At 45.5% G+C, this 143,689-nt stretch overlaps 2 protein-coding genes and 2 long non-coding RNA genes across 7 annotated transcripts in view; 1 reads left to right on the forward strand and 3 right to left on the reverse strand.

Annotated features, from left to right (window-relative positions):
- Asprv1 (aspartic peptidase retroviral like 1) overlaps nt 1-784 on the reverse strand; it is a 6,197-nt gene extending 5,413 nt beyond the window's left edge. Inside the window, 1 exon segment of the mRNA XM_048352208.1 lies at nt 628-784. Within this exon segment, the coding sequence (XP_048208165.1) occupies nt 628-784 (157 nt within the window).
- A 19,843-nt stretch (nt 785-20,627) lies between these two features.
- On the reverse strand, nt 20,628-23,814 carry LOC125356300. The gene is made up of 3 exons (XR_007211858.1): nt 23,500-23,814; nt 21,640-21,797; nt 20,628-21,061 (listed from the first exon to the last, which is right to left on the reverse strand). It is a non-coding gene; the product is annotated as an uncharacterized LOC125356300 (long non-coding RNA).
- A 29,342-nt stretch (nt 23,815-53,156) lies between these two features.
- On the reverse strand, nt 53,157-103,138 carry LOC125356299. 4 transcript variants are annotated; one of them, XR_007211856.1, is made up of 5 exons: nt 102,672-103,138; nt 101,588-101,677; nt 96,983-97,106; nt 75,801-75,860; nt 53,157-53,589 (listed from the first exon to the last, which is right to left on the reverse strand). It is a non-coding gene; the product is annotated as an uncharacterized LOC125356299 (long non-coding RNA). The 4 variants fall into 4 exon arrangements; XR_007211854.1 differs by lacking the exon at nt 102,672-103,138 and having other exon boundaries at nt 101,588-101,877; XR_007211855.1 differs by lacking the exons at nt 75,801-75,860; nt 102,672-103,138 and having other exon boundaries at nt 101,588-101,873.
- A 375-nt stretch (nt 103,139-103,513) lies between these two features.
- Pcbp1 (poly(rC) binding protein 1) lies at nt 103,514-105,211 on the forward strand. Its single transcript, XM_048352675.1, has one exon. It carries the CDS (start codon nt 103,793-103,795, stop codon nt 104,861-104,863), a length of 1,071 nt encoding a protein of 356 aa, XP_048208632.1. The 5' UTR covers nt 103,514-103,792; the 3' UTR covers nt 104,864-105,211.
- Nucleotides 105,212-143,689: the final 38,478 nt, after the last annotated feature.

Genomic DNA, 143,689 nt, shown 5'->3' on the forward strand with positions numbered 1-143,689 from the left:
TGCATTGCCAGTGAGTATTAAAATCCTACTTATTGGAGGCACCTGCTGTTTATTAGCCTCTAGGCACACTTGCTGCTTTAGAAAACTAGGCAGGTCCCATCCCCAAGGCTTACAAGCTAATGAAAACAGTATGCAGATGTTTAACAGCCAGGTTTTGAAGAGTTTAAGACCAACGTGTGTCTGCAGGCTGACCCACTTCAAGCAGCCCCCGGTCACAGCCACGCTGCTTTGAAGGAGCCAGTTTGTAAGTGGGTCAGCCTTTCTTCTGCTCCTTCCCACGGGAGGCAAGGACCTGGGGCACTTGATCTTTCTGCCCAGGGCCACTTGCCACAGCTCACCACCTAGGCCACCCCAAAGCCCTGCCCCAGGCTTGCATGGACGGGGGTGGGCAGCTGCTAGGAGCACTGTCCTCAAATACATTCTTCCCCAGCCATTGCTGCAGGAAGCTATGGCCCTAGGTCTTCAAGCTAAAGAGAAAACCTCAGAGGTGAGTCTACTAGGGCACTCAACCCAGAGACTCAGATGGGAGCCCAAGGGGGCCTCCAGGAAGCTCTAACCAAAGCAAAGAGGGCTGGGAAATCCAAGCTGGGTTCCCTAATCCCAAACCATTGACCAACCTACCAGTACCTGCCCCGAAGCCCTGGGAACCGCCATGCTCTTCAACAGTCTTGGGCATCGGCATTCGAACAGGGCCATTCTCTGTGCCCTCCTTGTCTCCTTTCTTGGGCCTTGTCACGCTCCTCCAGAGAAACGTCCTGCTCCAGCCCTCACCAAACAGGCCCATGTCCCCTCAGAGGGTGCCTACAAGGCCCTTTGCAAGTTCCTTGCTGCCCCAGCACCCCTCTTCTGGTTTGGGCCACCTTCCCTTCATTGCCACCTGGCTTAGAGGCTTTTCTGCGAGAAATGGCCCAGCTCAGGCCACCAGGGAATTGGGCGCATCAGGAGGCCGCAAGATGCCCGGTACGGGGCATGGCCCTGCAGAGTCCCGGAGTATACTGGGTACCACGATCTGGGCCTGGTGCCATGGTCAGCCCTCAGGACTGGGGTCAGGACCTGGGCTAACCCAGAGAGTCAGTAGGAACGAGTTGCTGACTAACTCCTAGAAGTGTAATCTGCCGAACTGGTTCTCTCTTGTTTTGCTCTTTCAATCAAACGGGAAGATTACTAAGGTGTCCTCCAGCCCCCCATGGGCCCAGCCCTCCCAAGTGAGTTTCCACCCAGTTCTCAGGTCCTAGACTAAACCCTCATCCCCTGCTGCTCCCAGTGCTGCTGCCCTCCTTGGGGCCACAGAGTCTGTCTGAAGAGCTGGACAGGCCAGCTTGAAGAAAGACTCCACGCAGCCCCCTCCCCATCCCTATCTTCAGCGTCCCCTCCACTCGACTGAGATTGGAGAAGGGACTTGTAAAACAGGCCCAGACAGCTCGGGGGATGTGAAACCACTTTTCACAAACACCTCAGCCATTTATGAAATATTCAGGCAATCAAAATACATAGCTTGAGTAATCGCCAGATACAAATGGGCCTCTAATGACACCAGAAACTCAGCTTCGAGTCAGCCACATGGAGGACTTGGTCCAATTTGAAACACCTCAAAGGAAGCTTTGAACTGATCGTGAAATCGTTTTAATTGCTCTAATGATAACTGGTATTGTGAGCAATGAAGACCCATGATGTAGCTGCCACACAGGGACCTGTGACTCTGGAGTGCATTGCTGATTTAGCTTTGTTCCTATCATCAAGATGTTGGGGCAGCTAGAGGGGCAGCCTCCCCTGGCACATCAAAGTGATCGCTCTTCTTTATCAACCAGAAGAACTAGAAGAGACAGGAAGAAGAAGCAGGAGAGAACAGTGGAGCCTTGCCATGTAATGGAAATCTCCAGGTTACTAGTAGCCACAGTGATGAACATTTATTTATTGCACACAATGTCCAGCCATCAGGCTGATGGCTGTAGGTTAGTTAAGCTACTCGACAGTCTGTAGTGTAGACAGGAATAAACAATACAAAATAAGTCGGTTGATTCAATTCCACACATATTTATGGAGGTCAAGCCTGCTTCCCTCTGGGAGATGAACAGACTTGTGCTTGCCCTCACAAGACTCAGGAGAGCACTGGAGCCCAAACACCCAGAACCCACAGAGGAGATAAGGGAGGAGAGCGGCACCCATTTGGAGACTGCTGCATGGCTGGTGGCCCAAGGTCCATCTGGTAACTCAACCAGGTGGAAATCAACCACTGTCACCAAAGAATGACAAAAACGCAAGGCATTCTTAAAGTAGAAAGCCAGACTAGAGGCATGGACAAGTGGTTGATGCCAGTTGTGAACAGAAAAAAGCTTAGTGAAGGCACAAAGCCCTGAGTTCAAGCCCTGATATCACTATCACACACACACACACACACTCTCTCTCTCTCTCTCTCTTTAAAAAAACACACACATTAGCAGTGTAACAGAGGAATGAAGAATTTACCAACCAACTTGGGTTAATTTTTATTGTTTCAAACAAAAAGACATGTTTTGTGATTATCTAGTACACAGATGGATTGTAAGATATGAAATAATCTAAGCGCTGGTGGCTGAGGCCTATAATCCTAACTACTCAGGAGGTTGAGACCTGGAGGATCACAGTGCAAAGCCTGCCTGAACAAGAAAGTCCTCAAGACTCGGCTTCTAATGCAAATGCCAGGAGTGTCTCAAGTGTCTAGCTGAAAGCAAGAAAGCCAAGCAAGCTTTGAGTTCTAGTCTTAGCTAAAATATACAAATATGGAAAATATATATTTATCCCAAACAAAATTAATTTGCCACATGTAGTGTACGCTGGTAATTTCTATTTGACTTCATTTCTCTCTCTCTCTCTCTCTTTTTTTTTTTTATAGGTGGAGACCAGTACTGGAGCTTGAACTCAAGGCCTCAACCCCCTCCCTCAAATTTTTCTTGAGAGCTTGTTTGGCGGCTCTAGCAGGGGAGCGCTTCATCAAAGACCGGTCCTCCTCTATCGGGGATGGTTGTCCTCTTCGACCAAGCGCGTAGCTTCGGGAGGGACGCACATGGAGCGGTGAGGGAGGAAGGGGACACCCGCCTAGCCAGCCAGATCAGCTGAATCAACCCTGGCGATCAATGGGGTGACAGATGTCGCAGCCAGATCGCCCTCACATCCTCCCCCAAATTTTTCTAATCAAGGCTGGCACTCTGCCATTTGGGCCATACCTCCACTTCTGGCTTTTTGCTGAATAATTGGAGGTAAGAATCTCAAGAATTTGTCTTGTCTGTCTTCCATCTATAAGCCTCAGATCTCAGCCTCCTGATTAGCTAGAATGATAGGTTTGAGTCCTGGCATCTGGCCTTTTTCCTTCTTTTTAAAACTAAGGTAATAATTTTATTGAATTAAAAATCCCCTTGTAACACTAATAGCTAATAAATAAATAATTTTAAACACAGAGTAATGTCACATGAAATTAACCTGCCAACCCTCCATTGGTCCTGATCTACCATTTGAAAAATGACCCCAACCAGTGGGGAGCAACCTAGGTTCTATCCAGAAATAATGCCTTAGAAGCAAGGAGCAGGGACAGAGATCTTGATATTGGATAGAACAGGGCCAGATTTATGCATTTCCAGTCTTCCTCAGATTTCACTTCTTAAAAATGCAATAAGAATGCATTATTAATCACAATCCCAGACCTAAAGCCGTATTATAGCACTATAATAACAAAAACAGCTTGGTATTGACACAAAAATAAACCTAAAGATCAACTTAGACTTATCTGACATTTGATAAAGGGGGGAATATATAGAGTAGAAAGAAGATAGCCTCTTCAATAATGGGCGTTGGGAAAAGTGGGCAGCCATATGCAGAAAGTTAAAAGTGGATCCCTGCTGGTCACCATGCCAATTCAAAGAGGATCAAAAACCCCACGTCAAACCTGGAACTTGGGAATTACTGCAAGAGGGAGTATGAGGAACACTATAACTTAGAAGCATAGGAAGGAACTTTTTGAAATGAGTCCCTGAGGCACAGCACATAGGAGAGAGGCTTGACAAAACAAAAAGCTTCTGCACAGCATAGGACATAGCTACTAAGTTAGAAAGACAGCTAACGGACGAAGATCTTTACCAGCAATATATCTGACAAAGGCCCAATATCCAGAATATACAAGGAGCTCAAAAAACTAACTCTTCCCAAAGCTAATAAACCAATCACTAAATGGGTAAGGGAGCTAAGGAGAGACTTCTCAGAAGAGGTAAGAATGGCAAAGAAACACATGAAGAAATGCTCATTATCCCTGGCCATAAAGGAAATGCAAATCAAAACAAATCTTAGATTCCATCTCACCAGAGTAAGATTGGCCAACATTGTGAATTTGAACAACAAATGTTGGCAGGGGTGTGGGGGAAAAGGAATCCTACTGCACTGTTGAGGGGAATGTAAACTAGTACAACCACTCTAGACAGCAGCGACTGGAAGCATGGCTCAAGAGACTCAAATCATAGGAACCAACCAAATGCTGGAAGCAGCACTGTGGCTCAAGTGGTAGGGTGCTAGCCTTGAGCAGAAGTGCTCAGGGACAGTGCCCAGGCCTTGAGTTCAAACCCCATGAATGCCAATTGGAACAAGCTATCCAAGCAATAGCACCTAGACTTTTGGGACAAGGTCAGTCCTGACAACAAGGAACCATGGAGAGGAGTAAGAGGAGATGAAGTCAATCCTAAATGGAGTCACTTTAAACTTGCCCTTCCAAAATTAATCAGAAATGTCCATACCTGTCCATTTTCCATCTGGACAGGAATTTGCATTCTTGCCTTTGTTATTTGCTATTTGTATATATTAGCCTCTGACTGGTTACTCCCAACCAGTCTGCTACCCAATTGCCCCAAAATACCCCTAAACACTCCCTTCCTGCCTCCAGTCCAGTTATTCCTCCTTCCTTGTAATGGGCCACAATTGGGTTTATGTCCCAAATGGAACTTTTCTGGCTTGTGGCCAGAGTGTGTTCTCCCATGTCATTCATGTTAACTGGTCCTGTGAACTTGTCAGCCTTTTGCCTGACCTTTTCAAAAGTCTCTTTTAACAGGATAACATCTCTCACCCAGGACACCACCTGGGAATTTGCAGTTCAAGACCATCCTCTTACTAGAGGCAACTGGAGGCTTCACTTACACTGCTCTGCCCAGTGCAGATCTGGATCCTGGAGACCTCAGCCCCAGTGACTCCTTGATGTGCCCAAGCTGCAGGAGGTAGCCAGAGGAGACCATGACACCCATTGGCTCTGATAACCATTCTCATGGAAATGATGAGGACTTTTACCAACCAAACTGTCAAGCAAATACTTCTTGGACAGTACCCGGGCAAACGATGAATCGGGGATCCCTGACTACTTCGCTCCTCTACAGCAGCAGGGAGTAGCTCCAGAAGAAACAACCTCTGCCCATACTCCCGGCCTGGTACCCCTCCCCAGTTATTAATAAACAACAAATGGGGGAATGTTAGCATTTCCCCTGCCTCAGGTCCTCAGCTCCTCCAATTAGCCCCCAGATCCACCCATACCTAATGAGCCACTCCTACTCACTATTAAGACCTACCTACTTCCCCTTTAGCCCCAGAGAGAAGCTGCCACCTGGATAAGGTGCAGCCGCCATGTAGCTCCCTCTCCCATGGGAACTATGGCCCCACTAATAAACCTCCTTATAAACCTTTTTCTCCTGTCTGTGACTATCTCCGCATGGTCCCTTGGGATGGCTGCGACATATCCTTTCAATCTGTCTTTGGGAGAGAAGAGGAGCACAGAAATGGAGAAATAAAGGATGAGTAAATGCAACAATGGTACTCACTAGACACTATGTTGAAAATGAACTGTACAACTTGTGTGTAGGGATGGGAGGGAAAAAGTGGGAGAAAGCAAAGGAAGGAGTGACATGGTCCAAAAAGAAATGTACTTCTTATCTGACTTACGTAACTGTAACCCCTCTATATATTACCTTTATATCAATAAAAATAAAAATTAAAAAGGGGCTGGGAATGTGGCTTAGCGGTAGAGTGCTTGCTTAACATGCATGAAGCCCTGGGTTCGATTCCTCAGCACCACATAAACAGAAAAGGCCGGAAGTGGCGCTGTGACTCAAGAGGAAAAGTGCTAGCCTTGAACAAAAAGAAGTCAGGGACAGTGCTCAGGCCCTGAGTCCAAGCCCTGGGGCTGGCAAAAAAAAAAAAAAAAAAAAAAAAAAAAGAGTTGTTACACAATTTTTAAACCTGTGTAAATAAATGCACATTTGTTTATATGTGTTTCTATAGCCTGCTTGGCTACAATTCAAGTCACTCAGCCTGGTGGCTGGCATGAGCCTCAGGTGGCAGCATGGTGGGTGTCTGCTGGGACTGGGGTGGCTTTGTCAGATACTTTGAGGCCCTCAAGTCCTTGGGTGGCAGCCACACCTGCCCTGTCAATCTTATTCCAGGGGCAATTTGAACTCTCATCGTTGGGGGCTTCGCTGTAGAGCTAGGTCCCCTACACTTGGCATGAAGCAGAGGAGCCTCCGCTTCCTGTCAGTGTCCCCATGCTGGCTGGGGGTCTCCCCACAGCTACCTCAGTTCTTGGAGTGTCTATGCCCATGCAGGCTAATCCTTCCACCAAGCCTCACCTACCTACCGCCACACTCCCCCCTCCTGCCCCACCCCGCTCCTTCCCATGGAGGGGCCAGCCCTCCCTCTTCCAAGATTCCTTCCAGGTCATCTCCCATCACTCCTCAGCCTTAAGGCAGTCTGCAGGAGGGCAAGGGGGGCTGGTAGATGTTCAACAAAGGGCTACCTGGGGGAATGCATGCATCCACACACACACGGTTATTAGATGTATTCTTTTATTGATATAAAGATGGCTAACAGCTTACAAATAATAACATTATGTATAGTACTGTTGATTTTCAGTTGCATACAGCAAATTGTTTTTTAAATTTTTATTGTCAAGGTGATGTACAGAGGGGGTACAGTTACATAATAAGGTAGTGAGTATATTTCTTGTCATATTTGTTACACCCTCATTTTTCTTTCCCTTCTCTAGCTCAGATAAACATATATACAATATCCAGTATACTAAAATCATATACAGTGACCACAGGGGTATGCCATAGGAAATTCACCTAGTAAATTAAACCTAATGACAATAAAATCCTCCTGTTTCCTTCTATTGGAGTTCATTTTGCTTAGCCTCATCTTATATAATCATATGTACATAGCTGTTGAGCTATTGTGATCCTCTGATAGGTCTACTCTAGACATTTTTATGTTTATTTAGTAATTGTCTGGTTTTAGAGACATGAGGTAAAGTCACTGACCAAATCATGTGGGAAAATCATTTGAAAAGAAGTTTGTTACTTTACAGACATGATCTCTACTGTTCTCCCTCCCCCCAACATCCATATATCAGGGAGACCAGGTGCCTTTGTTCTCTGTGTTCTAGAGTTGTCTTGCTCAACATTATTCGTTCAAGATCTGACCATTTCCCTGTGAATGCCATTATTTTATCATTTCTAAAAGCTATGTAGTATTCCATTGTGTATAGGAACCACATTTTTTGGATCCATTCATCTGTTTTGGGGCATCTGGGTTGTTTTCATATCTTGGCTATTGTGAATTGTGCAGCGACAAACATGGATGTGCAGATGTCTTTATGGTATCCTGAGACCTGTTGTTCAGGATAGATGCCTAGGAGTGGTATGGCTGAGTCATAGGGTATGTCTATGCTGAGTTTTTTGAGGAACCTCCATACTGTTCTCCAAAGTGGTTGTACTAATTTGCACTCCCACCAACAGTGGAGAAGGGTTCCTCTTTCCCGCATCCCCTCCAGCATTTGTTGTTGCCTGAGTTCAGAGTATAGGCCATTCTAACTGGAGTGAGGTGGTATCTCAGGGTTGTTTGTATTTGCATTTCCTTTACTGCCAGGGATGTTGAACAATTCCTCATATGTTTCTTTGCCATTTTTATTTCTTCTCCTGTGAAGTCTCTCTTTAGCTCCTTTGCCCATTTAATAATTGGTTTACTGGGTTTGGAGGGGTTTGGAGGGGTTTCTTGAGTTCTCTGTAGATGATGTAGATGATGAGGCCTTTGTCTGTTGCTTTGCTGGTGAAAATCTTTTCCTATATGGTTGGCTGCATACAGCCAACTGTATCTTACAGAATGTTTCCATTGATTTTCCCCAACCTCCCCAATTCGTAGCACTAAGCATTGAAATTTATCTCTGAGGGTCATGCATGTTGGTTGAGGTTTCTTGCTTATACCAACTCCTAAGAAGAAATAAAACAATAAAGACATAAGTTAGATGGACCTGCACTTGTTTGTCCATGGTGTGAGCAACTTCTTTTACTGACATTAGATAACAGATTTTCAATAAGAAGAGAATCTTTGTTTCACTTATTATGTCATTCATCGTTGCCAATATCCATGGTGGAAGTTTTTTCACAGGAACTGACTTCAATCCACCAGTGTGATGTCACTGAATGTAGATCTGGGAAGAAAAGCATTTCCGCAGATGAAATAGAAAACCATAAGTAATAATAAAATATTGTAAATTTATGAGGAACCGGTGAGCCTTGAATATTTTTTATCTTTGTTGTAACATTATCTAGTTATCAATTTATATAATTTTATTTTATTGGTTATACATTAAATTGTACATAGAAAGGGGTTTCCTCATGAAGTTCATATAATTTAACATTTTTTGGCAGTACTGAGGATTGAACTCAGGACCTAGCACTTGTTAGGCAATCTCTCTTATCACTTGAGCCATTCCCTTGATCCTTTTGCTTTAGTGGGTGTTTTGTTTTGTGCTGGTCCTAGGACTTGAACTCAGGGCCAGAATACTGACCTGAGCTCTTTTTGATTACCTCTTGAGCCATAGCTCCACTTCTGGCCTTTGGGTGGTTAACTGGAGAAAAGGGTCTCATGGACCTTCCTGTCCAGGCTAGCTTTGAACCATCATTCTCAGATCTCAGCCTTCTGGGTAACTAGGACTACAGGTATGAACCAGTGGTACCCAACTTTGCTTTAGTGTTTTAGAGAATGTTCTGCCCTTTCTGTCTGGGCTGTCTATGGATTGAAATGCTCTTACCTTGGCCTCCCAAGTAGACTGAGATTAGAGGTTTGCATCATTGTGCCTAGCTCAAATTGTAAAAAAAAAAAAAAAAAAGGATAACTGGCTCAAAATTCCTGGCTCATAAAATCACTGACTATGTAACAGTCAGCTCTTGGGACCCAGCAGGATCTGAGTACATCCTCTTCATTATATGGAGCCCCTTGAAGAGCTGTAAATACTTGCCAGCCCCTTCCATCCAGTGTCTATGCTCCAGGCTTCTCATATAAACCAAACGGAACTCCTTTGCTTTCTCTCACCTCTCTCTGCGATCTTGGTGAGGGTTTTTACCACCTACCAGCACCCGAGGCAGAGACCACCATCAATGCTGCCGTCCTCAGGCCGGCTCCAGGTGACGGCACCTGCGGGCCCCACCCCATGGCCTCCCACAGGGACCGCCCCTGACCTCCTCCCCGCTCCTCGCTGCTTGGCTCTGCCTGGCTCTGGCCACCTTCCTCACTGCCCTCATCTGTCCCCCCTCCTCCTGCAAAGCCACGTCCCCAGTCTCAGAGCAGTCACGGCCCTGGTCTCTCATCTGGTCTCTCCAGACCAGTCTCCAGCATGGCCTCACACTCAGCCTCTCCCTCCACCACACAGCCAGCTGTAGGCCCCTCTGCACACCTTCCTTGCACAGATGTCACACTTGCTCAGGCCATGCCCCATCCCAGGATACTCTTCTCCCTTGACATTCCTGCTTCCACGTTTAGTGGGGACCCTTCGACCTCACACTTCTCTAGGTCTAAAGCACTTGCTTAGCCTTCATGAGGCAGGCCTCGGGTTCCATCTGCAGTGCAGAAGAAAGGAAGGGATGGAGGGAGAGATGGGGAGGGGCAAAGGGAGGGTAAAGGGTAAGAAGCCCCTGGTAGAGCTCTGTGGAGGGCACTGGTAGAAACACAATAACCTGGGTTTCTAGGCGTGACAGGCTTTATCTGATGTGTGACGGAGGGTAGGGGTGGGGAATGAGGGAGGTTGCTCCAGGCCATGAGAGGGGCAGGTGCAAAGGCCCTGAGGCCTGTTGGAAGTTAAGGGTGATTCCAGCTGTCTAGCCCTCAGGCTTCAGAGAAACCTGCAGAAGGGGGCAGACCAGGTCCAGGAGGGTTTTATTTGGCCTGTGGAGAAAGCTGAATAAATGGTGATGTCAACAGTTGTGAAAATTATGGGGAGCAGTAGAAGGCTCAGCAGTTATAGGCCTAAAGGAAGGTCAATTCAAGGAATAGAAGAAAGAAACTTCAAGAGATGCCAAGGCCCATCCTGACAGCAGCAGTGTGAGGGGAGAGACAGACAGACAGGCAGACAGACAGACAGACAGACAGGCTGAAGCTAGAGGAGGGGATGACCCGCCTGAGGGGCAGCCCCAGCTTCTGGTCCCGGCACTCAGGGGAGGAAATGACACTGCGCTGACGTGGGGACTCTAGATGAGTGACTTTCGTGTTGACATGCCTCTCTGGTTTGCGGTTCCCACTTGGCACAGCCCTGTGGAAAAGCCCCCTTGCGCACTGGATACTGAACTCGGGAGTGGAGGGGGAAGTCCTGATTGCAAGCTGGCACTGGGGAGCTGCCAGCCACTCATCATCTTAGAGGGGAAAGCAGGATCTGGAGCAGGAGCCAAAGCAGCAGCTGCGAGAGGAAGGAGAAAGCTGGCGGGCTGGGGCCACTGGGGACGGGAGGAGAGGGCCTGGCAGGAGTCACGGGCGGAGAAATCTGCAAACCACCATGGGGACTTAGGACCTTGGGGCTCCCGAGTGGCCCTGGTGACACAGGGTGGAGGGAGAGGAGCTGGGAGGAGAGGCTCTGGCAGGAAACAGTGGAAGATGAAAGTGGCTACCAGGATGTGGGGGCTGGGAAGTCTGGGGGAGACAACAGGTTGACAACACTTTTACCAAGGCCAGGCTCTGAGGTCACCAGGTCCCCGAGGCCTGAGTGGCAAGCGTTGGAATCAGAGCCCTGAGCAGGGAGAGGGCTGGGGCCCGCAGGCAGGGGTTGTTGGGAGAACAGGTACTGCAGGACCTGCTCAGGCTATCCAGCCTGGATGAGGCCTGGACTGAGCCCTGAGGAAGGAAAAGGGGGTTCTAGGCTAAATGGAGAGGCCCCTTTGGCCTCACAAGAGACCAGCCTGAAAGGTCACATTGTCTCCTGTGTGACTCCTCGTCCCTCCCTCTCCTCAGCACCTCTGCCCTGTGCCGTCTCATCCCAAGACAGGCAGCTGGAAAGTCGGGAAAGCACCCGGAATTTCTAGAGAAAAAGACCATAGCCACGCCGTGGGGATTTGCAAGGAGACTTTGCCACCAGCACAGGTGTCTGGAGGCCTTGGGGGACCTCCAGGGGGGCCCGTGGCTTCATTGGCCGACGGTGACCTTCCTGATCTACAAGAGAGGAGATATTTTATAAAGGAGGCCCAGGCAGGATGGTCCCTAGCTGTGCCAGACCTCAAATAGGCACTGAAAGATTATGTGTCTAATGAAAGGGCCCGGCCTGAGGCTGCTCACCTAATACCCAACCTTCTACCTCATGGTCAACAGATTCGCTTGGGCTTCTAATTAGCTTTGGCTGAGCCCAGTCCACAGCCTTGGGGTCACAGGCTGGTGTTGAAGGCCGCACACCTCAGGGCATTACACCTGACCTTGCTTAAGAGTCCTAGGAAGTTGCTTCATGGACCAAAAGAAGAACCTGCCGGTCACCACCCTCCCTGCCACCCTTCCCCCAGCGGTTGCTTCATGAAGGGTCAAGAAAGGCAAGATACAATCTCTCCCACTCATAGTTCCAAAGAAACAAGAGTCAGAAACATGATCCAGAGTGGCCCTGCCCACTCGGGCCTGTCTGTCAGCAGCTCTGGCTCCCGGAAGCTCAGACCCTCCGACCCTCTATTGATTGTGCTCTCTTCTCAGAAAGAGGGGCTAAGATGGGGACTGAGGGGGGACAGTGGGCATCTGACCGCCCTGACCTCTGGCTTCTTAGAGATACTGCATGAGGTTTTCCTTGGAAACCAAGCCCAGGTCCATTGTGGCTCCTCTCAGCCCTTGGCTCCCTTGGGTCCGATCTTGGTGAGGCAGCAATGTGGATGGGTGACCTTCGCCTTGACTCCCACAGACCGGGAACCAGCCCCAGGGCTGCCTGCATGGACCGTGGAGGCTGAGCAGGAGGAGGCCTCAGACCCTGGCTCAAAGAATTCTCTCCGCAGAACAAGAGAGCAGCATCAAGACCGGGCCTTTGTGGAATGGATATGGGACTTTGGCCCAGAAGCAACTTTTTTTTAAAAAATAATTGTTTTATTCATTTTTTATGTGGTATCAAGGACTCGAACCCAGGGCCTCAGAGTGCTTGGCAAGCACTCTACCCACTAAGCCACATTCCCAGCCTCAGAGGCAACACTCAAATAATGATCTCCTGTTTTCCAGCGCTGTCTGAGGGAGGGGATGGCTGGCTGACACCTCAAGTCAGAGCCTGCCTCTGTGGCTTCAGACAGCCTCCGTCCTGTCCCTCGGAGCCCCCCCCCCCATAGGCATGGAGTGGACCTGTCAGTGTGATGGCGCCCTGAGGCCTTCCCATGGAGCATAGCACCACAGGCCTCGGCCATTGTATCCCTCTCCACACACAGGGAGATTCCCCACACAGATCAACTGGTGTGAAATGCTCTGAGGAAAGTTCTAGAATACGCAACCACCACCATCCTGCTGCCCCAAAAAAGCACAAAACAAGACAAAAAAAATAGGGATTTTGTTTTACTGAGCTTTTTTAACTATGGAAGTTCCCAGTGTCTCCGAAGCAAATTGCATCCCCAGACAACAGCACTAAGTAAACTTGGTGAAGACCTTGGCAGCGAGCCAAGCAACCAGCAAGAGGAACTCAGCCCCTCCCCTCCCCCAGGAGTTCTGCAATTGTTTTGCAGGTGCGATTCCTGCTCGTCCACCACGTCCACCATGGGGTAAATTGTGTAAGATGCTGTTGAAAGAGTGCAGGCTGAAATGCAGGAACCTCTTGTTCTAAGCCCAAGACTGCCCCCTCAGGAGCTATGTGACCTTGGACGAGGTCTTCTGTGACCCTGGGCTGCCGTGCTTCCATCTCTAAAGTGAACATTGGGCTTTTGACTTCTGCGTACTGTCTTTCTGTTCTTTCACAATGTCTGGCCCAGTAGCGGGGCTTCACAAGTACAACTGGAAGTGACGGTCAGCTCTGATCTGACTCAGCTAACGTACCCTATCTCTACTTGCTCCTGGGGTGGCATGCATCTTTAGAGGGTCATAAGATCTTCGGGGTTCCCTGGCTCCGTGGTTGGTTCTTGGTCCATGTGTGGAGAGGCCCTGTGGGGGGATCAGGGGAAAGGAGGTGACAGGATCTCTAGGGCAGGCTGTGGATGTCAGCAGAAAGGGCCCCGCTGCTGCTTCTGCTGGCCATCCTCTCTATCCTACACCCCGAATCCCAGGATGCAGGACACCAGCATTCTCCCAGACATGGAGCCAAACCCAGTATCCCCAGCCCAGAGAGGCAGCAGGCTGGGCGCTCTGCTGCCTCTGTCGTGAGCTCAGCTGGCCAGGCGCCGGTCCCTGCGCCAGGCAGGCATGCTGGGCAGGACTGGGCTATCGCAAGGCAGCTCCCCAGCAGGTCCCGCGTACTGTGCCTCTCACAAAAGCCTCTTTCCCCAGAGGGCTCTGTGCTGCCCCCCCACCCCACAACCTTCCAGGGTACAGGGGGACCAGAGGGAATCATCACACCTTATTTCAGGATGGCTGCCTTCCCAGAAGGCTGGACGGCTCTGTTTGAGAGTCTGACCACCCACCAGGCCTTGTGAAAGAACCACTAGGCCACTCTGGCCCGGTGTTCCTCCTCCCTGAAAGGAAAACTTAACACTTGTTAAGCCATTTAAATGAGATAATGCTTAGGGAACCCTTAGGCCAAGCCTAGAGCCAGCTCATATTTTCCATGATGATTATTACACTGTAGCCTAGGAGACCAGAGCAGGAAAGAATATTGTCAATGACGATGGTGTCCTGGTCAGGCAATGACACCAACATGAGCCCTTACATGGTCCCAGGAAGTGGCAGCAGGCTCTAGGTCTGCAGTTGAGGTTGTGGGTTCGTTCCCTCAAGTAAATAGGGGGAAGGGGATCCCATAATGACCACATGGCCTCTCCTGTTGGGAGTGTCTGGGGCTGCGTGGGGGGTGCTCTGAGATTGAGCTGCCCACACAGCTGGGCTCAGACCCCTTCACAACATCATGCCGGTACCAGCTGCTGGGCCAGGACTGCGCGAAGTGCCTCCCAGTCCACCTTCCAGCCTCTGCGATTCAGATGAAGAAACAGAGCTCAGAAAGTGAGGCACAGACATGGGCAGGCCTGTCCCATAGCCTCTGCCTTGGTGACTTAGCACAGTGCAGTCACAACTTCTGGGTGCGCACCCCACACTAGTTGGGTGTCAATTTAAATAGAACCTAAACGTTGACAAAAATCCCTACAGGCATGCGCCACCCCAAAACCCAGGAATTTCAACTGTTCACACCAAACAATGAAAAAAAAGTCTATAAATTCACTAGTGCCTAAAAAATGCCTGACATACTTAGGAGGGAGATAAAGGAAGATCATAGTTCAAGACCAGCAAAATAACAACATGGTGCTTGGTATTGGCTTCTGGAATAAGAAAAGAGCATTTGTGGGAATACAAGTAAAACCCAAATTAAGTCTGGTATTTCATTTCACAGCATTAAATCAATGTTAGTATGTCAGATGTATTCATTCATTCATTCAAATTCAGGGTTTCACTGTGTATCCTAGGTTAGCCTCAAACTTGCGATCCTCCTGCCTCCACCTCCAGAGTGCTGGGATTACAGGTGTGTACAAGAACACCCAGCCTGGTGATTGGTTTTGACAGATGTATCCTGGGCAGATAAGACTATTATTGTCTTACAGGGAGCGGGGTGGAGGAGAGGTAGCAAATCTCTGTATTACATTTGCAACTTTTCTGTAAATCTAAAATTATTTCAAAACAAAGTTGTTGTTTTTTTAAAAATGCCCACCCTCTACCCAGAATTCTATTTCTAAGATTTTATCTCAAAGCTTATCAGAAATGCAGGTGGACACTTGCGTACAAGGATGTTGCACCATCTGTGATAATCAGAGACCCACAACGTATCTACATGTCCAAGAGTAGCAGATTGATCAAACAAGTCATGACACACCTCATGTTAATACTATGTGACCAGAAAGACCCACCCCACAAACTACTCCTGTGGAAACATCTGCAAGAAAAGCAAAGGGAGGTGATCAGGATAGAGCACTGTGTTATTTAAGCTCAAGTGATTTGTCAAAACTGTGCCCACAAAGAAGAACAAGAAAGAGAGCATTAGTGTGGTTCAAGTGGTTGAACGCCTGCCTAGTAAGTGCAGGGTCCCAAGTTCAAACCCAATACCACAGAGAGGAGAGGAAGGGAGGAGAAAGGAAGAGGAGAGGAGGGAAGAGAAGGGGAGGGAGGGGAGGAGAGGGGGGAAGAGAGGAGAGGTACACCAATATACTAACAGTAGTTATTAGTAAGTCATTACATTAGAATGAATCCTTTTTCTGAATGTATTTACATATATATACAATATAAATTTTCTATCGTAAATGTATGTTATTATGGTCATAATCAGGAAAAAAGGTATCAAATATCCCCTGCCCATGGCAGTTCCCCAGAGAGTTAAACATGAAATGGCTTATATGACATAGCAGTTCTACTATGAGTTATGGACCCAAAAGAACTGAAAATGTAGTTGGGCACCAGTGGCTTACACCTGTAATTACACCTGTAATCCTAGGCTGAGATCTGAGGATTGTGATTTGAAGCCAGCCCAGGCAGGAAAGTCTATGAGACTCTTATCTCCAATTAGCTCAAGTGGTAGAGGGCTAGCCTTGAGCTGAAGAGCTCAGAGACAGTGCCCAGGCCCGGAGTTCAATCCCCATGACCAATTAAAAAAAAAACCTGTGTGCAGGAGCTGGGCATTGGGGGCTCATGCCTGTAATCCTAGCAACTCAGGAGGCTGAGATCTGAGGATTACAGTTCAAAAATAGCCCAGGCAGGAAAGTCTATGAGACTCATTTCCAATTAACCACCAGAAAACCGGAAGGCACTAGAGCTCCAAGTAGTAGAGCATTAGCCTTGAGCAGAAAAGCTCAGGGACAGCACCCAGGTCCTGAGTTCAAGGGCCATGACCAAAAAGAAAAAAAAAAGTGTGCAGGATATCCATGGTAACCAAAAGTGGAAACAAACAATCAGAAAAGAAAATGTGGCACATCAGAACAGCATGGCCCATCCCTACAATGTAGTCCATTTCACATTGGAATACTATACAACCATAAGAATAAATGGATAAACCTTGAAAATGTTATATTAAGTGAAAAAGGCAAGACACAGATGACACATGCTGTACAATACTTTTCATATAAAATATCCAGAATAGGCACATCCATGGAGGCAGGGTGTAGATTTCTGGTTGCCAGGATATGGGTGGGTAGGAAATTACTGCTAATGAGTTTAGGAATTCTCTTCTAGGGTAACAAAAACGTTCTGGAATAAGATAGTGCTAATAGTTGCATGACTTTGTGAATAAACTACAAACTACAGAACTGCTAAAGGATAGATTTGTAGTTTGTGGATAATGACTCAAAAGAAGGAAGGAATGAAAGAGAAAGTAGAAGGAAGAGGGAAGGAAGGGGGACTCATTGCTTCAAAGGCACCTTTTGCTGCTTATAGTGCCGTTTTTATTTTTAAATAAATAGTTGCTTATGGCATCTGTCGGTGGCTCATGCCTAAAGTCCTAGTTGCTTAGGAGGCTGATATCTGAGGGTTACTGTTCAAAGCCAGCCCAGGAAGAAAAGTCCATGAGACTCTTATCTCCAATTAGCCAACCAAAAGCCTAAGTGAAGCTGTGGTTCAAGTAGAAGAGTACGAGCCTTGAGCACAAAAGCTCAGTGACAGTGCTCAAGCCCTGAATTCAAGGCCATGGATTGGCACAAAAAAGAAAAGGGAAAGGAAAAGTTGTTTACAATTTGTAGGCCAGCTTGGAATGTATAGCTGAGGTCCTATCACATAAAACAATCAAGGAAATGCAAAGCTTGTTTGCCTCTACATTTGCATGATGTTCTAATGCTCAAGACGGTGGAATCCAGCTGCCTCCAAACCCCAGTGTCCACAGGCCGAGCAGATGTCCATCTGTATCTTGGAAGGCTCCCTGGGAAGGTGACTGTGATTAGAAAATCTCCCCATCCATTGTTCCCTCCTTCCCTCCCAGCCCTTCCACCTGCCACCTGTTCATTCAAGTGCGCATGCACCTGTTTCTCAAGCACTAGAGCTGCAGGCCCAAGGCTTCATGAATTGAAACTAATCCTTAAAAGTTATTATTATGGGGGCTGGGGATATAGCCTAGTGGCAAGAGTGCCTGCCTCGGATACACGAGGCCCTAGGTTCGATTCCCCAGCACCACATATACAGAAAACGGCCAGAAGCGGCGCTGTGACTCAAGTGGCAGAGTGCTAGCCTTGAGCGGGAAGAAGCCAGGGACAGTGCTCAGGCCCTGAGTTCAAGGCCCAGGACTGGCCAAAAAAAAAAAAAAGTTATTATTATTTTTTGTCAGTCATGGGGCTTGAACTCTGGGCCTGGCTGCTGTCCCTGAGCTTTTCAGCTCAAGGCTAGTGCTCTACCACTTGAGCCACAAGTGCCAGTTCTGGTTTTTTTGGTGGTTAATTGGAGATGAGAGTCTCATGGGCTTTTTCTGCTTGGGTTGGCTTTGAACCATGATCCTCAGATCTCAGCCTCCTTAGTAGCTAGGGTTACAGGCATGAGCCGCCCGCACCCAGCTTAAAAGTTATGCTCAGACCCTGAGTTCAAGCCCCAGGACTGGCAAAAGAAAAAAATTGACATTCTATAAGAAAAACAAGTCTTAGGGCTCTGAAATATAACCCCACCTGCTTTGTGTTTGCAGTACTGGGTTTTGTTTGTTTGTTTGTTTTGGCCAGTCCTGGGCCTTGGACTCAGGGACTGAACACTATCCCTGGCTTCTTCCCGCTCAAGGCTAGCACTCTGCCACCTGAGCCACAACGCTCCTTCTGGCCGTTTTCCGTATACGTGGTGCTGGGGAATCGAACCTAGGGCTTCATGTATGGGAGGCAAGCTCTCTTGCCACTAGGCCATATCCCCAGCCCCGCAGTACTGGGTTTTGAACTCAGGGCCTCATGCTTGCCAAGCAAGACACTCTACCACTTGAGCAAAACTCCAGCCTTTGCAGAACCAGGAGTTCTTCCTGGTCAGATGCTATTGTGACAGAAACTCGGAGCAGAAAGAACTGACAAAGCCAGCATTAGGCCTGTCCACAAGCTCTTCTTTCCAGTGGCCCTATGGGAACCGGGGCCCATCGCCCATGTCCTCAAGTGTTCTATGTGGCCCTTAAGGTCTCTGATTAGCTTCCTGAGAATATGTTTTCTGCAGGATTTGGCCAAGAGTAAAGTGAAAAAAAAAAAAAAAAAGATGAGTCAGTTTTGGAAAACTAAAAGTAGGAAGAAGCAAATGGGACTTTAAAAACTGCCCTGAAGGACTGGGAATGTGGCTTGGTGGTAGAGTGCTGGCCTAGCATGCATGAAGCCCTCTTGGGTTCCATTCCTCAGCACCACATAAACAGAAAAGGTTGGAAGTGGTGCTGTAGCTCAAGTAGTAGAGTGTTAGTCTTGAGCAAAAGAAGCTCAGGAACAGTGCCCTGAGTTCAAGCCCCAGGACTGGCAAAACAAACAAACAACAACAAAAAGTTGGTCTGAGAGCCAGAAGCCAGTGGCTTATGGCTGAAATCCCAGATACTGAGGAGGCTGAGATTTGAGGATCACAGTTCGAAGCCAGCCCAGGCAGGAAAGTCTATGAGACTCTTATCTCCAATAAACTAGTCAAAAAAAAACCCAAAAAACAAAAAACACCAGAAGTGGTACTGTGGCTCCAGCGGTAGAGCACTTGCTTTGAGCAAAAGAAGCTCAGAGACAAAGCCCAAACCCATAGTTCAAGCCCCAGGACACATAAAAGAAAAAATAAAAAGCAAAAACTGGCCTGGGGTTCTCTGAGTGACTATGAATGCAGAAGATGTGCCCAGGACCCGCTGGGTGAGCTGCGGGAGGAAGCCGGAGGCCCTGGGGTAGGGCAGGTCTTTGAGCAAAGATACTACCTCCTGCTCAGGGCTACCTGGGCCGGGCCAGGCAGGCCATTGAAACCTAACCTGATGTAGGAATGGAAGGAATGGGATAGATGTGGGAGGAGGCAGTGCCCAGCTCTGCACCTGCGTCTGACCAGGAAGGGCTGCCTGACACGAGCGTGGCTCTTCCTGCATGGCAGTCAGAGGCTCTGCCTGCACAGTAGCTTGCATCCCTGTGGACTCGACCTCCCTTTCTGAGGGGGACTCAGCTCCATGTGGTTCTGGCAGTGATGTTCACAGAGCGTCCCAATCTGTAGGTCATTCAAGGAGAGTGGTGCTACCTGTGTTGAGTCGCAGCCTTCCTGTTCCTGTTCCTGTCCCAGGCCCTTCTTTCTTGACCTTTCTAAACTGTTGGGATGCAACCCTCTTTCCAGTCTCTGAATTAGCAGTCTTTTTTGTCTTAAGTTAGCTAAACCCAACCTGCCCACAGCATGCCAAACATGAGGCCACACACTCATAGTTTCCATTGCTTCCAGAGTGTCTTCACATGTGGCACACCACGTACAGTTATCTAATTCTCATTCCACACATGTGGACACGGAGGCGCCGAGATTAGTACCATGCCTGTAGAGCCACAGTAAAAACACCTGGATTCAGCCAGAGTGGTGGCTCACACCTACAAACCTAGCTACTCAGAAGGCTGAGATCCGAGGATCACAGTTCCAGGCCAGCCTGGGCAGGAAAGTCTGTGAGACTCTCCAGCTAGCCACCAAAAAGCTAGATGTGAAGATGGGGCTCAAGTGGTAGAGTGTTCTTTGAGCAAAGCTTAGGGACAGCACCCAGGCACTGAATTCAAGCCTCAGGACTGGCACAAAAGAGGAAGAAAAAGAAAGAAAAAAAGAATTGGATTCAGGTCCAGTTTGATCTGATTTCTAAGCTTAGTCACTCTCCTTTTCTCTCTTTCCTTTTTTCTTCTTTCTTTTTTCCTTCCTTCCTTTCTCTCTTTCCCTCCCTTTCTTCCTTTCTTTCTCTTCTTCCCTTCTTCTCTCCTTCCCTCTCTCCCTTCTTTCCTTCCTCTCCTCTCCTTTCTCGCCCTTGTGGACTTAGATGTCAAGGACAGAGAAGTGAACAACCACACTCCTCACTGATCCTGCCTCTCCCTCTCTGCTGGTCCAGGCCCAGCTCCCGCTCAGTTCTCCACACGGGCACCGGGGAAGCACCGTCCCTCGCCACCATTAATGTCCACACGGGGCCTGCCTTTGCCTGACATGCTCTCCAGATACTTGGCAGGGTCGAGCTTTTGTGTTCCTTCATTCCCTCAGGACGGAAACCTAATGGGAAACCATTTTTCAAGGTGGCTGCAGCGGTACCCTTGATGGTGATACAATAAGGCCCATAGGTGGTCAGCTCTCGGCAGGACTAGGATGAGGAATTGGCAAGGAAGAGAAAAATCCAGTCCCTACTTCCAGGAAGTTAAGATTTTATCCATTCCACAAACACATCAGAGCACTGATTTCCTGGCCAGGTCACAGGGACAGAAAGAGAACAATGGTCACACCCTTTCTTGGTGAGGGGCATGGCGAAGGCTGTGACCTGGTGTCACAGCCCGGGTAGGGGAGGCCGGGAGCTCGGGCAGTCTGAAGCACAGGCTGGAGGGTGGTACCGACGGCACCCGACAACATCTCGGAGCAGGAATCACTGAAGAACCCACACGTGCGCAGGCGCCATTGCTCACTCAACTTGGCCCTGCCATTGTGCAGCAAGGGTGGCTAGATTTTTCATCACCATTCAAGGAGAAGTTTGAGGTGAGCAGACCTGAAATGGAGGTGTTATAGCATTCAGAAAATTAACAACTCAGGACGGGAAGGAGGATGTGTAGGAGTAGTCATCCTGGGTCTGTGGTGACTGGAGCAGAAGACATGGCAGCTAGTCAAGTGGCACACGGCCATCCCTCCCTTTCCCAGATGTCTGCCCCGGAGAAAGGAATGGGAATGCTAATCCAAACAGACAAGTGCAGAAGGCGCCGTCCGGCAGGTAGATTCACAGGTGAGTGGCTTCCTGCCCTGGTGGATGGGGTCATTTAGTAAAAGGTCCTCCCAGGGCGGCCCTGTCACCCAGACAGACGCAGGGTTCCAGACTAGTCTGCTCTCGAGGGGCGGCCATTGAGATAGGTCAAGGCCTCCTGGGCCAGCCAGTTCCTCAGGGAGACCCCTAGAAAGATTTTGGAACTCCACTTAGTATATCGTCACTCCAGCTGTGCTAGCAAGTAGGAATCCACATTGGAAGTAGGATGATGGTTTTCCGGCCCTCCCCTCACCCCCCGCCCCCCACCCCCCGCCAATGGAGTGGGGTACCATCTGATCTAAAGGGGAGGGAGATAAGGGCCAGCTTACTGTCTTCTGAGGGCTCCTGCTGGGCCGCTGCTGGCCCCGGCTCACCCTGTCATGTCTGCCTTGATCTGCACAGATCCTGCAGCCAGGGCTCCAGTGTGTCCATCTCCCTGGGGTCCAGGATAGTCGTGGAAAGGTGGGAAAGTCACTGCTGCTCTGACCTGGAATTAAGTGTAGCACACAACACGCGCTGTTAACTCTGCCATCACCCCACCTTGTGGCCCCCACAGACGCCAGACCACCCACAGCTGGCTTTGGCAGCACTAGGGACACTAGGGTGGTGGGCATGGTCCTGCAGAAGATGTGTACCTGCGTCCCAGAGTGAAGAAGAAAAGGGAAGGTGAGGGAAGGGTGTGCTAGAGAGAGGGAACAGTCTGCACAAAGATGCAGTGAGAGAATGGAGTGTGGTGGGAAGCTGGGTTTTGTGAAGACAATAGAATGGAGAACCCTAGCCACTCCGTCCCCCATCCCCAGACCAAACTGGGGGTCCCTCTCATCTCTCCACTGCAGCCCCTGCACAGAAGACAGGGAAGTTCCCCAAATGTGGCACTTCCCTCTGGGGAATCTGCTGTCTCCCTTCTCCTATCCTAGACCCCCAGGTACAAAGAGCCCCAGCCCCCCATAGCGCCTCCCTTCCTGTTCCTCCGGGCCTCTCAGCTCTCATCTTTGCTCTGGATAAGCTTGCCTGCCTGCCTGCCTGCCTGCCTTCCTTCCTTCCTTCCTTCCTTCCTTCCTTTCTTCCCTCCCTCCCTCCCTCCTTCTTTCCTTCCTTCCTTCCCTCCTTCCCTTCCTTCCTTCCTTCCTTCTTTCCTTCTTTCCTTCCCTCCCTCCCTCCCTCCGTTCTTTCTCTTTCTTTCTTCTTTCTCTCCTTTGCCAGTCCTGGAGCTTGAACTGTGGTCCTGTGCACTGTCCCCAAGCTCCTTTTGCACAAGGCTAGCACTCTACCACTTGAGCCACAGAGCCACTTCCAGCTTTTTCTGTGATTAACTGGAGATAAAAGTCTCACACACTTTCCTGCTGGGCTGGCTTCAAACTGTGATCCTCTGATCTCAGCCTTCTGAGTAGCTAGGTTTATGGGCACGAGCCACCAATGTCCAGCTAAGCTTTTCTTCTGATGTAAACACACACACACACACACACACACACACACACACACACACACACTATTTAAAACTTTTCAAAGCTCCCACTATCCTTGGGCTAAGCTCCCTGAGGTGGCCTCTATTGCTTTCCACCTAAAGGGCCCACATCAGGCTTCCGCACACAGTGGGATCCAGAGATAGCTCTTCCATGGGGATGGTTTCTGCTCAATTGAGCTGGAGTGCACCCATGATGCTGTGGGCCCCCAGGAAGTGTGGACTTCCTTGTAAGGTCCTAAACGACGGGCCCTGAGGAATTCTGGAAGCAGAGGCTGCAGATCCTGCTCAGCAGTGATTTTTTTTTTGCTCTTTATGGCCTAAGCCACATAAGCATAAATATTACACTGGAAACACAAGTTTCACAAGACAATTCAACTCTCCTTTTTTTCTGTGCAGTATACTTTTCTAAGTGTGTGTGTGTGTGTGTGTGTGTGTGTGTGTGTGTGTGTACGTGTGCATGCATGCATGGTACTGGGGCTTAAACTTGGAGCCTAGGTGCTGCCCCTGTGTTCTTTTTGCTCAAGGCTAGCACTCTACCACTTGAGCCACAGCGCCACTTCTGGCATTTTGTAGTTAATTGGAGATATAAGTCTCGCGGACTTTTTCTGTTCAGGCTGGCTTTGAACTGTGATCCTCAGATCTCAGCCTCCTGAGTAGCTAGAATTATAGGCACGAGCTACCAGCACCCAGCCTAAGTGTACCTTTTAACCATTAAAAAAATTACCTCAGTAAGAGCGGGCACAGAAATAGAGACCAAGAGTGAACAAATGCAGTAGTGGTGCTCACTGGATGCCATGTGGAAGATGAACTACACGACCTAAGGGTGGGAATGGAAGGGAAGAACTGGGAGACAGAAGAAAGAATAACATTGTCCAAAAGGAAATGTACTCTTTACCTGACATATGTAACTAGAACCCCTCTGTACATCTCCTTTATAATACCAATAAAAATAAATTTACAAAAAAATTATTTCAGGAGTTACAAAGGGATCAAGACTTATAGTTTGAAAAATGCTATGGAAGCCAGCTTGTCAAATCCCAGGCCTTCCACGTCCCCAGCTTGATGACCTGGTTGGGCACCACGTTCCCTTTTTTTTTTTTTTTTTTTTTGCCAGTCCTGGGCCTTGGACTCAGGGCCTAAGCACTGTCCCTGGCTTCTTTTGCTCAAGGCTAGCACTCTACCACTTGAACCACAGCGCCACTTCTGGCTTTTTCTATATATGTGGTGCTGAGGAATTGAACCCAGGGCCTCAAATATGTTAGGCAAGCACTCTACCACTAGGCCACATTCCCAGCCCCTCTGTGGTATTTAGAGCAGTCAAAAATCATAGAGACAAGAAAGGAGATCTGTGCTTGTAGGAGCTTGGAGAAGGAGAATAGGAAGTTAGTGGGAATAGTCTCTGTGGAAAGATGAAAGTTCTAGAAATGGATGATGGTGATGGTTCCATGATACTGTGAATGTACTTAATGCCACTCAAACATGGATAAAATGATGACTTTTATGTGTATTTTACCAGAGTTAGAAAACATCAAAAGCAAATAAAACAAATCAAGGGCTGGAGTTGAGTACTTTCCTGGCATACGTGGAGTCCCGAGCTCCATCCTAAGCACTGCAAAACCCAAGCTGAAGCTGAAACACCCGCCACAGAGAAGAGGCTGGCTGCCATGCCATATGGCCTCTCCCACCTCAGGGCCACACCACATGGGGAGCCTGGGGAACTGTTGGGGTGACTGAAGGGCCTGTAGGCCGATCACACGTGTCCCAGAACTCTCTTTGCTCAGGACAGCTCTATTTCTGTCTGTTTTCAATGTGGGGGGGTGTTCAGAAGAATATTGGAGGGGGGGGGGCGGGTAAGAAGGAAGCTGTAGAGACTCAGAGCTATGTTTGTCTGACCCAAGGTCTTCCTGGTCTGCAATGAATCCCAGGGACAGATCTAGCCACAAAGGGGGAGCAGGCAGGTCCTTTTTGCTCAGCAGAATGGCAGCCTGGGCTCCACAGAACGTGGCTCCTCTCTCACTCAGCCCTTCTGCCTCCCCAGGCTGGGGTAGTCAGTTATCAGATTGCTGGCTCCATTCATGCTCCTGGAAGGCAGGGTGCTCAGCTGAGTCACCTCTGGGCTTGCCCAGGGTGGGGTAGGGAGCAGCACCTGTTTTGAACATTGAAAATCTTGGTTGTCAGTCCTGGTTCACCATTTACAACATCCCAGCATGTTTTCCCTTCTGTAAAATGGGATGACCCCAACGCCACCCATTTCCCAGGAGAAATGAGTCACCGACCCACGGAGAATACCAGCATAGTGGTGGGCACAGAGAGCATGGGGAACTTCAGTGCTTAGGCCTGGGGCTCAGGAATGGGGGGCTGCACGCCTCCACTGTGCCCAAGAGAATCCCAGGCTGAGCTCATGCCCTCAGACCTGCCCGACTGGCTCAGCCTGTCCTTGTGCTCTATTGGGGCTCATTGGGGTACCAGGTTACAGCTACCCTCAGAGCAAACAGCCTGAGAGCAATGAAAATGCTTCAGAGCCACATCACAGTTTCAGAAGCTGGCGCTGCTGCCCCCGGGGGCCTCCGCCGGGCCCTGCTCGGGTGGCATCACCACTCTGGCATTGCCACACCTCCATCTCCACCTGTGACAGGCCCAGGCCTCCACGCTAGCTGTGACTTCTTGACAGCAAAGCCCCAACCTACTCATCTCACCTCCCCCGGACCAGAGTTCAGTAAGTTCATGGTGAATCAGTGACAACGACGTGTGACCATGACAAACCAGAAGCTGGGCAGCTCAGAGCCCATCTCCAGGTGTGGCACAGTTCTAAGTGCCTTGATTTACTTCTGAAACCTCACAAAAAAAATCCCATCAGGTGTGCACTATCACCACAAACCTCGTCTTTAATAAAGGGTCGGAGGCATAGACAGCTTCAGTACTAAAGTAGGTAAACCTAAGGTCAGCCAAGAGACAGAAGCAGGACTTGAACTTCTGCACCTAGGTTTACTCTTTTAACCACTCTAAGGGGCATCCATGGCATCCACCGGCATCTTGGAAGGGGGTTTTAGAAGTTCTTCATGGAGGAGGTGAGGGACCTGGCTATGGCGTCTGTCACCCCACTGATCACCAGGATAGAAGCAGCCAGTCCAGCTGCTTAGGTGGGTAGCCTTCCTCCATCACCGTGACATGTGTGTTCCTCCCAAAGACAGTGCTCAGTTAAAGAGGAAACCCATCCCGGAGACAGAATCATTCACTGGCCAAGAGCATATACATAGCTGTGCTCCCATTCTAGAATGCCCAAACGCGCTCTCCAGCCTTGGCCCTCTGGCCACATTCCCAAGCAGGCTCTCCGGGCCCCTTCGAAGCCTGCCTTGCCTCTGAGGCAATCCCGGGTCTGTGCAGATGCCTGGCATTTCACAGGGCATTGTCCTCAGCCACAGCCTGACCTGGCCTGCCGGCCACACAGAACTGAGCCCTCCCTCTTATTTCATGGTTCTTCACTGTCTGATCACCTCTCTTCTCCAGGATGCTGGTCCCCTAGCTTACCACCGCCCCTCTGTCCTTGGTCATCAGTGTCCTGGAGCCTCCGTCCTCCCCTCGTGGTCCCCTGGGCTCAAGGAGCAAGAAGTGAGGCGGGCTGGGGCCCCTCCTCTCCTGGTGGTCAGTCCTCGCTGGTGTGCAGTGACTAGCTGAGCAGCCTGAGCCCTCCCTCCAGCCCCACGCAGAGCCTGGAGAGAACCTGCCACTTCTGCTGCTTGGATTCCCATTCTAGCTACTTGGATGACTAAATTTTAGTGAGCCCAAATATAAGCTGCTACATTTTCCCTTATAAAAATTCTTCCACCTCCCTCTAACAAGACTGTCCTGAATCCTGCATTTGTCACCTCAGAGCCATTTACTGTCTCTCCCAGAGATGACTCTAAAACCCCAGAGGCCTCCCAACAACAGGATATTTACTTTGTTTTGTTTTTTGGCCAGTCCTGGGGCTTGAACTCAGAGCCTGAGCACTATCCCTGAGCTTCTTTTTGCTCAAAGCTAGCACTCTGCCACCTGAGCCACAGCACCACTTCTGGCTTTTTCCATATATGTAGTGCTGAAGAATCAAACCCAGGGCTTCATGTATACGAGGCGAGCACTTTACCACTAGGCCATATTCCCAGCTCCAGGATATTTACTTTAATGCTAAATAAATGGAAAGTTTTGGTTTCTTGTCTGTGTTTTAATCTGGTAATAAATGGATTGCTTTCTGGTTAGCCGGCTTCTCCTCAGAAGTGCTGGTCTGGGGGCTGGTACGTGGATGGCAGCCGTTGGGGAATGGGCCGGGAGGTCTTTACACTGAGAGGTTGTTGAAGGGGAGCCATCAACATCTCTTCTGCTAAGGGCTTCATTTCATGCAATGATCTTGGTTCCACTTTCCCCACAGTTTAAGGACTATCCTCAAAGGAGGTAGAATTGGCAGCTAAATGGGAATTGAGCACTTTTTTTTGGTAAGATCCAGGACTGGGACTTGAACTTGGTTCCTGCCACTTTCAGGAACTGGCTAGCGCCCTACCAGCGGAGCCATACTTCCAGCCCCAAGCGAACTGGGCACCTTGACTCCCTTTCTGACATGGGCTCTCTTGTCTGCCCCTCCAAGTGCAGAGCTGTTGCCTTCTTTGTTTGCTTGGTTCAAACAGACCAAAAAGGAAGCAACCAGTGTCCGCGCTGCTCAGGATTTCTTTATGGCCACAGATAAAGCTGGCCTTGGATCCTTCTTTGCCTCTTCACTTTACCCATGTGGTTCCACCACGAAAGCCTCATGAGCGATGTGGAGATTCAGGAGATCATTGGAAATCCAAGCTCCTCATCTATCCATGGCGTTACTGCCCTGCCCTCCCCATTTCCTCCTGTTAAAATCATTAGTGATTTCATCAGCAGAATCTAATTCCCACCCTTAGAATACTTCAGCTTGGGAAGTTTCTATCTATGTCTCATGTGACTGTTTTCCTGAGATTCCCCATGTGGATCAAGTCCTGCTTCATTTCTGGTCCCGGGGACAGGCACTCTGAATGTAACAGTAGCTTTGTAAATACTCTGCATTTTTCAAAGACTTTCTTTTGTAGTACTGCGGATTGACTTCAGAGCCTCACATTTGCTAGGCTTTACTACATAAACCACGTCCCTAGTCTTTTGTCTTTCGGATAAGGTTGATATTCCCCTATCTCCTTGCTGAGATGATAATGATGCACTACCATGCCCAGCTCAAAGGCTTTTGATATTATTTCAGATTATTGTTGTTATTCTCTCTCCCTCAGGAGAAACTGTTTCATTGTTTTGTAATCGAATGGCATTTCCAAATATCAGCACAGGTGGTGTAACGTGTCGTGCACGCGTGACACACTGTGAGACAGGAGCTCCTGGTGAGGTGGCAGATCTATGGCCTTGCACTTCATGCCGTCTCAGATGGTGTGGAGCAAGCCACCCGTGTCTCAGAAGTACTTGGCTTCTCCTTGAAGTCTCCTTCCTAACTGGAGTGCCCCTTGCTGTCACCCAGGGTGACTCATAGAAGCAAGTGGCTAGGGAGCCAGCATAGGCTATGGCATATGCCTGACTCTGCCTGGAGGGCTGGGCTGCCCTCAGTTGGGCAAAACCATGAGGGCTCCCTGAACTGTGCCTATGACTAAATGCTGAGTGCCCTACCCTCTTCCACCTGGACCGCTCCACCTCAGGGTCCTCTCTCCACTCCTGTCTCCAGGGACTGGTAGACAAAGGAGGCCAGCAGTCATGCCTTGGGCTGAGACAGACAGGCTGGGGGCCACACCCAGAGACCACAGCGTGCCTTGTCGCGGGCCCCCTGGAGTTAGGTGAGCTTGGAGAGCGGCCAGGCAGCATTTCAATGATCCTAATCACTTAAACTGCCATGAACTGGGTTTTCCAAAAAGTCTACATAATTTCAGCTGCCAGAATGGGAAATCTTCCTAAGGTATAAGCCTAGAGTTCTATAATGCCTTTAAAAAAAAAATCTCCTTTTCCAATCTAAGTGGTATTCTATACAAACAGCCTATGGACTGGCTGTAATGTGATCGTTTCTATTTTATTGCTTTTTTCTCTATCCTACCCTACAGTGTCACCATAGGTCTGTCTATAAGGACCTGCCACTGCCTCCCAACAGTTTCTTCTCAGAGGGTTGAAAGGTCATATGGAGACCTGCTAGAAGACCAAACTGAGGCCCCAGAGGAAGAAAGCACCCAGTTTAGACACAGAGAGGTTTTGACCTAGTTAAGGGTCCCATTTGCAATGACTTCATGTTCAAGGCTACAGTCTAAATCCAAAGGGAGACAGGACTCCAAGACTCACTTGAACCTCAAGTGCTAATTATCACCCATCCTCTGGCAACTAAGACAGTTCTGTTTTCACAACTCTGCCATTAAGAGGCTATTTTGCTGTTTCTTTCTCCCTTTCTTTCTTTCTTCCTTCCTTTTCTCCTCCTCCTCCTCCTCCTCCTCCTCCTCCTCCTCCTCCTCCTCCTCCTCCTCCTCCTCCTCCTCCTCCTCCCTCCCTCCCTCTCTCTTTCCTCTCTATTTTCCTTCCTTTCTTAAGCAGGGTCTATGTTGCCCAGCCTGGCCTTGAACTCCTGGGCTTAAGCAGCTGTCCTCCCCCGTCCTGATTTGCTGGGACACAGGCATGCGCCACCACACCTGCCTTGGTCAGTTTCTATTTGTCATCCATGGTCCTGCCAGGTAAGCACCCCTGGGAGTCTGTGCTGGATCTGGGAAGTCCCCCATGGGGGCTGGGAGTGCAACTTGTGGCCCTGCAGCATTTTTCACTCCAAAGCTTGACTGTCTTTGGGCTCCTGTACCCATGTCTGTGACCAGCACCCTTCTATGGCACGAGCAGCTAAGGCTCTTGAGGGGAGATAAAAGCCCCACCAGGTGCCACCCGGAGCTCGGCATCTGCTGGCGCTGTGTCCGGGCAGTGTTGTGACAGGTGGAAAAGCGGCTTTGCAGGGCCAGCGCTGCCCCGTGGAGGCATGGAGCCATTCCACACCAGGTCACGAGTGGCTGTCAGAGATGGGGTATGACCTCACGCTGAATTTTTCACCCTGTGGGTTGTGAACCATTAATGGCTGGTTAAATCAGTGTAGTGGGTCACAGCCAACATGTTTTCCTTAAAAAGTAAATAAATAAAAAGTAGGCAGTGGGAACATGGGAGGCAAGAGTGCTTGCCTCATATACATGAAGCCCTGGGTTTGATTCCTCAGCACCACATATATAGAAAGGGCCAGAAGTGGTGCTGTGGCTCAAGTGGCAGGGCACTGGCCTTGAGCAAAAGCAGCTAGCAGCCTTGAGCAAAAAGAAGCCAGGGACAGTGCTAGGCCATGAGTTCAAGCCCCAGGACTGGCAAAAAAAAAAAAAAAAACCCAAACCAAAACAAACAAAAAGTAGCTGGGTACCAGTGGCTCATGCCTGTCATCCTAGCTACTCAGGAGGCTGAGATCTGAGGATCGTGGTTCTAAGCCATCCCAGGCAGAAAAGTCCATGAGACTCATCTCCTATTAATCACCAGAAAACCAGAAATAGTGCTGTGGATCAAGTGGTATAGCACTAGCCTTGAGCTGAAGAGCTCAGCGATAGCGCCCAGGCCCAGAGTTCAAGGCCCACGACCAAAAGAAAAGAAAGTAAAACTGAAAATACTCAAGTGTCTGTCATGCAGGGAAAGCACGTGTTTTTGCAAACCTTCAGCTTCTGTGGAGTATATGTTCATGCAGGTGTGATTGTCATGGTTGGAACGAACCTGGGCTGTGTTTCTCATTGTGAACAGTGATCAGAGAAATCCAAACTACAGTGATCAATCACATCCTCCTGAGACTCACCCTTCCATCTCACCCCCGAGGAAGAAGCCAAATGAATTATCTTCACGGTCCTAAAACTGACCAGGAAAGCCAAAGGAGGTCAGGAAACCTTATGGGGATGGGTTTTGATGAATGAGGAGTAAGGAGGGAACCTGCAGGGCAAAAATGGCACAGGCAATGTTCCAGAGGCACAAAGAATGAGGAGGACATCAGCTGGGAAGGGCTGGGGGGGTGGTAGTATCTTGCCCCTCCCCGAAGGCAGGTAAAAGGAGAGGCAGAGGCTGGGGTGATAGAAAGAAAATTCATCTGATTTCAAAACCCATTTTCAGCCAGGTGCTAGTGGCTCAGGCCTGTAATCCTAGCTACTCAGAAGGCTGAGATTTGGGAGCCAGCCTAAGCAGAAAAGTCTGGGAGACTTTTATCTCCAATTAACCATCAAAAACCTAGAAATGAAGCTGTGGCAGAACACTGGCCTTGAGCAAAAGCAGCTCAGGGACAGTGCCCAGACCTGGAGTTCAAGCTCCAGGACTGGCAAAAAAAAAAATATTGTTTTCTAAGTTCTTCCTTGGAGGGAGCACTAGGTATTGGGGAGATCAAGAGAAGCATCCATGAGTAGCTAGGATTAAAGGTGTGAGCCAGCAGCACCCAAACACTTTCTTAGCATTTTAAAGAAAACAACCAGGAAGTGGTGAGACCACCTGCCAATCCAGGGGTAAAGTGGTTAACAATAGAATTCCAGAGACCAAGACTGAGCTAATGGTCAGCCATGCCACACTGTGACCTAGGTCTGGGGAAGAAGGTGGTCAGATCTGGCCAGCACCACCTTGGCCTTATGAGTTGTAGGGTCTGGCACCTTGTCTTCATGAGTATGCCTGAATTCCTAGAGGAAGGGAAGTCCCACTCCTAGGTGATGGATGTGCCTAAATCCCTGGAGACAGGGGTGAACACTTGGCCTACAGGTTACTGAATCTGTCAGTCCAGTGCTTGGGACTGGGAGCTTCCTGTGTCCCTGCCCCCTGACCTCACCCTATTTAGGGTCAGACTTGACCTGTGTCCTGTCTCCTGGCTCATCTCTCGTCGCACGTCATGGCATCAAACGTCAGCTCTCCATTGGAGCTGAATTGGTTTGTTGGTATTGTTTTTGTTCTATCTTTCCCCTCTGACCTGTTTCCTCACAGTGTTCAGTGTGTTTGCGGGCTGCAGGCCTTTGTAACAACTGGCTGCCTGCAGACTGCTAATGCTCTAATAAAGACTCCAAGATTCAATCCTTAAAAAAAAAAAAAAAAAGAGGGGCTGGGAATATGGCCTAGTGGTAGAGTGCTTGCCTCGTATAGATGAAGCCCTGGGTTCGATTCCTCAGCACCACATATATAGAAAAAGCCGGAAGTGGCGCTGTGGCTCAAGTGGCAGAGTGCTGGCTAGCCTTGAGTGAAAAAGAAGCCAGGGACAGTGCTCAGGCCCTGAGTTCAAGCCCCAGGACTGGCAAAAAAAAAAAAAAAAAAAAAAGCAAAAAAAAAAAGAGAGAAGCATCCAACTTAACATCCCTGTCTCTCATTGAATGCAACCTAGAAATGCCTGGTGTGGGGTTTTTTGTGTTTTTTTCCTGCTAGTTCAATTTTAATCAAAAATTTAAAATCCAGTTCTTCAGTCTCACTAGCAACATTTCAAACACTTGCTAGCCAGATGTGCCTAGTGAGTACTTTACTAGATAGCACTGAGAACATTTCCTTCATGACAGAAAGTTCTACTAGACAGCAGAGATCTGGAATAAGCAAATGAATAACTGATCCCAGATTACCTTGCCTGAGAAATGCAACATCTTTCCGTATTTCTATGACCCCTGTAATTCTAGTGGCTATGCTTCTGAGAGAGGCTCTGGGATGTCTTCAATTCTTCCCAAAGAGTAACTGGCTGATAGTAAGGGCCTGAAGAGAGCCAGGGTCTGCAGAAAGCATCTCCCCGGAGGCAGCTGTGACTGCACAGGGAGAGTCAGAGAGTAACTGAAGCCCATAGCCCAATGTGCTGTCCGAGGCTACAGACAGATAAGGATGAAGCAACTTCATCAAGGACAAAAATGTGCTGCCTGGGAGGCAAACTCGTGATTTATCCTGGGATGAGGACACTGAGTGTACTCCCCTGTGTTCTGTAACCGGACAGGGGAAAGGTTACATGAGAAATACACTCTCTTCCATCTTGAGGGAGGACAGAACACAGAGCTACAGCATTTGTAGAGATGGGCGCTTGTGAACTCAGCCCCCTCTGCCCTTTCTGTTTGCTCTCTGCCCCGGCCCCTGGCTCTAGACGTGGCTCTCCATTGGGAACTCCCAGAACCATAACATCCACCCAAGCCTAGAGGTCCAAACGCTCTCCACCAGAAACCCAAAGGGGTTTACCACGAGCTGTCCTCAGCCACATGGAACCTCTTCCTACATTCCTCATCCTGGCTCATCCTCCACCTGCTCAGCCCTCACCCAGGTCACCCAGGTTGTGAGTCACTTGGGCTTCTCCCCTTTGTCCCCTGGCCAGATCATCATGGCCACCGCCTGGTGGTCCCCTCTCCCACTCTGCCTGGATCTGCCCAGCTGAGCTGCTGAGCTTTCTCTCGGGCCCTGCCCCACGTGGGCCTCATCCTGCTGCCCCTGCTTGCTGACAGCCCCCCCACACCTGCTTGCTTACGGTCACTGCCATCTCTATCAGTGGCTTTTAATCATAGATGAGCAACAGAAAGAGCTGGGGGAGGTGTGCAAACTACATTCTGACTCAGTGGACCTGGTCAGGTTGAGCACGTAGATTTAGCAAAATTGCCCCAGGTGATTCCGATATGTGTGCTTAGTTAAGAACCAAGGCCTCCACCTCCTCCTAGTTACTAATAACAACAAAAACAACAATTAACATTTTTTGTGCACTTACATGGCCTGCCTCATGTAGTCTTCATGAAGGCAGAACCCACCGTCTGCTCCCATTTCACAGGTATGGAAACTGAGGCAAAGGAAGTCTCCAAGCCTTGTCCCTCCACAGCCAAAATGGACAAAGGCTTTTCTCCTAACACCATTAATGACAATCCAAAGGGATGTGAAAAAATACATGTATGCTTTCCTCTCAACCTGATCTCAACCCGTCCACAATAGATTCCTCTTCCTTTTCTTCTTCTTCTCCTTCTCCTTCTTCTTCTTGCCAGTTGTGGAGTCTGAACCCTGGCCCTGGGTGCTGTCCCTGAGCTCTTCAGCTCAAGACTAGAGCTCTACCACTTAAGCCACAGCGTTACTTCTGGTTTTCAGATGGTTAACTGGAGATGAGTCTCACAGGATTTCCTGCCTGGACTGGCTTTCAACCTCGGTCCTCAGATCTCAGGCTCCTGAATAGCTAGGATTACAGGTGTGAGCCTCCAGCACCTGGCTTTTCTTTTCTTTTTATCTTATGTTTTGTTTTCTTGGTAAAGTTTTGCTTAGGTACTTTTCAAATACTCTCATATGTGGTGCTGAGGAATCAAACCTAGGGCTTCATGTATACGAGGCAAGCACTCTACCACTAGGCCATATCCCCAGCCCTTTTTTTTTTTTTGGCAGTTCTGGGGCTTGAACTCAGGGCCTGAGCACTGTCTATCCTTGGCTTCTTTTTGTTCAAGGTAGCACTCTACCACTTGAGCCACAGCACCACTTCTGGCTTTTTCTATATATGTGGTGCTAAGGAATCTAACCCAGGGCTTCATGTATACGAGGCAAGCACTCTACCACTAGGCCATAGTCCTAACCCCTTCTTTTTCTTTTTTGAAAGACAAGGTCTTACTGTGTAGTCCCAGCTATATCAAACTCATGATCCCCCTGCCTCAGCATCTCAAGTCAACTGCCACACCCTGCTCCCCAAAGCTTCTACCTCCAACACAAATACTTCCAAGAGTCACACAGTGACACTGGGTTATAGGTCTAGGATTTGTAACACTGTTATTCCTTTAAAAAAAATGCTGGGAAAGTCACTGTAGGAAAGAGTCCAGCAAATGTAAAACAATAGGAACATACATCTAATCATTAAAGTAGGAGAACCATTCAATGCCAGCACATGGAAAGAATTATTTCTGCCAACAACACAGATAAGAACAGATTAAGGAGCCAGTTGTTGATGGCTCATGTCTGTAATCCTTGCTACTCCAGAAGCTGAGCTCTGATTATTAAGGTTTGAGGCCAGCCCAGGCAGAAAGATTTCGTAGGCTCCATCTCCAAAATAACCAGCAAAAAGAAGAGCTGGAAGTGTCACTCAATTGGTAGAGAACCAGCGTAGAAAGCATGAAGCCCCAAGCCCAAACCCTAGTATAGATACAAAAAGAAAGAAAGAAAGAAAGAAAGAAAGAAAGGAAGGAAGGAAGGAAGGAAGGAAGGAAGGAAGGAAGGAAGGAAGGAATAGAAAGGGAGGGAGGGAGGGAAGGAGGGAGGGAGAGAGAGAAAGAGAAGGAAGGAAGGAAGGAAGGAAGGAAGGAAGGAAGGAAAGAAGGAAGGAAGGAAATATAAGAGTCACTCAGTAGAGTACTACATAGTTTATGTGACCATAGAATTCTGTATCAGAAATAGCCTTTCTGAGCTGGCACAGTCAAAAGCCAGCTCAGTCTCAGAGGTCTAAATGCCAGTGAGTAGCCCTTCCAGGGGCTACCACTCAACAACCCCCCCCCCCCACAAAAATAAGTGCCTCAGTCTTTCCGCCTAGCTCATGCCTCTCCTGTGGTCCCTGTCCTGACTCATCCTTCACCTGTTCAGCCCTCACCCAGGTCAGCACCTTGTGAGTCACCCATGCTCCTCTCTTCCTCCCTTCCCACCCAGCGCCACTACCTCTTGGTCACCTGTCTCCTCTGAGTCCTCCCAGCTGGGAATTCCTGCAGCCCCGTCCAGCGTGGCCTCCTCCTGCTGCAGCTGCCCGCCAGCAGGGCCCACATGCTGGCCTCTCATTCCCAGCCTGGTGGTTGGGAAGGACTGCACAGGTGGCTTTGATTATATGAATATTTTCGATTTATGGGCATTTAAAAAATGAACAAAACAAAATGGTAACCTAGAATATTTGCAATATATTAAAGGTAAGTTAATAGCCAGTGGCGAGTACTTGCCTAGCAGACGTGGGGTGTTGAGTTAAAGCCCAATGCCACCAAAAATAAGGAAAAAGGAATATACTGCATGAACTAATTTTTTTAAGTTTTAAAGTTCCACAAATAAAATGGGAAGCAAGAAGACCATAACACTAGGAAAATAACAATCTAGATAAAGTACATAATCAGACTCATGAACAAAGAATTGTCAGGGCTAGCTGGATGGCAGAGGTTCACACTGTAATAGCTACTCAGGAGGCTAAGAGCTGAGAATGGTGGTTTGAAGCCAGCCCAGGCATGAAAGTGTGTGAGACTATTATCTCTAATTAACCGTCAAAAAGCCAGAAACAGAGGTATGGGCTTAAGTGGTAGGGTATCAGCCTTAAGCAAAGAAAGCTTAAGAACAAGGCCTAGGCCCTGAGTTCAAGGACTTTTTTTTTTGTGCCATTTCAGGATTGGTACAAAATAGAAAAAGAACAGGCAAAAGGAAAGAAGAATCACAAGAACTGGAGGCATAGCTCAAGTGGTAGAGAACCTGTCTAGCACACTCCAAGCCATGACTTCAAGCACCAGTTCTAAAAACAAGCAAAAATACCACCAGTAACTGGCCTGAAAAAGAATAATAGTAAAAATAAATGCTAACAAAAATCAAGAAACACGTATTTGCTTATAAAAGTTGCAAATGTTAAAAAGAAAATGTGGAATGAGGGAGGAGGTAACAAACAATACAAGAAATGTATCCAATGCCTAACGTATGAAACTGTAACCTCTGTACATCACTTTGACAATAAGAAAAAAATAATTCAAAATACAAAAAAATAAATAAACAAAATAAAATAAAATAAAATGTGGCCCAGTGCTGGTAGCTCAGAAGGCTGAGATCTGAGGGTTGAGGTTCAAAGCCAGACCAGGCAGGAAAGTCTGAGACTCTTATCTCCAAACTAGAAGTAGAGCTGTGGCTCAAAGTGATAAAGCACTGGCCTTGAGCAAAAGAGCTCAGGGACAGCACTCAGGAGGCCCTGAGTTCAAGCCCCATGACCAACAAACAAAACAAAAAGAAAGAAGAGAAAAGAAAAAGTTAATACTTGGTGCTGGGTATGATGTAGCAAGACACTCTTGCTTTGGTAATGAGAGCCTAAGCTGCCTTTATGAAAGGCAATTTGGCAACATGTATCAACTTTCTCAGAAGTGAGCCTATTCATTGATCTAGCTATTCTCCTTAAGGGCTGTATCCAAAAGAAAAATAAGAATGTGTCAGTATTGTATACAATGACCACAATTAATAATAACCTAAAGTGGCAAAAACAGGAGATTAATTAAATCATGATCAATACACATTGAGATATGAGGTCCATAAGAAGGCTATTTATTGACAAGGGAGAATTCATAACATGATGGCTGAATCTCACATTCCTTTTGTGCTTTTCTCCACATCTGGTACTGAGCAAGTTCTCAGCAAGTGACCCAAGGGAGAATGAGTCAGTCACTTCTGTGCCCATAGTACTGTGGGATGGCCAAGGCCAGCTGACCAGCCCAAAGGTGTGGCATCCAAGCCCAGTTCTAGGCCAGGCTTAGGGCTGTGTGTTGTGGCCACTTGTCAGTCTAGTTCTGTGAAGATGCCTATTGTCACTGCTAATTATTGTTGAGTGTTGGGGCTGTTTGTTTAAAGCATAGGATACTGCCCACACCCAGAGGCAAAGACAATCATTCCTATGGCATCCTGTAATTAATAAGCCTGGTAAGTGTTTCCTCCTTATTTCTAGTACACAGGTGGCTTTGGTCCAATAGATCAAGCCCCTTCCTTCCCCAGCCCTGACCCCCAGCTATCACTCCACACCTTCCTTGTTGGAGATGTATTCTCTTCATTCAAACTCTGCAGTGGATCTTAACATCCCTACGCCTTATTCCCTGCATCTCCAGTCAGACTCACCTGCCTTAGTCCCTGCATCTTCAGTCAGACTCACCAGCTCCTCCTGGGGGAAGAGTTAGCTTACAAGTAAAGCAAATCCACTCCCCCAGGAGCTCAGCCTCTAAGCCAAGAAAACCTGACAGTCACCAAAGCATTGATTCAACCACTTAACAAGGAAAATCTCATAGTGCGCGCGCACACACACCACATACAGTTTATCAGTGAGCAGAATGTTTCTAGATTCACTTGGGTCTAGTTTTATTCATCTGTTTTATTGGGAAATTTTCCAAATTGTCTATTTTGTCTTAAATGTATTGATTGAAATTATAGTGTTTTTTTAATCTCTCTCCTCTCCCCTCTCTTTTCTCCCCTCTCTCCTCTCTCCTTCCCTCCCTCTCCCCCCTCCCCCATCTCTTTCTCTCTCTTGTGCTGGGCCTTAACTCAAGGCCCAGACACCATCTTGAGTTTCTTTTTTGCTCAAGGCTAGCATTCAAGTGGCTACCACTTGAGCCACAGCAGCACTTCTGGCCTTTTTGTTTATGTGGTATTGAACCCAGGGCTTCATGCATGCTAGGCAAGCACTCTACCACTAAGCCACATTCCCAGTCCCTAGATTTAATTTTCTAATTCATTAACTTCTTATTTTACCTTAAAATGTTCCAGCTCCTTTTTCATAGCTTTGTTTTCTTGTGGTTTGTCTTACTTAGTTTCCAGTTTGGTGAGTTAAATTCCCTTCTTTCTGACTTCATGATAAAAGATTTAATTCTAGGCATTTAGCTTTGACAGTAACTGGGCCATAGCTAGCAGATTTGGGGATGCTTTCCATAATTACTCAATAAACTACAATTGCATGTAAAGAATGCCTACCTAGTAAAGGAAGGTGTGACTGTTCAAAAAGGAATTATGAAATGGTAATGCCTGTGTACAATACATTAATAGTAACAGTACAATTATTATGCCCACCTATCCCTACTTTGTTAGCCATCCTATTTTTTTGTTTTTTGGTTTTTTTTGGCCAGTCCTGGGCCTTGGACTCAGGGCCTGAGCACCATCCCTGGCTTCTTCCCGCTCAAGGCTAGCACTCTGCCACCTGAGCCACAGTGCCCCTTCTAGCCATTTTCCATATATGTGGTGATGGGGAATCGAACCGAGAGCTTCATGTGTAGGAGGCAACCACTCTTGCCACTAGGCCATATTCCCAGCCCCAGCCATCTGTTTTTAAAGAGGATATTTATGCATATTTCTTATTTATAAAAAGATAGCCATTCATCCACAGCTTTGCTGAAATAAATTCAAATGCCATAGGGGATAGCCATGTGCTGAACATTATCTGGCCCCTATAGCCCAAGGCTTCTCAATCTCCACATTACTGACACTTTAAGCAGGCTAATTCTCTGCACTGTCCTGTACATTGTATATCGTTTGGCAATATCTCTGGCCTCTATCCATGAAATAATAGTAGTACATGTATGTAATGTATATATATATATACATACACAGACGTGTGTATGTATATATGTTGTGCGCATGCACACAAATATATGCATATTTATATAATCCATATCAAACTGTCACAACCAAAAATATCTCCAAACATTGTCAAATATTCCCTGCTGGAGGTAGAAGACAAAACTGTCCTCATTTGAAAACCACTGATACAGTATTATGAAAGCCACAGCCATAAAAGAAGCCAGGCCACAGGCTGACTACCCATCTCTGTGCACCCCCAGTGGGGTCCCTAGTGGTTACAGGTAGGAACTGCAGATCAGGAGACGTCTGTTGCTCCAAGTGGCTACACTTTCCTCCTCTTGACAGAAAGAACAGGAAAATGGGGTATAGTGAACTTGTAGCTGGGAGGTCCCTCCCTCTTGGGAGAACAAAAATGCAGAGAAAAGAGGTGACCAGAAGCAGACTCCTCTAGAAGCTATGGCCTTGCCCCTTAGTTAGAGGGCATGAGGGGGGTTACCATGAATCTGAGAGTCTAATCCAGCCCAGAACAAAGAAAAAAGATTGAATTCAGAGCTGCAAGCCTGACCACATAAGAGAGGATGCCTGTACTCAATGGAACCTCAGCACACGGGCAGCAGCAGCCCCTCTTTTCACAACTAGACTCCACAATTAGTTATGAAAAGCAGCACATTGCTCTTTACATAAAATAATCTCCTGTCTCTCACTATTAAAGTATAGAAAGCATATAATAGGTTCTTGTTGTGAGTATATTTTATGCTCAAGCTCTACAGAAGGGCTGTGTTGTCATTTGGAGGACAGGCTTAGAACCTGGATGCTTAGTGCAAGTCCCAGATCACCACTACCATATGAACTTACTGGCCTCTCTTGAACTTAGTTCCTTCATTTGTGAAATAGGAACAATAAGAGAGCTCCCCCAGCCCCATTCTGGGGATGAAACCCACGGCCTTATCGTATGCAGGTACTATACCAATGAGCTACATTCCCAGCTCTCATTCTTATTGGGGTATTACAAGGACTATAACTTACCAACAACACATGTGTGGCCAGCAAATGCTAACTGATTTCTTATGTTCATGTGCCCTGAATTGGTAATGGCTAAAAACCTGGAAATTTAAATGCCATTCATTTTCAATTTAAGACTAGCTATGTAGCATCTCCAATCTGGAATACCAGGCAGACAGTGAACAAAATAAAGTAGAACTATATCTACTTAGATAAGTAGAACCTACTTCAGAATAAGTAATGAAGAACATTTATGTTATAAACAAAAGTTAGCAAAGTTTATGATATGTAAGAGAAAATATATACAAACATAAGAGTTAGAACTTACTGATGTGTTTAAAAGCTATATATAGTTGTATGACTTCACCTGCATAGAAAATTTCTAGAAGAACCTTTAAATGGTTGCTAGTAGGATATTCATGTCTAGGGAGAGAAAATGAAGGGCTATAGAAATTATATTTTCTCCTTTAGTACTGTATAAATCTTCTACCATGAACATTCACTTGTAAAAACCTTTTAGTACAGGGTGCCAGTGTAATGCCAGCCTATAATCCTAGCTGCTCAGGAGGCTGAGATCTGAGGATTGCAGTTTGAAGCCAGCCCAGGCAGGGAAGTCCCTGAGACTCTTATCTCCAACAAAGTACTGCAAAAAAAAAAAAAAAAAAAAAAAGCTGGAAGTGGGGCTGGGAATGTGGCTTAGTGGTAGAGTGCTTGCCTAGTATGCATGAAGCCCTGGGTTCGATTCCTCAGTACCACATAAACAGAAAAGGCCAGAAGTAGTGCTATAGCCCAAGTGGTAGCCTTGAGCAAAAGCAGGAACAGTGTCCAAGCCCTGAGTTCAAGCCCCAGGACTGGCAAGGGAGGAAGAAAGTCAGAAGTAGTGCTGTGGGTCAACTGGTAGAGTGGAAGCATTGAGCAAAAGCTCAGGGACAGTACCCAAGCCCAGAATTCAAGCCCCCCAGTATTGGGGTGGGGGGGAGAAGCTGGGGCGGGGGAAGCTTCTAGAATAGACTGAGATAAATCTACTTTATTCCATTACTGCAGAAATATTTTCTAGGTACAGTGTTAATTTTTGTGACTGAATATGAATAGTGCAATAGTACTATGTATTCCAATAGCCATAGGAATGCATCTCAGTTTACAAAATTTATGTTTAAGAAATTCCATTTTATAGCCCAACAGCTATGTACATATGATTATATGAGGTTAAGCAAAATGAACTTTTTTTTTTTCTTCTTTTTTTTTGGCCAGTCCTGGGCCTTGGACTCAGGGCCTGAGCACTGTCCCTGGCTTCTTCCCGCTCAAGGCTAGCACTCTGCCACTTGAGCCACAGCGCCGCTTCTGGCCGTTTTCTGCATATGTGGTGCTGGGGAATCGAACCTAGGGCCTCGTGTATCCGAGGCAGGCACTCTTGCCACTAGGCTATATCCCCAGCCCCAAAATGAACTCTTAAGAGATGGAAACAGGAGGATTTTATTGTTGTTGTTAGTTTTAATGTACTAGGTGAATTTCCTTTGGTGTACCCTATGTGGTTATTGTATATGATTTTGGTACACTGGATATTGTATATATGTTTATCTGAGCTAGGAAAGGGAAAGAAAAATGAGGGTGTAACAAATATGACAAGAAATGCACTCACTACCTTATTATGTAACTGTAACTCCTCTGTACATGACCTCGACAATAACATTTTTTAAAAGAAATTCCATTTTAGTTTATGCATTTTAATTCATGCTTAGGGTCGCTTTGACCCTGAAACTTATTTTCAGATGTGTCTGAATTGTCCTGAACAGTATTGAGACAGTGTCTGCAAGGCTGGCAGAGGCCGGGTGCAGGAACCTCCGCTGCTCTGGGCCTCTTCCTGAGCAACCAGGAACCCAGGGCCCAGTGACCAGTGTCCTTCTGACCTGGCCTGCCATGTGGCCACCTCTGAGATCTTCCTCTTGCCTTCCCAGGTGAACTGTCAGAAGGCAAGCAGAGATCCAGAAGCCAGATGCTTGCTTCTCTTATGTCTCCTGCCTCCCAGCCAGGCAGGGGAGTACAGGACTGAAAAAAAGCTTTTTCCACTCCACTGTAAATCCTTTCTCTACCTTGTTTATATAAAAGGCTTTCAGTCTCTGCCAGAGAACCCTTGTCCTTGATGGGCTGCTCACAAATCCTGAAGTTGCCCTAAACCTTTAAGCTTTTAGCACACAAAAGCTAGAGAGGCTTGATGGCTGATTCACGCCTCTAATGTGGAGAGCAGCTCGGGACATGAGTTCCCTGACCATGAGAGCAGGAAAGGGGGAAATTAAAAGAGGACAGATCAATTCCTTAAATACTATGCCAGCCATGTGTATGTGTGAATTCAAAGCAAAACGGCTGAACAGATTCATCAAATAATTAACACAGCATTTCCAGAGTAGGTTTCTGGATGGAAGAAGAGATTATAGTGAGTAGACTGTTAACATTTTATTCTTCATTCTTAAATTGTTGATGTTTCTTAATGATAAAGCTATATTCAGTACTGCATATGTAATGTATTCTTTAAAAAAAAAAGTAAACTCTCATGGAAATGAGGCTTGTTGCTTTTTTTTTTTTTTGCCAGTCCTGGGCCTTGGACTCTGGGCCTGAGCACTGTCCTTGGCTTCTTTTTGCTCAAAGCTAGCACTCTGCCACTAGAGCCACAGCACCACTACTTCTGGCCATTTTCTATATATGTGGTGCTGGGGAATTGAACCCAGGGCTTCATGTATACGAGGCAAGCACTTTTGCCACTAGGCCATATTCCCAGCCCCTCTTCGTTGCTACTTTTGTTTACTTTTCTTTTTGTCATATCTGTCTTTGGGAGGGTAAGGGAGACACAGGGACCAAGGGTGAACAAATGCAGCGGTGATACTCACTAGACACTATGTTGAAAATGAACTACACAACTTCTTAGTGGAGAATGGGAGGAAAAAACGAACAGAGTGAGGGAAGGGGTGAATTTGTCCAAATTCACTGTAACCCCTCCGTATACCTTTATAATAATAATATATATATATATATATATATTTTTTTTTTTTTTTGGCCAGTCCTGGGCCTTGGACTCAGGGCCTGAGCACTGTCCCTGGCTTCTTCCCGCTCAAGGCTAGCACTCTGCCACTTGAGCCACAGCGCCGCTTCTGGCCATTTTCTGTATATGTGGTGCTGGGGAATCGAACCTAGGGCCTCGTGTATCCGAGGCAGGCACTCTTGCCACTAGGCTATATCCCCAGCCCCAATAATATATTTTTTAAAGAGGGAAACACAGTGGGCTGACCCAGAGACACCACTTTGTCCAGTGCAAAGGAGCCGGTTCAGAGGCAAAATGAATTAGGTCTACCTGTGGGGCCAAGTCCCATGGCTCTACAGGTGGTTTAGAAGCCTACAGCTCCTGCTGTGAGGCCATCAGCAGTGTCAGTGACTTGCCAAAAGTGTGAGGTACTGATGGGCATGACAATGTCCAGCACAACTGATAGCTCCTAAGGGTATGGCAGGAGCTAAGCGGCAATGGGAGGTTGCAGAACAGGAGGAAAGGAAGACATGGGGAAAGGTGGTGGTAATTATTCAGCCTGCATACTAGACACACCCTGGGGACACCCAAGATGACCACTGGGTGAGGGTATGAGAAGGCAGAAGCTGAGGTCCTACAGCCAGGAGCAAGACGGACACACGTGGTTGAGCTCTAATGATGTGACAAGGGCATGAGTTCAGATATGTGCCTAGGTGGGGAGCACAGAACAGCGAGCCACAGAGTCTGCATGGGAGGAGTCAGGGAAGTTCTGAGCCAGCTGACCGGTGAGTCAGAGCTTGATAGACAGGCAATGGAGCACTGGGTGGGAAGGATGGAGGGCATAAGGAACCACATGTGCAAAGGCCTGGAGCCTGAGAGTGAACAGTGTTTGGGGGAACTGAAAGCATCTCAGGCTGATTACAATGAACACAAGGGAGGGGTGGAAGGTAAGGCCTATGTTAAGGTACCTGGACTTTATCCTGAAGGCAGTGGTGAAGCTCGTGCAGCTCAGAAAAGGTCTATTTACAGGAAAAGATGATCACTTTTACCTGAGAAGTGTTTCACAACCACACCCCTACCACTCAGCTGACTCCCACCCATTGAGTAGCCATAAAAGTTACTTCCTTCAGGAAGCTTTCCCTAACACCTAAGCTAGCTCTCCCCTAGGGTTTCTAAGCACCTCTATCATCTTTCCTCATCACACTAAGTCTAATGACCAGTGCCCTGTACTTTTGTCTTCTCCTCTGTATACTGTCATGGAAGTACTGGAAGGTTAGGAACCTTAATTTTGTTCTAGGTGTCGTCCTCACCCTCTCCCTGTACCTAGATGATACATAATCAATATGTACTTAAGGAAAAAAGGAAGTGTGGGAAAATACCTTGGAAAATGTTTAGGAGGCAGAATAAATAGGCCTGGGTGATTAGATGAGGGTACCAGATACTTGAGGACTCCTAGGCTGTGGCTTTTGCAGCTGAGGCGATGAGTTAACCATGACTGGTTACTCTGGAAGAAGAGGCAATGTGGGGGAAGGTGATGAAATCGTTAGGCTTGTTGACTTTGACATGCCTGTAGGACATACAGGTAGAGCTGCCCCAGGTGGAATCAAGGAAGTGAAGTTCAGAAGAGACATCTAGATTGAATACAAACATTAGAGAACTTCTGGGCACTTGTGGCCCATGCCTGTAATCCTAGCTACTCCGGAGGCTGAGATCTGAAGATCATGGTTGAAAACCAGCCCAGGCAGGAAAAGTCCGTGAGACTTTGGATTCCAGTTAACCACAAGAAAACTGGAAGTGGAGCTGTGGTTCAAAGTAGGAGAGTACTAGCCTTAAGCAAGAAAGCGCAGGGATCATGCCCAGGCTCAGTTCAAGCCCCAGGACCAACCAGAGAAAACGAGAGACAGAGAATGAGAATGAGAGAACAAGAGAGGAGGGGGGGGGAGAGAGAGACAGAGAGAGAGAGAGAGAGAGAGAGAACAAACACATGAGAGAGCTGGTGAGCTAAAGAAAGAATAAGAACCCCAAAATAATTTTCCTTTAGCAGCACAGCTTGGTAAGTAGCTCTGCCAGGCCAATCTGGATTCATCCACAATCCCCCCAGGCTGCACTATGAGAGAAGAGGGAGTGGGGGCCTGAGTAGGTGTCTAGGTGTCTTTATCTCCTTCACATTCAGTATCTGGTATGATACAACAATGAGGTAAGGCAGGTGGGGCCATTTTCTTATTAACCATGCTTTACAGGTGAGAAAATGAAGTATGTGCCTTGTGTAACACCAGTAAAGAAAACAAGGCCAGAGTGAGACTTCTGTCTGCAGTCCAAGACTCTCTCCCCCATTCAAGCTAGAGATCTCCCTTTATTTGCTCATTTCTTAAATGTGTTTCAAGACGACATATATGTAAATAGTATACTTTGGACATTTCCACACCCTCTTAACTATGTCTTGTACTCCCTCCTCATCCCACTGGTCGTTCCTATAACAAACAGTGAAATACATTCATTTCTTTTTCTTAATCTAAGTCCCTTGTATGAGAGAAAACACAAGTGATAATTGTCTGGGTCAGTTTTCTTTTACTTACCACGATCATCCCTAGTCCAATTCAAAATGTCTACCTTTAAAATAGATATTTTAAAAAATTGCTAGTAAATGTCTTATTTATTTTGGCCGTACTGGGGTTTAAACTCAGGGCCTTATACTTGCTAGGAAGGCACTCTACCAATAGTGTGTAAGAGAAAGTAATCCATTCTGATCAAGATGCATTGTAGGCATAAATGAACATACTAAACTGAAACCCCTGCACAACTATGTGAATAGTACAGTTTTTAAAAGAAAGCAATCCTTTGTATTATTTTTCAATTAAAAAATAATTTGTTGGGTTTTCTTTGGTCAGTTGTGAGGCTTGAACTCTGGGCCTGGGCATTGTCCCTGAGCTCTTCAGTTCTGGGCTACTGCTCTACCACTTGTGCCACAGCATCACTTCGGTTTTCTGGTGGTTAATTAGAGATGAGTTTTACTTTTCTGCCCAAGCTGCCTCTGAACCTCGATCCTCAGCTCTCAGCCTCCTGAGTAGCTAGGATTACAGGCATGAGCCACCAGTGCCTGGCACAAAATAAGTTTTTAATGTTGTTTGTTTTGTGCCACCCCTTGGGCTTGAACTCAGGGCCTGGGCACTGTCCCTGAGGTTTTTTGCTCAAAGCTAGTGTTCTGTCACTTAAGTCACAGCTCCACTTCTAGCTGTAAAACAAGTTTTTAAACCTGGGCTTGGTGACACAGCTTGTAAATGCCAAAACTTGGGGAGATAGTTCTTATAAATTCAAAGATGGCCTGGGTTACAGAACAAGTCTAAGGCCAGTCTGTGAGACTTTATCTCAAACAAAACCAAATATGTGCAAACACACACACATACAAACGCGCACACACACATATGCATACATACAAACAAGTTTTCAAATAAATTAAATAAAATAGAAAACAGAGATGATAAAAGAAAAGCTGATTCTGAGGTATTAACATGATACTAGGAATGGAAAAGGTACAGTGGATATTTGAATAAGATTGAAAAAGCCTTTGTCAATAATTTTAAAATATTTTCCTCAACAATGTCAAAATGGTGCTGGTGGCTCACACCTGTAATTCTAGCTACTCAGAGGCTGAGATCTGAGGATCTCAGTTCAAAGCCAGTCCAGGCAGGAAAGTCCATGAAACTCTCATCTCCAATGAATCACCATAAAGCCAGAAGTGGAGCTATGGCTCAAGTGGTAGAGTGCTAGCTTTGAGCACAAAAGCTCAGGAGCAACATCCAGTCCCTAAGTTCAAGCCCCAAGACAGACAGACAGACAGACAGACAGACAGACAGACACACACACACACACACACACACACACACAATGTGAATTTGTCCAGCGTTTGAGAAATTGAAGCAGGAGGATCACCAGTTCAAGTACAGCCTAAGATACATGGGGGTTGGCTGAAAAACCATAAAACAAAAACTAAGACAAAAAGCAAATTCAGGTCTTTGGAGCCTGGGCTTGTTAGTCTGGTTTGGAAGGCTAGAGAATGCAATGTTTTGGTTGTCTTCTTTTTAAATTTTTTATGATTCTGTAGTTTAAACTCAGGGCCTAACAGTCATGTTGGCGTTCTACTGCTTGATCCACGCCTCCAGACCAATTTTGTTGCTGGCTATTTTTTGTAAATGGAGTCTAATAGACTTTTCTGTTCAGGCTGGTTTCACTTCAGGATCCTCTGGATCTCAGCCTCCTGAACAGCTAGGATTTTAGGCATAAGCCAAGAGTGCGGCTGAGGGGCTGGTACTGTCCCTTGAATCAGATTATGCCAAGGCTAGGTTGCCAAGATATCCCAATTTGCCTAAGAGATGGCACTCATGTCCTGGCCCTTGGCTTTGCCCATAGACCCTACTTCCTCCTTTCCTCCTCCTATCCCTTTCCACATTTTCCCTTCCTATTCTCTTATCTCCTATTCCAAAACAAAACAGTAGCTCCAGTTATGTCTGTAATCACCAGGTATCAGGTGACATCTCCCCACATCCTGTTCTCTCCTCAACCCCACTTTGTGGCACTTCCAGAGGACCTGCAGGAAACCAGTGGCCTATCTTGGTCTGTTCTCCCTTTTCTCACCATGACCATAGGGAGAAGGAAGCTCCAGAGGGAAGGGGTATATAGTAAAGGCTGATAGTTGTCTAATGTTGGGCCCTGACACTCTTTAACACAACAGACACATTATTTACACGTTGATTTGTAGCCCAAATAGATGCCTCACGTGTTTCAAATTTGTCCATGTTAAATGTTGAAAACTAAATGTATCTACTTATTTCATATTTTTGCCAGTCCTGGGGCTTGAACTCAGGGTCTGGTCACTGTCCCTGAGCTTCTTTTGCTCAAGGCTAGCACTTTACCATGTGAGCCACATGCCACTTCTGGCTTTTTCTGTTTACTGAGGAATAGAACCCAGGGCCTCATGCATGCTAGGCAAGCACTCTACCACTAAGCCCCTAGTCTTTCCATTCTAGCTTTGCAACCATTTGCATTGTCTCAAACAACAGACACCAGTAGTGCACCACTATACCATGCATTTGCATGTGTGTGTTGGGTGAAGAAGCTCAAATTAATTATTATTGACTGACTGGTGCCTGTCCTGTGGCTTGAATTCAAGGCCTGGCCACTATCCCTGACTGAGCTTTTGTGCTCAAGGCTAGCTCTCTACCAACATGAGCCACAGCTCCACTTCCAGCTTTTTTGGTGCTTAAAGATAACAATCTCATCAACTTTCCTTCCAGGACTGGCTTTAAATCTGGATTCTCAGATCTCAGCCTCCTGAATAGGTAGGATTACAGGTATAAGCCACCAGCTCCCCGCTCCATTTTTTTTTTAATTTTTTTTTTTTTTTTTTTTTGCCAGTCCTGGGCCTTGGACTCAGGGCCTGAGCACTGTCCCTGGCTTCTTCCCGCTCAAGGCTAGCACTCTGCCCTTGAGCCACAGCGCCACTTCTGGCCGTTTTCTGTATATGTGGTGCTGGGGAATCAAACCTAGGGCCTCGTGTATCCGAGGCAGGCACTCTTGCCACTAGGCTATATCCCCAGCCTCTCCCCACTCCATTTTTAGGCCCCATACTATTTTAATGATAGAATCATCTCCTTCTGGAAAAGGATATGGATAACCACAACGCTGTGGTCAAGTTCTGTCAATTCTTTATGGCTGTATTCATTGGGGTGGGAAGGAGACCACAACACAGTTGAGTTCAGGCAGAAAGGGTTCCCTTATGGATCTTGCCAACATCTTTGTCCTGGACTGACTCCTTAACAGTTTGTTAAGTATTTCAGAGGACACTTTACCTTGCTCAAGAATTGGAAGGTGGGGGCTGGGGGCTGGCCCAGGACTGGCCAAAAAAAAAAGAATTGGAAGGTGGGATAGAACATGAGTGTCAGACTATTCTGTGACCTTCAACTTCTGCTGATATGGTCTAGAGCGGTCCAGCCTGTCTGAATACAGAAAAATGGATCTGCAATCACACTGAATACACCAAAGCCAAGACACTTGATGAGGCATGTTTAGGTACATGAATAGATACAGTAGATTGGAAGGATTGTAATCTGGATCATGTTGGGCATGGTGGTACATGTTTGTAGGTGGTTCTATCTACTATTTAGGCAGATGAGACAAAAGAATTAATAGTGGTAATGAAACAACTTTTTTTTTCTGGTCCTGGGGCTTGAACACTGGCTTGGGCACTGTCCCTGAGCTTCTTTTCCTCAAGGCTAGCATGCTACCACTTGAGCCATAGCACCACTTCTAGCTTTTTCTGAGTAGTTTAATGGAGATAAGAGTCTCATGGACTTTCCTGCCTGGGCTGGCTTTTAACCAAAATCCTCAGGTCTCAGCCTCCTGAAGAGCTATATTTACAGGCATTTACAGGAGCCACTGGCACCTAGAGACAACTTTCTAATATTACCTATGACTGAGTCTGCTGGCCACCTAGACTTTCAGGTCTCCTGCTAGCCCCATCAAATCTCTGGAAACTCATGAGCTGCATCTTCAGAGTATCCATCTCTCCCTGCCACCAGAGACCTAGTAGGGTACTTTCTGAATGAGCTCCATACAGGCTCAAGGGCTGAAAGGTATCCAGTGATCAACTCAAAACCTCCCTCTACATGTACCTCTACAAATGGCCTGGGAGAAGACTGGTGTGATCTCTTACATCCTTATAAGTCTTCCTTCCAAAAATATCCTCCCCATTCATCCCATCTGACACCTAAAATGTTTATTACTTACTATTAGAATCCTTATTCAAAAGGGAAGGGTACTGGTTGCTTGTGCCTATAATTCTTTAAATATATATATATATATATATATATATATATATATATATTATATATATATATATTTTTACCAGTCCTGTGGCTTGAACTCAGGGCCTGAGCACTGTCCCTGGCTTCTTTTTGCTCAAGGCTAGCACTCTACCACTTGAACCACTCTGGCTTTTTCTATGTATGTGGTGCTGGGGAATCGAACCCAGGGCTTCATGTATGCGAGGCAAGCACTCTACCTACCACAAGGCCATATTCCCAGCCCCTAAATATAATTTTTTTTTAAGCCAGAAGTGGTGGTGTGGCACAAGTGGTAGAGTGCCAGCCTTGAGCAAAAGAACTAAGGGAGTGTGCCCAGGTCTTAAGTTCAAACCCCAGGACCACTGCAAAACAACAACAAAAGTTACTCAAAAGTTCTCTAGAAAAATGCAAATACTCTGGAATCCCAGCTATTCAGGAGGCTGAGATTTGAGGATTGTGGTTAAAAGCCAGCCTGGACAGGAAAATCTGTGAGACTCTTATCTCCAATAAGCTATTCAGAAAAAGATGCAAGTGGCGCTGTGGCTCAAGTGGTGAAGCACTAGCCTTGAGCACAAGAAGGCTTAGGGACAGCGCCCACAGTGCCCAGGCCCTGAGTTCAAGCCCTAGGACCAGCAAAAACAAAGAAACTGAAAATACACACACACACACACACACACACACACACACACACACACACACGTGCTTACACCCATAAATCTAGCTACTCAGGAGGATGAGATCAGAGGATCAAGGTTCAAAACTAGCCAGAGCAGAAAAGTCCATGAAACTCCATCTCCAATTAACCAGCAAAAAGCAGGGCTGGAGTTGTGATCAAGTGGTGGATTGCCGGCTGTAATCAAATCAAGCAAGAGTAAAAGTGTGAGGTCAAGGCATTTCATTTAAGGCCTGGAAGTGACAATAAAACAAAACCAAAAAAGAAAAAGGAAAGGGGAGGGGAGAGGCAGAAGTAGAAAGCAGAAGGGGAGAAGGGGGAAAGAGAAAGAAAAGAAACAAATATCCATTAACTCATGGCAGGGGACTGGTACAGTCATAAAATAAACTAGTGGTAATCCTGCTTAGGGTAGCAATCTAGGAGGCACGGGAATAGGGGTAAAGAAGAGGAAAGATTAGGGGTATTTCTATAAAAGCTGTGCATTTATATAGCACATTTCAAATGTGGCTTTTAATTACACCAAAAATTTGAGGTAGCTTTAACCACAGCACGGATAGAAATTTGGGATGTCTCACTCACACACCCCCTTATAAGCCACTCCTCAACTCTACCATTCCAACAAGAGAAACCAGCTAACAGCATGGTCCTAGAAAATGAGACATAACTGACTTAAAACTTGAGAGGGGGGCTGGGAATATGGCCTAGTGGCACGAGTGCTTGCCTCCTATACATGAAGCCCTGGGTTCGATTCCCCAGCACCACATATACAGAAAATGGCCAGAAGTGGCGCTGTGGCTCAAGTGGCAGAGCAAAAAGAAGCCAGGGACAGTGCTCAGGCCCTGAGTCCAAGCCCCAGGACTGGTAAAAAAGGGAAAAAGAAAAAAAAAAAAACTTGAGAGGGGGCTTTCACATTCAACTAGCCACTCTGGTAGTTGATATACCACAGCTGAGCTAAGGAATATCCATGGAAGAATCTTCTAGCCTCAGAAGGAATTCCTGACAGGCCCCACTCCCAGGAAGAGGCTGAGAAGTACAGGTCCTTGGATCAAAAGTGCCAAAAAAATACACTGTAAACCGTGACTGTATTATCCAGTCTCATAATACAATGTCATTGTCTCTTGTTGCATGATCTCTTTCCCTTTACCTCTAGTCCCTCCTCCTCCTCTCTTCCCCATCCTTCACTCTGTTTTGATTTGGTTAAAATAGATGCAAACCCTGGTCTTTTTCTATTTTTACTACCTAGCCATTACATAATCCACACTGTAATTGCTGACTTGAAAAACTATTGGCAACAGTAGAAAAATCCCCAGAGTTTTAAACAGGAAAAGGATTTTACAGCACAAAAGCCTCTGGCAGCTTTACTGACTAGTAAACCGTCTGTAATCGTCACTTGCCAGTGGAAGTCACATGGCCCTGGGAATCACTCTCCTACCGCAGAGAAAGTAGGCTGGGGGAAGGGAGGAAAGGCAGCTTTGAATGGGAGAACGTGGCAGCAGTGAGAATGTGCTCAGACTTGAAGGCTGCTCCAGCTGAAAGTGTTGAGTGTGCCCCAGATAACCCAGGTACCTATCCTACTTTACTTTCTTACAGGGGACTGAAGTCTCCCGTGGCTAGGACTTTTCCCTCACCAACTCCTGACCTTCTATCAGACTCCAATACATTCCTGCAAGAACCTGAGGGACAGTAGACCACCCTATTTAAATAGGTGCCACTTTATAAATACACAGTAGCAAGGGTGCTGCTTGCTAGGCAGAGAGAGGTTCTCTCCAAGGCTTTCCAGGTATTAAGCCAGAACTAAATTATTCAGTTCAATAAAATGGTTTGGTACAGGGTTTCACAATTAAATAGAAATTTACTATCTCGCTGAGTCAAATTTCTCTGTATGTATATATTGGGAGCGTGATTAATATAGGATATGTAGACAGGACATGGTTGACTTCCTCTGATTTTGCAAATTATGTCACAGTCCAAATTGAAGGAAAAAAAGTCATCCAGTTTGGGTTAACTATATGGGGCAATTCATTCAGTGAGCATTTGTTGAATGTCACATACTGGAAATGTTGGGGATGGATTAGTGAGCAAAATCTACATGGGTAGGATTGCCAGATCAGTGAGGGGAAGGAGACATTAATTAAAGTAATAGATTAACACATCACTGCAACCATAAAGAAGAATTATGAGGAGAAAGTACAGGGTGCTAAGGGCATTTAGAACAGGGAGGCTTGAGAGGGTCTCAGGATTCTTAAAGATTACCTTAAGGTGGCTGGGAATATGGTCTAGTGGTAGAATGCTTGCCTCATATACATGAAGCCCTCGGTTTGATTCCTCAGCACCACATATATAGAGTGCCAGAAGTGGCACTGTGGCTCAAGTGGTAGAGTGCTAGCCTTGAGCAAAAAGAAGCCAGGGACAGTGCCCAGGCCCTGAGTTCAAGCCCCATGACTGGCCAAAAAAAAAGAGAGATTACCTTAAGGAGTTTCAGGGGTCTTTTAATCCCGCACTCTTGCTTCCTTCCCTTCCTCTCCCTCCCACCTTCCTTGTTTCCTAAGACTTACTGGGTTTCTACTATACAATGGATAATGCTAGATAACTTGTGCTCTAAACAAATTAGGTCTTAATCTGGTTTTTTATAACAAACTTAATTCAAATTTAGCATTTTAACACCAAAGGATCTAGTAAAAAAGAAAATTGAAATATACTCTAATGAGAACTATATACAATTTATGGAATGAATTAGTTAAAACATTTCTGGCTACAAATGACAAAAATCCAAATCTTCATGAAGTGGAATAAACGTGAAGGAGGAGACAAAGATCTAGGCTCATGTAAAGGAGATGTCCAGGGTTACACTAGCTTAAGGCATGGTTAAATACAGGTTACTCAAAAAAACTTCATCTCATCTCCAGCTTTCTCCATCTCACAACTCAGATTTCACCCATGTTGGCTTTGTTCTCAGACAGCATTCTCGGGGCAGCAAGATGGCTCCCAGCAGCATGAGGCTTACATTCTACAGGCTTGGCAATCCAGCTGTAAAGAAATGAGTGCACTTTTTAATAGTTCCAATTAACACAAGGGTTCTGATTGGTCTAGACTTAGGACCATGCCTATATCAACTATTGTCCTCTGACCTTAATAATGTCCCCCCCTCAGTAAAAGTATGGCTAGGAAAACTGAAGCATTCTGCCTCTTTAACCAGCATCCTCAAGGTCTACGTAACTCATAGGAAAGGAAGATTCAGATAAAGTCTTTCTTTTGTTAGGAAGTTTGGCTTCTCTTTTGAAGTTGGAACTGAAAATGGCTTCCATTGTGTAAAGAGAGAAATAACAAGATAGTTACTAGAGTATCCATAGAACAAGATCTTAGGTATCCTATTAAATCATCCCTAGTTTTGTAGCACTACAGCAATCAGACTAACAGCTAAAGCTGCCCTGTCCTTACGCATGCTTTTAAAACTGCCTAGATTCCTCTATCCTAAGTTCCATGAGAAGTTCAATGGCCTTCCCAGAATCTCGGCAAATTCCAAGGAGCTAATACTCTTGGCAGTCTCTGATTCTAATTTCTACTCTTTTGCTGCTAACAAGTTGGCTATGTGATTATTTATAATGATTTTTGCCAGGTAGAAGCTTCTCATTTTTATGTGGCAAAGCCAATTATACACTAAAAGGTACTGAAAGAGGAACAATAATATGCCTCAAGCCCTGACCTGCATGGCCTCTTCTGCTAAGGTTCCTATGCTGAAATGGCTAGCTCGGCAATTGTTTCTGGAGCTGATCAAGTCTGGTTTTACAGCCAGGGTGAGGATCAAACTAGATCTAGCCAAATTAGAAAGGGCAAAAAGAACTGTGAAATATTTATTTGAACTAGTGGAAGTTTCTTTTATAAAAATGTTTGGAATTGGGGCTGGGGATATGGCCTAGTGGCAAGAGAGCTTGCCTTGTATACATGAAGCCCTGGGTTCAATTCCTTGGCACCACATACATAGAAAATGGCCAGAAGTGGCAGAGTGCTAGCCTTGAGCAAAAAGAAGCCAGGGACAGTGCTCAGGCCCTCAGGTCAAGGCCCAGGACAGGCCAAAAAAAAAAAAAAAATGTCTGGAATTATGGACTAATAACATTCAAGGAATCCTAAACCAGAGAAAATTCAAAAAACATCTTTACAAATAATGTACATCTAGACTCTCTCAAATTATGTATGTATGTATTGAGGCATTATTTGCTGTCACTATGAAGGGAATTACTTAAGATAACCGAGGAAAAATAAACTTGAGACCCCAAAGAAATAGAAAGGTTCAAGAATCCATTAATTCTTGGAGTCTTACACAAGGAACATTTGTGTTTTGGGGGGGGGGGGCAGTTATGGGGCTTGAACTCTGGGCCTGGGCACTGTCCCTGAGCTCTTCACCTCAAGGCAAGTGCTCTACCACTTGAGCCACAGTGCCACTTACTGGTGGCTAATTGGCAGTAAGCATCTTGTAGACTTTCCTGACCCTGCTGACTTTGAACCATGATCCTCAGATCTCAGCTTCCTGAGTAGCTAGGATTAAAGGCATGAGCCACTGGCACCTAGCTACCTTTCTTTTTTTTTTTTAATTGCCAGTCCTGGGCCTTGGACTTGGGGCCTGAGCACTGTCCTTGGTTTCCTTATGCTCAAGGCTAGCACTCTGTCACTTGACCCACAGCGCCACTTCTGGCCATTTTCTGTATATGTGGTAGTGGGGAATTGAACCCAGGGCTTCACATATGGGAGGCAAGCACTCTTGCCACTAGGCCATATTCCCAGCCACCCCAGCTACCTTTTTTAAAGTTTCTACACAGGACTGGGAATAATAGCCCCAGCATTCAGTTGGTGGAGGCAAGTTAATTCTTGGGTTCAAAGCCAGCCTAGGAAACAGCAAGACTCTACCTCAAAAACAAATAAAAACAACTTTAACCTCAAAGAAGATTAGCACTAATCCAATCTGATCCTGGGCAACCAACAAAAAACACCTTGTGGCCAAAGGAAACTTTGCCTACAAAAGGGCCACAGCTATTCCCCCAAGAGAACTAGGCTCCTATACCTACAAACAATGGCCCAGGACGCTGTAGAAATCATCCTACTTGGGGCTGGGAATATGGCTTACTGGTAGAGAGCTTGCCTAGCATGTATGAAGCCCTGGGTTTGACTCCTTAGCATCACATAAACAGAAAAGGCCAGAAATGGCACTGTGGGTCAAGAGGTAGAGTGCTAGCCTTGAACAAAAAAAAGCTAGGGAGAGTGCTCAGGCCCTGAGTTCAAACCCTAGGACTGGCAAAAACAGAAATCATCCTACTTGTCCAGAACCCACCCTTACCAACCTCATTAAACTTCATTACTTAGGCAGGCAATGTAGAAAGTGTGCCTGAAAATGGTCTTGGCTACCTTCCCTCTAGCTGAAGCTTGATAGTCCTTTAAGAACTTGAACTTGCTTTCTACACAATGAAGGTTCCATCATAAAGAAACTCTACCCAACAGTACTAGGAGAAACAAATATCTATCTTGATGCCATTTCAACACCATTATTCTTACACCCCTTTTCCAAGTACACCAAACAACTACACTCTGCATTACTACTGTCATCTACTGACCTCTTGGTCATCAAGAACTCAGCTGCAGTCTGTCTTTCCACTACAAGGCAGACCTTGCCTGGTAATGACCATATATATATTTCTCATCTTTTCTTCTACAGCTTCTATTCTTTAATGTCACTGCTATTTCCAGTCCTGAAAAACTCCTTCCCTATCACACTTGCCACCCATCAGTCCTTTCCTTGACTCACTTCTTCAGCCAGCTAGAGTTTAACTATACTACCAATACTCTGAACCCTTTATCCTGTATCTTCATTTGTCCCACAACACATAGCTTCTTTCTAAACATAGATGACCTCTGCATTATTTCTGGCAGTACTGGGCTTTGAACTCAGGGTTTTAAGCTTGCTAGGCAAGCATTCTAATGCTGAAACATGCCTCCAGCCCCTTTTTACACTATTTTGAGAGGATCCTGATTTTTTCCCCAGGTCTGGGCCTGGACTACAATCTGCCTAGTTTGTTTTCTATCATAGATAGGATTGCAGGTACATACCACCACGCACAGCTTCTTCTTTTTTCATGGTGCTGGTGTTTGAACTCAAGCCCTTGTACTTGCTAGGTAAGATCCCTACCAACTAAGCCACACTCCCCATTCATATCAGATTCCATTTAAGATGGAATCTTACAGAATTTTCTGCCTAGGCTGGCCTAAAGCAGTAATCTTTCTGTTCTCAGACTCTCATACAGCTGGAATGACAGGCACATACCACATGTCCAGCTACTGGTTGATACCGGTTGAGAATGGGTCTTGTGGGTGTGCGCCTGAACTGGCCTTTGGCTGAAACTCTCCCAATCTCAGAATCACAAGTAGCTGGGGTTGCAGTGTCCAGCGAGATGTCCTCTGCTTTAATCTCTACATGCTCCACTGAGTCATGAAGATCCTCTTTAACACTAGGTGTGTCTTTGTCAATGTTCAGCTATCCCTTCATCTCCCTTCAGCTATCCCCCATCTCCCTCCTATCACTGCAATTGACAGAGGAACTTTCTGAACCCATACCCATCTCCTCCATTATCGCAATTTGCTCTTAGTGGATGAGTTCATTTCTGCCCAGAGAAAACAAAGCTCCAAGTAAAACAGGCTTTGTTGAGGAGGAGGGTGCCACAAAGACAAAGAGGAGGTGAACAGAGAGTGAAGATAAATAAGAATACAATAGTTTACTTGTATGAAAATAGAACAATGAATTGTTGAAAATGTTTTAAGAATGGGGAAATGAGGAAGGGAGGGTGAGAGGGCCAGTTTGATTGGGATTCACTGTATTCATGGAAATGTCACAATGAACCCCCCCCCAATACAACTAATATATGCTATTTTTTTTAATATGTGTGTCATTCCTGAGGCTTGAACTCAGGACTTGGGTGCTGTCCCTGAGCTTTTTTGCTCATGTTTAGCACTCTACCACTTGAGTCACAGTTCCACTGACAGCTTTTTGCCAGACTAGCTTCAGATCTCTGCCTTCCCAGTAGCTAAGATTACAGGCATGAGCCACCAGCACCCACATTAAAATTTTAGTTATGCAAAAATAAATGGGAGGAAGAAAGGAGGGAGGAAGGGAAGGAGAGGAGAGAAAGGGAGGGAAAGAAGAAAGAAGAGGATTGGGAACAAAAGGGGAGGTGAGTGATCTACTGAGTTTAGCAAACCTTTGCCTCCCATTTACTAGCTGCAAAGTAAAAGAGTGAACTGCAGTTGGGGACCAGTGGCTCACATCTGTAATCCTAGCTCCTAGAGAGGCTAAGATGTGAAGACTATGGTTCAAAGCCATCCCGGGCAGGAAAATCCATGAGACTCTTATCTCTAATACACTACTCAGAAAAATATAGAAGTGGTGCTGTGGCTCAAGTGGTAGACTGCCAGCCTTGAATCCAAAGAACAGGGCCCAGGCCCAGAGTTTAAGCCCCAGGACCATCAAAAAAGAGAAGGAAAATGAAAAAGAAATAAAGACTGTCTGGGCACTGGTGATTCATGTATATATACTAGCTATCCATGAAGCTGAGCTATGAAGATCAGGGCTCAAAGCTAGCCCAGGCAAGAAAGTCCTTAAGACTCTTCAATTAACCACCAAAGAGCCAGAAGTTAAACTTTGGCTCAGCTAGTCGTGAGCAAAAAAGGCCAGGGATAGCATCCAGGCCCTGAGTTCAAGCCCCAGGACTAGCACCCAAAAAACAAAGACAATTTAAAATGTTTTTTGTTTTGTTTTATTTTTATCAGTCCGAGGACTTGAACTCAGGGCCTGAGCACTGTTCCCTGGCTTCTTTTTGCTCAAGGCTAGCACTCTGCCACTTGAGCCACAGCGCCACTTCTGGCTTTTTATGTTTATGTGGTGTTGGGATTGAACCCAGAGCTTCTTCATCCATGCTAGGCAAGCACTCTACCACTAGGCCACATTCCAAGTCCTAAACTGCTCATTAAAACAAACATGTTTTTGCAAAATTTACCTAATTCTTTATATCTAAAATTATATCTAATTCTTTGTATCTAAAATAGTCTCTCCTCCCTCTGAATTCCCACAGTAGGTTTGTATTTGTTATATTGTATCACTTTTTAATTAAAACTTACCTGCCAGGAGGGCATCAACAGATCACACCTATAATCCTAGCTACTCAGGAAGCTGAATATGAGAATCCCAATTCAAAGCTCACCCCAACAGAAAAGTCTGTGAGACTCTTATCTCCAACTAACTACCAAAAATAGTCAGAAATGGAGACGTGGCTCAAGTGGTAGAGTGCTAGACTTGAGGGGGGGAAAAAAAGAAATAAAGGGCCTGGGAATGTGGTTTATCAGTAGAGTGCTTGCCTAACAGGAATGAAGCCCTCGGTTCAATTCCTCAGCACCACGCAAACAGAAAAAGCCACAAGTCATGCTGTGGCTCACATGGTAGAGTGCTAGCCCTGAGCAAAAAGAAGCCAGGGACAGTGCTCAGTCCCTGAGTTCAAGCCCCAGAACTAGAACACCGCGCACGCGTGCGCGTACACACAAAATGTGTGTGTGTGAGAAACATAAAACTCCTCAAAAGTATTCTCAGATCAAATTATCAGAGAACTCTACAGTTAATAAATACCTGATAAATGAACAAAAGTATTTATTATGGAAATTATAAATCAATCCAGTTGGCCTATTAAATCAAAGAACCTCCACTGAGATCTTACTTTTTTTTGTTTTAGTTTGGGTTTTTTTTTGCCTGGGGCTTGAACTAAGAGGCTTGGGCATTGTCCCTGAGCTTCTTTTGCTCAAGGCCAGCACTCATTACTTGAGCAACAGTGTCACCTCCTGCTTTTTCTGTTTATGTGGCACTAAGGAATCAAACCCAGGGCTTCATGCATGCTAAGCAAGCACTTTATCACACTAAGCCACATTCCCAGCCTTACTTTGTTGCTGATGGTGCGGTGGTTTTTTGTTTGTTTTTCTTTGCCAGTCTTGGGGCTTGGACTCAGGGCCTGAGCACTGTCCCTGGCTTCTTTTTACTCAAGGCTAGCACTCTGCCACTTGAGTCACAGCGCCACTTCTGGCCGTTTTCTACATATGTGGTGCTGAGGAATCAAACCCACGGCTTCATGTGTACAAGGCAAGCACTCTTGCCACTAGGCCATACTCCCCGCCCTCGTGGTTTGAATTCTACCACTCGAGCCATACTCATAGCCTTTTTTGCTTTAGCCTTTTTTCTTTTTTCTTTTTTTTTTTTTTTGCCGGTCCTGGGGCTTGAACTCAGGGCCTAGGGGCTGTCCCTGAGCCTCAATGTGTTCAAGGCTAGCACTCTACCACTTGAACCACAGCATCAATTCTGGTGCCACTCTGGAAGGGTATAAGGAATTCATTGAGAATGAATGATTTTCCCTCCTCTCTCACCTTAGAAATATCCTCGAAGGCTTTAATTTTTTTTATAACCTAAGTAGCAACAGAGAACTCTGCCCTTTCTGGATACCTTCCTAGTTTATTTCTAAACTAATAAAGTTTGTCTAGGAAAAAACCTTTAAAGGTCTGAGACCAAACTTGAACTCAGTACCTGCCACTTTAGCTCATTGGCTAGTGCCCTACCAACTGAGCCACCTCCAAATCCCCAAAACTTATTTTTGATGTTAATAATATGAATAGTTGCATATTACTATTTGGAAATCAGATCCTCCTTGCCCGTCCCGTCCCCCCCAACTGAGGCTTGAACTTGGGGCCTTACACACTCATTCGGTTTGCTAAGGGCTGGCACTTACCACTTGAACCATACCTCCACTTCTGGCCTTTTTCTGGTTAACAGGAGGTAAGAGTCTCTTGGATTTGTCTGCATGGGCTGGTTTTGAACTAGGATGGTCAGATCTCAGCCTCCAGAGTAACTAGTAATATAGGTGTGAGTCACCAGCTCCTGGCTCAGATTTTATTTTGAAAAAGTTTGAATACTTGAGTACAGTAGTAAATTATTTCATGCTATGAATACATTCCATTTCCCTAAAAACACAGTTATATCATCTGTATGAAACCAATGTAAGTCTATGGTGAGACATGGAGGCTTGTATCCAGAGCTTCTTCCACAGAACTGATATTCCAGTCCCAAAAGTCTCTCTGAAGGAGCAAGTGGATAATTCTTTCTTAGGCAGAATTATGGACTTGGAAGAAGTGCACCAAGGGTACAAAAAAAGTGGCTAGGAATATATGCCAGAAAAACACAGAGCAGGGCCAGCTCCCAGTCCCTATGAAGCCAGAACCAGTACCTCCTAAGTTGGCTTTACCCTGGTAGAGGGTATAATTTCCAGGAGGATTCAAAATCATCCATGATGCATAGCCATAAAATAAGGCTGGGTTAGGGCTGGGAATATGGCCTAGTGGCAAGAGTGCTTGCCACTTTTTGTTTTTGGTACGTTTTTTCTTTTCTCCATTTTGTTTTTTTTTTGCCAGTCCTGGGGCTTAGACTCAGGGCCTGAGCACTGTCCCTGGCTTCTTTTTTGCTCAAGGCTAGCACTCTGCCACTTGAGCCACAGCGCCACTTCTGGCCGTTTTCTGTATATGTGGTGCTGGGGAATTGAACCCAGGGCCTCATGTACACGAGGCAAGCACTCTTGCCACTAGGCCATATCCCCAGCCCGATCACAATATTTGTGTGAAAAAATATTATATGTACCTATTTTACCTGAACAAAACACAGCCATAACTGTGTATACATTTAAAAAATTGCACAGCAGCTGGCGCCTGTGGCTCACCCTTGTTACCCTATCTACTCAGGAGGCTGACATCTGAGGATTGCAGTTTGAAGCCAGCTAAGGAAAGAAAATGTCATGAGATTGTGATCTTCATTTAACCACAGAAAGCTAGCTCAAGTATGGCTCTGGTGGTAGAACACTGACCTTGAGCAAAGAAGCTCAAGGACAGTGCACCTAGGCCCTGAGTTTTTAGCCCTAGTACCTGCACCAAAAAATAAAAATTAAAAAAAAATTGCACAGCAAAAGTCTGGGATGTAGCTCAGACAGTAGTAGAGCACTTGCCTAGCATGTGCAAAGCCCACAGTTTGCTCCCCAGTACTTCAAAACTACAAAACTAAAAGCCCATAAAAATTGTACAGCACAATTTTAACAGAAATTATCTTTTTTTTTTTTTGCCGGTCCTGGGGCTTGAACTCAGGGCCTGAGCACTGTCCCTGGCTTCTTTGTGCTCAAGGCTAGCAGTCTGCCATGAGCCACAGCGCCACTTCTTGCTTTTTCTATATATGTGGTGCTGAGGAATCGAACCCAGGGCTTTATGTATAAAAGGCAAGCACTCTTGCCACTAGGCCGTATTCGCAGCCCCCAGAAATTATCTTTTCTTTTCTTTTTTTTTTTTTTGGCCAGTCCTGGGCCTTGGACTCCGGGCCTGAGCACTGTCCCTGGCTTCTTCCCGCTCAAGGCTAGCACTCTGCCACTTGAGCCACAGCGCTGCTTCTGGCCGTTTTCTGTATATGTGGTGCTGGGGAATCTAACCTAGGGCCTCGTGTATCCGAGGCAGGCACTCTTGCCACTAGGCTATATCCCCAGCTGGGTGTCGGTGGCTCATGCTGTAATCCTAACTATTCAGAAGGCTGAGATCTTAGGATCATAGTTCAAAGCCAGCACACACTAGAAAGTCTGTAAGATTCTTTTTTTGGCCAGTCTTGGGGCTTGTACTCAGAGCCTGAGCATTGTCCCTGGCGAGCCACACTATCACTTCCAGCTTTTTCTGTTTATGTGGTTCTGAGGAATTGAGCCCAGGGCCTCAAGCATGCTAGGCAAGCACTCTACCGCTAAGCCACATTCCCAGCCCCTGTAAGACTCTTATTGCCACCTAAAAGCCAGAAGTGAAGCTGTGGCTCAAGTAGTAGAGCACCAGCTTTGATAAAAAATATTAAGGACAGAGCCTAAGCCCTGAATTCAAGCCTCGGTAAGTACATGTACACACACACACACACACACACACACACACACACGAACTCAGGTTGTACTAATTTAAATTTCTAGCCACAAACTAAGAGTTCCTATTCCTTCAGCCCCAGATAGCAACAAATACTTTCTTCTTTTTTTGTGTGGGGCTAGAGATCAAACCCATGAGCCTTAGATATGTTCAGTTTGGGCATTTGTTGCACAGAGGGTACCATGAGGGACCAAATGCCTCAAAATTTCTTTTACTAGTTGTCCCCATCGCCTTCACTTGGAATTACTCTACTTTCTGTGTCTTCTTTTGGGATAGGACCTCAAATTTTCCAAAACTGCTTCACCAAACCCTATATTCTTTGAGACTTCAATAAATACTCCACCAGGGGCTGGGGATATGGCCTAGTGGCAAGAGTGCTTGCCTCGTATACATGAGGCCCTAGGTTCGATTCCCCAGCACCACACAGACAGAAAATGGCCAGAAGTGGCGCTGTGGCTCAAGTGGCAGAGTGCTAGCCTTGAGCAAGAAGAAGCCAGGGACAGTGCTCAGGCCCTGAGTCCAAGCCCCAGGACTGGCCAAAAATAAATAAATAAATACTCCACAAAGAGATGGGGGAAAGGGAGTTCTCTAGTTAAATAGGTTTGGAAAATTAACTCTCTATTTCCCTTTTGGAGTTTTACAATGTTTATTAAAAGTTCTTTTTTGAACCTAGGCTCCAGGAAGTCTGCAATACTTCTGCAACAAAAGGCTGAGCTGAAGATGTGGCTCAAGTGGTATGGTGCAACAGAACAATCAAGTCCAATAAGAGCCAGGCCCTGAGTTCAAACCCAATGCCAGCAAAGGGGCAAAAAAAATTTTTTTGAGACACTGGCAGTTAAGAAAGCTAGCATGAAACCCAGAACAAAAGAAATATAAAACAGCTAAGAGTCTTGTTCTAGAAGAATAGCTGGACAGAGAAGCATGAGATCCAGTTAACCCAAAGAATAGAAGGCAGAGTTCAAGATGATTAGCAAAAGGAAAGCTATGCAGGAACAACATTCTACCTATGAAGCTCAATTTATACGAGAAAAAAAAAAAGGCTCTCCTAGCTACTTGGGAGGTGGAGATGAAGGACTGAGGTTCTGAAGCCAGACCAGCCATAAAAGACTCACCACATTCAATGACATGAGCATGTCATCCCAGCTACAAGGGAGGCATAGTGAGTCTATCACACTTAATGACATAGGAAGCACAAAAGTAGAAAGATCACAACCCAGGCTGGCCTGAGCATTTAAAAACAAATACACTATCTTGAAAACAACCAAAAGGCAAAAAGGAGCATGAGGCATGGCTCAAGTGGTATAGTATCTGACTTGCAAGCATGAGGTCCTAAGCTAGTCTCCTGGATATTAAAAAAAAATTACTCTGTACATCAGTTTGATAATAAAAATTTAAAAAAAAAACAAATTAGTATCAGGGAAGCCAAAGGTAGCAACCCTTGGTGAAAGAGCCCTCAGCTCACACCTATGATCTTAAGCTATTTAGGAGACTGAGATCATGGTTCAAAGCTAGTCCAAGCAGGGAAGTCCATTAGACTCATATCTCCAGTTAACTAACAAAAACCCCAAACTACGTAGAGCTGTGGCTCAAGTGGTAGAGTACACTCACCTTGAGCAAAAAAAGCTCAGAAACAACACTCAGAGCCTGAGTTCAAGGACCAGGGGCGCACACACACACACACACAGCTCTAGATTTAAGGTGAGCTGTGGACAGTAGGAGTTGCATCCTTCAGTTGGGAGACACCTACAAACGCATTTGAGAAGCAGGGAAGAACACTGAGATTTGAGTTACCTATGTCAAAGATTCCCTCCCGAAGGAAAAGCCAGGAAAATTCAAATAATAATGGTGGTTTATGAACACTAATAAATTTTGTTAAAAGATGGTGCCTGGGCTGGGGATATAGCCTAGTGGCAAGAGTGCCTGCCTCGGATACACGAGGCCCTAGGTTCGATTCCCCAGCACCACATATACAGAAAACGGCCAGAAGTGGCGCTGTGGCTCAAGTGGCGGCGTGCTAGCCTTGAGCGGGAAGAAGCCAGGGACAGTGCTCAGGCCCTGAGTCCAAGGCCCAGGACTGGCCAAAAAAAAAGATGGTGCCTACTCAACAAGGAAAGCTCTCTGAAGAAACTCAAACAAGTGTTATGTCCAAAACATAGGGACTACCCTGGCAAGATCTGAATCTGCTTCTTTCACTGCCAGTTAGTGGGCAAGAAGGAACTGTATCTTTTTTTTTTTTTTTTTTTGCCAATCCTGGGGCTTGAACTCAGGGCCTGGGCACTATCCCTGAGCCTCTCTATGCTCAAGGCTAGCGCTCTACCACTTGAGCCACAGCTCTACTTCTGGCTTTTTCTGAGTAGTTTATTGGAGATAAGTATCTCATGGACTTCCCTGCCCAGGCTGGTTTTGAACTGTGATCCTCAGACCTCAGCCTCCTGAGTATCTAGAATTAAGGTTTAGGGGCTGGGGATATGGCCTAGTGGCAAGAGAGCTTGCCTCGTATACATGAGGCCCTGGGTTCGATTCCCCAGCACCACATATACAGAAAATGGCCAGAAGTGGCGCTATGGCTCAAGTGGCAGAGTGCTAGCCTTGAGCAAAAGGAAGCCAGGGACAGTGCTCAGGCCCTGAGTCCAAGGCCCAGGACTGGCAAAAAAAAAAAAAAAAAAGATAGAATTAAGGTTTAAGTACCGGCACCCATCTTGTCACCGCTTTTTTTTTTTTTTTTTTTTTTTTTTTTGCTAGTCCTGGGTCTTGGACTCAGGGCCTGAGCACTGTCCCTGGCTTCTTTTTGCTCAAGGCTAGCACTCTACCACAGCACCACTTCTGGCCGTTTTCTATATATGTGGTGCTGAGGAATCGAACCTAGGGCTTCATGTATGTGAGGCAAGCACTCCTGCCACTAGGCCACATTCCCAGCCCCTTGTCATTGCTTTTGACATAGTTTATTTTGCTTTCTGGCAAAGCTCTGTCTCAAAGTAAGTCATGAATGTGGCTTAGTGGTAGAGTGCTTGCCTAGCATGCATGAAGCCCTGAGTTCGATTCCTCAGTACTACATAAACAGAAAAAGGCAGAAGTGGCACTGTGGCTCAAGTGGTAGAGTGCTAGCCTTGAGCACAAGAAGCTCAAGCACAGTGCCCAGGCCCTGAGTTCAAGCCCCAGAACTGGAGGGAAAAAAAAAAAAAAAGCAAAATAAGTCATTGAGAAAATAGAGATCAGAAATTGTCTGTGATCAGCAGCAATGGAGGAAGTACTCTGCCCACCCATGTTGTCACTGGTGTCCTCTTTTGCACCACTATTTTGCATCATTTCTGGGAAGCTAGGCCTAGGAGTCCCGCCCTTCCTAAGATCTGTGACTATTTCATCTGCTGTCTGAGGACATCACAGCAAACCACAGACTCAAAGCTTCTGCACTCCTGGTTACACTCTGTCTGCTACCATCCATACTGCCAACATCTTAGCATGCTAGTTGGTAGGAAATCTCTCAATCCAACACTCTTATTTTGGGGGCCTAAAACCTCCATCCTTAGCAACTTCAGCTGCTTGTCTTTTTTTTTTTTTTTTGGCCAGTCCTGGGCCTTGGACTCAGGGCCTGAGCACTGTCCCTGGCTTCTTTTTTTTGCTCAAGGCTAGTACTCTGCCACTTGAGCCACAGCGCCACTTCTGGCCGTTTTCTGTATATGTGGTGCTGGGGAATTGAACCCAGGGCCTCGTGTATACGAGGCAAGCACTCTTGCCACTAGGCCATATCCCCAGCAGCTACTTGTCTTTTTAGAGACAAAACTCTGAAGGAAATAAAAGTGTTTCTTGAAGACCCTGGCTTCTTTTTTGAGGGCCTTTACCTAACTCATTGGTGTCTTTCCTGCCCCTCCAACTATGGCATGGTGCTTTCTCTTATCCTTTCCATAGTCTGCTTGTCAGAAAGCAACACCATAAACACCAGAATCTCTCTCACACAGTTCCACTTACATAACCAAGATGCTTAAAATCAAGTGTCTTTCTAGAGTATTATTTTTTTCTTTCCAGTGCTAAGGATCAAAACCTAGGCCCTCAAGTACACTAAGTATATACTTTATACCCTCAACTTTCATTTTCAACTAGATCTCAAAGTTTTTAAGTCAAGACAATGAAATTTTTGTTGTAGAATTCCAAGCAATAGCAAATGAAATAAGTTTCTGTGGGACAAGAAACATTCTTGGTTACCATGAAAATATACTACTTGACAGACCAGTCCTCTTTTATACAACACCCTTAAGACACCTTCTCTGCTACCCCAGAGATCAGGATCCCCTGAGTCTATGCCAGCACTCACTGACATCTGGTCTTCTCTCTTAGAAAAGCAAAGAAGCTACATGCTGGTGGCTCACACTTACAATCCTAGCTACTCAGGAGGCTGAGATTCAGAAGACAGCCCAGACAGAAAAGTTCTCTAGACTCCATCTCCAAAATAACCAGCAAAAGCAGGGCTATCGGCATGTTTCAGTAAAATGCCAGCTTAGCAAGCACAAGACTAGCTCACACCCCAGCACTGTCAAAACAAATAAAGGCAAAAGAGACACCTTTTATTAACCTCTTAACAATTGTAAAATAGTCATTAGCTCTAGCACATACAATAAGGGCATACCACACCTTCACCTCTACCAAATCATGACTTTCTCACTGAGACACATCAGATTTTGTGATTAGGAAGAGGACAGAGTCACTTAAGCAGTAAACCAATTACTACTGGTATTTTAATACTTGTGGGTAACCCTGAAGACCTAAACAACAGACATATAGCCATGCTATTACACACTGTTATAGAATCTCTCTATATAGAACTTAGTATTCTAGAAATAGGATGCTCTGGCTAAACAAGTCATTACAAACAAAATTATGAGGTAAAGAAAGATGGTATGGTCTGGGAATGTGGCTTAGTGGTAGAATGCTTGCCCAGCATGCATGGAGTCTTGGGTTCAATTCCTCAATACCACATAAACAGAAGAAAAAAAAAAAAACACGGAAGTGGCACTGAGGCTCAAGTGGTAGAGTGTTAGCCTTGCACAAATAAAGCTCAGGAGCAATGCCTAAACCCTGAGTTCAAGCTCCAGGACTAAAAAGAAAGGAAGGAGGAAGGGAGGGAGGGAGAAAAAGAGAGAGGGGGGGGGAGAGAGGGAGAGGGAGGAAGGGAAAGAGGAAGGGAGGGAGGGAGGAGATAGGGAAGGAGGGAGGGAAGGAAAAGATAGTATCTTCCCATTTGTCCCATTCTTCTTTCCTAAATCTTATCAAAGTCAGTAAAGCTGTGTGTGGAAACAGCATAGCTTTAGAGTTCAATAGAACTGACAAGAAATAAATCCTAGTTTACCCTCTTATTAGCTGTATGACTCTGAATAAGTTACATAGCTTCTTTGGCTTTCAGCTTCCCCAAGTGCAAAACTGGGGAATGATACTTCTTCATTGCATTATAATTAAATAAGAAAATAGGAAAAAAGCATTTAACATATGCTTGATCCCAAAGGGATATGAACTTCTGTTCATCTAACTCATCATGCACCTGGTGTCCTCAAGCTATTTTCTGCTATCCAAAGCAGAACTTTGTGAGTGTCCCACAAACCTTCTATTTCTTTCATATACCCTGCCCAAATTCCCATCCCCTACAAGAGCTGATCTAACTATATTGTTCAAAAGAAAGCATGTCTGGTGAAATGAATTCAAATGTTACTGAATTCCCATATTAACTCTGCAGGGGTATTTCTGTACTTTAATAAGGATTCTGGAAATTCCAAAGAAAGGGAGGATATTTAATGGAGAGGCTTTCCCAGAGGATAAAGAAGCAGAGAATCACCTTCTTCCCTGCAAACACAGCCTGTTTAGAGCTAGAGAACATCAACTCAGATTGCTGAATGCCACTAGAATTTGGGAGCCTTTGTTATACCTCTTGCTCTAGCTAGTACTTACTACTTCCTTAGCCAGGAAGTCACTGTGATATGTTTTTCCTAGGATATTTTCCAACACTATTTTAAATTCTTTGAAATCAAGCAACAGGACTTGAACTGGTCAGAGCCCTTGAACAGTTTGTGGGAGGCCTGGGCACTCCTGGGAAGTGGAAAAGGCTGGCTGGCAACTTCAACAGATGGTATAAAGAGGAACTAAAAATGAAGTGTAGGTGACAGAGGGACTGGTTCAGGCAAGATTGTACAACAGCAGCATGTGCTTAGGGAATTGGCAAAGCAGAGACAATAACAATAAATACTTTTAAGTTATTCTACATTTGTCAAATTAGGCACCACTGTAAAAATCAGAATTTTGCTGCATTTTCCTTATACTTTGCTGTATTTCCTTATATTTATTTTGTATTTATTACTATTTTATAATATATATTAAAGACAAAGTATTAGAGATAAAAACTTATTTCAACTGCTTAAGACAAAGTGTTTTAGGGTAGTGTGTGTGAGAGAGAGAAAGAGAGAGAGAGAGAGTACCAGGGGCTTGAACGGGGCCTCCTGCTCTTACTAAGTGTCCTTGCTCATGGCTAGCACTCAATTCCTTGAGACATACCTCCAGTTCATTTTGCTGGTTAATGGAGGTGGCTCCATTACAACTTTTCTGCCCCAGCTGGCTTCAAATCACAATTCTTTAGGTCTCCGCCACCTAAATAGCTAGGATTATAAACATGAGCCACCAGCACCTAGGACAGGATTTTAAAGATGTCATCTGATACTGGCTTTGGAAGAGCCAAGGAAAACCAGTAGACATTTATTTGTTTATTTCCTCTTTTGGCAGTATTGGGAACCAAATTAAAAACCTTGAGTTTGCAAAGCAGGCCTCTACCACTTAAGACAAACCTCCAGCTTCTTTGTACCTTGGTTTTTGTTTTTTACTTTTTTGTGTGCTTAAACTCAGAGCCTGGACCCTGTCCCTTAGCTGAAGGCTGGTGCTCTACCACTAGACGCACAGCTTTACTTCTGGCTTTTTGTTCTTTCTTTCTTGGCAGCTAATTGGAGATAAAGGTCTGACAAACTTTCTTTCCTAGGCTGCTTTCAAGCCTTAATCCTCAGACCTGTCTCCTGAATAACTAGGGTAACAGGCATACTCAGCTCAAAATCCATTTGTAAACCACCATGTTTTAAGACTATGTTTCAGGCTGGGAATATGGCCTAGTGGCAAGAGTGCTTGCCTCATATACATGAAGCCCTGGGTTCGATTCCACTGCACCACATATATAGAAAAGGCCAGAAGTGGCACTGTGACTCAAGAGGCAGAGTGCTAGCCTTAAGCAAAACACAAGCCAGAGAGAGTGATCATGCCCTGAGTCCAAAGCCCAGGACTGGCAAAAAAAAAAAAAAAAAAGTAAGACTATGTTTCACCTGTTAGATGGAAAAGACAAAAAAATAATAATAAGGGGCTGGGGATATGGCCTAATGGCAAGAGTGCTTGCCTCGTATACATGAGGCCCTGGGTTCAAGTCCCCAGCACCACATATACAGAAAACGGCCAGAAGTGGGGCTGTGGCTCAAGTGGCAGAGTGCTAGCCTTGAGCAAAAAGAAGCCAGGGACAGTGCTCAGGCCCTGAGTCCAAGGCCCAGGACTGGCCAAAAAAAAAAAAATTAATAATAATAATAATAATAGTAAATTAATAAATAAATAAAGGACAGTGTTGTAAATGGGCTGTTAGTTCATGCTTGTAATCCTAACTACTCAGGAGGCTGAGTTCTAAGGATCCAAGTTAGCTTCTAAAGTGCATGAGACTCTTTATCTCCAATTAAGCACACAAAAAAGAAAAACGCCAGAAGTAGAGATGAGTTTTAAGTGATATTTAAGTGATAGAATGCTAGCCTTAAGCACAAAAGCTCAGAAACAGTGCCTAGGGCCTGAGTTCCAGCCCTAGGACCAACACACAAAAAACAAGTTTTCTTAAAGCCATGAGGAAACAGGCAATCCCATATGCTGTGGATAGGCATTTGTCTGTTAGCAGTACTGACTGACCTCCAGAGGTCCTACATGCTAAACAAGCTTACTATCAATAAAGCCACACTTACTGTTTATTTATTCATTTATTTTGTTGGTCCTAAGGCTTGAACTCAGGGCCTGGGCACTGTCCCTCAGCTTTTTTTGCTCAAGACTAGCACTCTACTACTTTGAGCCACAGTGCCACTTCTAGTTTTTTGGTGTCTAATTGAAGATATGAGTTCCATGGACTTTCCTGCCTGGATTGGCTTTGAACCTTGACCCCTGAGCTCAGCCTCTTGTAATCAGCTAGGATTATAGGCATGTTTTTCTCTGCCGGTCCTGGGGCTTGAACCTAGGGCTTGAACTCCAGACCTGGGTGCTGTCCCTAAGTATTTGGCTCAAAGCTAGCATTCATCACCTGAGCTACAGCCCTACTTACATTGTTTTTATCCCACCCCACCCCCCAACAGTCTTACTATGTACTCCAGACTGACCTCAAACTTGAGATATTCTTTTCTTAACCTTCCCAATGCTAAGGTAATAGACTACCACTACACCCAGATGGAAATGTATATTCTTTTTTTTTTTTTTTTTTTTTTTTTTTTTGGCCAGTCCTGGGCCTTGGACTCAGGGCCTGAGCACTGTCCCTGGCTTCTTCCCGCTCAAGGCTAGCACTCTGCCACTTGAGCCACAGCGCCGCTTCTGGCCGTTTTCTGTATATGTGGTGCTGGGGAATCGAACCTAGGGCCTCATGTATCCGAGGCAGGCACTTTTGCCACTAGGCTATATCCCCAGCCCGGAAATGTATATTCTTAAAGGTAGTTTAGTTCCATAAATTAAATGCTGTAAATGCTGTTCCATTTCTTAGGACTTACACTAAGGATAGTGTACAAGTGCAAAGATCCATATACCAGGATGCTTATCATATGCTGTTCATAATAGCCAAAGTATTACAAAAGAAGGAGAAGGAGAAGGAGAAGGAAGAGAAGGAGAAGAAGGAGAAGAAGAGGAGGAGGAAGAGGAGGAGGAAGAGGAGGAGGAGGAGGAGGAGGGAGGGAGGGAGGGAGGGAGGAGGGAAGGAGGGAGGGAGGGAGGGAGGGAGGGAAGGAAGGAAGGAAGGAAGGAAGGAAGGAAGGAAGGAAGGAAGGAAGGAAGGAAGGGGAGAAGGAGAAGGAGAAGGAGAGAAGAGAGGAGAAGGAGAAGAAAGAGGAGGAGGAGGAGGAGGGAAGGAAGGAAGGAAGGAGAAGGAGAAGGAGAAGGAGAAGGAGAAGGAGAAGAAGGAGAAGGAGAAGGAGAAGGAGAAGGAGAAGAAGAAGAAGAAGAAGAAGAAGAAGAAGAAGAAGAAGAAGAAGAAGAAGAAGAAGAAGAAGAAGAAGAAGACGACAAGATGCCAATAGCTAATATCTGTAATCCCAGCTACTCAAAAGGCTGAAATCCAGAATTATAATTTAAAACCAACATTGGCAAAAAAAAGTCTATGAGACTCCACCTCTAAAATAACCAGCAAAAGCTAGTCTAGGGGCTTTGCTCAAGTGGTAGAGGACCAACTGAATAAGCAAGCTAAGTAAGTAGGAAGTACTATAGTTTGAACTCCAGGCTGAGTTCAAACTCCAGTACTTCCAAAAAAGAAAAAGTATGTCAACAGTCTAATTCATTCACTCAACAAATACTTAAGCATCAACTATGTAATAAATATTTTTGATTAGCTTAAAAAAAGAAAAAAGTCCTTGTTTTCACGGAGCTTACATTCTAATTGAGAAACTTAGGCAGTAAACAAGAAAAACATGTACTGTATCAGGTGGCATTAAATAAAAATATAACGAGATAAGGAAAGGAGAACATCAAAATTTTAGGAGAATCAGAAAATGCTCATAAACATGAGATAAGTAGGTTATACATTAGGGAAGAAAATGCATAGTATATGCACTCACTGAAATAATTCAGCTATTTATTCTGTGTTTATTGATATAAGATGTTTCCAACGCTAAGTAAAAAAAAATTAATAAAAAATCAGCTGGTAACATAGGCCTGTAACCTAGGCTGTTAGGAGTTTGGGACCACCCTAGACTATACAGCAAGACCCTGTCTCAAAATAAATAAATAATAAAATCAAGGAAACAACATTAAGAGAAAAGAAATAAAAAAGCTCGAAGTGCCATGGCTCAAGTGGTAGAGTGCTATCCTTGAGCAAAAAGAAGCTCAAGGACAGTGCCCAGGCCCTGAGGTCAAGCCCCAGGACTGGCAAAACAACAAAAAATAAAGAACAAAGCAGAATGTGAGTAGGGATGAGAGAGTTGTAAAATAAGGGATAAAAAAGGAAGGAGTGATAATGACAAAGAAGCACTGTAACCTGACTTATGGAACTATAACCCCTTTGTGCAACTACTTAATAACAATAAATAAGTTGAGTGTGGTGGCACATACCTCTAAATCCAGCACTCAGAAGGCAGAAAAACAAGAGGATTGTGAGTTTGAAACCAGTCTGGGCTACAAATACATAGAGACCTTGTCTCTAAAAGTACAAAAGAACAAAAGAGAGGAGGGAGGGAAAAGAGGGAGGGGAGGGAAAGAAGGAAAAAAAATTTAAAGCAACAAAGCCAGGCACCAGTGGCTCATGCCTGTAATCCTGGCTACTCAGGAGACTGAGATCTGAGGATCGAGGTTCAAAGCCAGCCCGGGCAACAAGGTCCAATTAACTACCAGAAAACTGGAAATGGTGCTGTGGCTCGAGTGGTAGAGCATGAGCCTTGAGCTGAAGAGCTCAGGAACAGTGCCCAGGCCCAGAGTTCAAGCCCCACAACTGACAAACAACAACAATGAAGTGCTATCTCTACTGATGTAGGAATGCTTGGAAAGGTCAAAAATATACTTAGAGAACTACAAAGGACAAGAAGGAATCTGACAGAGCTAGAGGAGTGGCAGAAGTAGTAGAGTAGCTGTCTAACAAATGTGCAGCTGTGAGATGAAATTCCAGTATTAGTACCATCACCAAAAATAAAAACAAAAAGTGAGACAGAAAAAAGAAATAAGAAGGGGCTGGGAATATGGCCTAGAGTGCTTGCCTTGTATACATGAAGCCCTGGGTTCGATTCCTCAGCACCACATATATAGAAAACGGCCAGAAGTGGCGCTGTGGCTCAAGTGGTAAGAGTGCTAGCCTTGAGCAAAAAGAAGCTAGGGGGCTGGGGATATAGCCTAGTGGCAAGAGTGCCTGCCTCGGATACACGAGGCCCTAGGTTCGATTCCCCAGCACCACATATACAGAAAACGGCCAGAAGCGGCGCTGTGGCTCAAGTGGCAGAGTGCTAGCCTTGAGCGGGAAGAAGCCAGGGACAGTGCTCAGGCCCTGAGTCCAAGGCCCAGGACTGGTAAAAAAAAAAAAAAAAAAAAAAAAAGAAGCTAGGGATGGTGCTCAGATCCTGAGGTTCAAGGCCCAGGACTGGCAAAAAAAAAAAAAAAAAAAAAAGAAGAAAGAAGAAGAATCAGTCAAGTTGAGCAAAGAGAAAATTCAGAGGATAAGAGTTGTGCATTGGGGCTGGGAATATGGCCTAGTGGCAAGAGTGCTTGCCTCATATACATGAAGCCCTGGATTCAATTCCCCAGCACCACATATATAGAAAACGGCCAGAAGTGGTGCTGTGGTTCAAGTGGCAGAGTGCTTGCCTTGAGCAAAGAGAAGCCAGGGACAGTGCTCAGGCCCTGAGTCCAAGGCCCAGGACTGGCAAAAAAAAAGTTGTGCATTGCCTCAATGCAGCAAAACAGAAATTAGTAAGATAAAAATGTACAGATTGGTTTAGTACTTATGCAAAAGGTACTAAAAATTTGACTACAAACAAGAGGGTATGGCCTAGTGGCAAGAGTGCTTGTCTTGTATACATGAGGCCCTGGGTTCGATTCCCCAGCACCACATATACAGAAAATGGCCAGAAATGGCTAGCCTTGAGCAAAAAGAAGCCAGGGACAGTGCTCAGGCCCTGAGTTCAAGCCCCAGGATTGGCCAAAAAAAAAACAAAAACGAGAGGGTCCCTACCCTCATGGAATTTATAAGCTACTAAGAGAGAAAAATGAATAGTTAAATGGCATCAAGTGATCTTCAGTAACTGAAGTATTGAACTGAACTGGAGTATTAAGAGGTCAGGAAAGACCTCTAAGGGGGAGGGCTACCTCATTGGTTCTTTTTTTTGGCCAGTCCTGGGGCTTGGACTCAGGGCCTGAGCACTGTACCTTGCTTCTTTTAACTCAAGAGTAGCAATCTACCACTTGAGCCACAGTGCCACTTCTGGCCTTTTCTGCGTATGTGGTGCTGAGGAATCGAACCCAGGTCTTCATGTATACAAGGCAAGCACACTTGCCACTAGGCTATAATCCCAGACCACCTCATTGCTTCTTAAAGGCAAGGGACAAAGATCAGAACAAAGAGTATTCCAGGTAGAACCATATAGTACTGCAAAGGCCCAGAAGCCAGAGATGATTGGAAATGCAAGCAAATGATGGTACCCGCCACAGGAAAGGAGAAAGTATGGGATGAGATTTGAGAACCATGCAGAAACCAGATATTGCAAGGCCTTTATTTAGACCAAATTGTGAAGACTGCTATTACAAACTGTGACATTTGGATTTGACTAAATAAAATGGATGCAACAGAGGATTTTTAAAGAAGAAAGATGAAGGCTGGGAATGTGGCCTAGTGGTAAAGTGCTTGCCTTGTATGCATGAAGCCTTTGGGTTCAATTCCTCAGCACCACATACGCTGTGGCGCTGTGGCTCAAGAGGTAGAGTGCTAGCCTTGAGCAAAAAAAGAAGCCAGGGGCAGTACTCAGGCCCTGAGTGCAAGCCCCAGTACTGGCAAAAAACAAAACAAAACAAAAAGAAGAAAGATGAAATTAGTTCTTAATAAAAGATGAATGAGAACCACAGGTGACTAAAGACAGTGCAGATACCAGATAAGGAAGGCCTAGAAGAGGGACAATGTACACAAAGATAAGAACTCAAGAGGCAACCCCCAGGTTTTCTCTGTAGCTATGAAGCCAAAGTCCCTATAAGGCCCGAAGATACTGATCTGCAATTGGGCAGACAGAACAAACATTAAGCTCTTTACCTCATCTGGCTCTGTCCCTAGAGCAACAACAGGAGATTAGGGTGCCAGAGCATAAAGACAGCTTCATCACCCCCACTGCATGACAGCCACCTCATCCCCACTGCATGACAGCCACCTCATGTTACTTTAGGGGTGAGGAGCTGTGAAAAGCTACACCCCTCCCAGTCAATTTCTTCAAATATGATCTTAAGATGACTGGTATCAGAATTACCTGTGAAAATGATCAAATCTGATTCCAAGCCACCATTCTCCACTCACTAAGCTAGATTATCTAGAAGAAAACATGAATCTATATGTTAAACAAATATCCAGTCCTGGGGCTGGGAATGTGGCTTAGTGGTAGAGTGCTTGCCTAGCCTGCATGAAGCCCTGGTTCAATTCCTCAGCACTACATACACAGAAAAAGGCAGAAGTGGCACTGTGGCTCAAGTGTTAAGAGTGGTAGCCTTGAGCAAAAGAAGCTCAAGCACAGTGCCCAGGCCCTGAGTTCAAGCCCCAGGACTGGCAAAACAAACAAAACAAAAACAACTACAGATATCCAGCCTACAACTCTTACACCTAAAGATAATTCTGATGCATTAAAGCTTCAAAAATCATCGAAAGAGTAATAATGGAGGAAAGTTCTTATCTGAAGTGAGCTGGCGATGGTTTTCCCTGTAGAAGCGGGGGGGGGGTGGTGGCGCGGAGGGAATGCGCAACTGCCTCCCTCAGATAGGCCAGATGACTTGCATAGACTGTCCAGTCTATGTACACAATCACCCCATCCAACCTTCGGAAGACAACACACCTCTCCTCAAAAACATATCTTTTTAGTCTCATGATACCACAACCCATTCACTCAACCTCCATCCTGCAGTATAGCTCTAGACTACATAGGAAGCACTCAAAACATTTCTAAGGGCTAATGGCCAACACTGCTCACAACTACCTAGTTGGCATCTCATAGCCTCCCATCCCTGCCATAAATCTGAGGACCATTCCAGGTCATAAAATTTGAAGTTCACTCCATACCTTCAGATATCAGCATCTACACTCATCAACCCAGGCTCCCACTTATCTTGTTTTTATTTTTGTATTTTGAAACAGTCTCACTATGTGGCCAAGACTGGCCTCAAGCTCATGATTGCCTCCTTCAGCCTCCAGAGTGTTGGGATTATAGATATATGCCACTATAGCCAGCCTTTTCCACTACTTCTTATAGTGTTTTCACTAGTAAGAGTTCCACCCTATAGTCTATGTACTCATATCCTTCCCCGAAATTCTACATTCAGGTTTGACAGAACTCTGTGAAATCTTAAGGCCAATGATGCTAGCTCCTAGGTCTCATTCAGTGAGAAGAGGTAGCCTGAGGAATGTTCACTTCCTCCAACCTGCCTGAAGAGAGACCCAGGACTGCTGTAGGCTTCCATAAAGGAAACCTGTTTCTAAGATAAACTAGAATGATATTAAAAAAGAACAGAAGACAGTCTCCTAGCAGCAGAAACTGAGGGAGGGAAAAAGGAAAGGTAAGGTAGGTTTTCTGGGGATTTGATTTTAATGTAAGCAGCACATAAAATAAAAATAAAGTAATATGTAACCACATTGAAATCCTTACATGTCAACTATCTGATCCTTCCCAAAAGGCAGGTTCTGGACTAAAAAGGTAAGAATGTTAAAAGACAATTTAAGTAATTGCTAAGATTTATGACCTTAATCCTGAACTGCATGACTCTGTCCCTTCTTACACTCCACCCACTCTCCTGTTCTAAGTTTCAGACCTAATGAATCAGCTTCCTGTTTCAATGCTGCCTCACCTTATATCCCTAAGGCCTTTTTTCCTACCTTGATTACAATTTCACCCCACTCTATTATTCTATTTTCAGCAACCCTAAGTAAACGATCTTCCTACCTTGATCCTCTGCCTTGATCCTCAGCATATATGTACCCCCTTCCAGGGCAAGAAAATCCCTGTCAGGCTCACTGCTGGAAAAAGACAAAGTAGTCACAACACACAAATAAAATATCAAAATAATAAGATACTGGAGCCAGGTGCTGGTGGCTCAAGCCTGTGACCCTAGGTACCCCAGAAGGTGAGATTTGTGGATTGAGGTTCAAAGCCACCCTGGGCAGGAAAGTCAATGAGAGAGTCTTATCTCAGAGTACTCAGAAAAAGAGTGAAGTGGTGCTGTGGTGCAAGTGGTAGAGTGCTAGCCTTGAACATAAAGAGGCTCATCAGTACCCAGCACCAGGGGGGAAAAAAGATACTAGAGGCACAGATGAGAGTAGATTAGAGACCCAACACTCACATAGTACTTAGTAGGTGCTATTTTTTTTTTTTTTTGCCAGTCCTGGGCCTTGAACTCAGGGCTTGAGCACTGTCCCTGGCTTCTTTTTGCTCAAGACTAGCACTCTGCCACTTGAGCCACAGTGCCACTTCTGGCCATTTTCTATATATGTGGTGCTGAGGAATCGAACCTAGGGCTTCACGTATGTGAGGCAAGCATTCTTGCCACTATGCCATATTCCCAGCCCCTAATCTATTCTTCTAATCATTTTACAGGTATTAACTCATTTGATTCTCACAAATACTCTTAATTTGTAGAAACAAGGAACAGAGTAATGACAATAAAGAAAGTGATGGATTCCAGAAATACTGAGAAAGAGAAAGTTGATAGGACAAGTCCTAGTGACTGACTAGTTGTCAAATGTGGCCCCAGTCACTATTAGTTGGAGGCTTTAGCCATTACATGCTATTTACAATGTACACAATAGGACATTGGAGAAAGTATAAGTGGAAAAAAGAAGGAAATGTGTTTTACCATGAATACAAGGAATCAGGACAGAGAATATATCTCAGTAGTAGAGTACATGCTTGCCTAACATACAGGTGCCATAGGTACAATTCCTAGCATCATTTTTTTCAATGGTGGTGGTAGTACTAGAGATTAAACCCAAAACCTTGTTCATGTTAGTCAAGTGCTCTACCACTTATGTTAGTCCCTTTTTCTGGATTCACATCCACCTATGTGTGAAAATGTTAACACCAAGACTTCTTATTCCACACTGTATCTGGAACCCTTAAGTCCCAAACCAGCCCTGTCCACCAAATCTTCCAATAGGGCCAGAGGCCCCAGAAGGAGAGGTGAAAACACAAATCATGAACAGACACAAAAGAAAGGGGTATTAGTGCTAACTTCAAGGATCAGGTAGGCTTACTGGACAACACAGAATCTAAAAGGGAAAGGTGTTTGAAGACTTCAACACAGTTCTGGGATGCTGGGTAACAGGCCAAGTTAGCAATAAAGGATGAGTTGAAGGATGAGTTAGTTCCACCCATGAAGACTGCAAGCAAAGTGATATAATCTGGTAAAAACCAGGTTTATGGCAAAGGGGGCAAAAAAATGAGATGAATTTTGTGAAGAGCCTGGTTAGAATGGAGGGTTCTAGAGGAGTCATTTCACAAAGCAGCCATCTTAGGAGGCACAATATAAAGGTTTGGTAGCTAGAGTCATGAAAGGACTCTAGAAGCTTGAGCAAAAAGGAGGTGAATACATTCTACAAATGAGTAGAGATAAAGCCTTTCCTTCTTCAGCAAACCAAAGGCAGAGATAATGCATACATCTCTCGTGACTGTATTTTTAACTCTCTACTTTCTGAGGATGAAACTCAAGACATTTGGTTGTGTTTTCCTGGCTACCCAAAGAAACAATGCTACCTAGATCTTACACAACATCTGATTCACCATCAGTCTCTATCACAGCCTGATGTACCTCACACCACACACGGTCACATACCAGATGGCTCTAGAAAAACAAGCCAAGGTGAGCTGCCAAAGTCCTTTCCATAGCTGACCTCACCCTATGGGGTAGGTTTCATTTCAAAACTGAAAGCATATGAAGATCTGGGGAACTCCGAAGAGCAACAGAGCCAGAACAGGTGGTTCCTATCAGTTTTCTGATAGGTCTTAGGCTAGAACTCAAAACAGAAACCAGACCATTGATAAGACAGTTTATAATGTCTGTCTCCAAGCCTTCAGATGGCACTTACAGGGTTTTCAATATTAACAACACAGTATGACCACAATTTCCCAACCTGTGACTACTAAATATCTAATTCTGCATATATAATTATGTAAGTGCTGAGACAACATATTAAGTTCTAAAGCATTGAGGGAGCTCCACTACCTGAAATACTAGAAGACTTATGAATTGCTCAGTCTTCAAATCATTTCACTGTAATGAATTTTATTACCTTCTCTTCCTTTTTTATCTCCCCAGGAACACTTGACAAAATTCCTATCTTGCTGAAGTTATTTATAAAGGCCTTCTCACTGAAGCAGTAGTAACACAACAAAATTTTAGTTGATCTAAGGAGTCAGTTTACTTGCTTGAAGTTCATTTGTAACTAGCTATATGATTCCAGGCAAGTAACTTCACTTTTCTGAGCTCAGTTTCAATTTCCTCATGTGTAAAGTAAGGAAGTTAAAAATGCAAGGGAAACCATAAAATGTCCTTTTTGTTTTGTTTTTGCCAGTCCTGGGGCTTGGACTCAGGGCCTGAGCACCGTCCCTGGCTTCCTTTTGCTCAAGGCTAGCACTCTACCTCTTGAGCCACAGCGCCACTTCCGGCTTTTTCTGTTTGTGCAATGCTGAGGAATCGAACCCAGGGCTTCACACATGCTAGGCAAGCACACTACCACTAAGCCACATTCCCTGCTCTTGTTTTTCTTTTTTGTTTGCTTTCTTGAGACAAGGTCACACTATGTAGACCAGGCTGACCTCAACTCATGGTTCTCCTAGCATTATTTGCGAAAGTGCCGTGAATACAAGCACACATTATCACACCCAATCACAATTGTTTTAAATGGTGGTGGTATTTTTAGAAGTACTAGGATTTAAACTCAGGACCTAGCACTTGCTCAGCTTTTTTCCTAGCTATAACTCTACCACTTGAGCCATACCTAACACCTGGTTTTTTGCTAGTTATTTTGGAGATTGAGTCTTTTTTTTTTTTTTTTTGTCCAGTCCTGGGCCTTGGACTCAGGGCCTGAGCACTGTCCCTGGCCTCTTCGTGTTCAAGGCTAGCACTCTGCCACTTGAGCCACAGCGCCCCCTCTGGCCGTTTTCTATATATGTGGTGCTGGGGAATTGAACTGAGAGCTTCATGTGTAGGAGGCAAGCACTCTTGCCACTAGGCCATACATACTCCCAGCCCTGGGGATGGAGTCTTTTGGACTTTTTTTGCCCAGGATGATTTAACGTCAATCTCTGAATCTCAACCCCCTAAGTATCTAGAGTTTCAGGCATGAGCTACCAGCATCTAGGTATAAAATGCTCTTAAACTGACTTAAAAAAAAAAAAAAAAGACGTAGGTTTTTATGTCAGAGGGCTCAAAGGAAGCCAGACACATCCAGTAAACCACTGAAAAGCTAGAGGTGGAGATGTGGCTGTGTGATAGAAGATAGCTGTGAGTGAAAAAACTAAGGGACAATGCCCAGGCCCCGACTTCAAACCCTACTACTAGAAGAAGAAAATAAAAGAGCTTAAGGGAGAGGGAAAGCTAACAAACAGCATGAATGAGGACGAATACGGTGTATGTAGTTAATCTGCATGTATGAAAATAGAACATTGAGCCAGGTGCCAGTAGCTCACATCTATAATCCTAGCTACTCGAGGGGCTAAGATCTGAGGATCACAGTTCAAAGCCAGCCTGGATAGGAAAGTACATGAGACTTTTATTTCCAATTAACCACAAAAATCCAGAAGTAGAACTGTGGCCCAAGTGGCAGCCCACCAGACTTGAATACAAAAACTCAGGGACAGCACCCAGGCTCTTGAGTTCAAACCCCAGGATCAGCACCAAAAAAAAAAAAAAAGTTGCCAGGTGTCAGCAACTCCCACTGGTAATCTAGCTATTTGAAAGGCTGAGATTGGGAGGACTGGAGTTTGAGGACAGCTTGGGAATACACAAGAAACTCCTTCTCGACTAATAGCTGGGCACCATAATGTGCACCTGTCATCCAAGGTACATGAGATGTTGAGATCAGGAGGATATGGTTGCAGGCTCATTGGGCAGAGGTCTATGAGACTCCAATTCAATGGAAGAAGCTGGGTGTCTTCTTATACCAACAACAATGGGAAGCCTAAATTAGGCAAATCATTTTACAGACAAAGAGGAGGAGGAGAGAACCTATCCCAAAATATCCAGTGCAAAAAAGGGCTGGAAGGGCTGGGGATATGGCCTAATGGCAAGAGTGCCTGCCTCGTATACATGAGGCCCTGGGTTCGATTCCCCAGTACCACATATACAGAAAATGGCCAGAAGTGGCGCTGTGGCTTAAGTGGCAGAGTGCTAGGTTTGAGCAAAAAGAAGCCAGGGACAGTGCTCAGGCCCTGAGTCCAAGCCCCAGAACTGGCCCAAAAAAAAAAAGGGGGGGGGGGGGGCTGGAAGAAGTGGTCAGTTGCACAACACCTGCCTAGAAAACAAAATACCTTGGGTTTAAACTCTAGTACCATTAACAAATAATAATATTTTTAATTTAAAAAATAAAAACAGACTAGGGGGCTGGGGATATAGCCTAGTGGCAAGAGTGCCTGCCTCGGATACACGAGGCCCTAGGTTTGATTCCCCAGCACCACATATACAGAAAACGGCCAGAAGTGGCGCTGTGGCTCAAGTGGCAGAGTGCTAGCCTTGAGCGGGAAGAAGCCAGGGACAGTGCTCAGGCCCTGAGTCCAAGGCCCAGGACTGGCCAAAAAAAAAACCAAGAAACAGACTAGGGGCTGGTGGCTCACGCCTATAGTTCACTTCATAGCCCCTTAAGAAAGTTTTTGCACGGAGCTGGGACTATGGCCTAGTGGCAAGAGTGCTTGCCTCGTATACATGAAGCCCTGGGTTCGATTCACCAGCACCACATATACAGAAAATGGCCAGAAGTGGTGCTGTGGCTCAAGTGGTAGAGTGCTAGCCTTGAGCAAAAAGAAGCCAGGGACAGTGCTCAGGCCCTGAGTCCAAGGCCCAGGACTGGCAAAAAAAAAAGAAGAAGAAGAAGAAGAAAGTTTTTGCAGGGCTGTGAATGTGGCCTAGTGGTAGAGTGCTTGTCTAGCACGCATGAAGCCCCATGGTTCAATGCCTCAGCACCACATACACAGAAAAAGCCGGAAGTAGTGCTATGGCTCAAGTAAAAGAGTACTAGCCTTGAGCAAAAAGAAGCCAGGGAGAGTGCTCAGGCTCTGAGTTTAAGCCCCAGGACTGGCCACAAAAAAAAAAAGGAAAGAAAGAAAGTTTTTGCAGTAACAAAATGATAAATGAAGCTGGGCTTCGATGGTTCATTCCTAAATCCTAGCTACTTATGAGGCTAAGATATGGATGATTTTGGTTCCATACCAGCAGAACAGAAAAGTTAACTAGATTCCATCTCCAAAACAAACAGCAAAAAGTAAGGCTGGAGGTGTGGCTCAAGTGATAAAATGGCCAGCCAGCCTATCGAGGGGCCCTATGTTCCAACCCCATGACCACACATACAAAAAAATAATAATAAATCTATGCGGGTATATTTAATCTATTTAGACATTATACGATATATACACATAGTGCCCCATAAATGCTTAATTTTTATGTTTTCATTAATTAAAAGTTAACTTTTGACTTGAAATTAAAAGGGGCTAAGGGCCTCCTATCAAATAGTCTAGTCAAATTAATATTTAAAATTGGAATAAAGTCAGGAAAGATGAGGTACATAAGAAAGAAACACATTTCCCCTCCCCACCCCAGCAAAGAGGTCTTGTAAAGAAGTTGGACCAGGTGACTTCTGACAGCCTTTCCATTACTAACAGAAACTGCCCTGTACACAATAGTCCCTGGCCTGCTAGGTTTGTGAGTTGCTCATCACCTAGTGGCCTAATGAAGTAAATGCAGCTTGCAAGTGCTGGGATAAACTTCCAGCCATTTTGTGAGTCCTGCTACCGTGTGCAGAACAGCAATCAGCCTAAAAAAAATTACAAGAAGACTACAAACCCTCCTCATTTTTTTTTTTTGTGGGTTGTGGGGCTTGAACTCAGGACTTGGGTGCTGGTTCCTAAGCTTTTTCTGCTCAAGGCTAGCACAGCACCACTTTTAGCAAAAGTCCAACTTCAGTTTTCTGGTAAATTAGAGAGAAGGGTCTCATGGACTTTCCTGCCCAGAGTTGGCTTTGAAACTTGATCCTCGGATCTCAGCCTCCTGATTAGCTAGGATTACAGTGTGAGCAACGGACACCTGGTGTTTTTTTTTTGTTTTGTTTTGTTTTGTTTTTTTTTTTGTTTTTGTTTTTTAATGTGCCAATACTGGGGGTCTAAACTCAAGGCCCGGGTGCTGTCTCTTAGCCATTTCCTTCAAGGCTGGTGCTCTACCACTTGACCCACAGCTTCACTTCGGCTTTTTCTGGTGGTTAATTGGAAGTAAGAGTCTCCCAGACTTTTCTGTCCCAGATGGCTTGAAGTCACAATACTGATGTCAGGCTTCTGAGTAACTAAGAGTACAAATATGATCTACAGGCACCCAGAAACCTCCAGATTCACATGCAATTAGAAAGACTTAGCTTACCACCCATTCAGTCTCTAACGGTATAGGAAATGCCCAATTTGTGCCTAAATAACCACAAGAAGTGAAGCACCAATTTGCAAGGCTGCATCTGCAAAGCCGTGATAGGAAACAATTGCTTTTGTGCAGTCTCATCTAAACTTGAAACAAGTTTGGATGCTAAGAAAACATCAAATATGCTTTAGTAATAGAAATATCTTCAAACATTCACAAGATTGGCATGAGGAAGGTAGATATTTCTCCTATAGGGTTCCATGGGAATGGCCTAAAATTAACAAGAAGTCTCTATTAGATTTCAATTTAAACAAAAAAGTAAAGATAGACACAATGGTTCATACCTATAATCGCAGCCATTAGGTTGAGGCATGAAGTTTGAAAGCTTGATCTACATAGTGATATCTTGTCATCTACCACCACCCCACCACCCCAAAAAAAAGAAGAGAGAAGAAAGGAGGAAGAGAAGGCAGCAGCTGCTGCTGGATATGGTATGGTGATGAATACTTGCAATTTCAGCATTCAGGAGGCTGAGGCAAGAGGACTTAAAAGTTCAAGACTAGCCTGGGCTACATAGTAAGTTCTATGTCAGCCTGGAATACATAGCAGGGACTCTGTCTCAGGAAAAAAAAAGCGGGGGGGGGGGAATGAAGATTAAAAAAAAAAATTTCCATCGTTGATAGCTATTCAGTAATATAATAGCAATTTCAAAAAGCAATACACTTCCTCATCAATGAAGGTATTCAAAATGAATTGGGATGATCATCTGTCAGGATGACAATAGAAGGCATCCCTATAATTGAATGACAGACTAGAGACAATGAGATTATATTAAATTACATCAAAGGCTCTTCTAGCTCCAAGAATCTATCATTCTAAATCAAACAACAAAATTATTAACAAATAATTAGAATCCTCCTGTTATTGTTTTTTTAACTGTTATTATTTTAAACGTTATATACTGTTTGATTTTATCTACCCCGGTGGTATATATAACTTAGCAGCTAAAAGCACACTTACATGAAATCGTGTGTTTATTTATGTGTGTGTATGCACATACTGGCACATATGCCAGTACTAAGGCTTAAACTCAATGCCTCATGCTTTTGCCTGGCTTTTTTGCCCAAGTCTGGTACTCTACAACTTGAGTCACACTTCCACTTCAACTTTTTGTGGTTAATGGGAGATAATGTGCTTCACGGATTTGTCTGCCCAAGTTGGCTTTGACTAGAATGCTCAAATCTCAGCCCCCTGAGTAGCTAGGACCACAGGTGTGAGCCATGGACACCTGGCTATTACTTTTTTGTTTTTGTTTTTTTGCTAGTCCTGGGGTTTGAACTCAGGGCCTGGGCTCTGTCTCTGAGCCTCTCTGTACTCAAACTAGCATTCTACCACTTGAGCCACAGCACCACATCCGGCTTTTTGTTTATGTGGTACTGAGGAATTGACCCAGGGCTTCATGCATGCTAATACTCTGCCACTAAGCCACATTGCCAGCCCCTAATATTACTTTTGTTTGTTTGTTTTTGGCTGGTCATAGGGCTTGAACTCAGGGCCTAGTTGTTGTCCCTGAGCTAGCATTCTACCACTTGAGCCACAGCACCACCTCCAGCTTTATAGAGTAGTTTATTGGAGATAAGAGTCTCATGGGGACTTTTCTGCCTGAGCTGCCTTCAAACTGCAATCCTCGATCTCTGCCTCCTGAGTAGTTAGGATTACAGGCATGAGCCACTGGGGCCCGGCTTGATATTTTTATTTGAATAAATGTAGACAAATTATTTAACTGTTTGCCTCTGATTCATTATCATAACATGCTTAAGTCAGTGTGCTATACATCAAAGTGTTCAAAAGTGGAGTTGGAAAAGGAAGACAAGGAATAAAACCTGCTTGTTTTCCCTTTATCTGTACCCAAGCTTTAACCAAAGCATTCCTGGCTATTACTGACCAGAGGCTGAGTTCCCTTGGCAACCAGCTTCAAAAAGAGCCTAGACCTACCTGTTTCAGTGAGGTGGCTCAAACCTTACCCTGGGATCTGGCATCTTCGCTACATGAAGCAGATTCCCTAAGACTTCACAAATATTGCTTCTCCAAATTCAAGGAGCTGAAAAGTGTTATTCTTACTTCATATAATCAATGGCAAAAACATCAGAGTTCAAAGAGGCCTCACAGATATGCCTCAAGTAACCCCTTCATTTAATAAATGAGAACAACAAAGCTAAGAAAAGTGAAACCCTGGACAGAACAAGTTTGTGATAAGAACAAGACAATCACAAATCTCTTTATTCCTAGTGATCAATTTTTTCCTTTTTTTTTGCCAGTCCAGGGTGGGGTGGGGAGGAACTCAGGACCTTGGCACTGTCCCTTGTGCTTTTTTGCTCAAAGCTAGTGACCTATCACTAGCAATTGGAGATGAGTGGCACACTCACAAACTTTACTGCCCAAGTCAGCTTCAAAGTGTGATCCTTGGACCTCCGACTCCTGAGTAGCTAGGACTACAATTATGAGCTGCAACATTTTCCTATTTTTCAGATGGAAAAAGAAAACTATCCGTACTCCACACAACCTGTTCTTTTCTTGAACTAGAAATCCTCTGCCTCAGCTTCCCAAGTGCTGGGATTACAGGAGTGTACTACTATGTTCATTGTCCCACTTGATTCACATATCCAGCCCTGTTTTCTTCTGGTTTGGGGGGATAAAATCTGGTGGACTTTTCTGCCCCAACTGGCTTCAAACTGTTATCTTTCCAGAACTGAGCCTCTTAAGAGTAGCTAGGGTGGCTGGGGATATAGCCTAGTGGCAAGAGTGCCTGCCTCGGTATACCCGAGGCCCTAGGTTCGATTCCCCAGCACCACATATACAGAAAACGGCCAGAAGCGGCACTGTGGCTCAAGTGGCAGAGTGCTAGCCTTGAGCGGGAAGAAGCCAGGGACAGTGCTTAGGCCCTGAGTCCAAGGCCCAGGACTGGCCAAAAAATATATATATATATATACTAAGGGGCTGGGGATATAGCCTAGTGGCAAGAGTGCCTGCCTCGGATACACGAGGCCCTAGGTTCGATTCCCCAGCACCACATATACAGAAAACGGCCAGAAGCGGCGCTGTGGCTCAAGTGGCGGAGTGCCAGCCTTGAGCGGGAAGAAGCCAGGGACAGTGCTCAGGCCCTGAGTCCAAGGCCCAGGACTGGCCAAAAACAAAACAAAACAAAAAAAAGAGTAGCTAGGGTTAAAGACAAGAGCCATTAGTACCCAGCAGTTTCAGATGTTTTGATTTTTGAATATTTGCATAATTTTAGAGACTGAGCATCCCTAATCTGAAAATCCCAAACCTGAATCTCTGAATCTCAACATATAGGCTGTATGGTTTAAGATATAGTAGGACAATGGGCATAGCACTATACTCCTGTAATCCCAGCAGGTGGGAAGTGCAAAGCTAGCCCAAGCAGAAAAGTCTACAAAGCTCTATCTCCAATTAGCCAGCAAAATGCCAAAGTGGAGGTATGGCTCAAGTGGTAGACTGCCAGAAGTCTAATGAAAAAACTGAGTGAGAGAATTCAAGGCCCTGAGTATTGGCACAAAAGAAAAAAAAAAGAAAGAAAGAAAGAAAGAAAAGAAAAGAAAAATCACAAACAATGGTTTGGAATGTCAGAATCCAAGCTTGCCAACATTCACCGACATTTATCTCAAGTTACACAAAATGCATTTCATGTCTAGTCTCTTCCCCTCAATCTACTATGTGTTGCAGTATAATGAGTAAGAGAAAAATCACTGAAGTTTCACTCTCTTAGTACATTCTAGTTACTTTTTTCTAAGCTTTTGTTTTTCCATGTTAAATGATCAAAACTATTTTAATTATGATAAAAGCTAATAATTGGAATGTATCTTCTATGTGCCAAGTACTATGCTAAGTACTTTACCTAGGTAGGTCATGTAGTGTTACAACAATCTTGTAAAACAGGTACTATTATTATCCTCATTTTACAGATGAGGCTGGGGATATAGTTCAGTGGTACAAAACTTACCTCCCACTCACCCTAGCATGGCAATAAGCACAATAAGCATAATGCACATTTGGAAAATGAAGCAGTTTTCTTACTTGAGGCCACAAAGTGAATCAGCGCTTAGATGTCAATGCACCAGGTCTAGTCCCAACAACTCCTTTCTCTTAAATTGCTCTGCTTCTCAAAATACTTATACCATGCGGTTGTTGTTAAAACAATTTACAAGATGTGCTTAACATAGGTCTGCTTAATCAAGGTTACCATTAGGATTGTGTGTGTGTGTGTGTGTGTGTGTTTCACTGGGGTTTGAACTCAGAACCTTGAATTTGCTCGGTAGGCACTCTACGATTAAGAGGTCTCCAGTCTTTTTTTTTTTTTTTTGCATTGTTATTTTTAAGATAAGGCATTGTTTCTACAATTGAACCATTATCCTATTTGCACTTCCACTGTAGCTGGAATGGATAGACTTCGTCCACGAAAATGGGGTCCTCTGAACTGTTCTGCCTGGACTCACTTGAAACTATGACTCTCCCCAATCTCAACCTTCCAAATAGCTAGGATTACAGTGTAAGCCACTGACTGAGATTACAATTATTGATGCTGTTGTCACTGCAGCTGCCATCATCATCATCACATCAATACCTTTGAACATTTCCTAATGATCACTCCTCCTTCCTAAGTTCTAATTTCACCTGAAGGAAAAGAGGTGTTTCCTACCTAAGTACCAGCTCTCTGGGTAGTTTGGGGGTGGTGTTCTAATATTTCATTCCCTCATATAATACAGGGACTGACTGATTACCTCAGTAGAGAGTCATGAAAATATTTATTAAAAACCTCTTTACGGGCTGGGGATATAGCCTAGTGGCAAGAGTGCCTGCCTCGGATACACGAGGCCCTAGGTTCGATTCCCCAGCACCACATATACAGAAAACGGCCAGAAGCGGCGCTGTGGCTCAAGTGGCAGAGTGCTAGCCTTGAGCGGGAAGAAGCCAGGGACAGTGCTCAGGCCCTGAGTCCCTGAGTCCAAGGCCCAGGACTGGCCAAAAAAAAAAAAACAAAAAAAAAAACCTCTTTACTAAAAAAATGCAGTATAATATATAGGAAAGGAACATTTTTTTTAAAGCCACAATAAAAGCTGTTGATCAACAGGAGAGGAGGGCCAGGAAAGAGATATAAGCTCTACTGGGAGGTTGGTTCTAGGAGGAGGGGGTTGAGATAACAAGGATGACAGAAGAGAATGAGTACTGTCAGAACAGATTGTTTGCAGCTATGAGAACAGAACAATGATACCTGTTAAAATTGCTTGGAGAAGTGAAGAAGGGAAGAGTGATGACAGAGAGGCTGAGATTAGATTGGGTGAGGCTGAGATTATCAGGGAGACTTCAGGGAGACTAAAGCAGAAGGTTGGGTTCAAGGCCACCTTCAGCTACATATTAACATCCTGACTCAGAATGTAAGCAAAACAAAATTCTTAGTATTCTCCTTAGAAAAGAAATGTAAGCCCAGGGCTTACATAGAGGCTCATATCTGTAACTTAGGAGACTGACATTTGAGAATGGAAGGTCAAAGCCTGCCCAGCCAGGCAAGTCTGTGAAACTCATATAACCAATTAACCAGCAAAAAGCTGAAGGTCAAGCAGTGCCTCAAGTGGTAGAATGCTAGCTCTTAAGCAAAACAGCTAAGGAATAGTGACCCTGAGTTCAAGCCCAGAACCAGCACCAAAAAAAAAAAAAAAAAAGAGAGAGAGAAGAAAAGGAAAAAAAGGAAGTAAGGAAAGAAAAAAAAAACAAAAACTGGATACCAGTAGCTCATACCTATAATCCTAGCTACTTGGCAACAAACAAGCTGAGACCTGGAGAATATCAATTTAAAATAAGCCTGGGAAGAAAAGTTCAAGAGACTCTAATCTCCAAGTAACCAGCAAAAAGCTGGGCTAGAGGCCTGGCTCAAGTGGTAGATTCCTTGCTGTGAGCAAACAAATAAGGAAACAAACCAAACAAGATATGGAGTCCCTGAGTTCAGGAACTGGTACCAGCCAAAAAGAAAAAAAAGAGGGAAGAGGCATTGTGGCTCAACTGGTAGAACACTAGCTTTGAGCTGAAGAGCTCAGGGACAGCGCCCAGGCCCAGAGTTCAAAGCCCCATGAAAGGGGGTGGAAGAGAGACACAAAAAAACTTGGGACTGGGACTATGGCCTAGTAGTAGAGTGCTTGCCTCAAATACATGAAGCCCTGGGTTCGATTCCTCAGCACCTCATATATAGAAAAAGCCAGAAGTGGCACTGTGGCTCAAGTGGTAGAGTGCTGGCCTTGAGCAAAAAGAAGCCAGGGACAGTGCTCAGGCCCTGAGTTCAAGCCCCGAGAATGGCAAAAAAAAGAAAATAGGAAAAGAAAAAAAAAAAAACCCAGCTGGGCACTGGTGGCTCATGCCTGTAATCTTGGCTACTCAGGAGGCTGATCTGAGGATCACAGTTCAAAGCCAGCCTGGGCAGCAAAGCCCATGAGACCCTTATCTCCAATTAACCACCAGAAAGCAAGAAGTGGTACTGTGGCTCAAGTGGTAGAGCACTAGCCTTGAGCTCAGGGACCCACTGACAAAAAAAAAAAAAAAAAAAAAAGCTGCATGCAGGTGACTCACACCTATAATCCTCCCTACTGAGGAAGTTGAGATCTCAGGATTTCAGTTTGAAGCCAGCCTGGGCAGGAAAAGTCTGTGAGACTCTTCAATTAGACACCCAAACACTTGAAGTAGAGCTGTGGTTCACATGGTAGAGTGCTCTGTCCTTGAACAAAAAAAACCTCAGGGACAGGACTCAGGACATGATTTTAAGCCCCAGGACCAACACCAAAAAAAAATAAAAACATTCTCTTTTTTCTCAAAATAAGGCACAGGCATATTTACTAAAAAACAAACACAGCTGAGTGCATGTAATCCTAGTTACTCTGGAGGATGAGATCTGATGATCATGGTTTCCAACTAGCCCAGGCAGGAAAATCCATGAAACTCTTATCTCCAATTAACCATCAAAGAGCTAAAAGTGGAACAAATGCTAGCCTTGAGCAAAATATCTCAGGGATAGCACCCAGGCCCTGAGTTCAGGCCCAGGACTGGCATGCATGTGCACACTCACACACACCCAGACAACACACTCACACACAATTGGTTCTCTACTTCCCTTCCCATTATAATCTTTTCAAAACTGATATTTTTGTCACTTAATCTTCACATTCGTTCATTTGTCAATCTATTCAAAAGGTACAAAAACTGAGGTTCAAAGAGATTCAAGACCACAAAGCTAGTAAGTAAATGATCAGAGTTACTAAAAACATAACCTTTGAGATATGACAAAAGGTAAAGTTAGTGGAGAAGTGGATTGTGTTAGAAGATGCCTAGTAGAAGGTACTCAAGAACCAGTGAAGGTACAATGGCACACTCCTAAATCCCAGATACTAAGAGAATGAGGCACAAGGATTATTTGAGTCTATGAGTTTTCAGATGAGCCTGGGTAACAACCTGCCTCAAAAAAAAAAAAAAAATGGCAAGGAATTTTTCTCCAGTATTCCAGAATGAACTCAGGGCTTCACCCTTAACAATGGGAAACTAAAGAAACACTTATAAAGGTTCTAATTGTTCTGATCAAGAAAGATTAATAGTAATTGAACTTAAAACTCAATAATAAGAGTTCATCAATTTTATATCCCCAAAGTATTAATTATTTGTAAGAAAAATAAAGCAACAGGGGATGGGAATATGGCTGAGTGGTAGGGTGTTTGACTATCATTCTTTCATAAAGCCCTGGGTTCAATTGCTTGGTACCACATAAACAAAAAATAAAGTTAGTTTTTGGTTTTTGTTTTTGCCAGTCATGGGGCTTGAACTCAGAGAGCTTAAGCACTGTCCCTGGCTTCTTTTTGCTCAAGATTAGCACTCTACTACTTGAGCCACAGCGCGCCACTTCTGGCTTTTTCTGTATATGTGGTGCTGAGGAATCAACCCATGGCTTCATGCGTGCTAGGTAAGCACCCTACCACTAGTCCACATTCCCAGCCCCTTAATTTTTCTTAAAAAGTAATAAAGCAGGATAGCCATACCCCTTTACATTCGTCCTAACCTCCCCAATTCCAGAATAGTGTAGCACTTCCATCTAACAGAGAGCACAGCATTGTTCACATCAAAATAAGCATATCTTAAGCTCTGAACAACTTGAAGAGAGGAACAATGTCTTATTTATATAGATATCCCCTCCTTATATGATATATAACTCTATACAGTCAACATAGTGTACTGTGTGGCTCACACTTGTAATCCTAAGTTTTTTAGAAGCTGAGACCTGGAGTATCAGAATTCTAGGCCAGCTCAGGCACACATATGAAACCCCTTTTCAACAGGCATGTGTACCTCTCATCTCTGGCAGATGGGAGACTGAAATCAGGAGGATTAAAGTTTCAGCCCAGGGTGAACAGAAAAGTCTATGAGGCTCCATCTCATCAGAAGAAGCTGGCATGATGGTGCATACTTGTAACCCCAGCTAAGACAGAAAGCCTAAAATATAGGTGGATCAAGGTCTAGGAACAGACCCTGACAGCAAAAAACAAGACCTTTTCTCAAAATACCATGGCAAAAAAGGGCTGGAGATGTGGGTCAATGCATAAGGACTTGTCTAGCAAATAAGTTCAAATCCCAGTAGGAAGAAAAAGGATAGAGGAGAGGGAATTATAATTTGTTAGGATATATATAGTGTTTAGAATCTTGACAGTAAGCACTTAGGAAATGAGTTAGACAGAACAAGGATCCAGGGGCTGGGAATATGGCCTAGTGGTAGAGTGCTTGCCTCGTATACATGAAGGACTGGCAAAAAAAAAAAACAAACCAGAACAGGGATCCAAGGGTTGCTTTTGAGTAGAAGCAGTAATACTTCTCTCCTCCTTCTATCATTAGAAGTTGAGATGGGCAGAAGATCAAAGGGGAAAAAAAAAAAAAAAAAAGAAAGGGCTGAGAAAAGCTAAAGAGGTCAGAAGGGAGCCAAAGGACTCATTCTAGTAGCCAAGTGAAGCTAGAGCATAAGCAGGGAGAATTAAATGCTAACAAGAAGTTAAGAGAAAGAAGATGGCTGAGGGGCTGGGGATATAGCCTAGTGGCAAGAGTGCCTGCCTCGGATACACGAGGCCCTAGGTTCGATTCCCCAGCACCACATATACAGAAAATGGCCAGAAGCGGCGCTGTGGCTCAAGTGGCAGAGTGCTAGCCTTGAGCGGGAAGAAGCCAGGGACCGTGCTCAGGCCCTGAGTCCAAGGCCCAGGACTGGCCAAAAAAAAAAAAACAACAACAAAAAAAGAAGATGGCTGAAAAACAACCACCTAATTTAAGTGTTTGTTTTAGATGTTCTGCCAATATAACATTTTTCCCTTTTAGTCCAGAAAAAAAAAACCAGAATTGTCTAATAAATACACATTGGGTTTCTGTTTAATGTAGCTATCTATATCCATGTCTCAAAAAAAAAAATTAATGGGGCTGGGGATATGGCCTAGTGGCAAGAGTGCTTGCCCCATATACATGAGGCCCTGGGTTCAATTCCCCAGCACCACATATATAGAAAATGGCCAAAAGTGGCGCTGTGACTCAAGTGGCAGAGTGCTAGCCTTAAGCAAAAAGAAGCCAGGGACAGTGCTCAAGCCCTGAGTCCAAGCCCCAGGACTGGCCAAAAAAAAATTAAGGCTCTTAATCTGGACTCAAAAGATTTTATACAGTGAATTTATCTTTGGTTGGAGTAACTGTCTCTCTGAAACAGTCTCTATGTCTTGCTTGTGAACAGTAGGTGGGATCAGAGAAATGAGCTAAACATATTTCTTTTGTTCTGCATAAAGTAGCAATTATTCTTAAACTCCTTTCCCTCCTCTCTAGCTCAAACAGCCTAGCCAGTTAAACAAAGACCTTAAATTACACACACACACACACACACACACACACACACACACGCACACACTTCCTTAAAGACCAATAGCTGAAGCCAAGCATGGTGGTAATCCCAACCCTTGTCTACACGTCACCTTATTTATGCAGCCATTCAGGTCTCTTCCAAGGCTAAATTAAGATCCTGCCTCTACCATGGCACCCTTTGCTAACTCACATCCCAATATGTAAAATACTGTCTTCCATGGCTTTTTTGGTCTCCTTCTCTAGACCATAAACACCTTCACATGGAGGGCAAGGATAAGCTCCCATGCTTAATTCCTAGGATATTCCACCATCAATAATCATTTTTTTTTTTGCCAGTCCTGGGTTTCAAACTCAGTACCTGAGCACTGTCCCTGGCTTCTTTTTGCTCAAGGCTAGCACTCTACCACTTGAGCCACGAGGCCACTTTTGGCTTTTTCTGTTTATATGGTGCTGAGGAATTGAACCTAGGGCTTCAGGCATGGTAGGCAAGCACTCTATCACTAAGCAACATTCCCAGCCCCTCTTTTGCCTGATTTCATCTGTTTCCCCTTCCTACCTTTCATTTCTCATTCTATTTTCAATTCAATTTTCATTATGTTCTCAATTTTCCCTTTAGCTTTCCCCTGCCCTCCCTTTACTTAGGCACAGGGTATCCATGGGCACTGGCTTTGTCTACTATGGAAACACTAAACCAAAGATGTTGCTGTTATCTCCTGGTTACTTCTATGCACTATACTAGTTGATTTCTTTTTTTCTTTTTTGAGGAGGTGCTGCTAGGATCTGCACTCGGGGTTTCACACCTGCTAAGCAGGCACTCATCACTTGAACCATGCCTCCAGCTATATGCTGACTTTTTCAGGGAAATAAGACATGACCTAATACAAGGTCATCAGCATGGGAGCCTATAATTTACTATCTATAAAAGGAGTAAGACATGGTTCTTGGGTGTAGTCTAGAATATAAAAGAAGGCTTTCTTGTTTTTTCTATTTTTTATTTTTTGGTAGTCTAGAATATAAAAGAAGGCTTTCTTGTCTTTTTTTTTTGGGGGGGGGTACAGAACCTGGGGCCTGAACTCAAGACCTAGGCACTGTCTTTGAATTTTTTTGCTCATAGCTAGTGCTCTACCACTTAGAGCTTCAGCTCTATATTTCTGGCTTTTTTGGTGATTAGAAGAGCCTCACAGACTTTCCTGCCTGAACTGGCTTCACACCATGATCCTCTACTTAGATCTCAGCCTCCTGAGTAGCTAGGATTACAAGCATTAGACACAGTGCCAAACTTTGAAAAAAAAACAAACAAAAAACTTTTTTGGCAGAGCTAGGGGTGAAATCCAGGGCCTTATACATGCCATTCAAGCCCTCTATCATAAGCCCAGGCTATGTTTTGTGTATGTGAAATATTAGGTTTGAATGCAAAGCCTACTAAACAGGTATTCTACCACTTGTGTCATGCCTCCAGCCCATTGTACTATTATTTTAAATAAAACAGTATAAATAGATAAATCTGAAGAGAAAAAATAACTTAAAATCTTATTTTGGAAAAACGGTTGCATGTTACCAGGGAAAATTTAAATAGCTAGTGTGCCAGGCGCTGTGATCCTAGCTGTTTAGGAGGCAGAGATCTGAGAATCACAGTTCAAAGTCAGCCCCGGCTCCAAACCATGAGATTCTTATCTCCGATTGTGGCTCAAGTGGGATGTCTCTAACCTTGAGCAAAAAAGCTACAGGACAGGGCCCAGTCCTCAGTTTAAGCCCTAGGACTAGCAAGGAAAAAAAAAAGCCATCATAGGGCTGGGAATATGGCCTAGTGGCAAGAGTGCTTGCCTCGTATACATGAAGCCCCGGGTTCGATTCCTCAGCACTACATATATAGAAAAGGCAAGAAGGGGTGCTGTGGCTCAAGTAGAGTTGCTAGCCTTGAAGTGCCAGACTTTGAAGTCAGGCCCCATTTTACCACGTGAACTCCATTTTACCACGTGAACCCCATTTAAGAATCGAACCCTGAGCCAATCAGATTTGTACCTGTGTCCTAATCTTGCTTGCTTGAACACCTGATTGTTGTAACCTTGTTCTTTGCCTTTATAAGCCCTGTATAATGACAGCTCAGGGCTCCCTCCTAACCTTCGCTGTGTCGGTGGGTAGGACGAGGCCCGAGTTGCAGCTCGCTTAAATAAAGCCTTGCCTTGCTTTTGCATTTCGGAGTGTCTGAGTCTCGGTGGCCTTCTTGGTGGTGGTCTTGCGACTTGGCATAACAGCCTTGAGCAAAAAGAAGCCAGGGACAGTGCTCAGATCCTGAGTTCATGCCCCAGGACTGGCAAAAAAAAGAAAGAAAATGAATTGATCCCTACTTCCTAAATGAGCTACTCCCAGGGAATGAAAGTCAGGAATCATCCCTACCTTTGTGGAACTCATAAAAGTAAACAACAAGAATAAAAAGGAAAAGATTGTCCTAATATAAGTAAGTCAAGAGCCTATGGGTAACTGGAATATTCTGAGAGAAAAAAAAAATTTTTGAAGACTGGCTGGAAAACCTTTTTGCGTTTAGGGTACTTATTTCACATGTCCACATCTATACCATAGCATCAGACGCCAAGAAGAGAAACAGTCCACCACTAGGAATCAAGAGGCCTATCTTAGATACTAACAAGCTGTGTAACCCTGAGCAAATCACTTTACTCTTCTATCCAAAGACCACTCATCCATAAAGTGGACATAATAACTTGTTGGCAAAGTTGTCTATGATAATTAAACAAGTAAAAATCACTTTGAAAAGTTTTACATAGCATACCAACATAAGGTTAAGAGGAAACAAAAATTATCCCTCTAAATGGAGTTTAAATCCTGTGCTTCAACTTCCAAAGTCTAGGCCTGATTCACCATCCCAACACTATTATGCCCCTTTACCAACCTGTGGTTGCTTGAATGAGAAGAGTCATGTGTGAGGTTCCTGGGGTAGGGCAACTTAATTTTATTTAATCCGTTCTTTCATTCCATATCTTGATGGCTTTGTCCATAAAGTGGGTGGTATGGGTCTGAAGGAGTGCAGAATTAGCCAAAAATGAGTAAAATATTTACATAACCCGCTCCCTCCCTCAAAAAATAACCAAAGCCATCAAACGTCATCACTGCCTGGATAGAATTAGAAAAGGGCTTAGAGATCATTTAACCTTTTGTTTTACAAATAGGAAAACTGAGGCCAAGATATATGGATTATAGAAGACTCAAAGTTAATCAATCCCTGAGCAAGGGGCCAGATGCAAGCTTTGGATTCCAGTCTAGAGCCCTCCAGATCACAGCACCACACAAAGGCACCTGTGACCTGAAGAGTACATCATCATCATTAAAACACATCTGACTGGCATCAGTGGCTTACCTCTTTAACGCTAGCTACTCAGAAGGCTGAGAGCTAAGGCTCATAGTTCAAAACCAGTCCAGGCAGGAAAGGCTTTGAGTTTTGTTTTGTTTTTCTTTTTGACCAGTCCTGGGCCTTGGACTCAGGGCCTGAGCACTGTCCCTGGCTTCTTTTTGCTCAAGGCTAGCACTCTGCCACTTGAGCCACAGCACCACTTCTGGCCGTTTTCCATATATGTGGTGCTGGGGAATCGAACCCAGGGCCTCATGTATATGAAGCAGGCACTCTTGCCACTAGGCCATATCCCCAGCCCTGTTTTGTTTTTTTGTAGGTTAAAGGACTTGAAATCAGGGCCTGGTAGCTGTCCCTGAGCCTCTTTGTGCTCAAGGCTAGCACTCTACCATTTGAACCACAGAGCCACTTCTGGTTTTTGAGTGGTTTATTGGAGATAAAACTTTTCTACTTGGGCTGGCTTGAAACAGAGATCTTTAGATCTCAGGCTCTTGAGTAGCTAGGATTATAGGCATGAACCAATGGTGCTTGGCTTCTTTTGAGAGTCTTACCTCCAATTAATCACCAAAAAATACAGAAATGGAGCTGTGGCTCAGTGATGAAGTGCTAGCCTTAAAGCAAAAAAAGCTCAGGGGGGTTGGGAATGTGGCTTAGTGGTAGAGCGCTTGTCTAGCATGCGTGAAGCCCTGGGTTCGATTCCTCAGCATTGCACAAACAGAAAAAGCCAGAAGTGGCACTGTGGCTCAAGAGGTATAGTGTTAGCCTTGAGCAAAAGGAAGCCAGGGACAGTGCTCAGGCCCTGATTCCAAACCCCAGGACTGGCAAAAACAAAAAACATAACAACAAAAAACCCTCAGGGGACAATGCCTAGGCCCTGAGTTCAAGCCCCAGGACCAGCACCACAAAAATAAATCACTGTAAAACTTAATCAACAACAAAATGTAGCCTGAAAGTAGGGGTGGAAGAATCTGATGAAAAAACAGGTTGAGAAGTGGAGGAACTGGAAAACAAAAAGCACAATGAGTCCTGGAGGTACTCAAACAAAAGGAGATCAAGGAAATATTTCAGAGGAAAGATGAAATAGGTAGTTTTTCGGGGGGAAAAAAAGACTTGAGTAAAATTTTCTTTAGTGAAGATTTCCTTTCTGTGTGTGCATTCCAATACTGGGGCTTGAATACCAGGTCTGGCTCTCAGTCTTATCTGCTTACCACTTGAGCCACTTAAGCAATAATTTTACCTCTTACTTTTTGCTAGGAAGAAATAAATCTCTTAAGTTTTTCCCCCAGGATGGCTCCCAACCTCAATTCTCTGATCTCTACTTTCTGAGTAGCTAGGATTACAAACGTAAGCCACTAGTGCTGAAAAGATTTCAAGGGTTGTTTTTTGGTTTGTTTTTTATTTTGGTGCCAAGGTTTTGGGTTGTTTTTGTTTTTGTTTTGGGGGGGGTGGTTTTGGTGCCTAGCCTTTGAACTCAAGGCCTGAGCACTTTCTCTGAGCTTTTTTAAAGCCCAAAGCTAACTACCATGTGAGCCACAACTATATTTTTGCCTTTTTGGTGGTTAATTGATGATAAAAAGTCTCACAGACCAGGTACTGGTGGCACATACCTGTAATCCTAGTTACTTAGGAGGCTGAGATCTGAGAATCGAGGTTCAAAGCCAACCTGGGCAAAAAAGTCTGTGAGACTCTTATCCCTAATTAACCACTGGAAAACCAGAAGTGGAGCTCTGGCTCTAGCCTGGAGCAAAAGAACTCAGGGATAGCACCCAGGCCCTGAGTTCAAGATTGACCCCCTCACACAAAAAAATTAAAATAAGCAAAAAAGTCTCATGGACTTTTCTCCCAGGTTGATTTCAAACAAGGACCCTCAGATCTCAGCCTTCTAAGTAGCTAGAATTATAAACCTGAGCCACCAGCATGCAGCATTTTTTTTTTTTTTTTTTGCCAGTCCTGGGGTTTGGACTCAGGGCCTGAGCACTGTCTCTGGCTTCTTTTTGCTCAAGGCTAGCACTCTGCCACTTGAGCCACAGCACCACTTCTGGCCATTTTCTGTATATGTGGTGCTGGGGAATTGAACCCAGGGCTTCAAGTATACGAAGCAAATACTCTTACCACTAGGCCGTATCCCCAGCCCCAGCATGCAGCACTTTTAAGTAGCAAATTTAGAAGGCCAAAATGTCTCTTTTTTTTTTTTTGCTTGGCTTTTTAGTATTTATTAACATTTTAAGCTCCTTACTCTATCTCCCAACAAAACAAGGCCATCTGCAGAGACACATCTAGCTTAGTGGTTAAGCATACAGTCTCCAGACTCAGAATGCCTAGAATTGCTTTTTTTTTTTTTTTTTTTTGGCCAGTCCTGGGCCTTGGACTCAGGGCCTGAGCACTGTCCCTGGCTTCTTCCCGCTCAAAGCTAGCACTCTGCCACCTGAGCCACAGCACCCCTTCTGGCCATTTTCCATATATGTGGTGCTGGGGAATCGAACGGAGAGCTTCATATGTAGGAGGCAAGCACTCTTGCCACTAGGCCATATTCCCAGCCCCTAGAATTGAATTCTTAATTCACCTCTTTATATGGGGTCTTGGATAAAATTGTTCATCCCTAGACCTCTGGACTGTGAGCAGAGATTAAAATGTACATACTGGTCAAAGTGTACTTATGAGATTTCAATCACTTTACTTGTAATGACTGTTTCTTTTAATATAAAAGTGAACATACATTCCTAGAGTACTACTTGGAATGCCAAGTAGTGGTGAGTGCTGTTTCACAAAAGTTTGGTCATATATTTATGTGCACTTGAGTTTTAATGTAAAATTGATTTGCTTTTTAAAATGTGACATTTACCCAAGAGCCAGTAGCTCATACCTGTAATCCTAAATACTCAAGAACCTAAGATTTGAGGCTAGAGGTTCAAAGACAGACCTATCAAGAAAGTCCGCAAGACCCTTAACTCCAATTAGCCACCAGAAAGTGGGAAGAGGAACTATGGCTCAAGTGGTAGAGCACTGGCCTTGAGAACAAAAGTTCAGGGATAGTGCCCAGGCCCAGATTCAAGCCCCAGGACTAATACAGACAGACACACAGACATCTGGTAGGAGCTTTAAGGTGAGGAAAGACAGGAGTCAAGCACCTGTGCAGAGCTGAGGTAAGTTTAATGTGGAAGTTAAAGAGCGAATTGTTCACTCCTCCAGAGCTAGATAGACTCAAATGTGGCACAAAAAGAGCCAGACTGACTGATACCTAAGCCTTGAACAGAGCTGAATCACCTCCTTGTCCCTGTCTACATCCAGACATGTCATGTCATATAACAGCTGAGGTTATACAGACAGGTTTCAGTCACTTCAAGAAAAATTGGGGGCTGGGAATATGGCCTAGTGGCAAGAGTACTTGCCTCATATACATGAAGCCCTGGGTTCGATTCCCCAGCACCACATATATAGAAAATGGCCAGAAGTGGCGCTGTGGCTCAAGTGACAGAGTGCTATCCTTGAGCAAAAAGAAGCCAGGGACAGTGCTCAGGCCCTGAGTCCAAGCCCCAGGACTGGCAAAAAAAAAAAAAAAAAAAGAGAGAGAGAAAAGAAAAAAAGAAAGAAAAAGAAAAATTGGAAGCTCCCAAATAGATACAAACAGGTGCTGGCTATATAACAAAGGTTGCTAGAGGGGTTCCTTCGAAAGACAAGCACAACTACTTTGTGGAAGACATAACTTCAATTGTAAAGCTGTGTCTGGCCAGAGTTCCAGGCCAGCCTAAGCTACACAGTAAGACCCCATCTCAAAAAAACAAGGGCTGTCTATAACTCAGTGGTAGACTATTTGGCTAGCAAATGCAAGGCCTGGCTTCAATCTCCAGTGTTACAAATAATAAAGAAGGCTGGGTGCCAGTTACCCATGCCTGTAACCCTAGATGCTCAGAAGGCTGAGATCCAGAGGGTTGAGATTCCTTCAAAGCCAGCCTGAGCAGAAAAGTCCCCTAGATTCTATCTCTAAAAGGACAACCCAGCAAAATGCTGGACTGGAGGAGTGGCTTATGTGGTAGAGTACCAGCTAATGGGGAAAAAAAAATAAGAAGAAGAAATAACCTAACTACCGGCAAGAGTAATAAGTAATCTAAAACCTTTAAAAGAAACGAAAAATCTGGAAAAGATGCTCACCAGTATGGAAATCAGGAGGTCTGGATTCCATCCCAGATACTGTGTGACCTTGAACCAATCACTTCATCTCTCTAGGACCTAAAGTGTCTTCTGTTAAAAAAAAAAAAAAGTGAGAAAGATATCAACACCTGCCTTAGGGAATTGTAGTAAACATTACAGATATTATGTAGTAAAAATCCCTAACACAGGCTCTGTCCTTTCTCTACTATAAAGGTGTACACCCAACTCAAACTTCAGGTCACTGGCCTACTTGAACAGTGCAAAACTCGTGATCCTCTGTAAAAATAAACTGAGAAACAAACCAAAAAACCTTGATTTCTGCAGCAAACAGGATGTGCAGAAAGGTCTAGGAAAGAAGTCGTGGGCTCATTGCTTAAAGCAGGGGTTTCTAAGCCTGGCTGGGCACTTGGCAGGAGGTGGAGGAGGCTCACACCGTCCCTGGGCCCGGCACCCCCCCACCCCACCGCACCCCCGCCCACTAATCAAGTGTGGAAGCGCGGGAGGATCGCCATTGTGTCTGCATGGGTTCATGTGCCCTTTCCACATGGGGGTGGGGGACCAGTCTCCCACCAAGCGCTGAGGTTTTTAACCTGGGAGGGGGAAATCGTAAAACCCGCTGTGCCGGCAAGCCCGAGGGAACGAGAGGGGACGCGTTCTAGAGCTTTCCAGTCGACCCCAGTTTCCCATTGGCGACCAACCCCGGCCACGTGTCGCCATTTTGTGTTCAGTAAACATGGCGGCCACCCACGCGGAGCGAGCGCGGGGAGGGGGAAGGGAGTGCCACGTTAGCTGTGTTCTCGGCAGCATCCTCCGGCACGCCGTCCACACGGCCTTCTCTGACCCACCTTTGCTCAAGGAGGAAAGAGAAAGGGCAAAACGCAACTCCTCCGCCAGCGCCCTAAACGTTTCTAGCGGGAGGCGCGCGGGAAGAAAGGCCTTCCAAGATGGCGGCCCGGCCGAGAGCCGCCCCCGCAGAGCCGGGCGCGGCGCCGCGCCGCGAGGGGCCGAGGGGCGGCGGCGGGAGCGAGCGCCGACCGCGGCCTCACGGGGAAAGCCACGGAACCCCCGAGCTCCAACTTGGCACCCCTTGAGTTAGGCGGGTACAGCAGCACGTCATTGTTCCAAATGCGCGACATTGCCGCACCAAGCACGACACAAGGGCAAGGGATGGGGGAGGGGGGCTCCTCGGGGCTGAGCCAAGAGACCGGCAAAGTGCAAACAAAGCATTATATAAATGGCGCCATTCTTTTTAGGCCCGTGTTTCTAACGCTTCACCAAAACACCACAACCGGTGCTTCGCCGGCGGCAGGAGACCGCTTTGGCACTTTCTCCTCAGCCGCCGCCACCGCCGCGGCCGGGCCTAGGAAAGGGTTGGGGGTGGCGCGGGGCGCCCGGACGCCAGGGACGAAAAGGCCCCACGTGCCCGCCGGCGCGCGCACTCGCGCGCCAGGCCGCGCCTCGCTGCCCCTCCCCCCCGGAAGATGGAGGCTGCCCCTCCCGTTTCCCCCACACTCTTGCGCATGCGCTCTGGCCACCTCACGCGCACGTTTTAAACCCGCGGCGTCCCAGCTACCGCCTGTAGTGACCGCCGCGCTGCCTGTGTCGGTCCGCGTACGAAAATCCCTCTATTAAATCCGGAAAATAATATGCGTATCCCACACCATACGATCGCATTTTCAATCACTACCCCGGAGCCGTTAAAGTTAATCAAATATTCGTTCACATTAAAAGTCTGCCGGTCCTACAGCACCCATACGCCGTGCGCATTAGCTTCACATCTGTGGTGTTAAAATATTTTTTTAAAATACCGCGTGGAGATTGGCACGCACTGGGGACCTAAAAATCATGGGTCCTAATTTTTTTCGAGGGGTCCTGCGCAGCAAGCACTTCCGGAGTCAGAGGGTACTCGGGGTTGAAAGCGGGCTTCCCGCCCCGCCCAGACCGCCGAGGCTGCCGCCGGAGTCGCTACCGCCGCGCCCTCGCCCACCCGCCCGCCCGCCGCTCCCGGCCCCGCTCGCCCCCTCCGCCGCCGCCGCCCGCCCCTGCGACGACGCCGCGGCCTCCCTCCCGCGCCCGCTCGCTCCCGCGGCCCTCGCTCGCCTCGCGCCGGCAGTTTTGGGCCTACACCTCCCCTCCCCCCGCCAGCCTCCAAAGACTTGACCACGTAACGAGCCCAACTCCCCCGAACGCCGCCCGCCGCTCGCCATGGACGCCGGTGTGACCGAAAGCGGACTAAATGTGACTCTCACCATTCGGCTGCTTATGCACGGGAAGGAAGTGGGGAGCATCATTGGGAAGAAAGGGGAGTCGGTTAAGAGGATCCGCGAGGAGAGTGGCGCGCGGATCAACATATCGGAGGGGAATTGTCCGGAGAGAATCATCACTCTGACCGGCCCCACCAATGCCATCTTTAAGGCCTTCGCCATGATCATCGACAAGCTGGAGGAAGATATCAACAGCTCCATGACCAACAGCACGGCGGCCAGCAGGCCCCCGGTCACCCTGAGGCTGGTGGTGCCCGCCACCCAGTGCGGCTCCCTGATTGGGAAAGGCGGCTGTAAGATCAAAGAGATCCGCGAGAGCACGGGGGCCCAGGTCCAGGTGGCGGGGGATATGCTGCCCAATTCCACCGAGCGGGCCATCACCATCGCTGGCGTGCCGCAGTCTGTCACCGAGTGTGTCAAGCAGATCTGCCTGGTCATGCTGGAGACGCTCTCCCAGTCTCCGCAAGGGAGAGTCATGACCATTCCGTACCAGCCCATGCCGGCCAGCTCTCCCGTCATCTGTGCGGGCGGCCAAGATCGGTGCAGCGACGCCGCGGGCTACCCCCACGCCACCCATGACCTGGAGGGACCACCTCTAGATGCCTACTCCATTCAAGGACAACACACCATTTCGCCGCTCGATCTGGCCAAGCTGAACCAGGTGGCAAGACAACAGTCGCACTTTGCCATGATGCACGGCGGGACCGGATTCGCCGGAATTGACTCCAGCTCTCCAGAGGTGAAAGGCTATTGGGCAAGTTTGGATGCATCTACTCAAACCACCCATGAACTCACCATTCCAAATAACTTAATTGGCTGCATTATCGGGCGCCAAGGCGCCAACATCAATGAGATCCGCCAGATGTCGGGGGCCCAGATCAAAATTGCCAACCCAGTGGAAGGCTCTTCTGGTAGGCAGGTTACTATCACTGGCTCGGCTGCCAGTATTAGTCTGGCCCAGTATCTAATCAATGCCAGGCTTTCCTCTGAGAAGGGCATGGGGTGCAGCTAGAACAGTGTAGGGTCACTCATAGCCCCCTTCTGCTGTTTTCCCATGATCCAACTGTGTAATTTCTGGTCAGTGATTCCAGGTTTTAAATAATTTGTAAGTGTTCAGTTTCTACACTTTATCATCTGCTAAGAATTTAAAAATCACATTCTCTGTTCAGCTGTTAATGCTGGGATCCATATTTAGTTTTATAAGCTTTTCCCTGTTTTTAGTTTTGTTTGGGTTTTTGGCTCATGGATTTTATTTCTGTTTGTCAATAAAAGAAATGTAAGAGTGGAATGTTAATAAATTTCAGTTTAGTTCTGTAATGTCAAGAATTTAAGAATTAAAAAATGGATTGGTTAAAAAAAACGCTTCATATTTGAAAAAGCTGGGAATTACTATCCTAAACTCTTTTGTTAGTGCCTTTTTTCCCTCTTTTTAGTGTAGGTGTTTGGAGGCGGAAAGGAGAAGGGTGGTTGATCCTGGGTGTTCGAACTGTTCTCACCTTATCTCTTTAAGAATCGGTTCCCTTTGCCCCAACAAAGAAACTGCAGGTTAGGCCTGCTTTGGGATATTGGTGTACAAAGACCAAGGGTCTTTTCCTGGGAGTGATAACAACCAAGTGCCGGAGAGTGGCCTCTTCCCGTTTCTCTAGTGGAAAACCTCAGGTTTTCTCCGGAGGAAAATGTCTGCTCTTTAGACCTGGAAAAAAAAAAAATAGCTACCTTTCTAATCAATCCCCCATCCCCCTGGAAAAGCTTATCCAAGGACAATAAAATGTCCAAGGTGGGGCAGCCTGAGGGAGGGAAGGGGTGGGAGGAGGGCAACTGCTGCAGGGTGGTGGGAGTCAAGGGTCTTGGACACCCAGGGGGCTGGTACCAACTGACTCCACGTGGCAAGCATGCACCTGTGGCTAGCAGCTTGTCAGGATGTTACTGCACCTGTTGGGCATATTCAGAAACAAAAGAGGCCCAGTTTCTTAATTTTTCAGCTGTGCGGTGTTTGGAGAATTATGTTGGGAAATCCTGCTTAATTGAGATAGTCCTTCACAATGTAGAGATTGATTGATCACTGACTACGGCCTAAGGATGATCTCGGTGTCCAGAATACAGGTTTCTGGGTCCTACTCCAAAACCACCCAGTAAATTGCTTTTCAAACCTCCTTAAGGGTCTTTACCATTGTGTGTCTAGTGAATGAGGAAGATGGGAAGGCCTAGTGGCCTCATGCTACAATCAGCCAATAAAACTAGGCTGGGCCAGCGGAGAGAAAAAGTTTTTATCAGTCTAAGGCAGCACTATAAACAAGCTAGTGCCTAAGTGTGCAGATCAAGCCCCAGGCACTATATGGGATATCATTCCCATCAAAGAAATTCCTGTGGGAGGGAATTATCCATTATAAATACAGGACCTCTCCTTCCTGAAGAATGATAGGCCTGGTTCTGAGTTCCTGGAGGTGAGATTTCCATGAGCTTCACATCCACTGTCCTGATAAGAGGCAGTCCTGGAAGTAGCCCAAATTCTCAACTTAGACTGCTTTCATAGTTGTCTTCTTCCGCTTCATTCACAGACTTGGGCACTGTTACCTTTAAAAACGTTAAAATTACCTCCTGTATTTGAGAAGAAAAAAATGAAAGCATGTATGTAAAGCAGAGCAATTCTTAGGACAGGAAACTACCAAAAGCCCTATTTGTGGAGGTAGGGAGAGTGGTTGCTTAGAATATCTAGGCAGAGGCTGGGAATGTTGCTTAGTGATAGAGCACTTGCCTAGCATGCAAGAAGCCCTGGGTTCAATTCCTCAGTACCACATAAACAAAAAGCCAGAAGTGGCGCTATGACCCAAGGAGTAAAGTGCTAGCCTTGAGCAAAAGAAGCCCCAGGACTGGCAAAAAAAAAAAAAATAGGCAGAAAAGGATTAAAAGGCAAGGAGCTGCCCGGGGCCCATGGCTCACACCTGTAATCCTAGCTACTCAGGATTCTGAGGTCCAAGGATTGCAGTTCAAAGCCAGCCCAGACTGGAAAGTCCATGAGACATCTCCAATAAACTATCAAAAAGCTGGGAATGGAGCTGTGGTTAAAGTGGTAGAGCACTAGCCTCTAGCAAAAAAGCTCAGGAACAGCACCCAGACCGGGGAGTTCCAGCCTCAGGACCCTCCCACACTCCTAAAACAAAAAGGCAAGGAGCATTAAATGCTGAGTTGAGAGCGCTAAGAAGAAAGAGGAAGTGGGTTCACTATCTTATGAAACAATGCTCTCTAATCAGGGCAGATGAATAATGAACTTAAACCCTCAGTATAAAGAGTCCCCTAAGTAAGGTGTGATGATGGGGTTCAAGTGCCTAGCAAACACAAGACCCTGAGTTCAAACCCAAGAACCATTTTTTTTTTTTTAATGGAAACAAAGAGGCTGGAAATATGGCTTAGTGGTAGAGTGATTGCCTGACATGCATGAAGTTTGATTGATTCCTCAATGCCACATAAACAGAAAAAGCCACAAGTGGCACTAGGGCTCAAGTGGTAGAGTAATAGCTAGCCTTGAGCAAAACAGCTCAGGGACAGTGCCCAGGCCCTGAGTTCAAACCCCAGGACTGGCAAAAAAAGGAAAAAGAAAATGAAAGTATCCTGTGGAGCTGGGTGCTGGTGGCTTACACCTATAATCCTAGCTACTCAGGTAGCTGAGATCTGAGGATGGCAGTTCAAAGCTGACTGAAGCAAAAAAAGTTCCGGTGAGACTTATCACCCTGTGAGAGTCAGAAAAATCCGTAAGTGGCACTGGAAGCTGAGATCTGAGGATTTCTATTTGAGACCAGCCCAGGCAGACAGACTTGTAAAACTCAACCTGCAAAAAGCCAGAACTGAAGGTGTAGCACAATAGGTAGAATTCCAGCCAGGACTAAAAAAGTCGAGGGAGAGCTTGAGGCCTGAGTTCAAATCATAGTATGGCACAAAAAATAAATAAACATAAATTAAGTGTGGAGGGAAAAGCATTTATAACATAGGCTGGAGAATCACAGTTCAAAACCAGCCTGAGCAGAAAAGTCTGTGGGACTCTATCTGTAAAACAACCAGCAAAGGGAGCAATGTGTGGCTTAAGTGGTAGAGCACTAGCCTTAAGCACAAAGAGGCTCAGGGATATCACCCAGGCCCTGAGTTCAAGCCCCACAACCGACAACAAACAAACAAAAAAACTGGAAAAGGGATTCAATGGAATGGGTATGCTTAACCGACAAAAATAAAATAACCAGTAAAAATTGAGGCTAAAGATATGGCTCAAGTAGTACAGCTTGAGGCCTTGATTTCAAACCTTAGTACCAGAAGAAGAAAAATAATAACAATAATGACAAAATAAAATAATATTGTGGGGCTGGGGGTGTAGCTAAATACTTTCCTACTACGTGTGAGGAGGTCCTGGGTTCAAACCTCACCATCACTAAGTACATAAATGCAAGTCTAAATTCCAATAGTTTATCCCTTCTCCCCAGTTTCTTTTCTTCTTTTTTTCTTTTTCTTTTTTGTATTTTTTTCTCCCCAGTTATTTTAAGGAGCTAAGAAATACTAGAAAAGACCAGGCGCCAGTGGCTCATGCCTGTAATCCTAGCTACTCAGGAGGCTGAGATCTGAGGACTGAGTTTCTAAGCCAGCCTAGGCAGTAAAGTCCATGAGACTCTTATCTCCAATTAACCACCAGAAAACCAGAAATAGTGCTGTGGCTCAAGTGGTAGAGCACTAGCCTTGAGCTGAAAGAGCTCAGGGACAGTGCCTAGGCCCTGAGTTCAAGCCTCAGGACTGGCAAAAGAAAAAAAAAAAGCCAGGGAAGTGAAGCTGTGGCTCAAGTACAGAGCAATACCCTTGAGCAAAAAAAGCAAAAGGACAGTACCTAGGCCCTGAGTTCAAGCTTTAATAACCTGACATGGAATTGGCCCTTTGATACAACCACTATCATTTAGTAAAGATTTATTAATCTATATTAATATAGATCAATTAACATAATTTAAGCAATAGATCAATACCTATAACATTAATATATTGATATATTATAAGTAACCTGTCAATATTATAATATATAATTGATATATGTTAATATATTAACATGTTACACACATAATGGAATTTTTTCATGGTAGGAAAATGGATGAACCTGGACACTTAATAATTTTTAATGCATTGTACTTATAAACTGACATGGTGAAGGGTAGCCCTCCTTTATTTTGTTTTTGCCAGTTGTGGGGCTTGAACTCATGTGTAAGTGTTGAGTAGGGCAAATAAGGCCAGAAACTGTGGACTGGGGGAAAAACTATTCTTCTAAACACATGAAGCATTCGGCACCTGTGGCTCATGCCTGCAATCCTAGCTACTCTACTACTAGGCCATATTCCCAGCCCCAATAAATACTTTTTTTTTTTTTAAGTCTCATGGACTTTCCTTCCCAGGTTGGTTTAGAACCATGATCCTCAGACCTCGTCCTCCTGAGTAGCTAGGATTACAGGTATGAGCCACCAGTTGCCTAGCTCTCTCTCCTTTTTTTCATTAAAAAAAAAATTTATGGGGGCTGGGAATGTGGCTTAGCCTAGCATACATGAAGCCCTGGGTTCCATTCCTCAGTACCACATCAACAGAAAAAGCCGGAAACGGCCCTGTGGCTCAAATTGTAGAGTGCTAGCCTTGAGCAAAAAGAAGCTCAGGAAGAGTGCCCAGGCCCTGAGTTCAAGCCCCAGGAATGGAAAAAAATTATATATATCACCTTTAAATAATTGTATAAAGTAATTGCTCATGCCTTTAATCCTAGAAACTCAGGAGGTTGAGATCTGAGGATTATGGTTCAAAGCCAACCTGAGCAGAAAAGTCCATGAGACACTTATGTCCAATAAACCACTGAGAAAAAGCAGGAAGTAGCACTGTGGCTCAAGTGGTAGAGGGCTAGCCTTGAGCACATAGATGCTCAGGGACAGTGCCCACGTCCTGAGTTCAAGCCCAGGACAAGCATACACACACACACACACACACACACACACACACACACACACACGCTAATGCAGAGCACAAGCTCTGAGTTCAAGTCCCATACCAGTCACCACCATACTGAACAGGCTGACAAATAATTGTGTCATAGCCACTGTTGTATCTTGTATTTGTTTGATGCCTATACTAAGGTTTGAAATCAGTAGGGTGTTGTCCCTTAGCTTTTTTGCTCAAGCCTGATGCTCTACCACTGGAGCCATAGCTCCATGTCTGGCGTTTGTGGTTAATTGGAGATAAGAGTCTCACCGGAAGTCTGCTTGGGCTGGCTTCTAACTTTGATCCTCAGATCTCAGCCTGCTGAGTAGCTAGGATTGTAGGCATGCGCCACAGGCGCCGATTACTTCATGTTTAGAAGGATGATTCCCCCCGCCCCCCCAGTCTACAGTTCCTGGTCTTACTTGCCCTACTCAACACTTACACATGGACACCACTAAAACAGGCCCCACCCCAGTCTGCAGGGTTTTTTTTTTATTTTAATTGTTGTTACTATAAAGGTGATGTACAAGGGGTTAGAGTTACGTAATCAGGTAGTAAGTACATTTTTATTTGTTGTCAGTCAGGAGGCTTGAACTCTGGGCAAGGGTGCTGTCCCTGAGCTCTTTCATTCAAGGCTAGCACTCTACCACTGTGAGCCACAGCTCTACTTCCGGTTTTTCTAGTGGTTACATGAAGATAAGAGTCTCATAGACTTTTCTGCCTGAGCTGGCCTTGAACTATAATCCTCAGATTTCAATCTCCTGAGTAGCTAGGATTACAGGAGTGAGCCACCAACATCCGGCTTGGACAAGTATTATCTTATGTGATCAGAGGCACACAGCCATTGCACCTTTGTGATAGGTCACTCTTGCGGTCACCCCTTAGTCCCTATGACCTGAGAAGTAAGCAGTGTTCCCTAAGAGCTTGAAGTTTGAGTTGAACCCACCTTAGCCCCCACCACTTTGAGCTACCCCAAGGGACGAACCATTTGTAGTTCCTTCAGTCATTCTCTTTGGGCCTTCTTACTTGAGGGATATAATTGTTTCTTCTTCCTTCTGACCCTGACTATGCTCTTCCATCTCTACCTGAGGCTGTGAGTGCCTGCTTTGAACAGTCTGTAAGGAAAACTCCATCCACTCTGCTGTGGGCTGGAAGACATGAGATGTAGGCCTGGCTATAGCATTGATTCTCTGGGTGATCTTGAACAAGGGTGCTCCCCTTTTCTGGGGCACAGTCCTCTATCTGAGAAGACTGGATGATATAATATGCACAATTGTCTGGCTGCCTGGTGAAATAAAGCTGCCTTTGTGGGCACGCGCCCCTGCTGCGCCTCCTGCCACAGGGCTGACTGCTACCACACAGGCCTTCTGTAAACACGCAGTGGGGAAAAAGGGAAGTTAACAGGAAACTAGTAACAGCAGCCTCGGCGTTTGGAGAACTATTGACAGGTGCTTGATGGAGGAGGACGGGAAAAGCAAAAAAGTCAGGGAGACTTGCACTGACATCCTGCGTCCTTGCCTATCACTTAGACTGTGTGGAGGAGGAGAGAAAGGAAGAAAGAACAAACAGGGTCATTATAGAGAAGATTACAATGAGGAGTTGTTCCCAAAGGCAGACCCAAGACCCCTGCCCCTTATCTCCTGCCCCAAAACACGGGCTCTGAGAGGGCAGTAGCTCCCCCAAATGATCTCCTAAACCTTGTGTCTGGTGAAGTAGGGATAGGATAACTGCAGCCACCCTCATCCTGCCTCCCAGCGGCGGCTGACTGTGTCTCCTGACATCTGCTACTAGGCTGATTGAGCCCTCGTGGGCAGTTGAAGCAACTGTACTTCAGTGACAGCAAACCACCAGTATTTCCAATCACCACCGATGGGATTTTCTTTTTTTTTCTTTTTCTTTTTCTTTTTTTTTTTCTTTTGCTTGAACTAGGCCTCAAGCTATTGCCTGGCCTTTTTTTTTTTTTTTTTTTGGCATGGCTTTTTCAGTACTCTACCACTTGAGCCCCTCCTCTATTTCTCTATTTCTGCCTTTTTGGTGGTTAATTGGAGATAAGAATTCCACAGACTTTTCTGCCTGGACTGACTTCAAACTTCAATCCTCAGATCTCAGCCTCCTGAGTAGCTAGGATTATAGGCATAAGCCATCAGCACTTGGCTCTTTTTTCTTTTCTTTTTTTTTTTCTTCTTTCACTTTGTTTTCTTCCTCTTTCTTTCTTTTTGTCATTTCTGGGGCTTGAACTCCGGGTGTGGGCACTATCCCTGAGCTTCTTGCTCAAGGCTAGCACTCTATCACTTGAGCCACAGCATCACTTCTGGCTTTTTCTGTTTATGTGGTGTTGAAGAATCAAACCCAGGACTTGATGCATGCTGGGCAAGCACTCTACCACTATGCCACATTCCCAGCTCTCTCCCTCCCCCTTTCTCTCCTGCTGGCGATGAACCTAGAACCCAGTGCACGTGCACACACACACACACACACAGCGTTTTACTTTCTTCACAATTTATGATGGAATCAAGAACTGTAAGTTTGTTAAGCAAGTGCTTTACCACTTATGCCATGCCCCCAGTCCTCATATTAATCCATTTTATTTTATTATTTTTATTTTACTTCTTTTTATTTACTTGTGTGTATGTGTGCTAGTCCTAGGGCTTGGACTCAGGGTCTAGGCACTATCCTTGAGCTTTTTTTTTTTTTCCCTCAAGGCCAGTGCTCTACCACTTGAGCCATAATTCCACTTCTGGCTTTTTGGTGGTTAACTAAAGAGTCTCACAAACTTTCTGGCTTGGGCTGGCTTTGAACCAAAATCCTCAGAGCTCAGCCTCCTAAATAGATAGGATTACATGCTGATTTTTTTTTTTTTAGCTGTCTTGTCTTATTCAGTGTGATGTATTCTAATTGCATTCATTTTCTTGAAAAATGACATGATTTCATTTTTATGGTTGTGTAATATTCCATATAACATGTGTACATATTTCTAAAATATATTTATATATGAATGAATAAAATGAATATATTAAAATGGTTTGATAGACATATATATATATATACTTATTTTCCAAAAGCAAGAAAATATTTAATGACAATTTGGAACTGTGTTTTGTTTTGTAAGAGTCAGCCTGGGTCCCTGAGCTGTCTCTGAGCTTTCTTTGCTCGAGGCTAGCACTCCACCTCAGCTCCATTCTGGCTTTTTGGTGATTAGAGATTAGATTCCCAGGAACTTTCCTGCTGAGACTGGATGGGCTGGATTGGAAGCATCGTGCTCAGATCTCAGCCTCCTGAGGAGCAAGGCTAACAGGCCGCAGCCACCTGCACCAGTGGGCACTGAGTTATCTTTTGCAAATCTCTTTAACGTCCAGCAACAGAAACACTGCAGTTAATGCTCATGTCTGGTTTTGTATCCCTCTGCGGTGCTATCAAACTGTGTGCCTTTAGAAAGGGCACTCTATACCAGTGAGCAAGTAAGAAAGAAAAGGACAAACAAATCTTACTATTCTTAGGAAAACAGTTTTGACTTCCTAGAGGCAGGAAAGCATCTCAGGACACTGCCCATCACATCTTTGGCTTTGGTTTTGGCTTTTTTAGCCTTTGGTAATTTGTTAAACACAAAGCTCATTTATCTTTTTCCTCCTCCTCCTCCTTCTCCTCCTCCTCCTCCTCCTCCTCCTCCTCCTCCTCCTCCTCCTCCTCCTCCTCCTCCCCCCCCTCCCCCTCCCCCTCCCCCTCCTCCTCCCCCTCCTCCCCCTCCTCCCCCTCCTCCTCCTCCTCTTCCTCCCCACCCACCCCCCCCCCCCCCGCACTTTTTCTCAAGACTAATGCTCTATCACTTGAGCTACAGCACCACTTCTGGCCTTTTCTGTTTATGTGGCACTGAGGAATCGAACCTGAGGCTTCATGCATGCTAGGCAAGCACTCTACCACTAAGTCACATTCCTAGCCTTTTTCTTTTATTTATGATTGTCTTTTTACATTCTTTGTGTATTTTCTTCCTTGGATGGTACATCTTACTGATTATAAGAGCAATTTTTTCCTTATTAGAGAGAAAACCCAGGCCTTATGCATGCTGGACAAATACCCTACCACTGAACTCCATTCCTAACTCTGACAATATTTAGTATTTGCAAAGTGAGGTTTGTTATTATTACTAATTTAAGACAAGCAAGCCATCCACTATATTCAATGATTTTATCTTTTTGCTATATCTTTTTTTGTTGTTATTTTTAAGTAGTTGTACAAAGGGGTTTTAATTCAACATGTCGGTTTGTCAGTACAATGCAGCTTTTTAAAATTATAATTATATTATTGTTAGTTGTACAAAGAGGTTTCAATTCAGCATGTCAGTTCATGAGTACAATAAATCTTGGTCAGTGTCATTCTTCCATCATTCTCCCTCATGTCTCCCAGCACCCTTTTTTGTTGTTGTTTTGGTGCTTATCCTGGTGCTTGAACTCAGGGCTTGGGCACTGTCCCTGACTTTTTGTGCTCACAGCTAGCACTCTACCACTTGAGCCACAGCTCCACTTACAATTTTTTTTTTTTTTTTTGGCCAGTCCTGGGCCTTGGACTCAGGGCCTGAGCACTGTCCCTGGCTTCTTCCCGCTCAAGGCTAGCACTCTGCCACTTGAGCCACAGCGCCGCTTCTGGCCGTTTTCTGTATATGTGGTGCTGGGGAATCGAACCTAGGGCCTCGCGTATCCGAGGCAGGCACTCTTGCCACTAGGCTATACCCCCAGCCCTCCACTTACAATTTTTAAGGTTGTATTTCTTTTCTTTGCCAGTCCTGGGGCTTGGACTCAGGGCCTGAGCACTGTCCCTGGCTTCTTTTTGCTCAGGGCTAGCACTCTGCCACTTGAGCCACAGTGCCTCTTTTGGCCTTATCTATATATGAGGTGCTGAGGAATCAAACCCAGGGCTTCATGTATACGAGGCAAGCGCTCTTGCCATTAGGCCATACTCCCAGCCCCTCCACTTACAATTTTTGATGTTTAATTGGAGATAAAAGGCTCAAGGACTTTATTGCCCCGGCTGGCTTTGAACTCTGATCCTCATATCTCAGCCTCAAGTAGTTAGGATTACAGGTTTGAGCCACCTGTTCCTGGCTCCCAACATCTTTATTGTTCTTTTTTTTTTGTCTTTTCTCAGGTGAAATAAATCATCCTCCAATTTAATTACCTGCCACCATTATATTAAATGCGCCTTTTTGGCCTAGGAAGGCATGAGTAGATGATCAGTTCTGTGTGCATGAACAAGCACACACACAACAAACATATATATTTTTAATAATTTATTTACTTGTTTTTGTGGTACAGACTTGAACTCAGGTCAAGCTACCAAGGCCACTGTAACCATGCCTCCAGCCCTTGCAGTATTAATAAAACCTTCTCATTCTATTGACTATTTGGCTATTTCAAAATGAAAGTGATATAACATTTGACTCATGAAGATGATCTTTGACACCATCCCAAAATGCTTCCCACCAAATGTCCCAGGAGAAGCAGCTCCTAGCTCACCTAAACAAGGTAACAAAGGTGTTGGTGTCTCTGATGATCTGAGGATTGGAGGCCTGGATGTCTCTAGATGCAGGGGAGGAGCCCATCCTTCTGAGTGGGCTTCCTGACCTCAGGCCAACAAAATGGTACCCTGCAGGGGACTGTCTTGGGGTACCCAAAAGTGGGCCAAGCTGAGAGCTGATTTAGGTATCTAAGAAGTGAAAGCTTTCTTAGGGGAAATAGCCTACAGCTACAAGACCTATTTCTTCAGGCAATACCTCTTAACATAAGAAAAAAGAGACTTGAATTTAACAGGCTAACAGGATGTTCTTGCTAACCACAGATTTACAGAATTATAGCTTAGCCACAGAGATCTCTTTTCACAACTTCTGACTGAAGCAGCAGTAAAAGCCACCTTCTACTGCTTGACTGCTCTCAAAAAAAACCAAAACAAATAACAAAAAATAAAAGAATAGATTTTGTCTTGAAGGGAACTAGGCCTCATAGAGTTTTCTTGCTCCTTCTACTGAGTTTTCCACAGGCAGGTGCCAGTAGTTCACACCTGTAATCCTACTCAGGAGGCTGAGATCCAAGGACCCTGGTTCAAAACCAGCCTGGGAAGAAAAGTCAGGAGAATCTTATCTCCAGTTAACACCCAGAAAACGGGAAGTGGCACACTAGGTCCAAGTGGTAGAGCACTCTAGCTTTTAGCAAAAGAGCTCAGGGACAGCATTCAGGGCCTGAACTCCAGGTCCACGAATGACAAAAAGAAAAAAGTTCCCCACATTCTTAAGTATAGTGTGTGTGTGTGTGTGTGTGTGTGTGTGTGTGTGTGTGTGTGTGTGTGTTGGTACTGGGACTTGAATCTGTGTATCCTAGTACTGGGGCTTGAACTCAAGACTGGGCCTTGTCCCTGAGCCTTTTCTGCTCCAGGCTGGTGTTCATCCACTTGAACCAGGGCTCTACTTCCATTTTTTGGGTGGTTACTTAGAGATAAGTGTTTCAGACTTTTCTGCTTAAGATGGCTTCAAACCTTAATCCTAAAATCTTAGCTTCCTGAGTAGCTGGGATAACAGACACTTACCATCCGTGTCCAGCTAGGATATTTTTATTTGCCAGTCTGGCACGTGAAATGGTATAATATCATTTTATTTTTCATGTCTTAGATTGCTGACAGGTTAAAAAATATTACCTCTGTTCCAACAGTTTACATTTCTCTCAGTGAACTGATTATTTCTTTTTTCTTTTTTTTTTTGGCCAGTCCTGGGCCTTGGACTCAGGGCCTGAGCACTGTCCCTGGCTTCTTCCCGCTCAAGGCTAGCACTCTGCCACCTGAGCCACAGCGCCCCTTCTGGCCGTTTTCCATATATGTGGTGCTGGGGAATGGAACCGAGAGCTTCATGTGTATGAGGCAAGCACTCTTGCCACTAGGCCATATTCCCAGCCCCTGAACCGATTATTTCTTGTCTCTTCCTTACCTTTTATTCTATCAGGATGTTGACATTTTCCTTATTAATGGAGGAACTCACTAAATACTAAAATATAAATATCATACATACTGCATTCTTCTTAATTTGTCAGCTTGCTTTTATAGTCTATTGGACAGAAGTTTCTTTTCTTTTTTTTTTTTTTTGGCCAGTCCTGGGGCTTGGACTCAGGACCTGAGCACTGTCCCCGGCTTCCTTTTGCTCAAGGCTAGCACTCTGCCACTTGAGCCACAGCGCCACTTCTGGCCATTTTCTATATATGTGGTGCTGGGGAATCGAACCCAGGGCTTCATGTATACGAGGCAAGCGCTCTTGCCACTAGGCCATATTCCCAGCCCTGGACAGAAGTTTCTAAAGCTATCAGTTTTTAACTTCATAGTTTCTGTCTGTAAGGTCATGCTTGGGAAACCCTTTTCTAAAATCAGCACTTATGTTTTGGTTTGGGTTGTTAGGTTGGTTTTGTCTGGAATAGATCCAGTTGTTGTTTTTGTCTTTTTCCTCCCTCTATAGTTTCCATGAGTTTAATATTTAAATAAAATCCATCAGAAATAAATAAAAATTGGGCATATATATGTATATATGTAAGTATATATAAATATATGTTTTTTGGTTTTTGTGGGTTTTTTGCCAGTCCTGGAGCTTGAACTCAGGGCCTGGGCACTGTCCCTGACCTTCTTTTGCTCAAGGCTAGCACTCTGCCACTTGAGCCACAGCACTACTTTCAGCTTTTCTATTTATGTGGTACTGAGGAATGGAACCCAGGGCTTCATGCATGAAAGGCAAACACTTTTACCACTAAGCCACATTCCCAGCCCTGTATGGGCATATGTGTAGAACAATTTTGTCCCCAAATTTTTGGCATGTGGTCCCAGTTATATTTATGAATAATCCATGAATGGCAAGTAAGTGACACAGTGTAGTCAGTCTCCCCACTCCAGGGCCCCTGGAAGACATTTCTAATCAAATACAGAACTCCTGGCTAAGCCTAGACTAAGTCCTGCAGCCCTACTATGACTTGAGGCAACCATCTTCTATTCAAGACTTGAAGAAAAAACCATTGTTGGGGCTGGGAATATGGCCTAGTGGTAGAGTGCTTACCATATATACATGAAGCCCTAGGTTCTATTCCTCAGCACCACATATACAGAAAAAGCCAGAAGTGGTGCTGTGGCTTAAGTGGTACAGTGCTAGCCTTGAGCAAAAAGAAGCCAGGGACAGTGCTCAGGCCCTGAGTTCAAGCCCAAGCCCCAGGACTGGCAAAAAAAAAAAAAAGAAAAAACATTGTCAGCTGGGAGGTAGTGGCTCATGCCTGTAATCCTAGCAACTCAGGAGACTGAGATCTGAGGGTCACAGTTCAAAGCTAGCCCAGGGAAGAAAGTTCATGAGACTCATCTCCAATTAACCACCAGAAAACTGGAAGTGGTGCTGTGGCTCAAGTGGTAGAGCATTAGCCTTGAACTAAAGAGCTCTGAGTCAGTGCCCAGGCCCAGAGTTTAAGTCCCATGCCCCACAAAAAAAGAAAAAAAAAAGTTGCCATTCCCTAGACTAATCCATCCTTTTTCCTGCTAATATCTGCCGCCTTAATAAACAGCTTTGGAGGCTGGGAAGGTGGCTCAGTGGTAGAGAGCTTGCCTCGCATGCACGAAGCCCTGGGTTCGATTCCTCAGCACCACATAAAGAGAAAAGGCTGGAAGTGGTGCTATGGCTCAAGTGGTAGGGTGCTAGCCTTGAGTAAAAGAATCTCAGGGACAGTGCCCAGGCACTGACAAAACCAGCTTTTGGGCTGGTGGCATGGCTCAAGTCTAACAAGTCTGAGGTGTTAAGTTTCAACCTCAAACAAAACCTCCAGCCATAAATGTGAATTTAAAAAGATTTTTTTTTTTTTGCTGGTCCTGGGGCTTGAGCTTCTCTATACTTAAGACTAGCACTCTACCACTTGAGCCACAGCCCCACTTCCAGCTTTTTCTGTTTATGTAGTACTAAGTGTTAGGTTTTTAAAGTAGGTAGCCAGTAAAAGAGAACACCATGCGGTATTCAGGCAGGAAAGAAAGTTTATTACCGAACTGCTGGCCTGTGGCCAAGATGATCCATGGCCAGAGAGAAAGTAGAGCAGAGAGACCCCCACCCAGCCCTGCCTTATATCTAGGGCAGGGGCAAGGGGTGTGGCCAGGTGGATTAGGATGTGACCTCAGGGAAAGGGGAGGTAACTGCCTCCAGGTCTGCAGGTTACCCAGGTAACTGGGTGGAGACTTAATGAGGTGGGGGCATTTGCATGTAGCCCTCAGGGAGAGGACCTTACACTAAGGAATTGAATTGGGGGCTTCATGCTTGCTAGGCAAGCACTCTACTACTAAGCCACATCCCCAGCCCATAAATGTGAAATTTGAAGCAATAAATGAAACCAGTAATGATAAGGGCCTTGTGCTTGCTAGGCAGGCTTTGAACCATGATCCTCAGCTCTCAGCCTCCTTAGTGAAGGATTGACCCCCACCCTATTGCCCCAGGCTCATACAGACACTAGGCAAAATGCCAGGTATGAGGTGACCTGCTTTAATGTGCAGGCAGGGCAGTTGACCAGAGGAATTCACCTAAGCCCATCTGCAAACAACCCATCTGTAAACAATCCATTGCCGGTCCAAGGACAAGCCACCAACTTCCTAGACCTAGTGGCACTTTCAATAACCTCTCTGCCTCCTTGCTCAGACCCCTTATAAGTCTGGTCCCAAATTCACTCCTGCACACAACCTCTAAACCTGCAGGAAGGTCTGTGCACCTCGCTGTTCCTCAAAAAACTCCTTGCCTGTCGTTCTCCTCCATTTTCCCAACACTGAGTAGCTAGGATCATAGGCGCAAGCTACCAGCGCCTGGCAGATTTTTTTCAGTACAAATGCAGTTCTAGTTTTCTATTACAATATAAACTTCATGAGAGCAGAGCGCCTCTATCTTTTGTTTATTAGTGTATGCATAGAATTTAAGAAATGGGGTAGGTACCAGTGGCTCGTATCTAATCCTAGTACTCAGGAAGCCGAGATCTGAAGATCACTGTTCCAAGACAGCCTGAGCAGGAAAGTCTGTGAGACTCTTATCTCCAATTTATCACTGAAAAACTGGAAGTAGTGCTGTGGCTCAAAGTGGTAGACTACTAGCCTTGAACAAAAAAGCTCAAGGACAGCGCCCAGGCCCTGAGTTCAAGTCTCCCAAGACTGGCACACACACACACACACACACACACACACACACACACACACCACCACCACCACCAAACAAACACAGAACACAGTCCCATGGACTCCAGCAGGAGCTGGCTTCAAACCATGATTCCCTGATCACAGTAGCTAGGATTACAGGTGTGTGCCAGCAGCACCTGTTGTGCCAAGTCGTGAAACCACCACCAAGAAGACCAACCACCGAGACTCAGACATTCTGAAATGCAACAGCAAGATAAGACTTTATTTAAGCGAGCTGCAACTTGGGCCTCGTCCTACCCACCGACACAGCGGAGGTTAGGAGGGAGCCCAGAGCTGTGATTACACAGGGCTTATAAAGGCAAAGAAAAAGGTTACAACAATCAGGTGTTCAAGCAAGCAAGATTAGGACACAGGTACAAATCTGATTGGCTCAGGGTTCGATTCTAAAATGGGGTTCACGTGGTAAAATGGGGCCTGACTTCAAAGTCTGGCACCTCACACCCAGCTTCCTTTTCCTTTTTTTTTGTACTGGGTTTCCACTTTATTACCAATTAAAACAAAAAATAAGGTTTGACTAGTCCCCTTCCCTCCTCTATTTTCTCTCTCTCTCTCTCTCTCTCTCTCTCTCTCTCTCTCTCTCACACACACACACACACACACACACACACACACACACACACACCATTCACAGGAAGGGCTGACAGAGGGAATGAGGAAGCCATAGGAGTTTGAAGAGCTCCAACATCCGGGTTTAAAAAAAAAATGTTTGAGCAGTCTTACTACTTAAAAAAAAAAAAAGGTTTGAGCAGTCTCACTACTTAGCATAGGATGGCCTGCCTCAATGTTATACTCCTCTCCTTTTTCCTTAGCCTTTTGAGTGCTGAAATTACAGGCATGTCTATCATGCCCATTAGGAAAAACACAAAAGCATATTTGATAGGAAGAAAAGAATAGATTCCATTTTGGAAGTGTCCAGCAGATAGCTGTATGATCAGATACATATCTGAACCAAAGAAAAAGATTGAAGAGTTAGTTCCACATAAGTTGAAGACATAATAGATAAATCGAAACTAGAGAGCACTTATGACAGAAGTGGGCAATAGCAATCAGACTGAACTATAGAAAGGATAACCAAGAGAAACTATCACAAGCTGAGCACTGATAGCTCACATGTGTCTTCCTAACTACTCAGGAGGCTGAGATCTGAGGATCATGTTCAAAGTCAGACCAGGCAGGAAAGTCCATGAAACTCCTCCAATAAACTACCCAAAAGCTGAACATAGAGCTGTGGCTCAAGTGATGATAGAGCACTAGCCTTGAGCAAAAATAAAGCTCAAGGATACTGCCTAAGGCTTTGAATTCAAGCTCTAGGAAAGGCATGTACACCAAAAAACAAAAACAAAACAAAACAAAAAGCCACAAAGCTGAAAGTAGGAGGTATATGGCTCAAGTGGAAAAGCACCATTCTTTTTTTTTGGGGGGGGGGGCAGTCCTGGGCCTTGAAATCAGGGTCTGAGCACTGCCCCTGGCTTCTTTTTGCTCAAGACTAGCACTCTACCACTTGAGCCACAGCACCACCTCTGGCTTTTTCTATATATGTGGTGCTGAGGAACTGAACCCAGGCCTTCCTGCATAGGAGGCAAGCACTCTTATCACTAGGCCATTTTCCCAGCCCCAAAAGCACCATTCTTGAAAAAAAAGGTAAGGGGCAATGACCATGATATGAATTCAGGACCCACTCAGTACCTGAGCAAAAAGTAATTAACTAAATTAAAAATAACACAGGCAAGAGATCAGGTATTAAGTAAAAGGAGAGAACTTGGATTTCCTTATGGTAGTGACTCAAGGATATTCATACAGAAAAGAATGTGAAAGAAGACCAACTTCCTTGAAAATGTGGGCAAAAAACTGGGGAAGAAGATAAAATGAGCAGTCCCAGAGTCAGAACAGGAAGGATTTCAGCCTTGTTCTGCCCTGCAGGCAGGATCTGAATTCCTCCCCCAACCTCCTACCATCCCAGAAACCTCAAGCTTCCTACACTGCCTGGGGTAGGTGTGGAGGAAGGGCTAGACGACTGTGATAGTTATTACCTCAGCCTTCTCCCACTGAACTGAGCCCCCTGGGTCCTCATTTTGCCCCCTCCCTCTTCCTGGTGTAATTATGTTGATGATGTGTAGCCCACATTCTCTTCACTGGTTTATCTACAGCAATTTCTCTGGGCTTTTCTTTCAGTGTCTGATTCAATCTACACGTGTTGCTATGGGGAGGCGGGGTTCCATTTATTAAAAGCACAGTGTGGTTAATTTAAAAAAAAAAACGGATCCTTTTTGTTTGGTTGCTGTGTGTGTGTGTGTGTGTGTGTGTGTGTGTGTGTGTGTGTGTGTGTGTGTGTGTGTGTGTGTGAAAAGCTTAACAAGTGACCGGGTGATCATGTGTTGACTCATCGGGCTGGGCTGAGAGGCCCTTAGGCCGGGTCCCCTCACTGGGGTGGCGCCTGGGTGGGTGGAGAGAGTTGAAGGCTACAGATTCCTCCAAACTTCCTACTCAGTCCTTGGGCAGGCTGCTGCTAGGGCCAAGCAAATTAAGACAGAAAATGTCATTTTCCTCTTGCCATCACAAATGTCCCAGTGGTAACCAGCAATCTTGCAATTTTTGAGGTGTGCCAAATTAGGTTAAACACGGGGGCTGGGAATGTGGCTTAGGGGTAGAGTGCTTGCTTAGCATGCAGGAAGCCCCAGGTTCGATTCCTCAGCATCACATAAATAGAAAAGGCTGGAACTGGGCCCTGTGGCTCAAGTGGTAGAGTGCTAGTTTTGAGCAAAAGAAGCTCAGGAACAGTATCCAGGCCCTGAGTTCAAGCCTAAGGACTGTCAAAACAAAACAGACCCCACACCTCACCCCACATAACATTTTCTAGAACAGACTCAAGCTGGAACAAGAAAGGTCTGAGCAGAACACAGGAGCTGCGGTGAGGAGGGGACCTTACAGGAGAAGGGACCAACCTGAGGAGCACATTTAATGGGAACTTAACAGTGAGCAAGTTTGAGGACAGAAGGAAATCCAGACTAAACCTGCACTGTCTGTCCAACACAGCAGCCATGTAGGTGGGATCTTGAAGACTTGAAATGTGATTAGTCCCAATTAGGATGTAAAATGCCACAGGCTTGAGTAGCTCATATGTGTAATCCTAGCTATTCTGGAAGATGAGATCCAGAGGACTGTGGTTCAAAGCCAAATCCCAGGAGAAAAAGGGTTGGAGCGACTCCTCCAATTAACCAGCAAAATGCTGTACCAGAGGTGTGGCACACCTTGTAAAGTAACAGCTCTGATCATTTGTTAATTTTTTTTTTTATAAATCTTGAAATGTTAACATTTAGGTATGCTTAGTTGAATAAACTTTTTTTTTTTTGCCAGCCCTGGGGCTTGGACTCAGGGCCTGAGCACTGTCCCTGAGCGTTTTTTGCTCAAGGCTAGCACTCTACCACTTAAGCCACAGCGCCACTTCTGATGTTTTCTGTTTATATGGTACTGGGAATTGAAACCAGGCTTCCTGCGTGCTAGACAAGCACACTACCACTAAGCCACATTCCTAGCCATAAACTATTTTTTAAATTAATTTTGCGTGGGTTTTTTTATTTGGGGGAGGGTATGTCAAGAATTCACTATGCTATACCCCACACTTTTTGTTTTACTTCTTAAAAATATAACCACTAGCAAATTTGAAATCCCATGTGTGGGTACATACAACTAGACATGCTAAATTGAAAAACTGAAACCCGGGCTGGGGATATGGCCTAGTGGCAAGAGTGCTTGCCTCGCATACATGAGGCCCTGGGTTCGATTCCTCAGCACCACATATACAGAAAATGGCCAGAAGTGGCGCTGTGGTCCAAGTGGCAGAGTGCTAGCCTTGAGCAAAAAAGAAGCCAGGGACAGTGCTCAGGCCCTGAGTTCACGGCCTAGGACTGGCAAAAACAAAAAAGAAAAACTGAAACCCCTTTTACAACTCTTCTTTTTTCCTGCCGATTCTTGGGCTTGAGCTCAGGGTCTGGGCACCGTCTCTGAGTTTCTTTAATCAAGGAAAATGCTCTACAGCTTGAGCCACAGCTCCACTTCTAGTTGTTTTTTGGCAGTTAGTTGGAGATAACAGTCTCTGGGACTTTCTTGCCCAGGCTGGCTTTGAACTGTGATCCTCAGATTTCAGCCGGTGTAGCTAGAATTACAGGCATGAGTCACTGGCACCCGGCTTAGTGGACAGCTATTTTAAGATAATTAAAAATAAGTATTTTTAAAAAAAGAAGTTCCATGTGTGGCTGCCATTCCAATCCATCCACTGGACAGTGCTCTGCTAAGGCCCTGGAGCAGGAGACTTCCCGCCGGCTCCACCCAAGGAAGTGCTAAGGCCCAAGAGCCATCTGGAATAATAATAGCTCCTGTCTTTACGACGTTGAGTGCTGGCCAGGCACTTTGCTCTGATTTAGTAAACTGCCCTAGTCAGAAAGCTGGTCTGCTACTTTCAGAACCCCTATTATCATTGACCAGGAGCTCAAATAGCCCTCTTGGTGGCAAAGACTCTATTTGGAGTTCCAGAAACCCACACCGTGACAGAATCAAAGCTGCCAACACACAGGGCTCTTCTCATGCAGCAGCAAATGCCTACATTAAAAACTGTCTCAGGGAAAAGAAAACAAAAAATCTGGGGGCTGGGGATATGGCCTAGTGGTAAGAGTGCTTGCCTCGTATACATGAGGCCCTGGGTTCAATTCCTCAGCACCACATATATACAGAAAATGGCCAGAAGTGGCGCTGTGGCTCAAGTGGCAGAGTGCTAGCCTTGAGCAAAAAGAAGCCAGGGACAGTGCTCAGGCCCTGAGTCCAAGGCCCAGGACTGGCCAAAAAAAAAAAAAAAAAAAAAATCTGATAAGGTCATAACCAAACAAACAAGAATACCATCTGAAGAAAGACATTTACTCACTCTTTTTGCTGTGTGTGTGTGTGTATGCGTGCACATGCATGCACATTAGTCCAGGGTCTTAGACTCAACACTAGCATCACTTTAAGCCACAGCACCATTTCTGGCGTTTGGGTGATTCACTGGAGATGAAAATATCACTGACTTTTCTGCCTGCACCAACTTTTGAACCATGATTCTCAGATCTTATCTCCTGAGTAGCTAGGATTACAGGTGTGAGCCATTGGTGCCTGGCTGACATTAACTTTTTTTTTTTTTGCCAGTCCTGAGGCTTCAAGTTAGGGCTTGGGTACTGTCGATAGCTGGCTTCCTTTTGCTCAAGGCTAGCACTCTACCACATGAGCCACAGCACCACTTCTATCTTTTTCTGTTTATGTGGTGCTGAGGAATCAAACCCAGGGCTTCATGCAATCTAGGCAAGCACTCTACCACTAAGCCACATTCCCACTCAACCAGGGGCTTGAACACAGGGCCTAGGCACTGTCCCTGAGTTTCTTTTGCTACCACTTGAGCCACAGTGCCACTTCCGGCTTTTTCTGTGTATGTAGTGCTGATGAATCAAACCCAGCACTTCATGCATATTAGGCAAGCACTCTACCATTGACCCACCTTCCCAGCCCTGATATTTACTTTTGAATATGTTCTTAACCTAATTGAAATACATAGTAATCTGTCTGCACTTTTTTTCCAAATTAAAAAATAAAAACACCAGGGGGAGGGGGGAGGAGGGAAATGAGGGAGGAGATAACAAATTGTACAAGAAATGTACCCACTACCTTACGTATGAAACTGTAACCCCTCTGTACATCACTTTGACAATAAATAATTATTTTAAAAAATAAAAACACCAGCTGGGAATATGGCCTAGTGGTAGAGTGCTTGCCTTGTATACATGAAGCCCTGTGTTTGATTACTCAGCACCACATAGATGGAAAAATCCAGAAGTGGCGCTGTGGCTCAAGTGGTAGAGTGCTAGTCTTGAACAAAAAGAAGCTAGGAACAGTGCTCAGGCCCTGAGTTCAAGCTCCACGACTGGCAAAACAAAACAAAACAACAACAACAAAAAAATAAAAATGACAAACAAAGCCAAAACCAATGGCTTATGCTTGTAATCCTAGCTACTTAGGTTCAAAGCCAGCCTGGGCATGGAAGTCCTTGAGACTCTTATCTCCAGTTATCCACTAGAAAACCAGAAGTACAGCTGTGGCTCAAAGTGGTAGAGTGCTGGCCTTGAGCATAAAAGCTCAGCATCCAGGTTCTGAGTTCAAGGCCTGTAACCAAGAAAAAGAACTGGCAGTTTTAGACCCTGGTTCCAAACTTTAGGAGCTCCACATGTCAAGTCTAGCCACTCACCTCTTTACTCCAAATACAGAGACATGGTGAAGGACAGAGAAAAGAGCCATAAGAAGAGATACTTTGCTATACCTTCATCTATCTTTGGGGTACAGACATGAGCCATCACTTGACTAGACAGGGACCCATTGGCGCAGCAGTTGAAAAGGTATACATGGCTAGAGTCGGCACAGGTTGGGCTTGGCTGGCCATTATCCTAGTCCTCATCTGGAGGGGCTTTGCAGAAGTTATCTCTGTCTTCCTCAGTCAGGACAAACAAGTCCTGGGTCAGCTGGTTGGGTGGTAGGTGAGCAGAGGCTCTGTTCTTCCCTTAGGGATAGTTTCCTCCATAGTCACAAACTTATTATCTCTCATTCCCATCCTTCCAGGATCATAAGTGGCAAAGTGACTGCAGAGAATGGCTTAAAGCAGACTTACATACAAAATGGAGGCAGAGATACCAAGCTTTCTTTCTATGTTGAGGTAATTTGTGCAGCTGGCTCACACCTGTAATCCTAGCAGTCAGGGGGCCACTCAGTTGGAAGCCAGACAAGGCAGAAAGATACCATGTCCCCAAATCATCAGCAAACAGAGGCTGGAGGTGTGGCTCAAGTGGTAGAGAGCCAACTAAGCAAGTGAAACTCAACAAATAAACGAAAGGTCCTGTGTTCAAATCCTAAGGCCAGTAAAAAAAAAAAAAGAGCACCTCGTGGAGTTTTTGCCTGTTTTGACGATATTGGTTTAATCTCTGGACTAGGTGCAATACCCGTTGAGCCACATCTCCCTACCCTCACCGAGCATTGAAAAATCCTAATGCCTGGGTTCCAGCTCTAGAGACTCTTCTGTAGTTTAGGGCCAAGGCTTTGAGAGTTCTGGAATCTGCCAAGATGAGTCCAGTATACAGCTATGGTTGAGAACCACTGGAGTAAAAAGTTAATTGGCCTATATGGACACTGCATTCCCCCAGCCCAGCTCTCTCACCTGCTGGCCTGGTCCATTCTACCCACTCACCCATAACCACAGGAGACAACACTGATGTTCCAAACTAATGACAGATGTGACAGGTTGGGGGGCGGTGCTGGGATGTAGCTCAGTGGCAAAGCACTTGCCTAGCAAGTACAACATCCTGGGTTCAATCCCCAGTACCAAAAAAAAAAAGAAAAGAAAAGAAAAGAAAAGAAAAGAGAAGAAAGAAAAGAAAAGACTAATGACCAGGAGTTGCTGGAGTAAATGGCCTTACTTCACAAAGAGACTCCAGGAGCATTTTTATTTGAGATTTGGGCTTTTGTTTGGGGTGTGTGTGTGTGTGTGTGTGTGTGTGTGTGTGTGTGTGCTTTTGCTGGTACACTAGGTTGAACTCAGGGCTCAGGTGCTGTCTCTGAATTCTTGTGCTCAAGGCTAGTGCTCTACCACTTGCCACAATTCTACTTCCAGCCTTTTGGTGATAAGAGTCTCACAGAGCCAGGCACCAGTGACTCATGCCTGTAATACTTGCTACTCAGGAGGCTGAAATCTGAGGATTGAAAGCAAGCAAGGAAAGTCCATGAGATGCTTATCTCCAATTATCCTCCAGAAAACTGGAAGTGGAACTGTGGCTCAAAGTGGTAGAGCACTAGCCTTGAACAAAAGATCTCAGGCAGAGCACGCACATCCTGAGTTCAAGCCTCATGACCAACCAGAAAAACCTCTCACAGACTTTCTTGCCCCAGCTGGTTTTGAACCATGATCCTCAGATCTCAGCCTCCTGACTAGCTAGGATTACCCACAGGAGCCAGTGGCTCCTGACTTGATTTGGGCTTTTAATAAAATAAAATAAAATAACACATGAAGCCACTGAATATCATTCCTCCTGTGTGTGTATGTATGTATGTACCTACCAGCCTACCAGTCATCTACATCTATTTAAACAGGCACTTTACCCCTCAAGCCACACCCTCAGCCCTTTCTGTTTGAGGCTGTTTTTCAGATAGGGTCTCACTTTTTGTCCAAGGCTGGGGAATCATGATCCTCCTACCTACACTTACTTCCCTTGTAGCTGGAATTACAAGAGTGAACCACCTCAGCTGGTGGCCTTATTTATAAATACATCCAAACATATCCTGGACTCCTGGATGAAAGACTGGGAAATAACAGAGCCTGAAGCTTTAGATCTGGCTTGCCACTTCCAAGGACTCAATTTCCCCATTTATCAAATGAGTGAGTTAGCTTTAAATGGACCCTCCCCATTTGAACATTCCAGTGTTCTAGATCCAGGCCACACTTTGACCTAGATTTTGTGTGTGATCCTGCAGCAGAGAGCACGGCTGGCTCCTTGCTAGCACAGGTCACAGCTGTCAGCAGTGATGGAGGCTTCACCTTTGAAACAGAATTTTCCATCTGCTTCCTCTCACAGATCATCTTATCCCTTCCCCTCCCCACCCTCACCCCGCTCCTGTAAAGCAGCCTAGGAAATCAGATCTTGAGAAACTTTAGTCTTTATCTGAAAAGCCTGCCTGCCTGGCGAAGCCTGCCTGGGCTGTGAGGTGGTGTTTAGGAATGCACATTTTTCTAGCAGGTTTCGTACCAACTCTATTTTCCCAGGGGCTGGGCGTGTGTGTGTGTGTGTGTGTGTGTGTGTGTGTGTGTGTGTGTGTGTGTGTGTTAGTATTTCCCCTGCCTCAGGTCCTCAGCCCTTCCCATTAGCCCCTAGATCCAGAACTCCCAGCCCTAGAGCTAATAACTCACCATTCAGACCTAGCTACTTCCCCTTTAGCTTTAGCCCCAGAGCTATATAAGCGACCACCTGGATATGATGCAGAGGTCATGTTGCTCCCTCTCCTGTGGGAGATATGGTCCCACTAATAAACCTCCTTATAAACTTTCTTCTCCTGTCTTGTGACTATCTCGGCATGGTCCCTGGGATGGTTGGGACAGATTCTTTCAGGGGCTATAAAGGAAGATGGCTCTGAAAAGCACACTGGCAGAGTGGAAGGAAGTCCTCTTTGGTAGCAAATAACCATTGTGAAATGTTGAAAGATGTTGGAACTGGACTAGGGAACCCAGTTCTCTCACTGTGTGATTTAAAAAGACATTTAATAATTCTAAAGTTGTTGGGTCCCCCTGGCCTCTCTCTGAGCTCTGTACAGCACCCCTGTAAGGCTACTCTTCCCATTGATGCAATCTGACTTTGCTCTAAAATTATCATCTGCTTTTACCCCCACTCCAATCCCAGCTGAAGAAGAGTCTAAACTTTTCTTTTTTTTTTTTTTTTTTGGCCAGTCCTGGGCCTTGGACTCAGGGCCTGAGCACTGTCCCTGGCTTCTTCCCGCTCAAGGCTAGCACTCCGCCACTCGAGCCACAGCGCCGCTTCTGGCCGTTTTCTGTATATGTGGTGCTGGGGAATCGAACCTAGGGCCTCGTGTATCCGAGGCAGGCACTCTTGCCACTAGGCTATATCCCCAGCCCCGAGTCTAAACTTTTCTTTGTGTCATTGGAAGCCCTTCAAAATCTGGTATGGAAAAGTGAGGGAAGGGGTCACATAGTCCAAAGAGAAATGTACTCGGTCCCTGACTTATGTAACTGTAACGCCTCTGTACGCCACCTTTAGAGTAACAATATAAATAAAGAACTTAAAAAAAATCTGGGGCTGGGAATATGGCCTAGTGGCAAGAGTGCTTGCCTCGTATACATGAAGCCCTGGGTTTGATTCCTCAGCACCACATATATAGAAAAAGCCAGAAGTGGCGCTGTGGCTCAAGTGGCAGAGTGCTAGCCTTGAGCAAAAAGAAGCCAGGGACAGTGCTCAAGCCCTGAGTCCAAGCCCCAGGACTGGCAAAAAAAAAATCTGGTATGGGGGCTGAGAATACACAGCTCAGTGATAGAGCACTTGCGGAGAAAGACACTGATTGTGTGTGTGTGCACTATATGTATATATGTATGATAATATATATTTGGATAACACACACACACACACACACACACACAGGAGCTAGGCAAACATGGTGGTCCATATTAGTAACTTCAGCTTTCTTTCAGGAGGCTGAGACAGGGGAATAGAAAGTTTGAAACCAGCAATACTTTACCTTTTTATTTTATTTTATTTTTTTTGGCCATTCCTGGGCCTTGGACTCAGGGCCTGAGCACAGTCCCTGGCTTCTTCCCGCTCAAGGCTTGCACTCTGCCACCTGAGCCACAGCGCCTCCTCTGGCCGTTTTCCATATATGTGGTGCTGGGGAATCGAACCGAGAGCTTCATGTGTAGGAGGCAAGTGCTCTTGCCACTAGGCCATATTCCCAGCCCTTACCTTTTTCTTTTTCCCAGTCCTGGGACTTGAACTCAGGGCTGGGCACTGTCTCTGAACTTCTCTTGCTCAAGGCTAGCACTCTACCAATTGAGCCACAATTCCACTTCTGGCCTTTTCTGCTTATTGGTACTAAGGAATGGAACCCAGGGTTTGAGACTCTTATCCCCAATATCCTACTCCAAAAAGCCAGAAGTGGGGCTGTGGCTCAACTAGTAGAGCACTCGCCTTGAGCAAAAGAAGCTCAGGGACAGCACCCAGACCCAGAGTTCAAGCCCCAGGACTGGCAACAACAAAAACAAAAAGTTAAGACCTGGTTTGTGGGTACACACACACAATACATGCATGTAAGCCCTGGTGTGGGAATGTGTGGGCACTGGTGGCTCACACACACGTGTGTATGTGCATATATACATATTAATATAAAATAAATGAGCTAAAAGCCTAGAGTTCTCACTTAGCTTTTCTACTCATCCCTACCATTTAAGCCACATCTCCATTTTCAACTTCGTACTAGTTAACTGCAGATAAGAGTTTCATAAACTTTTCTGCTCATACTGGCTTTGAACTGCAATCCTCGGGCTTCTGGGTAGCTAGGATTACAGGTGTGAGTCACCAGTTCCCAGCTCCAAGGCTATATTTGTAATCTTATCTAATGGAGATGTGTGTTTGTCTTCTGCTCTCCAGTCTTCTGAGCCCCTTCCCCTATGCCCCTGTGATCATATCAATCTCTGGATGCTTGGCCACCTCTGACTGGGTCCTGCCTTTAGTTCCTATTTCAGTTCCTAGTCGGTGGAATCAACAAAGGCTTGAATGAGTGAGGACCACGTATATTGAGGCCTTAGACTACACAAAACCTACCCTAAGCTCTAACTCCTGAGAATGGTTCCCCCAGGCAGAGCTCAAAGCTGCCTAGAACTTGACCCAGTTCACACTCAGAGCTACTGTGGTTTCCAAACCAGAAAAACAGATAGATGTTCTGACAAAGGGTTTAAATGATTTGCATCCACATGATAATTTTCCATGAGGCATAAAAATTGAATTTCAGAGCAATTACATATTGGGAATCACATTAAAACAAGACCATCCTATGGTTGACAACAATGTGACTGTAGTCAGTGTCAATGAACTGTGTATTTTAAAATGGTTAGGAGGTTAGGGTAGAGCTCACTGGTGGAGCACTTTCCTAGCATGTGTGAGGGCCTAGGTGCCACCCTCACAGGGGATAACAGCAAATTTAATGTTATATGTACATATTTGTGAGTGTGTGTGTGTGTGAGAGAGAGAGAGAGAGAGAGAGAGAATCAAACAAAATCTTCAAGGACTTCAGGTTGACCAAACAAAACCTCTTTAGGTAGGCAAAGTATTAAAAACCTTTTTGTTTGAGTAGGTACTAAGGCTTGAATTTATGGCCTATGCCCTTGCTAGCTGTCCCTGTACCACTTGAGCCACACCTCCACTTCTGGATTTTGGCTGGCTCATTAGAATTAAGGGTCTCAGCTAAGGGCTGGGAATGTGGCTCAAGTGGTAGAGTGCTAGCCTTGAGCAAGAAGAAGAAGAGAAGGAGAAGAAGAAGAAGAAGAAGAAGAAGAAGAAGAAGAAGAAGAAGAAGAAGAAGAAGAAGAAGAAGAAGAAGAAGAAGAAGAAGAGGAGGAGGAAGAAGAGGATGAAGAAGAAGAAGAAGAAGAAGAAGAAGAAGAAGAAGAAGAAGAAGAAGAAGAAGAAGAAGAAGAAGAAGAAGAAGAAGAAGAAGAAGAAGAAGAAGAAGCCGCCAGAGACAGTGCTCAAACCCTGAGTTTAAACCCCAGGACTGGCAAAAAAAAAAAAAAAAAAAAAAAAAGTCTCAGCTAAGCTGGGCACTAATGGCTCATGCCCGTAATCCTAACTACTTGAGTCTGATATCTGAGGATTGTATTTTGAAGCCAACCCAGGCAGGGAAGTTTGTGAGACTTTTCTCTCCAATTTTAACCATCAAAAGCTTCAAGCGGCTCAAATGGTAAAGCACTAGGCTTGAGCAAAAAAGCTCAGAGACTGTATTCAGGCCCTGAGTTTGAGCCCTAAGACAAGGCCAAAAACAAACACACACACAAAAGTCTTAGCTGATTTGTTTGCCTGGTCCTCGGGTCTCAGCCTCTTGAGCAGCTAGGATTATAGGAATGAGCCACTGGAGCCCAGCTAAGTAGTAAAACCTTTTATTCTTAGAGAAAATGGAGACGAAAGGATACCTGGTTCGGTGTTAAATGTAGTGTGATGTATTTAAAGAACGTGAATATTGCCAATGTCCAGAAGTCTCAGCTATCACCCAGCCACTGAGTAGGAAATAAACAAGAAATGGAGTTGGGGGTGTAGTTCCTTAGTAGAGTGCTTACTTAACACATGCAAGGTCTTGTGTTCAATCTCCAATATCACTAAACTGTTTTTGTTTGTTTGGTTTTGTTTTTGTTACCAGTCCTGGGGCTTGAACTCAGGGCTTGAGCACTGTCCCTGGCTTCTTTTTGCTCAAGGCTAGCACTCTACCACTTGAGCCACAGCACCACTTCTGGCTTTTTCTATATTTGTGGTGCTGAGGAATCGAACCCAGGGCCTCATGTATACGAGGCAAGCACTCTTGCCACTAGGCCATATTCCCAGTCCCCAGTCTTTTTTTTTTTTTTTTTTTTTAACTGTTTTTGTTTTTTTTTTTGTCTTTTCTGTTCTGGTATTGGGGATCAAATCCAGGACATTGAGCTTGGTAGGCTAGCATGAGCTACACCCCAACCCTAGAGTGCTAGTCTTAAGCAAAAGAGTTCAGGGACAGCACCCAGACCCTGAGTTCAAGCCCAGGACTGGCAAAATAATAATAATAATAATGATAAACTTAAAAAAAATCATACCTGGTTCTTGGTTGGATGCTATATATTTCTAACGGCTTGGTTTATGTCTGGCTTGTGTTTTTATTTTCTGAGTCCTCCCAAAGCAACCCTGACCATCTAACCCAATGGGACTTTTTTGGGAAGGAGACAGGGGTAGCTCAGGAAGGTAAAGGAAGAGGCATTAGACAGCAGACAGGCAGGAACCCGGGCATCCCTGGACCTTTTCTCTAAAGCATGCTGGCTCATGTGACACTGCTGCCCGCCAGCCCTGCTCACAGACTTGCTGTTCAGGTTTCAAATTCTCAGGAGAGAGAATGTGGCTTGCCTGCCTGGGTTAGGTGTCTGCCAGCGCCCTCAGTCAGCAATGCCCAGGGAAGAGGCTTCTGGCCACTGACATGTCCCCCAGGTGCAGCTCTTTTGAGAGAAGGGAAGTCCCTTGTGAGCCAGGCGATTTCCCCAGAAGTGTCACCAGCAAGAACTTCTCTTGTTTTCTTTTCTCTTTGCCTACTGGGTTTGAATTCAAGACCTCACCCTTACCAGGAAAAGGCATTACTATGCTTCCAGACTCACCAGAACTTCTCTGTGGGAGGAGAAACAGGCTAAAGCCCTGGCTGACACCCAGCAGGACCTCATGGAAACGCTCTGAACTCTGAATTCAGCCTGACTGAGTGGGGCTGCATTCACCGTCCACATTAGCTGGGCTTGCTGACCTGACTGCTGAATCTGCCATGTTCACCTCCCCGTGACCCTGAAGTACTAAAGCTCATTCCAGTGGCACCAAGGCTGCTCTAGAGCTCATTTCCCAAAGGCACCCTTGAGGGTGAAGGGCTGCTCGTGGCAGAGAATGAAGGTGCACAACCACAGGGAGCCAGGCTAGTCAGCTCTCCAGGAACCTGAGAGCTGTCTCCAAGGAAAGGAAAACTGTACAACAGGCTGGGGACGGATGGCTCACACCTGTAATCCTAGTTACTCAGGAGGCTGAGACTTGGAAAATTGAAGTTCAAAGCCAGCCCAGGCATAAAAGTCTGCAAGATTTCATTTCCAAGTAACCAGAAAAATGGTGGACTGGAGGTGTAGCTCCAAGTGATAGAGGACCTGCTTAGCAGGCACCAAGACCCTGATATCAAACCCCTAGTAAAACACACACACACACACACACACACACACACACACACACACACACACACACACTTAGAACCATTAGCTCTAACTGGAGTTAAATTATAAGCACAAAGCCAGGCAAGTGCCTCATGCCTAGAATCCTAGCTACCCTGGAGGCTGAGGTTTGAGGATCAAGGTTCAAAGCCAGATGGGGTAGGAAAGTCCCTGAGATTCTTATTTCCAATTAACCAGCAAAAAGCCTGAAGTGGGACTGCAGCTGAAAGCGGTAGAGGGCTAGCCTTGAGTGAAAAAGCTCAAGGACAGACCCTGCGTTTAAGCCCCAGGACTGAGAAAAATAAAATATAAAAAAATTATAAGGCTGGTAATATGGCCTAGTGGCAGAAGCCCTGGGTTTGATTCCTCAGTACCGCATATATAGAAAAACTGTGACTCAAGTGGTAGAGTGCTAGCCTTGAGCAAAAAGAAACCAGGGACAGTGCTCAGGCCCTGAGTTCAAGTGGCAAGAAAAAAAATGCACAAACCACTATCCAAATCCAACAACCAGTAGTTTGACATCTTTTACTTTTTTTTTTGGCCAGTCCTTGGGCTTGGACTCAGGGCCTGAGCACTGTCCCTGGCTTGTTTTTTTTTTTTGCTCAAGGCTAGCACTCTGCCACTTGAGCCACAGCGCCACTTCTGGCCATTTTCTGTATATGTGGTGCTGGGGAATTGAACCCAGGGCCTCATGTATATGAAGCAAGCACTCTTGCCACTAGGCCATATCCCCAGCCCCTACTTTTTGTTGTTGTTGTTTTGTGGTGTTACTGGGCCTTAAACTCAGAGCCTAAGCACTGCCTCTGAAGTTTTTTTTTGTTTTGTTTTTTGTTTTTGTTCAAGACTAGCACTCTACCATTTTTACTCTTTTTTTTTTTTTTTTTGCCAGTCCTGGGCCTTGGACTCAGGGCCTGAGCACTGTCCCTGTCTTTTTGCTCAAGGCCGACACTCTACCACTTGAGCCACAATGCCATTTCTGGCCGTTTTCTATATATGTGGTGCTGGGGAATCAAACCCAGGGCTTCATGTATACGAGGCAAGCTCTCTTGGCACTAGGCCATATTCCCAGCCCCTCACTCTACCATTTTTGAACCACAGTTCTACTTCTGGCTTTTTGCTGGCTAATTGGAGATAAAAATCTTAAAGAAGCCAGGTACCAGTGGCTCATAGCTACAATCTTAGCTACTCAGGAGGCTAAAGCCAGTCTAAACAGGAAAGTTCTTGAGACACTTATCTCCAATAAACTACTACCAAAAAAAAAAAAAAAAAGCCAGAAGTGAAGCGATGTCTCAAATGGTAGAGTGCTAACCTTGAGCCCCAGGATCAGCCTATAAATAAATAAATAAACAAACAAGTACATAAATGAGTTTCATAGACTTTCCTGCCCTGGCTGGCTTTGAACTGAGATCCTCAGCTCTCAATCTCCTGAGTATCTAGGATTACAGGCATGAGCCACCAGTTGAACATTTTCTAATTTATTTATCACTTCTTTAGGCCTATTTTTTCTTTTTATATTGAAGACTGAATTCAAAGGCCTTGAACTTGCAGGTGCTCTGCTAGTCACTTTTTTTTTTTTTTTTGCCAGTCCTGGGGCTTGAACTCAGAGCCTGAGCACTGTCCCTGAGCTTCTTTTGCTCAAGGCTAACACCTTATCACTTGGGCCATAGCACCACTTCTGGCTTTCTCTGTTTATGTGATACTGAGGAATTGAACCCAGGACTTCATGCAAGCTAGGCAAGCACTCTACCACTAAGCCACATTCCCAGCCCAATGCGAGTCACATTTTTATTTCTTTTATGTCATCTATCTTTTTTCAGAGTAAGCTACCTAACTAGTGAGTCTCTGCCCTTTGAGGGTAGGACTGTCTTCACATTAGTTTACGTGTATGTGTAAAGAATGCATGAGATTCATTTCTCTGCTCAAGAAAGTAGTGTCACCTTTTTCTTAGGCTCTAATTTCAAGAACAGCTGAGCTGGAGCAGATCCTGGTGACCATTTGTTGCCAAGCTCCGGATTACACTGTAGTCAAGAGGAGTTTTCTAGGATTACCTTAAAGTAAGGCTAGTGAAGAGAAGGATTTCAGGTTGTGGAACCAGAAAGAATCTCATGCTAATCTCAGGACTGAAATTCAAAACTAGTTTGGGCTCTTGCCTGTTAGCTGTCAATCAAAACAGAGTTCAGCCTGACTGTCCACTTACACATGAGTCTGGGTCCCTCTGTATATTTTTACGAGGCGAGCACTTTTGCCACTAGGCCATATTCCTAGCCCCCTCTGCATTTTTTAAATTTTAACTTATTTTATGTCGGTCACAGGGCTTGAACTCAGGATCTGGCCACTGTCTCTGAGATCTTTTTTGCTCAAGGCTAGCACTCTACCACTTGAACCACAGCACCACTTCCGTTTTATTTTATTTATTTTTTTTCTTTTTTTAGCCAGTCCTGAGCCTTGGTCTCAGGGCCTGGCCACTGTCCCTGGCTTCTTTTTGCTCAAGGCTAGCACTCTGCCACTTGAGCCACAGCGCCACTTCTGGCTTTTCTATACATGTGGTGCTGGGGAATCAAACCCAGGGCTTCATATATAGGAGGCAAGCACTCTTGCCACTAGGCCATGTTCCCAGCCCCCCACTTCCGGTTTTCTGATGGTTAATTTGAGATACGAATCTCACGGATTTTCCTGCTTAGACTGGCTTTAAACCATGATCCTCAGATTTCAGCCTCCTGAGTAGGTAGAATTACAGGCATGAGCCACAGGTGCTTGGCTCCTCTGTAGATTTACAAAGGTCTGACTTTTCCTTCACCCCTCAGCAGTAGGACATGTATACTGTGGTACCCAAGTTGGTCTGGAGAGAGAGAGAGAGAAAACCAATCTACTCATAGGCCTTCTAAGTTCTTCAGATTTACAGTTCTGATCCCTGGTTGGCTTGTTAAGTCAATTTGCTGGGTCGAGGCAATTTTTTTTGTGTGTGTATGCTACAGATGGAACCCAGGCCAGGACTATATGCTAAGCCTATGCAATGAGCTATGTCCCCAGTTCCTCTAAAAGAGAAAGAAAAGAAGAAAAGGAGGGGAGGGGAGAGGAGGAGAAGGGAAGGAGAGGAGGGAGGGGAGGGGAGGGGAGGGGAGGGGAGGGGAGGGGAGGGGAGGGGAGGGGAGGGGAGGGGAGGGAGGGGGGGAGGGGAGGGGAGGGGAGGGGAGGGGAGGGGAGGGGAGGGAGGGAAGGGAAGGGAAGGAAGGGAAGGGAAGGGAAGGGAAGGGAAGGGAAGGGAAGGGAAGGGAAGGGAAGGGAAGGGAAGGGAAGGGAAGGGAAGGGAAGGGAAGGGAAGGGAAGGGAAGACAAATGAATTTTTAAAAATTTGGGTAGGCTGTGGGGCTTGAACTCATGGCCTGGGCACTGTGCCTGAGCTTTTAGCCTCAAGGTTAGTGCTCTACCACCAGAGTTTCTAGCTGGAGCTTGCTTTTGCCTTGTGAGGCCCCTTCCTACAAGCCCACTCTGGACATGGTGTCAAGGCAAGATCTGAGGTTCTATTTGTACGAGGTCCATAGCCCACCTGGCCCAGTAGTGGGGAGAGGAGGGCCCTGGAATATCAGGCCACCAGGACAAGGAGGTAGGCCCAAGGCAGTCCCCTGGATATGGGACAGGCCAGGGCCTCCCTGAGGCGTGAGGCTTCTGGTTCACCGTCCTCAATCTTTGGCTCTTGGGAGGCTGTTGGAGATCTGTTAGGAAAGGGGAAATGTGGAGCAATTTGCTCAAGCAGTGTCAAGCAAAGAAAAAAAAGGACAGGGTCCACAGCCTACAAGGCAAGCACTCTACCACTAGGCCATATTCCCAGCCCCCTCCACAGCCTAACCTTGGCCTCCATTCACTCAGACCAGTGCTCTTTCCATGCAATAAAACTTAGGTATCTTCTGAAACCCAGGGGCCATTTCCCGGGAATAGGATATGGGTCTGGATCAACAAGTGGTACGGGCTGGGAATATGGCCTAGTGGTAGAGCAGTTTGCCTCCCATATATGAAGCCCTGGGTTCCATTCCTCAGCACCACATATATGGAAAAAGCCAGAAGTGGCTCAAGTGCTGGAGTGCTAGCCTTGAGCCAAAAGCAGCTCAGGGAGAGTTCTCAGGCCCTGAGTTCAAGGCCTAGGACTGGTTAAAAAAAAAAAAAAAAAAAAAAGAGAGACAAGAAACAGATATGGTAGCAGTCAGAGAGGCCAAGAGCCAGCAAGCAATCAGAACCTGCCGGAAGGGAAGATGAGCATTCAGGACCCCCTCCCACCTCCCTGGGCTTGGGTGCTGTGGGGTCTGCAGAGGGAGGGGGGCACGAGGGGGGGGGGCGCTGAGAGCCTTCAAACAAGTGCCCTGTCAAGCACTCTGTACCTTTAATGCTGTTTGTGAATAAATACGCAGCCATGTTTCCAGAAAAAGAGGGAAGAGAGCGAATAGTAGATTAGTCTCTGCAGACTGTTGCAGACTGTCCCCTTTGCATGTCACCTTTCCTTGGGGGGAAGGGAGCATGTAATAGTGCAATTATCAAAAGCCGTTCAAATTGTGCATCGAGATCTCAGGGGTGCAAAGCAGATCGGTGTTGGTCAGAGCTGGTGAGGAGGAAGGGGGCCCAGCTGGTGGACGGACGCCAGGGACAATCCCCCCCCTACCCCCCGCCCCCCCCCCCCCAGGCTGGCCAAGGGGCTGGAGAATAAAGTGAGGCTCGCAGACTCCAGGCCGGAGGAGGCGGGGGGGCGGGGGGGGGGGAGAGGGGGGGGCGGACGGGGACGGGGGACAGGGATAGTTCCCGTTCTGGGCCTTGCGCATTCCATGCAGCTCAGGATCTGGTGGCAAAATCCAAGAAACAAAGAAAGGATTTAGGAAATGAGCGGGGCGCCTCCAGCGCTGGGAGAGCCAGGACGGCGCGGGGCGTCCACGGGGCGTCCACGCGGGGCGCGCAGAGCCAGATGCCGCCGGTCACCTGCTTGTGGTACAGTTTTGGAGAACAAAAGCAAGTGTGTGTGTGTGTGTGTGTGTGTGTGTGTGTGCGCGTGTGTGTGTGTTCGCGCGTGCGCAGACTTCTGCTTGCTGGATCGGAGTGATGGAGATGAGGAAGAGGAAGAGGAAGGGACTGGATCCGTGACATTCACGTAGTAAATGGGGCAAGTGGACTCCCCCTCCCTCCTGCTCCGGGGCCCCTGGCCCGCGGCTCAGCCGCCGCCCAGAACCCGGAGCCAGGACGGACCGCGCGGCCCCGGGCGCCCCAAGCCCTTTGTTCTGGCGGTGGAAGGGGACAAAGAGCCGGAGCACGGGGCTCGCACGCGACCCCGAGCCACCGGGCCGCCCGCCCCCTCCGCCTCCCGGCAGCCATTTGCTCCCCACCCCTGGATTTTTCTCTTTTCCTCCTCCCCTCTGGCCCCCGAACTGCTGATCTTTTTCTGTCTCCAGGAATTTGCCTAGTCAGGATATTTTGTGTAAGTGGGATCATGCAATATTTGTCCTTTGTGTCACGCTTTTTTTTTTCTCTGCCTAGCTTGTTCTCAAAGTTATAGCGTTATGTGACAGGTCATTGCTTTCTTTTTAAAACAACAACAACAACAAAGTATTGTGGCCCCGTTATGTGAGGAGGCCCTCACTGAGATCCCACCACAGCATCAACTCTGACTTCTAGCCTCCAGAACTAGGAGAAATAATTGTCGTCCCACTCCACTTCCTAAAACATAATCACTGTGATTATTATTCAACAGCATTCCAGTGTATGGCCATACCACAATTTGCTTTATTCATTTGGCTATTGTTGAGCCTTGGGGTTGTTTCCAATCTGGGACCCTTGTAAATATAGCTAGCTGCTATGAACATTTTATTTGTGTATTGGAAGATGATCATGGTAAAATATACCTAACAAAATTTTCAATTTTAACCTTTCAAAAAGAAAGAAAAATCTTCCTTTCTTTACCTTCCCTTTTCTTCTTTTCTCCCTTTTGTTACTGTTCTGGAAACAGGCTCCAACGCTTGGATTGAGTGACAATCATCCCCATTTGGTAACCAACTTCAAATGTTTTGTTCCCTGGCATTAAATATAATCATATGATTGTGTATACCCATCTCCAGAACTTTCTTACCATCCCACATTGAAACCCTGTATCATTAAACTGTAATTCCCCATTCCCTCTGTCTCTGTAAAGCTAGAGGCATTGAAGTGATGAAGATAACTAATCTGTAATTATGCTAGGTTTCTTTTTTCTGTTTGTTTTGTTTTTTTGCCAATCCTGGGCCTTGAACTCAGGGCCTGAGCACTGTCCCTGGCTTCTTTTTGCTCAAGGCTAGTGCTCTACCACTTGAGCCACAGCACCACTTCTGGCTTCTTTTATATGTGTTGTTCTGAGGAATCGAACCCAGGGCTTCATGTACACGAGGCAAGCACTTTACCACTAGGTCATATTCCCAGCCCTATGCTAGGTTTCAACAACAAATAATACTGTTCTGTAGTGTTCAATGTAAAATGTTTCTTTTATGGTTCGGTAGTGTTCAATGTAAAACTTTTCTGAAGCTGGCCCCTGCTGTAAAGTTATGTAGTTGTATTTACCCACCTTGCTTTGAACTTGTTTTGCTCTGTATTGATCACACCTGTAACCCTCACGCCCCCAGAGTTTCATCCTGTTTTCCCACCTGATTGTTAGATGATTTCCAGTGAAGATCAAGAAGCCCTGACCTGTTTGTTCTGATGGACCTCTCGGACATAACAAGGCCCTATAGTTCAGCTAAAGGGAAAATTCCTGTGGTTTGGGGGTATATAAGCAGCCTTCTGAGATGGCCCGGGACTGCATCTTGAAATTCCGACCTGCAGTCTTGGCATGCCAGTACTTTCTCACTCAATAAAATCTTTTTAAAATTTTTCTCATCTGAGTGTCTCATTGCCTGTTGATCCATGGACCCACAACAGCATCATCAGTGGTCCTCTAGAGTTGCATGACTTTTTTTTTTTTTTTTTTTTGCCAGACCTGGAGCTTGAACTCAGGGCCTGGACACTGTCCCCTAGCTTCTTTTGCTCAAGGCTAACACTCTACCACTTGAGCCACAGTGCCACTTCTGGCTTTTTCTGCTTATGTGGTGCTGAGGAATCAAACGCAGGGCTTCATGCATGCTAGGCAAGCACTCTACCACTAAGCCACATTCCCAGCTGCATTATCATTTTGATGGTACAATATATCCAGATGTGGGCAACAAGAATGACAGTAGCCTGTCTATGAAAAGTCATACATGAGAAAGAAATTGAGAATGTTCCAGCAAGTGAGGACCTGAGATGATTACAGTTCACAGGAAAATAGAAACAGCAAAACTAGCCTGACACTGGTGGCTCACATGTGTAATCCTACTCAGGAAACTGAGGTAGGTAGATCATAAGTTGGAGGTCAGGCTAGACTACAGAGCAAGTTACAGACTATTCTAAGCTCTATAGCAATACCTTGCCTCAAAGCACAAAACAAAAACTCAAAACAAATAAAAAGAACTGGAAAAGTTTAGTTTAACTTCAAACTTACAAGGTGCCAATATTGTGATGTAACCAAGGAAGAAAATTCAGGGACCTGGGGCTGGGGATATGGCCTAGTGGCAAGAGTGCTTGCCTTGTATACATGAGGCCCTGGGTTCGATTCCCCAGCACCACATATACAGAAAATGGCCAGAAGTGGCGCTGTGGCTCAAGTGGCAGAGTGCTAGCTTTGAGCAAAAAGAAGCCAGGGACAGTGCTCAGGCCCTGAGTCCAAGCCCCAGGACTGGCCAAACAAAAAAAGAAAATTCAGGGACCACAAAGGCTGTTTTCACCCATGTGGAAGATGGTCATATAGGGAAGTGATTACAAAGTACTGTGAGAGGAAATAGATTATGGATCATTTGAAATTCTCAGGTAGCAACATTTTAAAAGTAGGAAGAAAGATTCCTCAGCACCACATATATAGAAAAAGGCCAGAAGTGGCGCTGTGGCTCAAGTGGCAGAGTGCTAGCCTTGAGCAAAAGAAAGCCAGGGACAGTGCTCAGGCCCTGAGTTCAAGGCCCAGGACTGGCAAAAACCAAAACAAAACAAAAAATAGGCACTAGTGGCTCACACCTGTAATCCCTAGCTACTCAGGAGGCTGAGATCTGAGAATCATGGTTCAAAGTCAATGCAGGCAGGAAAGTCTGTGAAACTCTTTTCTCCAGTTAAGCACCAAAACAGGAAGTGGAGCTGTGGCTCAAGTGGTAGAGCACTAGACTTAAGCAAAGAAAGCTCAGCAACAGTTTCCAGGCTTTGCGTTCAAGCTCCAGAAGCAGCACCAAAAATAAAGGAATTTCAATATGTAATATTTAAAAACTTAATGAGATAGGTCACATTCTTTAAATTAATTAATTAGTTAGTGCCAATTCTGGTGCTTAACCCTCAGGGCCTGGGTGCTGTCCCTTAGCTTCTTTTTGTTTCAAGCTAGTACTCTCCCACTACTTGAGCCACAGCTGATGTTTTTTAGGGAGTACACTGGAGATAAAAGTGTCACTTACAGGACTGGGAATGTGGCTTAGCGGTAGAGTGCTTGCCTAGCATGCATGAAGCCCTGGGTTCAATTCCTCAGAACCACATAAAAACAGAAAAAGCCAGAAGTGGTGCTATGACTCAAGTGGTAGAGTGCTAGCCTTGAGCAAAAGAAGCCAGGGACAGTGCTCAGCCTCTGAGTTCAAGTGCCATGACTGACAAAAAAAAGAAAAGAAAGAAAATCTAATGCCTATACAACAAATGAGCAAAAGAAAAAAAAAAGAGAGAGAGAGAGAGTCTCACTTTCTTGCTCTGGCTGATGATCCTCAGATCTCAGCCTCCTAAGAAGCTAGGATTACTGATGTAAGCCACCAGTGCCTGGCTAGGTCCGCATTTTAGATCTGTGTTTCATACCTTACTAGGCTGTGTAACTGGGCAAATTATTGCTCCTATTCCTGTTTCTTGATCTATAAAGTGGAACTAATAACAGTGCCCACTTTATAGGATAATTTTGAAGGTTAATAGAACATGTATTAGTATTTAGTACAAGTAAACGTTCACAATTACTAGCAGAATATTAGGTGATTACTAAAATTGAATTAATGAGATTTCAGAATTATA

This window comes from Perognathus longimembris, chromosome 8, assembly GCF_023159225.1.
Source record: "Perognathus longimembris pacificus isolate PPM17 chromosome 8, ASM2315922v1, whole genome shotgun sequence".
Lineage (NCBI taxonomy): Eukaryota > Metazoa > Chordata > Mammalia > Rodentia > Heteromyidae > Perognathus > Perognathus longimembris.

What these genes read in the sequence shown, in the direction of transcription:
- Pcbp1 (XM_048352675.1), top strand. Translation starts at nt 103,793, where the DNA reads ATGGACGCCGGTGTGACCGAAAGCGGACTAAATGTGACTCTCACCATT.